General features: G+C 41.3%; 2 protein-coding genes and 1 long non-coding RNA gene across 6 annotated transcripts; 2 read left to right on the top strand and 1 right to left on the bottom strand.

Moving 5' to 3' along the window:
- Positions 1 to 6,350: 6,350 nt before the first annotated feature.
- Positions 6,351 to 15,274, bottom strand: LOC140704502 (uncharacterized). The gene is made up of 3 exons (XR_013541901.1): positions 15,141 to 15,274; positions 7,119 to 7,183; positions 6,351 to 6,486 (listed from the first exon to the last, which is right to left on the bottom strand). It is a non-coding gene; the product is annotated as an uncharacterized LOC140704502 (long non-coding RNA).
- Positions 7,646 to 14,494, top strand: GRXCR2 (glutaredoxin and cysteine rich domain containing 2). Its single transcript, XM_072990213.2, has 3 exons — positions 7,646 to 8,735; positions 10,640 to 10,867; positions 14,174 to 14,494. Exons 1-3 carry the CDS (start codon positions 8,394 to 8,396, stop codon positions 14,351 to 14,353), a joined length of 750 nt encoding a protein of 249 aa, XP_072846314.2. The 5' UTR covers positions 7,646 to 8,393; the 3' UTR covers positions 14,354 to 14,494.
- Positions 15,275 to 22,334: 7,060 nt separating the features above from the next.
- On the top strand, positions 22,335 to 77,931 carry PRELID2 (PRELI domain containing 2). 4 transcript variants are annotated; one of them, XR_013541900.1, is made up of 8 exons: positions 22,335 to 22,554; positions 36,007 to 36,064; positions 40,391 to 40,464; positions 40,918 to 40,940; positions 41,589 to 41,749; positions 63,737 to 63,842; positions 75,308 to 75,373; positions 76,554 to 77,931. XR_013541900.1 is itself a non-coding variant. In XM_072990211.2 (7 exons), exons 1-6 carry the CDS (start codon positions 22,480 to 22,482, stop codon positions 75,362 to 75,364), a joined length of 474 nt encoding a protein of 157 aa, XP_072846312.1. In that variant the 5' UTR covers positions 22,335 to 22,479; the 3' UTR covers positions 75,365 to 75,373; positions 76,554 to 77,931. The 4 variants fall into 4 exon arrangements, 3 of the variants coding, with proteins under 3 accessions (XP_072846312.1, XP_020662084.2, XP_078241898.1); XM_072990211.2 differs by lacking the exon at positions 40,918 to 40,940 and having other exon boundaries at positions 22,335 to 22,497; XM_020806425.3 differs by lacking the exon at positions 40,918 to 40,940.
- Positions 77,932 to 121,896: the final 43,965 nt, after the last annotated feature.

The following is a 121,896-nucleotide window of genomic DNA, read 5'->3' as shown; positions in this document are numbered from 1 at the left end:
ACTTCTGTGAAACATTTTTTGAAACATTAAAAATCTCTGAGTTAGACTCCTTCCCTTGAATCAATAGAATTTATGTGAGTTCTGACTCACAGATGAATCAATGGGTTGGGACTAGCAATTGGATTTAGGCCTTGAGGTTTTGGGGAAGGGGTTGCTTAAATTCTTAACTGCTGGCTATGTGTAATGTCTGATAGCAGCCAACAGGTGACCTGAAGATAAAGAGATTTCTTTTTCTGCAAAAAAGAAAACTTGATAATTAAAAGACTTTTATTAACATACTGGTATTGATTTTATTTACCATTTTCAATATAACACTTGTTTAATTTTTTTTAAAAAATTGTATATTTACTGCTTATAGCTTTTAAATATCATCTTTTTAATTATTTAAGCTGCCTTGGGTCCTTTTAAGGAGAAAGGTGGAATAACAATAAATAAAACTAATAAACAAACATATGGAACGTGGTTCTATCTTATAGTTTTCTATTTTTTCTTATAACTGTGTGTGTGTCTCTATAATACAAGAAATGTCCACATTTTAGTAGGAATCATCTCCCCCAAGAGTATATTACAACAACATGCCATCAAGTCAGTCCCAACTTGCCAAGGTTTTCTAGGCATAAGGTCCTCAGTAAATGTAGCATACTAGTCTCTTCTTTTGAGGGGTATTATGGGACTGTGCAGCTTGCCCAAGGCTATACAGGCTGATCTTCTCTTGGGAAGCACAGTGCAGAATTGAAGCCCCACCCCTTGACTCTGCAGCCAGAGGTCTAACTCACTGAGCTATCCACCAACTCTGCAGAATCTTTACCCCTGTACATTTATTTGTTTCCCTATAAAAACTGAGGTTTGAAGTCGGAGATGGTGCCGACTGGTCCTATGCTCAAAGTGCCATTGGCAGAAAAGCCCATGCTCTTACACTGCAGAAGGCATGAGTCAATTCTATAGACTCAGTTAGATGCTCCTGGGCAAACATAATGAGGGCATGGGAGATGTTTCTTTATTTATACATTCAGAAACATATATCCTGCTCTTCTAGTGTTTACACTGCACTCAGATACACCCTCCTTCCATGTATTGATTTATACATTGAAATAACTGAGTCCACAGGGTTTTTCACACATACTTTGCCCATACATACCTCAGGGCTTGGTTTGTCATTATACAGAATATGGCAATTGCCTCCAGCAATAGATGCCAGCGGCTGCAGTTCTTCTAGCTGTTCTTCCTAAGCTCTCTGGCCATTCTACTCTTTTGAAAGACAGTGCTGCCTATGCCACAAAATTAGTCTTCAGTCCTCCCTCACCTCTGCTGTGTTGGAAGACCACTGGCAGTGTTGGTTTACATGTTCCTGCCAGACTGTCCAACTCCTGTACATTGAATGGAGAGGGGCCGCTGTTGTGTCCTTTGTCACAGGCAGCCAGAAATGTACCAGTTTCAGTATTTACTGAGGAAGTATTTCTTATGACTGTTTACACATATAGGAAGGGGTTCAGAAACTTCAGCAGACCCAGGATGTTGTAGCTAGGTTCCTGACCAGACACCCTGGTCACAGGGAGACTAGGAATTCTTTGTTATAGCAGTTTCACTGGCTACTGCTGTGTTTCCAGGTATAGTTCAAAGTGTTGGTTTGTGGTACAATTCTGGAAATTACTTAGGTCCATGTGACCTGAAGAACTGTATCTCCCCACATGATCATCCCTGGGTTTTAAGATCTTCTGGAAGCTTTTCTCTCAGTCCCACTGAACTCTCAGGCATGCTTGGTGTGGACACAAGAGAGGACCTTTTCTATGGCTGCTCCAAAGTTGTGGGACCTCCCCAGGAGACACAAGGAAAGGCCTCTCTTTTTCAGCAGGTTTTTAATAAGTAAACTGCTGCTAAGAAGGGTTGAATAAAGGAATATAAAATAAACAGTATTTGTGGATAATGTATTCTCAAAGGCTTTCACAGCCGGGATCTGATGGTTGTTGTAGGTTTTTTGGGCTGTCTGGCTATGTTCTTCAGGTTTTTTTCTTCCTAACATTTCACCAGTCTCTGTGGCCAGCATCTTCAGAGGAGAGGAGTCAGAAGTTTGAAAGGCCTCAAGAAGAGGGAGTGCAGAACGCTTGTACCAAGAAGCTTATCCTCTTTCCCACAGCTAAACATAAACACAAACATACTATTTGTGTTGCCATTCAAGCTTGGCTGATAGGAAACAAAAGATGCTACTTACCTATATCTTCAAATTTCTAAGTTCAGGGAAGGAGGACTGAGTTGTACTGATCTAAAGGAGACATCATTGGAAACACTTGGCCTTTATAACTAGGGTGTATTTTTTCCTAGCTGAAAATATGAAGCCAGGGATAACACAGCACCTTGGATTACATCTACACTTGTGTCTTCCCCACCCTGTGATACGTCCACAAAAGTAACTTGAAAGACCATATGAGGAACATTGTGGCCTGAAAGGTTATCACTTGAAAAGCCTAGTGTTCTTCCTTGTCCATTTATACATCATGCATGAGGCAGTCAGCAAACTGCCACCTTGATCAGTATCTGGATGTGCTTGTGAAGAAATGCCTAAGAGAAGGTACACCCCAAATGCTGGGGGGACTTCAACTGAAGAGAAATAGCACTGGATATGGTGGAATAAACAATTGTATTTCATTTCCAAAAGACTGATGCAAGCTGTCAGATCGTCTCAGTTGCTGCTGGGCAATACAATATCAACTTCTGAATATTAATTCCTTTTCTTCAAAATTAGGGATAGGACAGAAGTTTCTTTCCATTTTTTATTTAAAAAAATTCATATTCGGAAGGGAAGATCTTGAGAGTTTAAATAACTGAATATAGGAAAAGCAAGAATTAATAGATTCAGGGCTTGGAGTGCTGAAGCTTTGAAAGTATGGGTTTTGAATCCCTGTGTATTCAACTGTGATGATGCTGAATTAGATTTGCCACTTTTTTCTGAGAGGTTTCTCATGTGTAACACATGCACAGCTAACAGATGCGACATCATCTTCTTCCTGCTGAGAGTGGATGTACCTATTGATTTTTGCCAATATAGATGGGTGAAAATTTCATCACAGATCATTTTTGAAGATTTTATCAAAATTCTCAATTCACACATTTGAGACTAAAAGTGATTGGGAGGTTAATAAATTCAGATGCAAGAGCAAGTAAAAGAGGCCCATTTTCCCAGCCCTATGCAAAGCAGAACATATGTTGTTTTGAACAATTAACAACATACTGTACAATGTCTGGGCACACTAAAGGAGTACAGTTTTTTTCTAGTCTGCTTTTAATCTCAGATATGAGTGATAGCATCGTTTAGCCTTATATATCACTTGACGGTTGAAATTCTGTTGTGCAGAATAACTGTTTGAGGCAAATTGTTGTAAGTTAAAAAAAAAATCTGTGCAGACCTTACCTGTTGCACAGTGTGAATCCTGTGACTCAATATGCACCATATAAGATCTACAAAGAGTTCTTAATGTATAACAATTTGTGAGGACAAGAGCCAGAGTGAGTCGACCCCTCACGAATATAGCATAGGACAGGAGAGCAAAACCGCTGAGAGAGAAAAGGAAGGAGAAATTAAAGGAACAAAAGAACCAGCAGCAGAGACCCACGAGGAGAAAGAGGGAAGAGACAGCCACGCGGGAGTACTAGAAAGGTACTAGAAAGGTCTCGAGGAGAGAGAGAAGTCACAAGGGAAAGGCTGTTAAGACAGTTAGAGACTGAGGCAAGGGAGAAGGGTAGGATAGGTCAGGACAGGGAGTGAGTGAACATTTTCTTGACAACCGAGATAGGAGAAACCTCTACCAAGACGGAGAAAGTGATTGTGTACCCAGAATAGGAGACAAAAGATTTAGGGAAAACAGGACATGTTTTCTCAGTACCACGAAAGAGAGTAGAGGATCCAGGAGAGGGGACGTCCTCTAAAACAAGTTACCACCTGATTATTTGGGGATTGACTTCTATTGAATGGACCGTCGTAGTTTATCCCAGGATTTCCGGTCTGGAGGGACCAACACACATGGTAGACCCGAAGATGGTGACAGAGGAACTGGTAGGGGTAGAGTGGGCTCGTCACCCGTACTGTGGGACACTGTGTGTGTGGCACAATCAGCGTTTGAAAGAAACAACCCAAACCGAATAAGAGGGGAAAAAAACTGTTGTTAAAAGATGTTGATGAGACTTCTTTGTTATGGTTATGGGAGGAATCCCCTCCACAGTTATCTATTTGTTGTTCAAGTGAAGTAAACGGAAAAGACTCCGTTGATGTCAATAATAAAAATTCTTTTATTCAAAACTCTGCTTCATCGTTTTTGACCCAAGGAGAGGAACAGCCAGATATGAACCCAGAACTTACTCAAACAATTCACTTCCAAACATTATGCCATATATGTAGTAGCCCAACAGAATTTCAGCCATTGTATCCATTATTAATCAACTTTGGCATATGAGCAGCAGGGGGGTGGCCACAGGTACTTAGAACATCTGGAGAGAACATTGCTATGCCAATTGAACCATTATAGCTGCTGTGACGTTCCACTGAGTGTTCCCAGTTTGTTTCCTCCCAAACCAAGGTTCACTCTCTGGATACATTTCGTCTTTCTTCTGCTGCCACCACGGTGAATATCTCTCACCCACACTGCACCATATATGCATCAGACACGTGCTGCCAATATTACTTGTTTATTTATCTTTTGGTATTTAAATCACAGATGTTATTTTATCATTATGTAGGATCGCTCATTAAAACTTCTTATATTTGATTACACGTTTGCTTATTCAGGTGTTGCATTTATTTATTCACATTAATAATCTCTGACTATCTCTTTATCTTGACAATTCAATTTACTGTATCTCTTTCACAACTCTCCTTCTCATTCTCTCTCCACTCTCCAACTTTTCTATTTTCCTCTCTAACTCTCCATCAACTCCTCTCTTTCTTCTCAAACTGTCTCCCTCTGTTTAACTGTCTAATTGACTCCGCCCCTCCTGTCTTCTCATAGGCTCCTGCACTTGAGCTTCAGCTATGACAGACAGGAGTTCCGCCACAGCTGTCAATATTGGAGCTTGCTGTGCATCTTCTCATAATTTTCCTACATCGTTCCTACAGATATAAACCAGACACATGAAAATAAGATGAGTAAATACACTGCCCGTCTGAGTTGTGCTACTTCTAATAATAAGTGGAACTGACCAGGAAGCCTAGAGGACAGATGTGCAGATGGATTGATTTTGTACATTGCTTTTGTATTTTGTTCTTCCCAAGTATGGTAACTACTTCTAGGGAGCCAATACAGCAAAATATTATTTAAAACCTCAGTGATGAGCATTGGGAAAGCAGCTATCATGTTCTCAAGACTCACAAAGAGAGTATGGCTGAATAAGAGGTTGATGGCATATACCAAGATCCAGGTCTATAGAGCCTGTGTCCTGAGCACACTCCTGTACTGCAGTGAGTCCTGGACCCTTTGTGCATGGCAGGAGAGGAAGCCGAACACGTCCCACATGCGTTGTCTCCTACGGATTTTTGGTATTACCTGGCAGGACAAAGTTACAAATAGAGTAGTCCTAGAATAAGCTGGAATTTTCAGCACGTATACATTACTGAAGCAGCAATGTCTACATTGGCTTGGGCATGTTGTGAGAATGGCTGATGGTCAGATTCCAAAAGATCTCCTGTATGGAGAATTAGTGCAGGGAAATCGCCCCAGAGGGAGACCACAGCTGCGATACAAGGATATCTGAAAGCTGGATCTGACAGCCTTAGGAATGGACCTCAACAGATGGGAAACCTTGACATCTGAGCATTCAGCCTGGAGGCAGGCGGTGCATTATGGCCTCTTTCATTTTGAAGAGAAACTGGTTCAGCAGGCTGAGGCAAAGAGGCAACCCTGAAACCAGCAAAATCAGGGAGCTGGACAGGGGACAGATTGTTTTTGTCTTCAGTGTGGAAGAGATTGCCACTCTCGAATTGGCCTTTTCAGCCACACTAGATACTGTTCCAAGTCCTCCATACAGAGCACGTTACCATAGTCTCTCGAGAATGAAGGATGCCTTAGATGAGCACATATATGCAGTCGAAAGAACAGAACAAAAGAATAGAACTGAGCCTGCATGGTCAGGTCTGGGTGGTGTATTTATATGGCCATTAAAGCTATTGTGCCAGTTGCACCCATTCCTGGAAACAACTGACTTGACCATGGTGGCACATGCTTTAGTTACATCCAGAACAGATTGTTAGAAGAGGCTCTAAACCAGTCCAATCTGAGAAGATATATACACACACACACACACAGACACACAGACACACAGACACACACACACACACACTTAAGAGATAGAGATCTCTTAAGTAATCACTTTAACATTAATTTTATTTATAAAGTATTAAAATACTCTGACGTGTGGTGGTTTTTGCCTTGCCCGGGGCCTGGGTAGTTATCATCACGTGCTTTCTTCCAAGTTATCTGAAACTTCCTCTGGCTGCTCAGACTAAGGAGTGAAGACAGATAGAATCAGGAACCTTTCTAGCTCCTGTATCATTCGATCCTTTCTGAACTGGTAGTTGCAATACCACCCTTTGGCCAGTGGCAGTGAGGGTGCTGCAGCCTACCAAAAGGTAAAGCAGCAGTTCCATTTCGTAATGAGCTACAATGGTAGTGGAGGGAGTAACCTTTCAGCGTTAGTCAGCACTTTGAGATTCCTAGCAGTTGCTGTAGCAGCAGGAGTTACTGCTGCTAAAGTAAATTACAGGAGTGGAAGATTCAAATTACACAATATGCATGGGAAGAACAGCACTACTCACTTTAATGTAGCTGAGAGACTGAATGCTTTAAGTTAGTGAATGAGAGACTAAAAATATACATTTTCATCAGAGCCGTCACCTCAGAAAGGCCAAGTACTACTGACTGCATTAATAGAAACACATGATTTTCCAAATGAATGACTTGTCAGCATTAGTCAAGAGATTCTGGGTGAGACCAATAAGAAGATTTCTGTTCATGCAGTGAGAATCCTTACCTTATACTCTCCCCGCCCTACCATATGCTCTGAAAGATATTAAAAACCATTGGAAGCATATTTTGAGGGTGTACATGGGATGGGAAGGGAATTATTTTCCTTACTGGTCCACTGACCAAAGCTTTTCCATCATCAGGAACATTCAATGAGATATCACCATCTTCTATTTCTATGAAATAATCCAAAAATATAATTCATTGAAATTCAATAATATTTGTTTCAATTAGTTAGTTCACTGCGAAATCAGCTCTCAAAAGTTTCAGACATTGTACTTTTAAGTTATAAGTGCATGAAGAAGTGGGACTCCCCTATTTCCTGAGGAAATTTATTAGGAACTTTATTCAGGAGAAATTAAATATTATGCAGAACAAGTTTAATAACAGAGAAAAGAAAACTGGTAAGCATTTCCCCATGATATTTGGGGCTGTTCAGCTTGGGAAAATTATGTGTGAAGGAGAAGTGAAAAAAAATGGATCACTTTATTCCTCTTAAATGATACCGGGATTATCCATGTAAACTGGATGGGGGGAAATTCAGGACAGGCAAAACGAAGTGCATACTGATAATCTGTGGAATTGGCTACCACATAATGATAGGTGGCACTTGGAATGACTTCAAAGGCCAAATTCATGGAGAACTCCACTGCGAGTGGTTCCACAGTTATTCCAGTATGAGCAATGATGTGTCTCTCTCTATTCATTGCTGTGGGACATGAGTGGGATGGGAAGTCAATTATACTCATGTCCTCTTTTCAGGCTTCCCATAAGCAAGTGGTTGGTTGCTATGTGAACAGCGTATGGGACCGGTGGCCCTTGACTCAGATCCAGCATCATTCTTTTTATGTGGTTAATTATGTACATCCAGGGTCAACATGTTGTATAATTTACAAATGGGAAGCAGCAGCCCTATATATTGTCACATCCTGTGGATGTTTATTGAAAAGGCTGATTCCACTCTGTTCCATACTCTACCACTTGATCTTTTAATTTGTTTAAGATGAAACGATATAACCTAGCTGCTCAGTAACAACTACATGTTTGGAATTGTTCCTGTCACTATGAAACATTTACTAATCTGTAGCCACATTTCCTTTTCCTCTAGCTACAAATTACTTTTAAATATTGCCCTTAAATCAAACACAATGTAAATCAACATAGAGCACATTTCTCCTGAACACTTCATCACAGCAGTTGTGTTTCTTCGTGTGAGGTTGCATCAATGTTTAATATCAAGGTGTCCTCTTAAACTGTAATGTGAGAAGGACCAACAGAGCATGTGAATTATGCATTGCCCAGCTTATTGTGAGTCCTTTATTGCATGACCAAAGCTGTCTTTGCTGAACTAGTTTCTGAGAAGCACTGCAAAAAAACTCTAAATCTATGGACGAACTTCAGAAGAAATTGAGCCAGATGCATGATGCAAGATCCCGAAAAGTTAGATTCAAAATATCCTCAGCATACAGTGGTCGGGTTTTAAAGCAGGTCTATGAAGATGGGCAGGAACTTGAAATCCCTCAAGTAGAATATCCTCACAGTTTTCGGCACTGGAACTTTGAATCCAGAGACAATTTCTTTGGGATTGATGAAGCTGCAGAATCCAGATTTTGCCCGCCAGCTAAACTGAATGCACAGAGGATAAGCGTGTTCAGAGAGGGGAACAAATACACTCTCACAAGTAGTCCTTCCCTCCTAAATGAGGAGCCACCGGTGGACAACTGCATGGTAAGTAATGCTTCTTCTTGGCTTTGATGACTCAATAAATTCAAATACCATTTTAAAAAAGTGAATGTCCCTTTTTTTGGGCAGCAGGGGAGGTCCCGTTGGCTATCTGTAATCTCTTGTTTAGATCAGATTTGCTAGGCAGCTTAATAGAAATATATCCTAATAGACTACAATACAAACAACCTCCAAGCAGCCTTGTAGGAACAATCCTGAGAACAAAATGAGAATATATTATTTTAGGGGAAAGGGCTGTAGTTCTGAAAGACAGTTAGTTCCAAAGGCAATAGAGCAGGTGACGGGAAACTAAAGGTACATACAGATTTGAGAGAGGGATTTCTCATGGGGTTTTCTGGGGCTTTGGAACTGCCTACCTATGAAGGGTGAGCTGGCTCCCTCCCTATTGCCTGGCAGGCTGCTAAGGATGGGGCTGGTTACAAGCTGCATATTGTACTTTTCTTAAAGGTAAAGTTTCCCCTTGACAATTTTTGTCCAGTCGTGTCCGACTCTAGGGGGCAGCGCTCATCCCGCTCTTCAAGCCATAGAGCCAGCGTTTGTTCGAAGACAATCTTTCCGTGGTCACATGGCCAGTGTGATTTAGACACGGAACGCTGTTTACCTTCCCACCGAGGTGGTCCCTATTTATCTACTCACATTTGCATGCTTTCGAGCCGCTAGGTTGGCGGGAGCTGGGACAGGCGACGGGTGCTCATTCTGTCGCGTGGATTCGAACTTACGACTGCTGGTCTTCTGACCCTGCAGCACAGGCTTCTGCGGTTTAGCCCACAGCGCCACCATATTGTACTTTTTTACATTGCATATTGTACTTTTCTTACAGATGTGTTTTTATATTTTATTGACTAGGCCCCAAATGTTCCCCTTTTTTCAGAGTTCATCATGTTTTGTGTGTTTAATATATTCATCTTTTATTTTATGTTCCTGTGAGCTGCCTTGTGCACCATTTTTGCTGTACCAATTAATTCAGGTTCAGTAACCCTGCATCTGCCATGTACTCTTCAGGTCACAAAGAACCTGGATGCCATTAATATGGTGGGCCACTAGTAGCTTCATAAACTCCCCATATGCAGGTGGCAACATTACCTGGACAGTCACAAGACAGATACAAGGAAACATCTACTGAGTCTAATGGTGGCATCTTCAACTTGCTGACTTTGTTTTTGTTTCACAAAGACCACATGATACTTCAAAACTAGGCTTGTGGGAGCTATGTCATTTTGGCTGTGTTCCTATGAACTGAAGCATTCGAGGAAAGGTTACCAACTCAGTAGAGAAATATAAGTGATTATAGTCTTTGGTTTCATTCCTCTTCACCATTCCCTCTCTTTCCAAGCTCAGTGGTTCCTTGCTATGGGAAGCAGCAGCAGCTATGGTTGCTAGCTGTCAGAATCACCAAAGGCTCTATGGCTGAAATAGTGTTTTTCACACTAAGTAACCCAGGTTTAGTTGGAATTTCTTTTCAGATATGTAGAGCAGGGTTCATGCAATGGAGAGACAAAGGTGCTTATCATTACAGAGAGAGAGAGAGTAACAAGTACAAGAATTTTCCCAGTCACTTCACATAGTAATTTCTTTTTTACTACTTGAATATAGTTTAATAGTTTTACTATGTTAGTTTATTGAGGTTATTTTTTAACTTGCCCTTGGCAATTAAAGGTGGAAGTAGACAAATGAGATGCTATACAATGGTTGAAATCCAGTGGTAAGTCACAACTAGACTAGAGTCAATGAAACTTTATGGAGGAGTTCATTCACCAGATCCCCATTGATTCAATGGGCCTACTCAAGTTGTGATTTACTACTATTGAGTACTGGCTGGTGGTTTTTATAAGACAGTTATTGGTTTTTCTATTATTTTAGATTTAACATGTACCTGCATTCTGTATCAGCAACCTCCTATTTTAGATTTTGGTAAGATTATAATCTACACGAGCAATTTGAAAATTATCAGAACACCGATGACTAAGAAAGAGCTAGTGAGGAAGATCATGCAGAATGAAGGCATTGATGATTACTCCTTCATGTACAATGAAGAAAGAAGAGAAACTAGTAGTGACCAAGGCAACAGGAATGTAAAGGATCCTGAAAATGAGCTTGTGCTCAACCAACAAATGCAGGTAAGAGAGAATCCTTCCTTCTCTGGAGGTTCAAAGCAAGATTCTTCTGAAAGTAGGCAGAACTTTAAATGCCATTCCAACACTGTCCCCGCCAATAAAGAAACAGGCTTGCATTGTTTGTTTGTTTGTTTGTTTGTTTGTTTATTTATTTATTTATTTACAAGATTTTTAAGCCATGACATTAACAGTGGTCTCTGAGTGGCGTACACCAATATTAAAATGTTACAAACATTAAAACCATTAAAAACAGGCAATATTATAATAATAGCTTATATTAAAAACACTCATTAAAACATTAATATTAATAAATCCTTCATTAATATATAGTTCATACATACTGGGAAGTGGAAAGGGATCAATAAAAAATACAGCAGCAATTTCTACAGAAATCCTAGGTAAGCAAAAGTAAACAAGTTTGCAAGCGAAAAGAGTTTTTTTTAAAAAATCTCTCAAATGGCCAGAGAAGGACTTGTGAGCTTCCAGGTCTTACAGAAGGCTGACAGCAGTCAAGTTAATAATAATAATAATAATAATAATAATAATAATAATAATAATAATAATAATAATAATAATAATAATAATAATAATAATAGAAGAAGAAGAAGAAGAAGAAGAAGAAGAAGAAGAAGAAGAAGAAGAAGAAGTCATCAAGTCAATTCTGACATATGGCAACTCCTTCTAGAGTTTTCTAGGTAGATACTACTCAGAACTAGTTTACCATTCTCTTCTTCTAGAGGTGCTTTGGGACTGCACAGCTTGCCCATGGCTATGAAGGCTGGCTTTTCTCCCAGAAAGCACAGTGGGGAACTGAACTTTCAGCTCTGGCTCCACAGTCAGATACTTAAATCACTGAGCTATCCAGCCAGCTATAAGCAGTTCTACTCACACCATTATCTGGAAGTAGAACTTCTACGTTCATACCATCAGAATTAATAACATTATAAATAGCACCTCAGGGTGGACCAACTTGTTATGTTCATTTGCAATAGCTGAGAAATGTTTTCATAAAATCTATAAATATATGGGAGGAACTTACTTTTATACAGGTTTTGCAGCTATGGAAAAACATATACTGCTGAAGAATCTGAGGTGAATGGATACTGAGGCCTTTGTCATATCCTTTCAAACCATGGTATCCCATGTGCAGCTCTGGCAAAATGGCTCATTTTGTACATGCAGATAAGACAACTGTTCCTTCATGGGCATTTCCCAAACATTCATTCTGTCACTTGCCAGACAGAACAAAGCCTTAAAAGGGGCAGGTCCAAAATGCAGATGCTGTTGTTCTCCTTGCCATGTTAAAAGATACACACACTGAGGCTCTTACTCTATTGAGGGTGGACAAGTGACCTCCTTACAGAGATAGGTCCTCTTTGTGAAGGGTACTCAGGTTCAAGTCTCATTAAAGATAAAGACCCACAAAGAGAGAGACCAGGAATCTCAAAATTGCTCATCTACTGTTGTATCAGCAGGCACACATCCCACTTAGTCTTTCCCACTGTGTTAAGTTGTATTGCAATTCTGTCTAAATTTTAAAAATTATTTTTAAGTCTTGCAGCTGTATGAATGAATTAGCACATGTGATTTGATTTAAATCAGTGCCTTCCCTTTGGATGACATGTGATTAGCCCTCGTAGTGCTGTGTACCCAGAATCATTCATGAATGGCTATGTGGAAAGTAGCAGCTTACTGAGATAAAGGAGATGGCTTGTGCTTGTGAGTGGGCTGGGCTTTGATTGTGGCTGTCAGTGGGCTGTGTTACCCATGCACAAATAGTGGATGTGTTTCTTACAGATAAAAAGTAATAACAACTTCAGGAGAGTAAGCCTGGAAAAATCTCTCAATTTTCTCCAGCATGCATTAAACTGACTTCCTACTTACCTCATGTATGTAGGGCGACAGACCAAGGGCTCTGCCATTTACAGCCACAAACCAATTTTAAAAAGAAATCTCTCTCTTGTCCTTATTATGCAACGTGATGTGCCAGTTCATTTGAGGGCTGCTGTGAACTTGTTCTGCCCAAATAACATTGGGCACAATTTCCTAGGCGTGCCTGCTGATAAAGCTGTCTCTTCCAAACAACTTCATATTTTCCAACCTGTTTTCCAACCACTGAAGCCAAAGAGGAACTTGCTCTGAAGATGAAAATAATGTTCAGAATCCTAGATTCTCATTTAGATCCTGTGTGAATTACCAACCTCACAGGGTGACTGCTCTTATTCCTCCCAGAATCCTTTGCCCCAAAGCTGTATCAGCCAGCCTAGATTCACATACCACTTGAAATGGGGTCCCGTCATCTTTTGCATCACCTCCTTGAGTCAATGAACTGTTATAATGTTGTGGGGTTCTTAGAATGACAGAAGAGAATATGAAGGCATTAAAACGGGTTCATTGTTCTACCTGTTAATGTAATGCTCAAGCAACAGAGGACATAAAGTGTTATCACAACTACTGTCTCATATTTTTTTTGCCAGTGAAGAGAGAGTTATGATATTATTACATTGGAAGTTCACAGGAACAGTGAGCTATCAAGAGCTACGCATTAAAATCTACAGCAGTTCCTCTTGGGAGGGCTAAAACTGGCTTTCCTGTCTTGGGATCAAACTGCACAAGATACTCAGTTTACATTTAGGATAGCAAGTTTGTATCCCCCAGCAACAGAATGCCCTCCAAAGCGTATGCCTCAGCAATCAGATTTGCTGCCTTTGGGATGAGGCAGTGCCCCATTACCTCTAAAGGACTGGCCTCCATCTTTCCAAAGGAAACTGCCTTTGTACAACTCTCCTCTGCTTCATATACCATGAAGGAATCAAAAACAATTGAGCAAATATTCTACCCCACCTCTGTCACAGGCTTAAGTCATGGTGGCATGGTAGGCCTTGCTACACATGTGGAGAAATCTCCTGTTTTGATGTTCCACAACCAGCAATGCCTGAACACATTGCCTGAGGCAAAGGCCAAGATAGTAACCACCACTATTTCATATACAGAAGCCAGGTTGCAGATAGTATCATGCACCATGTCTGAGGGCAGCAAGCTACTTCGGGTGTACAAGGCAGACCCAATGGCTCACACAACTCTGTTCTCTGAGAGAGGGAGATGATGAGGGGTTCCCCAGCATTGTCCACCTCACATAGTTGCACTTTTCTTGAACAGAACAATTATACAGAACCCTAAGTTCCTACTTAAGAAGGCTTACAGTGGTGCTCTATCACAGACTTTGTCCTACCAACTGGATTTAGTTTGGGCACAGGCCTTGTGTAAATTGGTTTTCAGGCAATTTCTGATCAGTCTTTTCTGTTTCAGGAAGGAGGTGATGAGAATGGCTGCCCTCAGTGCAAGGGATCAGGCTCTGCACCTTGCTCCGTATGTCATGGAAGCAAGTTTTCGATGCTGGCAAACCGTTTCAAAGAGTCCTACAGAGCTCTGAGATGTCCTGCCTGCAATGAAAATGGCCAGCAACCTTGCCAGACCTGTGTTCAATGACTGCACTCACTATTTGGTTTGTCATGACTTTGACTGCTGGTTTATTTAATGTAAAAAAAAAAATGCTTTGAGTGTTGTATGTCTATATACCTTTCTAGTAACACTGCATACTCAGGGTAGATTTAGAGGGACCATGATCCAGCCAATGAAAGCAAGCCTACTGATTGCAATGGGTGAGTTTGGGCAAAACCCCAGGCACTCCACAATATGTCAAATGGGCTTAATTTTGCTTGGATCATGAGTTTGTATTCATTCATTTTTGTTTTCCTCTTTTAAATTCAATCAGCTTCAATGAGGAAGTATTGAATGTTTATTATGCTACCACCAACAGCACCACAACTGTATGTGTGTATCTGTAATGCACAGTTGCAACATGGACGGAGCGACTTGGGCTTCTTTGACCCAAGAAAGTGTGAACTCATTTGCTCCTGGAGGAGTGTATACCTGCATATGCACCCCCTTCAGCTGACTTTCCCCATTAAAAAAAGGGATATCTCATTGCAATTTATGGTTCTGTTGAAATTTCTGTAACTCTTGGTTTTACTATAGGGCATAAATAAATAAATAAAGTATAGGACAAGAACAACTGTAGGACATAAATTAATTATCTTTGGGCAACTTCCTAGAAGAGCGATGCCCCACAGTCTTTAAATTGTTATGGCAATGGGAAAAAAACTGTACTTCAAGCCATGAAATGAATTGTAAGATGTTGCATGATTATAGTTTTAGTTGCCTAGCAAAACATCCTGTGGTGTTTAACATTCATAGGCATGTTCAATTTACATACCATCTTGCAATTAGTTGCATATTTCTCCCTCCAGTGGTGCATGCCTTTTTCTGCAGATCTGGCTCATTTCAAATTGAATGTTATTCAAGAATGTTGTTTCCTTCTGTTGCATGATTTAGGCAGCATTCCCCAGCTCTAAACATTTACTGGAGAGAAAAGCAAAAGCAAAAATAACAATAAAACAAAATAAAAACATCAGCGCAGTTCACAAAAATAAATTATTGGGAGGGGGTTGAGTTTTATGGCCATATTCAGTCATACTACCTCTGGTGTTAATGAGGAACTTCGGCCTCTCCCAGGATTTAGCTGTTAACAAATTGAGCTTGTGTTCTTTAAAATGAATCCCCAGTTGTAATTTCTAAACCATGAACTCTAATTAGTCTAGATGAAGACGCAGTGCTGAATACTTAGCATGCTACAACTCAGAGCAGCAGAACAGCTACAAATAAAGAGATAAATGGGGGCAGAAGACTTTCTCCCAAAGCTTGTAGATTTAGATTATTGTAACTGTGTGAATGTCAACGCTGGCTTTGTTTGCATATGAGATCCAAGTATCTTGATGAGCTAAGAGATTTCTCAAACATTTTATCTGCTGAAACTGCAAGTGTGGTCAGAGTAATTTATGACCAAATGGGTTCTTTGGGATGAATATCTTAGAGGATTTCTCTGAAACAGCTGTATTAGCAGCTCTAATGTCATCATATTTCTAAGACCTGTGTGGATTCTCTAATATTGAAATTCATCAGTGTAGCATTTTCCATTGATATAAATACTGCTTTGAAGATTGTTTTGTAAAGGTATGACTGCAGTAAGATGGAGTTTTTAGTTCTAAAAAATGTACAGCATAGAAATGGTTTGAAACATAAAGGAAGCATGCTTAGTACATGGCATGGGGACTGCCTTAGAGTTTACCTTTTCAACTACATACAGTAGATCCTAAGACCCCTGCTGTAGTGCATTTTTAAATTGATCTGTGCACATGAGGGTCACTGCTGAATCCGAGACCTACTTCACCTTTTATCCACATGGCTTGTGACTCTGAAAGATAAAAATGCACCTTTGCCAGAAGCAGAGGGGGGAAATGTAAATACATTGTGGATACAGAAACATCATCTTCCCACTAGCAAAAAAAGAGGTGTGTGTATTTTCTCAGGACCAACACCTCATGACCAACAGGGTTCATGAACATAGATACTAGCTGCAGAAACAAAATGAAAGAAACAAAAACCCTCACACTTGAAAAGCACTGCTTCTCTCATACAATTGCCCAATGTCTCCTTCTATAGCCTTGTGGAAGATTCATTTCTGCACAATTAAATCTCTCTGCCAGGGGTGAATCTACTATGAAACTAGTGAAGCTTAAGCTTCATGGCCCCTAATCCTAGATAGGCCCCAGAAGTTACTTTAATCCACATTTCAAAAAAATATATATCGTGGTGATCGGTCATGGACTTATCCCATTGAAGAAGGTGTGTCATTGCTCCCTGCATCCCAAATTCAAATCCTTCACTTGAGTCCTGGACATATCTTGCTTGTGTTGGCCCTGCAGTCATGCTAGCAAGTTGTTCTTTCTCAAGCAGACATGGGAACAACACTTTTAAAGTCTTCTGGAGTGGGTTCTACATTTTACAAGTCATACCAATGTCATTTTTGAAAAGCAACTCACAGGAATGACAATTCCATATCAGGTCCATGTTCTGAACAGATGTTTAGAAAAAAACATGGGAATTGGCTCAAATCTTTCAAGAACAAATCTCTTGCATGGTAACAAGACCCATGTCTTCAGTTGTGAGTTTACTACACTTATCTCTAAAATGGACAACAATGTATATACTATGTAAAGCACCTAACCATTGTTGGGGAGGGGTGCAGAACCCTCTCCTACCACCTACTCTCCCCTTTTCAGTTATTATCCCCAAGGCACTTTCTCCCTAGTTGGGATTACTTCTGGAACGAGATGTTCCAGTCACTGAAAACACACATCTATAGGCCAAGATCTCAGGAAGAGACAGCGAGGACAAGACTGCTACACTTTTCTTCTACTAGAGCTGAACTAATAAGACTCAGGGTGAGTAGGAACAGCAACTTGTTCAATGCACAGAACATGGTGATAAAGGCTATGGGGTTCATTCCAATTGATTACGAGCAAAACACTGTTGTGTGCAAATAGTAATGCATGTGATAACTTGGCATTAAGGTGCATTATCCTTGCACTAGAATGCCAATAGTTCAGGCTTGCAGATTGCCACTTCATGGGGCAACCAGGACAAAACTATGTGCTCTGGCAATGTACTGCTATGAACTTGAACACTTAGCTTGAGAGAGAAAGAAAGATCAGGTATTGCCATGACAGATCTGCTTTCTACTCTCCTGTTTAAGGGCGTCTGGCTTCAAAGGCTGAGTTCACAGCCCCATGTGTAGAACCTTGTTGTAAGCAGCTGAGAGAGAATATTGCTTTTGTCAGCCACAAAACAGGGCAGGGTTTATGGATGACTTCTTCATATACATGTTACGTGCTATCAAGTTGTTGGGATAATCACAACACAGGGTATCAGTGAGAGAAGGCTTTTATAGCCGAATGTGATTGTCATTTGCTACTTATATGATTGCTAAAGTTCTTTTTCTTCTCTTTGGCATTTAAGGCAAGCACCCACCCTTCTTCCTGTTTTTGTCCTGCTTCCATTGTTCTCTCTTCCTCTCTCCTGACCCAGCTCAATGTGACAAGAATGGAACAATGTCTCTCCTACATGGTAGAGACTCTGACACCTCATTTTTTCTTTTATTCTTCTGATTGTAACTATTGATTGTAACTGTTAGTAAAGAAACCTTTTTTTATCCCTTAAATGCTTCTGGCATTTAAAACAGCAAAGTGCTAGTTTATGGGGGGAAATGAAAGGGATGTGTGATGAAACTGGGCTGATCCCTCTTACTCTGCTAACTAAAAAAGGAATAACCAAAATTTTCCAATGCAAATTGGAAACATCTTATAATGACCCTAATAGGGAGCTGTTCAGGGAGTGATTTTATCAGTATCATCCTTTTAGAGAGTTTCCATGGCAGAGTAAAGAACTGAATCCAGTCTATCACTCTATGCACTACATCATATGAGGTATTCTTTACACTTCTCTAGGTTTTTTTAAACTTAGGTTATCATTATGAAAATGAATAAAATAATGATGTGCCATCAAGTCAATTCTGAATTATGGTAACCTTTTCCAGGTAAAGAATACTCAGAAGTGGTTTGCCATTCCCTTCTTCTAGTGGTGCCCTGGGACTGTGCAGCTTGCCAAAGGCCATACTGGCTTTTCTCTTAGGAGGTGCAATGGAGAATTGAACTGCCAACCTCTGGCTCTGCAGTGAGATACCTAAACCACTGATGTATCTATCCAGCCTTCTATCCAGCCAGCTAACATTATGACATGTTATAATTAATGTTCTGAGACAAATAGTTCTCTGTAGTCATTATCCCCTGTATTTGCTTGACCATGTTCAGAAGTCAACTTCTGAAGAGCTACTGATCTGCCAACCTGTGAAAACGATGAGACTAGTGGTCATGATCTTTTTATTTGTACTTCAAGCTATGAAATGAATTGTAAGTATAACTCTGTGCCAGGTAGTATTGTTGACTGTTGGGACCCAACTTTGTACACCTTTGGGCAGGACCCAAAGACACACTTTTAAAAATGTTTGCTTTCTCCTAAAGAATCTTACTGAGCTTACCCAATGTAGTTTTAGCTGTGATTTAATTATCGGATGTGTAGTATTTTACCTTTACTTTTAATCTTTCTGTGAGTATCTTAATTAGCACATGCAACTAAAAAAAAGTTTGTGGCATCATTGAGAGCAACAGTATATAATATCACTTTTAGCATTTTTAAGGATTTGAAAAGATTTCACTGGTGTTTGCTCACCTATGTCCAGAGCTGCCTTGGGAACTTTTTTTTTTATCCTAAAACACAGGTTGCAGATATTTCAAACATATACACAAATAATGAGGTGCAGGAGATCACAGCTGTTTTGGTCTTTCTGGGATACCCTTACCATATTCTTCAGAGAATCCTACAAGAGTTCTGTGATGCTAGAAAGCAGAAAGAATGGATTACGTACTAGAATGGAGAAGTTGCTGTTATGTGCTGTTTTTGAAGGAATAGCTATGTTAGCCTCTGCAAGCAAATCTGACAAAAAGCAAATCAAACCAAAACCAAAAGACAAAAACATGGTGGCACCTTAAAGACTGGTTGCTATATTTTAATGTGAGCTTTTATAGATCAAGCCCACTTCTTCAAACATAAGAGTGAGACTATTTGACTGTCATATTTATAGATGGCCTCATGATCAGGTGGGGATACAGATAATGGACAAAGGGACAAGAGAATGTTAGTAGGGGAATAGGCTATTAGGCTGTGAATAATGTTAATTACCAGTCTACAAGGTAATAACGGCAGAGTTGACACAAACAGCAAACTGTGTAATCAGTGTAGCATTTCATATTGGGAACAGATGAGTGAGTTAGGTATCTGGCTGTGGAGCCAGAGGTTGGGAGTTCAGTTCCTCGCTGTGCATCCCAGAACAGCCAGCCTGTATGGCCATGGACAAGCTGTGTAGTACCAGGGCACTCCCAGAAGGATGGAATGGTAAACCATTTCTGAGTATTCTGTAGCTAGGAAACTCTTTAAAGGATTGGCATAAGCCAGAATGTACTTGATGGCATACAAGTATTATTATAATGACTTAAGAACTTTTGATTGATATTCAGTCCTTTTAAGTAAATCACCAGTATCCATATATTGGTCCATTGTATCAAGCATCAGTACCATTACCATTGAGGTGTCTGGATACTTGGGCTCTATGCTCATATCAGATGCTAGTAATGCCCCTTGCTGTGTAAGAGACACTACAGACTTTCTAATGAAACTGAAGCCTACCCTCGATCTTCCTGACCATACCATCTTAGCCACAATAGGTGCAGAGGCTCTTCATGCTAACATCCCACATAAAGGGAATGCCAATCAAAATGAAGACACAGCCCACTTAGTCACTGTGCTCATGCAGAACTGTTTCATCTTTGACAATAAAATCTATTTGTAGATCAAGGGAACTGCCATGGGTACACATATGGCACCACAAAATGCAAATATATTAACAGCTGACCTGCTGTACCCAAAAATCACTCCTATATTTGAGGTACATTGGTGGCATTTTTATTTTCTGGACTCACAGAAAAGAAGCCCTGAAGAAATTCTGTTGGGACTTCAGTCACTTTCATCCTAACATCAGCCTCAGCCTGGAGCACTGTATACAACAGGTGCACTTCGTAGACACCAGTGTGAAGCTATAATGTAGACATCTTAGCAAGGTATATAAAAAACCTACTGACCAATATACATACTTGCATGCATCCATCGTGAGCACGCCAAATAATTAGTATCTACAATCGAACTCTTGGATGTAATCACTTCTGCTTGGACACACATGATTGTAGATGTGACTACATTGTGAGGGACATGTGAATTAACTTTCATTCTATCACTGTGAAGTCACATGAGGGGATTCAATTCTCTTTGACATAAGAGGCCACACAGGCAGAGGAGAAAAACACCTTCTAATTGAGGAACAATCTCTATGCAAAAGAACTAATGGGAATAGCAATATATATATATATTTAAATCTGTTTTGGAACATTTCAATCTACTTGGATACTCTTTGAATGACTTGAAAGTCAATATTCTGGGGGGAAAAGCACTACAAAACAAGAGCAACATCTGAGATAAGACATACACAGATACTGTACTGGGATGCTGGTGACCCACTTAAAAGGACTGTGTATCAATCAAGGGTTCTTAAGTATTAACCCAGTGTAAAATGCTTTATTGATTCACATAGCTTGCCGCTTATGTCAACTATGCTATGGTTACCTTGTAGACTGACAACTGACATTATTCACAGCCCGATAGCCTATTCTTTGACTAACGAACCATTATCATTTTGTCCATTATCTGTATCCCCACCTGGACATGGGGCTGTGTGTAAATATTGTGTGTCTCATTTTTATGTGTAAGGAAGTGGACTTGATCCACAAAAAGTCATATTAAAATATAGCGGTGAGTCTTTCAGGTGCCACATTTTTGTCTCTTGTTTTTATTTTGTTTTTTATCTGATACCTTATGTGCTGTGTAGCGAAAGGAAAAATAATAGTACATTCTCCAGAGTAAAACAATATATGCGTGCTGCATATATGGTCTTCCTCAGTAAAAACCTTCAAAAAAGAAGATTTCTCCCCTGGGAGTGTCACAGTTGTGACCCTGGAGCAGCTTACTCTCTCTCAGTCTAACCTGCAGAGGAGGAGAACCATAAATTTATTGGGAGAAAGAGAAGAGAGATAGATGTAAGGGATACAGTAACTTTTAAAAATAAACGCGGAAAGTTCCTCTAAGGATGATAACGCACAGGTAGGCCGAAGAGCCCTATTTTGGCTTGTTTATTCAGGCCCTTTGCTTTATTCGTGCTGCACGTTTTAGCTTAGAATAACAATTTAAGACTCCACGAACTTCTCTGAGAATAAGACCCATTGAATGAGGATGCTCAATACGTAGGGGAAAGTTTGTCCCGCAGGCGGGTCTTTTACCTCCGCCTGCTGCTTCCTAACATACGTGGGAAACAGCATGCTGAGGCTATTCTTAACCGCTACGCTGCCCTTTCCAGCATCTGCAGAAACAAGAGGCAGCACAGGACGACGGGCGTTGAGTTACCTTCTTCCACGCCAGCCCTTCCTTCCATGTCTCCTTGGCTGCCCCAGCTTCTGGCTTGGCGCCACAAGCCGGGGGAGCCAAAGAGACATGGAAGGAAGGGCGTCTGGGGGCACCGGGGAGGTTTGCCTCAAGGCACGTCGAGCTCTCTTTCTGCCAGGATGCCCGAGAAAGAGAGAAAAGCCCCTCATGGGACCCTTCTCGTCGGGTGTCACAACAATCATCTCCTTCACGAAGTCCCAAATTGCCTCGGTTGTCCCCGAGCTCCAGCGGCCAGGCTGGACGGCCAGAGTCCGAGTCCCTCTCCAGCTTCCCTCACATGAACTTTTCTTCCTGTAGGGAACAGCGCTCGCCGCCGCCGTCGCTGCCCTTCCCGCCTTAGCGGAAAACGCGTGTTTACATTGTGACCTAGGAAGGCGTTTCTTCGCCGGCCCCGCGTTAAGTTTGACGTTGCGGGACTTTTGTGCTGCGAAGGGGCGGCGGCGCTGGAGTCGGGCCTGGGAGCGGGACCGGGCCGGGGAGTGAAGCGAGTTGGCGGCCCGACTTAACTGGCCTAAGGGGCCGCTAAGGCGGCGGCGGCGGCGGCTCCCAGTATGGTGGTGACCGTGGAGGTGCGCGAGGTGTACAAATACCCCTTCGAGCAAGTGGTGGCCAGCTACCTCCGCAAGGTAACACGGGGAGCCCCTCCGTCCGCGGCCCTCTCTAGAGGGGAAGGGGCGCCAGGCCCCCAGTTCCCCTCCGGAGGCGCCGTCTTCTCCTGCTTAAACAGGCCTGTGGAGGAAGGGGCGAGGACGGAGCGGAGAGAGAGGCGGCCGGCTGGCTGGCTGGCTGGGCTGGCTCTGCTCCGGAGCCTCGCCGCGAGAAAGGCGGAGTGGCGCAGCGCGCCTCAGCGTTGAAACAACAACAACAGGACCCGAGAATTCTGACCCGCCCCTGCCTCCCGGCCTAGGATGTTATGCAGTACTGTATGCGGAGCTGGCGGGGGAAAGAGATGGCCGGGGGGGGGGGCTCTCCCTTGGCGCCTCGCTTTCTTTCCCCTTGCCTGCCCTCGTCCCGAAGCTTTTGGGCGCGATAGCTCCCCTCCGGCTTCAGTGGAGGGGCGGTGAAGCGCCGAAGGACGCCAGAGTCTCTCTCCCTCTGAGGACGAGGCAGCTTTTCTGTCGCTGAGCGTTATCAGCTCCTCCCAGCCCGCCCGCGCTTCCCACCCCCCCGTGGCCCTTCGCGTGTTCGGGGTACGTGGGGATGGGGAGAATGGTGCGCCCACTTGCCCATCGTCTGATGTTTTTCTGCTGTCGGTGTGAGGACTCGCCGGCTTCCCTGAAGCTGCGCTTCTTCCCACCAGCTCTCCCTTTTGCATGTGTTCTCTTCAACACGTTTTTCGTTAATTCTAGTTTTTATTAATTTATTTATTTACTGGGGTTTGTTTGCCTGGTTTTGTTCGGCAGTCACCTCATTCTGTTACCAGAGATGTCCTGCCCCCGATCCTTTCTCTATACTGTATTCTTCCACCTTCTCTGCTTTCCAGGGTACAGTACTTATCTTGACCGTGTTGAAACAGTCCTTCTCAAATGGCACGTGCCCTGTAAATAAACAGCGGGGAGGGGGGGGCAGAGGAGAGAAACCCTGTGGCTGTTCAGATATTATTTGCCCACAGCTTTCACCATCCCTGATCTTTTTTGGCATGGGCTTGGGGAAGTGAAGGCTGCCAAGAACATCTGGAAGCTTTTGGCAGCCATGCTGTAAAGTTATGGCCAGCAAAGTTCAGCCCTGGGGACACAGTGGAGCTTCCTGTCGGTTTTTCTACCCTCCTGGTTTCCCATCAGGCATTTTATTTATTTTATTTATTTATTTTGGTCCCTTGTTGCCCAAATGGTTTTCTCCAATTCACCTGTTTTGCAAGTCCCTTGCAGTGGGAAATCTCACCCTTGATTGATTTCAGAAAGGTGACCTCTCTTAGGGAAGCCATCTCAAAAAGCATATGGTGGTCTGTAATCAGGAAGATAAATCCTCTTGCTTGCGCCAGGAGCCATGCTGCCCCCAAATACCCATGGCTTACATTTTAGATATTTAATGAGGTACTTATTTGGGTATTTAGACTCTAGGTATTTCATTTCTTGAATTTGGCTTGGGACCTATCAAGTTCAAGTAAGGTGGCTCTTGCATTAAATTGATGGTTTTTACCTTAGGCGAAGGTATATTTTCTGCACTAGCTTATTCCTTGGGGAGACAGCATAGATCCTCGCATCCCAGTAGTCCAGGGCTGCAGTTACAGAACATGTTGAAGGTAATGAAATTTCTTTATGGCTTTGGCTGTAATCTGGCAGCAGGAGACAGCTCAGGAGATTGCCAGCTTGCAAAAGTTATTTGCAAAGCTGAACATGTGTTATCTCTGCAACTTGCATGGTGTCTGTAGGCTATTCTGCTTCAGCCAGCTACTAAACACTGGTTTAGATAATGGATGGGGAACATATGGTGCAGTGTCTCCAGGGAAGTATCCCCTTTCACTACTTTCATTCTCTTACTGAGTCATGCAAGCACAATATGATTGCAAGATATCTCATTGGCACCTTCACTTTAGAAAGCTAGCCACCTCTTCTTAGTGCCACACAGTTAGGCATTAGCCCAAGGGACACCCCTTGCCCCAAACCTGTCCAAACTGTCTGGGATTGCCCCATTACTGTGGCAACCAGCCAGTTCCTTCTTGCCCCACTTGTGATGAGCATTATTTAGATCAGGGGTCTCAAACTCAATTTACCTGGGGGCCGCTGGAGGCAGAATCTGGGTGAGGCTGGGCCGCATCAGATTTTCCGCCAAGCAGAACAAGAGCCCGAGGAAGCCGCCCAGGAGTTTCCTTAGCCAAGTGGGCTGGCTGGCAGGCTGCAGTTCCGGTTGGAGAGTGCAAGAGGTGCTGTCTTGGGAGAGAGCTGGCGAGCGAGCAAGGCTTCTTTTTAATCTTGACAGCAGAGGACGCGTGGGCGCTTTGGGGGGCAGGCAAGGCGGGGGCCACAAGTTATTGTCCAGCCAGCTGCAAATGGCCCCTGGGCCGCATGTTTGAGACCCCTGATTTAGATGTTAAGTCAAGAGGTTTCTTACATGTAAACTTTGTTGTCTTGTCAAAGTCTTGATATTGTGTTGCCTGACCTAACATGAGTGTTACACTCTGTGCATTTCTCTGCCTGCTAATATCTTTGAAGTGTTACTTATAAATAATGAGGAGAGTTTTTCTAAGAATCAAACAATAAGAATCTATTAGGTGAAATACATGTAGAAGGAAGAAGGGGAAAGTAATGTATCAGGTAGTTCAAACTGAAGTGGAAAAACAAAAATAATGTATATTCTTTAATAATATTCTCACTCACTCTCTTATCGTCTACTCTCTCCGCATAACACAATGGCTCAAATCCTGCTGCTTAGTGTAATAAGTTGCAGTAGAAGTACATCCATTGAATCAGTGGGGAGTTGGTGAGTGAACTGCTCTGTGAATTGGGCCTCTAATTGTGATTTCTATGCTAAGCAAGAGAATATCAGCCAACTTCCAACTTGATGATTCTATGATTCTGTGAAACTGCCTAACTGCCAACTCATATCACGTTCTAAATGCATCAGCTCCGTGTTCAACATTCTATCACTTTATCTGCCAATGGTGGCAGCATTCAAGGTGTATATATATCCACAGCCATTACCTAGTACGCACCTGCTATCATATATATACCTATGTTGATGGTGGTGGAATGACCACTTGAGGTCTCCTAGATGTTATTAGACTGCCGGTTCCCAACATCTCTCACTACAGATTATGCAAGCTAGTGATGATAGCATGTGCTATCCAGTGATGTGTGTATCATCACAGAAAGTTGATTGCGTAACTTTGAAGGATGGGATAGGGAGCTTGATAGTGATAGTGTATTTTTTGGCCAAACAACAGCTCAGAGCAAATTGTGGGCGTTAGACTGAACAAAGCAGAAGAGTGCATAAGGAGATTTAGGGTTCAATGTATTTGCGAAGATTTAGGGTTCATTTGAACATAATAGGAGGCATGTTTTTGGCATGTGAATAAACAAACCTGAGTCTTGGGTTCATTGTCTTCTTTCTCTTATTTATTTGCTTTTATTGATATGTTAAATTCATGTTTTGTCTTTCTGCTGTAACAGAGTGCAAGCTGGCTAAAAGTTAATTAATTAATTAGTACACAAATAAATACATAAATAAATAAATACATCGGTAAATTTATTAATAAATTAATAAATAAAAATGCCCAGAAAAAGTTTAAAAGAAGTAAGCAGTACCCTAGCTTGCTCCAAGTCTATGTAAATTGTCTTTTCCAGCAGAAAACAAGGATATCATTAGCTTGGAAGCCCTTGCTGGAGGTCAGCTACCAAGGAGACCCTGCTGACTTCACCTCTGATAGTGGTGGGAAAGAGAGAAAATCTTCTAAGGATCTTGAAGCACAGTCAGACACCTTTGGGAGACTGCAGTCTTTGAAAGAGCCTAGTCACAAGCTACATAGAGCTTTATGGGTCACAATCAACATTTTGAATTATGCCTAGAAACTGGTAGCAACAAGGAGTCACCAGCTTTGTATAACTTTCTTCTGTGTGTCCACGAGGAGAAAGGGGGCAGGGAACAGTTTGTCTTAGGCTAATTGCTATCCTTAGAGAGTGGGCTTTCATAGTGAATAGTTACAGCATTTGCCATGTAGTGCTTATGTTGGGTGCATGAGACAAAGGACTTCATGCCAATGTGGATGTAGTTGCTATAGCTCATCCAGAAGAGGTTTGAATCCTGCTCTTCTCTTAGCAGTTTTTTTTTAAAAAAATTTTGGTTCCTGTGTATAGTGCTCCTTTCGTTTCTGGTTTTTGAGGTGGGTGTGGCAAGTGACACTATTCCCTCCTCAGTGCATGGGCAGTGTTTGTGTGAACATTTCTTTTTTCTTTTTTTTTTCTTTTTCTTTTTTTGACACCAGTAGGGAGAAAGGATTTAGAGTGTCACTATCCTGGTAACCAACTGTGTTGTTCTGTATATCACTTTCAGCTCTTTTCTTTTTTACTGCAGCCTCTGGCAGGATTGAACCTGTTTCATTGGCTTGGGCTTCCTTCTGTCAAAATATCCACTTCTGGTGCTCCCTTTCTCACCAGTAACTGGGCTACCCTCAGTTGTACCATAACCCTCATCCAGAGGTCTTATTTCTATAATACCCCCAGTCACCTGGGGGCTCTGGTTCTTCTTCTCCTCGGGCTTCTACCTCTATTCAGTAACCTTTCTGGGGTTCCTTTAAGGCATTGGTTCTCAACCTTGGGTTCCCAAGTGTTCTTGGACTGCAACTCCCAGAAGCCTTCACTAGCTGCCCTGGCCAGGATTTCTGGGAGTTGTAGTCCAAGAATATGTGGAAACCCAAGGTTGGGAACGATTGCTCTAAGGCATTTCCCTTGTACCACCTCCTCCTCTTCAATCTCCTCCACTATCCGTAGAGTGTTCTCTTTTCTGTTCTCCTCCCTCTCGGTTTCCCTCATTCTCCTAGTCTTCCTTTCCAACCCCCAGAACCTGATAGAAGCAGGCTTTGTATTTTGGGCTGCTGCTGCTAGCCTCTGTTAAACTCTAGGTTGGCTGTAACTTTTCCCCAGCAATTAATTGATACTCAAAAACAGCCACAAGAAGCTGCTGTTTTCATATTAAGCATTCCCTTTTCCCAGTGACACAAAGCTATTTTTCTGTTCTTTTTCTTAAGCTGCATGCCTGTGTGCTGGATGTGTGGCGTCACTGCTAGATTCTAATTCTTAGGTGTATATACCTATTCTCCCTTTGTTTTTATTTGAAAACAAGTTTTTTTATTGTAGGTGTTCATAATATGCTGACTTTATTGCCATCTAGCTGTGACTTCTTAGAAATGGAACTAAAATTTGAAAATAATTAGTGCTTCTGTGCCTCTTTTTCACTCAGCGTGTGAAGGCCAGATGATTCTGTTCCGTACCAAAGTTGCACTTTTCGAGGTTTACAAAAAGAGTCCTTTCTAGATTACCAGGAATAAGCTCATTTTATATGTCACAGGCAATCCTATATATCTATGACTTCTAAAAGCTTGATATGTAAGTTCACTTCATTTCTAGCCAAGTTATTTCTTGTGATCTCATATGTTGTTGTCTTGTCATACATTTGATCTTTTTTTCAATAGGGTCAGTGTCATTGGTTCCCTGGAGTTTCAGATTGTGTTGCTATCTGTCCTGATATAGGGAAAACAGGCAGGATGGTCCCACTTAACCACACTGGCAATTTCCCTCCTTGCCTATTTTTTAACATTTTAATTGATTCTCATTATTGTGAGCTTGTAACATGTACACTCTTTGCCAATAAACATCTGGGGAGATATTCTTGTTCTTAAAAAATGGCAGTGATATGTTCTATGCTTAATTTATTTATTTTTTTAGCTACAGACCCAAGACTGTTTATTCATTGAGACGGTTTAGTCCTCTTACACTACTGTAGCAGAGGGTAGAATTAGTTTTGCACACATATATGAAAACTGTATTCCTTATCCTTAGAGAGAGGTCTTTCTCTTTTAGGTAATATATATTTGATGTCGTTTCAAGATATGCAACTCTTTTCAAGACAAGAAACATTCCTCATGAAGTGAGAAGGGTTGCTTAAATACGTAAAGCATATTATGTGCTAACCATATTTGCATAGTGCATAATCATAATTTTAGCATGTTAAGTCTCATGAATATATGATGAATGTAACAGTTGCTGCATCTGTTTTAAAGATTTATATATATGAAAGGTATATTTAAAGATATATAATGGTATATCTTTATAAAATTTTCTTCATTGTTCCAAAAGATTTTTAACATAGCCTAGGGTGTGAAGGTTGTGCACTTTTCTTCCCCAGCACTGAATGCTAGATTATGCCCATCAAAGTAATGGAAATTACATAGATTTTGACTAGAGATGGGCTCAAATCAGAAAAATGGTGATTCATTTTACTTCGTGATTAGTCAAATTACAAATAATTAATTTATGAATTTCTGATGAATCATTTCATTGATTCTTTTTGCTTATAAAACTGTATAGAATGATCTCCTAGGTGCTTAGAGACACCAAAATCAGACAGAAGCTTCAGCAGAGTCTCCTCTACAATCCATCCAAGTTTGGTGAAATTAGAGTTTTGGAAATCCGAGTTATACACTTACAAAGTGGGTTCCCCTGTGAATATACCCTTCAGCAACTGGCTTGAGTGAAACCAATCTTCACCAAACTTGGAGGGATTGTAGAGGAGAGTCAGGGGAAGCTTCTCTGATCTTTTGGTATCTCTAGATGTCTGGGGAAAACGTCCTTGTGGGGCGCTCTTTGGGGGTATATAACAGACATTCAAAACCCAGTCTTCACCAAACTGGGAGGACTTGTAAAGAAGAGGCAGAGGAAGCTTCCCTGAAATTTTGGGGTCTCTAGATGCATTGCGTGTGTGTGTTTTATAGCCAAATGAATCATCAAAAATCGCTAATTGATTCATATTTATCAAGGAGGAATGCGAATATGAATCAATGAATTAGAGTGACTTTTAACAAATTTTTAATTCATTTCTAAATTTGCACCCATCTCTAGTGTTGAAGCACCAAATCCTCATTGATTAGATGGGCCTACTCTAGTTCTGCCTTCTTACTGGATTTTAGCCCTTTACTCAATGGCAATCTGCCACTGATGACAGTGTCATTTGTCTTGTGCTGGCAGAAGCTGCCAGAAAGGTTTTGGCCCTGGTCTCAAAACATCTCTGGGTCCAAGTTTGGGAACCACTTAAAAGCACAAGTATTCCACCTATGATAGAATACATGTGAACTGTCTTTATTCTCTGGTTGAGCTAATGTGAGGACAGCATTAAGGAGAAGCTTGCTTCTGTTGCTCAGGAGAAAAAGAGAATTATACAAACTCTTATTTACATTATGACATACCTACTAGAGTGCTGAGAATGAGATATAAGAACTGTGAGAAAGGGTGCATTTCATTTTGAATAAGACAAAGTATTAAACTGCTCTGACAGATTTTGAAAATAGCAACTTTTTAGTAACTTCTGGTATTCTTTTAATCCCAAGGGAGCAATTACTTTATTTCGTGTATGTTCACTTCCTAGTTCTTCCATGCATTTACTATAATTTACTTTATGAAATATACATTCATTTCATATAATGTTCAGAAAATCTGAAGTTGTTGAACTGATTTCTTTCCTACTGGGATTTCAGACTGGAATCCTTCAAATGCATATTGCAATATTGTAATGTTCCTTTTCCCTCTCTTGCGCTAAATGATTTAAGTTATCATTATACGATCTATTAATCCATGATGAATTCTCTCGTTACTCAAGTGCAAGGTTAGAGGGCCACCTTACTACATGTGAATTTAGACCTTGTTTGTACTCATAAGTTAACACCGTATTTCAGTTTTCATGATATTCCTGAGGTTTACTTCATCTCTTAACCTTCTTAGTTGAAGCCCCATATGATAAGTGAACTCACATGGTTTCATGTGATATTTATTTTCATTTTTGCTGAGGGTAAGTGTGGGGGAAAATGGGTTTTCAGAAACAGTGGCACATAAAGAGCCAACAGCGATTAATCAATAACTTCGAAGTGTGCCACCGCTGTATTTCAAAGTAATCCATCCTTTTCAGTAGACAACAAAGCAACAAAATCACCATCATAGCTCACAATGTGTCAGGATTCAGACTGAAGATTACTAACTCTTCACACCAATATGTGCTTTCATCTGCTCCCCCATCTCAAGATAGCCTCTCATGAGGCATCATAAGTAGGGTTCTTTATAATCTCCGTGGAGAAGTGTCTCCAAAGTACTTGAGATCTGTTACATGGTCGACATTGTAGAAGTGGTGGCAGGAATTATAGTCCTTGTAAGTAATTCCCAACTGCTCTTAAAACCTGAATTGTTGACCCCATCTATAATATAGCATGGTATTTTGTGGAATTTGCAGAAAATATATATATATATTTGCAAAAACTGGCATACTTAGCAAAGTGAATCATATAGTACTACAAACTGTGATTTATTAAAAAGATTCCCATGATTTATGGTGAATTAAAATATGTATATAAATGTGTCTAATTTATGCCTGTACTATACATTCCATAAAGCATGTGTTTAACCTATATATTACTTTTGGATGAGACTGGCTACTCTGGCCAGAAATGAATTCCTCCCATCCCCCCAATGTAATGGATTAAAAAACCATTTGTATAAAAATCATTTGTATAATAATGTGGAGGCATAATGCCAGAAGAAGTCACAAGGAAGCATTTCTCACAGCACCCTGCTAAATACATACACTTGGCTTTTTCTCTGGGTCACTGGAATGCATTATTATCGGAGATAATGAACAGATGGAGATGTACTGTATACCTTGAATCAAAATTTCTGAGTTGGAGATTAGAATGAGCAATATGATAGATAGGTGAATCCACCATCAGTTGACTGTGACTGATGGATAATTTGTAGCAGATGTCAGGATTTTACTCCTTTAACCCAGAACACTGGTAAATACAGTAATAGGTTTTAAAAGCACTGGCAGAGTGGCTGAGGAAAGGCATTGTAAGATTGACTAGCAATGGTGAGAGTGATTATACCCATAGTTGCAGCACATGGTTTCCCTATTTCCTCTCTCTTTTGGCTGCATGCATGCCATCCTTTTCCCCACTTGGCTAATTGTTGTTTTTCAGCCCCATGTATTTCATATGCTTCTATAGTTGACCACAGGATGGCATTAAATCATTTGGAAGAGGGTATGGTGACACCAGTTTATATATATATATATGGCACAAGCTGAGTGGTGTTTGTTGTTTTGAGAGAGAGAGAGAGAGATACAAGTACTTGCTTTGCACAGATGAGAAATACAATTATTTTGTTTTACTGGTGATTCTTTCCCCCCCCCCCAAATATATATATTTTGGGGGGGGGAAGAATCACCAGTAAAACAAAATAATTGTATTTCTCATCTGTGCAAAGCAAGTACTTGTATCTCTCTCTCTCTCTCTCTCAAAACAACAAACACCACTCAGCTTGTGCCATTCTGTACTTCCTTAACAGGTGGATAGTTAAGATGGGTAAGAAGGGTAATTGCACATTTTCATAGCAAAAGTGTGATAGAGTGCATGCCTATCCTATACAGCATCTCTGCTGAAAGAGACAATTGGCTAATAGGCAGATGTGAAAAACTACTAACAGGGAAACTGGAAAGCCACTGCCAGTTAAAGTAAACAATACTCTAAGCAATAAACTTTCAGTAAAAGAAAAATATGCCACAAGTGCTCCTTCAGGTGTGGTCAAGTGATCTAGACACGGTTTTAGAGTAAGGGTAGGCAGTGTGAGTGCCATGAGTTGTATACAATCCCCTGAACCCAAACACATCCCTTTGTTGCCTTTGGGCATCTGTGACATACACACAAACACATTTTTTTCAACATATATATATATAGAGGCTGATATATATTAATATCCATATTAATATATATATGTGTGTGTGTGTGTGTACACACACACACACACAAACATACACAGACATATAGGCTAATATGCCTGATAATATATATCAGCCTATAATATCACCTATTATTAATTAATATATAATATAATATAATATAATATAATATAATATAATATAATATAATATAATATAATATAATATATGTATCCATCAAAAAAGAAGACTTTTAAAAATACTGGATTCTGGGGAGGGCCAAGGATAAAGTACTGATGTTAATGCAAATTCACATCAGTGTGAGACATGCACCCAAAAGTGATCAGAGAACAAACAAAAAAGGAAGGTGAAGAAATTAGATCTAAGGTACCCATAATAAATGGGTTGTAGAATAATGGTTAAAATCCAGATACAAAAGCAGTCACAAAAGCCATGGGGTAGGAGCTGGGGAATAGTAAAATTCCAGAACAAAGTAATAACTGTAATGTTCATGTCTATGTTTATTGCAGAAAATTTTATTAAGTGATATATAAGACTTCCTATATGGCTGTTAAGTCAGATGCTTCCATGCTTTCTGCTTTGAAATGGCAAGTAATAGTGTAATTATATCATCAATGAAACTTACAGTGTATAAGATCCATTCAACTGTTCTGCAAAGGACAAGAGCTGGCAAACACCTTTCCCTTCCATATTGGCAGGAATACCTTGCAGATGTTGAGCGCTAGTTACAGAATCTTGGGATCTATGCCACTGGGTTTGTGTTCCTTACTCTTCCTTTGTACCAGGAGTGGGAGAGTTGCAGATGGTGTATATGGGCTTTCTTTTTAGAGCCACTTGATCATAGCTTGTTACTTGCCTCCTTTATGGTTCTCCTTTAATTTGGATGTCTGATAGTCAAGTTTTGTGTGTCTTCTAAGAGCTGACAGATGGTTAACAAATGTTACTGGAGTTCCCATCAAAATTCCTATAGAGCTCTAGAAATTGTTACAGAGTTTTGCCTTATGTTCTGCAAATTTGAAGTGTCTCTGGTAATACTACCATCTTCTTTAGATTTAGCTTCATGTATGTCTTTTTCTGTACTAAAGAGGCAATCTGGGAGCAAAGGAACATACCCCATATATCCCACAGAGTGTTCCTTCTGTTGAGCTGTCAATATATGTCCTCCTTGTCAGTTTTCTGTATTCTACTGAGGATGTAACAGCCTTAAGGAAGCTGGATCTGGTTTTGTATGATGTGAAGCTACAGTGCTGTTAATAATTAAACCTACTTGCAAGATCTTAATTCATTCCCCATGTACTAAACTATGTGCGAAATTGAGTCTTTTGTGGTTAAATACTTGAGTAATAAGAGTCTGCAATTTCATGGAGAATTTATGCAAATGGTTTTATTGTTTCACATGAATGCATCTTATACACTGTAAGTTTCATTGATAATATAATTACACTATTACTTGCCATTTGAAAGCAGAAAGCATGGAAACATCTGACTTAACAGCCATATAGGAAGTCTTATACATCACTTAATAAAAATTTTCTGCAATAAACATAGACATGAACATTACAGTTATTACTTTGTTCTGGAATTTTACTATTCCCCAGCTCCTACCCCATGGCTTTTGTGATTGCTTCTGTATCTGGATTTTAACCATTATTCTACAACCCATTTATTATGGGTACCTTAGATCTAATTTCTTCACCTTCCTTTTTTGTTTGTTCTCTGATCACTTTTGGGTGCATGTCTCACACTGATGTGAATTTGCATTAACATCAGTACTTCCCACACACACACACTACTTTGTATAGTGCGATTGTTTATGTATTTAAATATTTTGCTGTGAACAGGAACTATTTAAAATATGTGTGGGGTTTTTAGATAAGAAAGAAATAAACATAATCAGAAATGCTGCAAGGGGGAAATCAAGTTGGAAGGAATAACCCCCCTAGAAGTTCCTCTTAAGTTCAAAATAGTGAAATAATGGAGATAGCCACTCCTGGTTAGTTCTTTTTATGTTGACTCTCAGAAGTGGGCATGAACTGCAGCTTATAGGCCAAACAGGTGTTTGGCACGTCAGAGCACCACCATTCAGAGACAGGGCCTGGAGGAAGCGTGGGGGGGGGAGGGCAGCCAGGCCACTGCCTGTGAGTGGGATACCCACCAGAGGAGGAGGGGCTTCGAAGTGCCAAACGCCTGTTCAGCTGATACACAAACTGGGATGAACTGCTAAAGCAGTGATTTGTGCCTATCTCTAATCTCAATATAGTACAATGGCAAAAATATACAACAAAATAGTGTTTAACATTTTCTTTTAAAGACTTCAAAACATTTTAAAATAAATCAGTGCAAAAGATTTTGTGTATTTACATTCCTAGGTTGGTAGAGTTGTAAGGTCCTCAATTCTTTGAGTAACAGAAGTTAGTTATTTTTCTTTCCAGTGTTGTTGGATAGGTCTTTTAGCTTCAATAAGAGTATGGAGAATTAATTAACTTCCAGGAAATGGGAAGATAATATAAAAGGACATCAACAAAAGTCAGAGAGCGCTCCATATGAAATTAATACAAGATAGATAGATAGATAGATAGATAGATAGATAGATAGATAGAGAGAGAGAGAGAGAGAGAGAGAGAGAGAGAGAGAGAGAGAGAGAGAGAGAGAGAGCCAGCAATGTTTTGGGAAAACATGCAGGAAAAATGCATATGAGGAGTTTTTTTGGAGGTGTGATATTCCCATGGGGAGGGAGAATTAGGGACTAGTGGGAGCCATCTATGGCTTGTGGGGACCCTGCATCCTTTTTCTGATTTAAACTATGGACAGAGAAAAGCCAGGATCAAACTGCATGTTCCAATTCCAGATTTTTCTCAAACTGCAGTTTAAATAAACCATCGCTGCCCAGCTTCAGACACCAGAGGAAACTGGCTAGTTTAAAACTGAACAGGGGTGCATGCAATTTCTTTTTGGCAGGCAAAAGAGAAATACAGGTCAGCCGGTGTTCACTGAGAAGTTCAAAACATCCTGTTTTTATGAAGCAAGTGTCGTTGATTATGCACCATGTAAAATAGAAATGTTTCCCAGTGAACGAAGAAAAAAAGAAATGCCGGAAGGATTTTTTTTTTTTTTTAAAAAAGCATTACTGTTCAAATTGTTCCTTGAAATGGAATGAGGTAGGTTCTCAGTTTTGATGTTCAAAGGCCAGGTTTCTTTTTGAAGAACTGATTGCTGACTATGAAAAACAGGTAACACACTAGGTGTCTAATAAGAAAAATGTTAGGTAGATAGTACAATGGTTTGCAATTCAAAGGTTTAGTCTAGCTAAGTCAGAAATTAAAGAAATTCATCAAAAATTCCCAGTTCGTTCAGCTGTTATTTTGAAGTAGCCATGAACATTGGATAAGAATATAAAAATCCATGCTTGGTATGTTTTGTGTGGTACTACTGAAGAGATTTAAATGATCGAAAGTGAAAGGTAAAAGTACTTTTGGGCAAATTTCGTGATGAGCTTAAACAGTCAGAACAAACTAATAACATACAGTAATACCCTCCCTTTCCCAGGCTCTTTTATATGTGCTTCAGAAGTGTCCCTTTGTTTTGTCAGTGCTGGGTAATTTGCTTCTGCTTGCATAACAATTCGTGTGGTGCACTTTTTTCTCTAGTATCCCAGCCCCATGGAGAAGCGTGTTACAGCTGTTAAAACAGTGGAAGAGAAAACTGGTAAGCCATACCCTCTTTTGCTCCTAATGTTTAACAGGAGTTTTCAGTTACTGTATTTGAAACTACAGTGGAAGGTTTTGAAATAATATTCAGACATATTTTGTTAAATGTCAAATTTATTTTATATCAATGAACAGTCATGTGAAAAAGAAAGTACATCCTCTTTAAATTCTATGGTTTTATGGATCAGGATGTAATAAAAATCATCTGGTTCTTGGCAGGTCTGAAAATTAGGTAAATATAACCTCAAAGGAACAACAACACATGACATATTACACCGTGTCATGATTTCTTTAACAAAATAAAAAGCCAAAGTGGTGTAGCCATGTGTGAAAAACTAAGTACACCTTATAATTCAATAGCTTGTAAAATTACCTATGACAGCAATAACTTTAAGTAGTCCTTTTCTGTATGACTATATCAGTCTCACAAGTTGGTATGGAGGAATTTTGGCACACTCTTCTTTACGGTGTTGCTTTAGTTCATTGAGGTTTGTGGGTATATTTTTATGCACAGCTCTCTTAAGATCCCACCACATCATTTTAAAAGTAAATCCAGTTAAATAGCAAAAGCTTGAAAAAAGTGGTTAGTTACTGATATAGTTATGAATATATTGTGCTGATAGCAGCATTCAGCATTTTTAACCCAACTAAAAAAATAGAGGTGTCCCAAACAAAAAATTATAACTATGAAACTACCTCAGTTCAGCACCAAATTTGGCATAGATGTAGCAGACAGTCTTGTCTTGCTCTGTGCCAAATTTGGAGATCATTCACACTTGTGAAAAACAGTCCTGACAATTGTTTGTGTTTGGGTGAGAAGTGGTTAACTGATTAAAAAAAGGAGTCAGCTTCTGGGATTTCCCCCTGTGTGGTATCACTTTATGAATGGCAGTGAGCACAAGAAGGTATCATATAAACCATCTTGACTGCTGCCATTGGTGTTGTCAGGGGTCAGCCTGCCCTTTGCTATATAAAGCTTGGCATCCTTTTTCTTTCTGGCATAGTGGGCATGATATTGTGCAGCAATACAGGGCCATTTCCTGGCTTTTAAAATCATGGGTACAGAAGAACAATATCCCACATTCATAAACCAAAGTGTTTTTTTTGAAGGATTGAATTGTTTTGTAAAAGCAGAGGTTTATGTTTTCTGTTTCTTGAAAGTGACTAAAGTAATTACTTATTAGGCTTTTCCCCCCTTTGTTTTTGTCCACTTGAACCCTATGATATTTTTTCTTTGGCCAAAATCCTGTTACATCTATGGAAGGATAATGTCACTGGCAGGGGGAGATTTCCCATAATTGAAGACTTCTTACTTCTCTTCTGGAATTCCACATTTAATCTTTTTCACTGTGTGCAAGCTGTGGGAGCCCCATATTGGAAGGAGGAAAGCTTCTTCCATTCTTGGACTCCCATGGCTTCTACGCTGTGAAACTGACTACGTGCAAGTCACATACATCATGAGACAGAACTAGGAAGTCTTCAATTATCTTTTTCTGCCATGAGCACCCTTCTGCAGGCATAACTTACACAGCAGGATTTTGACTATGTTTATTCAGGCTGCAGTCCTATTACTTCTGCTACTCATTGTTTTCAAATTTTAGAGTTCTTGTTCTGGGTTTTTCGGGCTCTTTGGCCATGTTCTGAAGGTTGTTCTTCCTGACGTTTCACCAGTCTCTGTGGCCGGCATCTTCAGAGGACACCAACCTCTGCTGTCCTCTGAAGATGCCGGCCACAGAGACTGGTGAAACGTCAGGAAGAACAACCTTCAGAACATGGCCAAAGAGCCCAAAAAACCCACAACAACCATTAGATCCCAGCCGTGAAAGCCTTCGCAAATATATTTAGAGTTCTTGCTAGTCACAAACTTCAAGTGGTGTATAGTGACATGGTCGCTGGTGTGCCCTCCATGCTATTCTTGAATGGACTAATTATTTAGATGAGTTCCATCCTGGCTTCTCTTCCAGTTTGGAAATTGCTGTAGCTTACCATCAGGGAAGACTTTTATTAGGATGTAGCCATGGAAGAATGCAACCTCATTTGTCAGGAATGAGCATTGCCTGTGGTTCACGGGCAGCCCTCAACCATATGTATTTTTTTTTACAAGAAGAACCACACTCTGAAAATATTTATACATATTGGAAGTTCTTTGTGTGACTTGTTCTTTTTCCTAAAGACTTACAGAAAGGGGTTGAGGGTAACGAGAATAACTTTTAGCAACTTTCTGTTTTGATTTTTGGCATCAGTTGGTTGTAGGCACTGCGGCTTGCTATAGGTACTGAGTGCCTGCCAAAGTTACCCGCTGTTGCTGTACATCTTTGTCAATCCCTCAGTGACATTTGATACTATCAATCGTATCTTCTTGACCATTTTTCCAGAGTGGAGATTAAAAGCTCTTTGCTCTGTTAGGTTATTTCTGGAGGCTAGTCCCCAAACATGGTACAAAAAGACAGTCATTTAACAATAACTTGTGGTTTATATTGAAATGCAGGGATACTCTCTAGATGTCCTGGTCTTTATTTATTTTTATAATTCCTAGCGAGCCTGGTCACATCTGACAGGCATCTGAGATAACTGGTCCACATGAAACCAAAGATCATTCAGAACTTTAAGACAAAATGTGCCAGTATACTGATGATGCTTACCCCTCATTCCCATTCATTCATTCATTCATTCATTCATTCATTCATTCATTCATTCATTCATTCATTCATTCATTCATTCATTCATTCATTTGACTTATATGCCACCCACACTCTGCAAGAGTCTTATTTATTGATCTTGATTTATTGATTTATTGATGTCAGGGTGGCAGTGGAGGTCTGAATCCATGTCTGGTGTTATCTGAACTAATGTAGGAGGTGTCATCTGAGTAATGTAGGGCACCAAACCTAATCCAGATTAAGTGGGTGTTCTGCTGGTTGGGTGATAAATATGCAAGCTGTTATGACTGGGATTGCATCCTTCAGAGATCCTCCCAAAGCAAGTGGGGAGATATATCTGTAAATCTTATCCTCCCTCTCATGCTTAGGTATGGAGGAGTTGTATTCTAAAAATCCTTGGAGGACCCCAGCTGCCCAAACTTACTCTGACAGAGAATCATGGCTATGACGAACTAACTGGTGATGAAATAGGCAGGGTTCCCATTTCAGTTCCAGTCCTCACTTCTTCCTCATGCCTTTAAACAATGGTTCCCAAATGTTATTGGTCTAAAAACCCCAGAAGCCTTCACCACTAGCTGTGTTGACAGGGTTTTGGAGAGTTGTCAACCAAGAATATCTGGGGACCCAAGGTTGGGAAGCACTGCTGCAAACCTTTCTAGATTGCTGGAAGTGAGGAGTTTCAAAAAGTAATTTGGTTTCTTCAAATTTCCCAATATTGGATTTTCCTTTACATATAATTATGGATGCTAGTTTAATCCATCCTATTCTTTCGGGAAATATCAGTTTGTGACCCCCTAGCAAATGAGAAAGCTAAATATACTGCCAGATTGGTTATTTAAAACCTTATGCAAAATGTTGCCTCCTGGGAAAACAATCCAGATAAACTTAGAATGAGAAGCTTGTCTCATCCTAAGAATTCTTTTTTCACCTGGGCTATTTGCCCAGCCAGATCATCAATTAAAATCATCTTGAGGCTTCTGGCCTTGATTGAAATCATGAAATATTAAAATGCTAAGTGAGTTTAGAAGCAAGTCACATTATCTTATAGCTCAATAGCCTTAATTTGTGAAGGGACTGGTGTTCTGTTTTTTTAAAGTAAACATTGTTCTTGGTCATTGGCCCAACTCAATACAACGATGAATGTTAATTGTTCAAGAGAATTGCTTTAGTACTCAAACATTGATGATAATGGATGGAAAAGTGGTATTTTGTGCACAAGAATGTATTTTAAAAAGCAGAGTGAGCAAGATGAGCCATTTTTAACTGATAGTCACACAGGAAGTTATCTGAAGCTTGTACCTTAGAAAGTGTCTCAGAAATTAACTTCTCCACTACTATAGTCCCAGCCAACTCTGTGAATTTGGCATTGTGTGTTATGTTTTGCTACTGTCAGCCTAGTTGCCAACAACATGTTTGATCCAAACCATCTGTTGCTTGGCTGGTTGAGGGCTTTGGTGTGTTGAGGTGGACAAACACATTATCCGTTTTGAATGAAGCATCCTTTAAGCTTTTATATTGTGGTCCATCTGGCAACTGGAAAGGAAGCTAAGCTCCTCCATCATATACAGGCTTCCGAACCTTCCTATTACACACAGTTACTTACAATGCTGTTCTTTGTTTTGTTTCTGCTACTTAGAGAACTTGGTTTGTTTTTCTGTGCTCAGATTTGTCTACAGGAGTCATATACCGAAGAAGGATTGCCACCTGCCAGAATGTTATTCCACAGATCTTAAGAAAGGTAATTATTACTTGTCAGTGCTGAAGCTTCTTGATTTTTATGGTTGTAGGCAAATGGGTACTTGCACAGGAGGATTGTTCACTCAACTCATGGAGCAGGAAGGTTTAATGGTCCTGCATGACCCAAGCGATAGGACAGTAAGACTGCATTTCAAAGTTTAGATCAGTTTCCTCAATTCCTAGAAAGGTGATTTTCAAAAACAAGCCCAAATCTCAGTATGAGTGCTTGAAGAAGAAAACCTTAGCAATACCCTTTGAAGTACCTTGTTTGGAATAACTAAAGGGTGATTAACTTCTCTGAAAGTTTCTCATGAACCAACCGTCTTTAAGATTTAATTCTCCTATGTTCCATTTTGTGAGCTATGTCCATTTTGTGAGTTGATGACTTCTATTCCTTATTCTGAATGAAATATTTGTGTAACATTTCTCTTTGCCTTTTCCATGCCTCATCCAGATGGGAAAACATAAAATTCACAGGTACCAAACAGAATGTCAAATTGAACAAATGTTTTGGCTGATCATCATTTGTGTGAGATAGTCAGTAGGTGACTTCTGTTAGAATCCATTACTGTAAACTGGACATAAAGGGAACTAAAATGGCACACACATTTAAGTTGATGCTTTATTTAAAATTTTGCTGTGGACCAAATTAACAAGCAATGAGTTTTTAAAATATTTTGCATGGTGGTCATCACTAACTGCTGAAGTTAATTTGCAAATTACTGGCAAAGTTCACATCTTATGGATGAGTTTTCTTTTTTGTATAGTTATTAATTATTGTATTGTATGAGGGAAGCAACTCCCGCCAACCTAGCGGTTCGAAAGCATGCAAAATGCGAGTAGATAAATAGGTACCATCTCAGTGGGAAGGTAAACAGAGTTCCGTGTCTAAATCACACTGGCCATGTGACCACGGAAAGATTGTCTTCGGACAAATGCTGGCTCTATGGCTTGAAGAGCGGGATGAGCGCCGCCCCCTAGAGTCGGACACGACTGGACAAAAATTGTCAAGGGGAACCTTTACCTTTACCTTTATGAGGGAAGCAACTGCTACATCTAAATTATTCCTTTTCTCTCTTCAAAGACCTTGATATTATTGAAACACCATATTATTATACCTGACAGATCAGTGTCCTAAAAGTGTCTGAAGTCTGCTTGGAAGAAGAATCTTGGCTTAATATGAAAGAAAGAATTATGTCTATGAAGACTCGTTGCCTTACATGGTCAGAGTATGCCACTGTGAAAGAAGAGTCAAGCTTCAGGGAAAGTTTGGAAAATCCAAATTGGTAAGTGAAGATTGTTTGCTCATAGTTATAATTGGAGTTCATTTTCATTTTTCTAGTTAATTTGAGTTTTCCTATATACAGTATATTCTGCTTATCATGTTATGCCACAAGTTCTGATAGTTTTTTCTTGGGGAACATGGGCGTATAATGCAGCTGGGAGCCTTCACCTAGAAACTTTGTGACTATCAAAATGTCCTGATTATGTGGTTTACTCAGGGCTTCAAAAACAGGTCCTGTACATTTGCCAAGTGCCTTGCAGGTCACACAGATAGATAGCTGCTGTGCTCTGTTAGAAGCTGATTGGCTAGAACTTGTGCAGAAAAGCTCCATGTAAGGAAACAGAAAAAGAAGTAGAAAAGAATAAACTTATTTGTTACCAGCTTCTCTGCAAAGTCACATTTTCATATTCTTTTTACTTGTGATATGATAGGAAAAAAGAGACAAGAAAAAGCAAAGACAGCTGTAAAAGTTGAAATGTTTACAATTCTCTACAAGGTAATCATGATTTGGACTGGGTACAATGTACACATATTTGTACACTGCTTTTTTTTTTTTTACATAGCATGTTTTGTTTTAACCCAAGTCACAGGGAAATGCAAGTAGATTCTGCATGGCATTGAAACTGTTCTCCATCACATCTCTGACTTCTAGGATTATTAGCAAAAATTGCTTTTACATCTTCAGAGTTTCCTTCTTAAGAGTAAATAGTGGAGGTTAAAATGAAATACGATTCTCAAGGTGCTGTACTGAGATACACATTCCTCAGGTTTCTTTTGCTCCCCCTGAGCCAAAGCACAACAGAATGTGTGGAAAACCCAGTTGAAGTGACACTGCTGAAAGGCCATGTTGAGTACTTGGTGCCTGTGGCAACCCCAGACCTACTGGAGTATCCCACCCTGTAGTTATGCTGCCACCAACCATTCCCTACAAGGAGTCACACAGACCAGGAATGGATTTTAATAAACAAAAGAACAAGGTTTATTGAAACAACAAACAGGGTAAATAAAAGAATCAGGTAAATAGGAAACTGGAACTTGGTATAGTCCCAATCAAACACATACAACAGGTTGGTTCCCACAGAACACTTTAAGGCAACACACAGACCCTGAACCTATCAGTTCTGGCTACCTAGATAGAAACCTGAACCTATCAGGTATGTACTATCTGACTAACAGTTGTACCCAGTCTGACACACAGACTCCAACTCTTCACTTCTCCACACCAGCTCCAAATATATATACAGTACAGCTCCTCCCCCCTGATGTCCCGCCTTCCACTCCCCATAGGATGGAACTTTCCCTCCAAACCCATGACAGACAGGTACCATCAGTGCTGTATGTGACACCTCCCCTCTTTATAAGTTGTTTTGCGGGGGAAAAGCTAAAGTGCTTTTCTCCAAAAAAACAACCAGGATCAAAACACATAAACAGTTATACATTATAACACAATCCCATACTTACTCACTCTAGGTCAAACATATCATTTATGCATTTAAACATTAATATTTGCAATACATTAAGTTACCTTTATTAATACAAACCAAGCCTGTTCAATAAACAGGTACATTTAACTTTTGGTCACCAAAATATACATAGTCCATGGTTTCTTCGCCGTCTTCACTCGTCGGGTCTTCTTGACAAGGCGTCAGCAACACAGTTCATTGACCCTCTGACCACCTTCACTTCAAAGTCAAAATCTTGCAGGTTTAAAGCCCACCTCATAAGTTTACTATTATGGGTTTTCATTGTCTTTAACCACTGCAGTGGTGAGTGGTCAGTGCACAGAACAAAATGTCTTCCCCAGATGTAAGGTTTGGCCTTCTGAATCGCGTATACTATGGCCAGACACTCCTTTTCCACGGTTGCCAAATGTCTCTCACCTTTCTGGAGTTTCCTACTCAGGTAGGACACTGGATGCTGGTCACCATTTTCATCCTCCTGGCAAAGAACTGCTCCTACCCCGCTGTTAGACGCATCGGTGTAGATGATGAACTCCCGGTCGAAGTCGGGAGCACGCAGCACTGGATAATGGATGAGCGCCTCCTTCAACCTCTGGAACGCCTCCTCACAGTCGCTGGTCCACGGGATGCGGTCATCAGTCTTCTTCCGCGTCAGATCGGTCAGCGGAGTCGCCATCTCACTAAACCTCGGGATGAACTTTCTGTAGTAGCCCACTAACCCAAGAAATGATTTGACTTTTTTCTTGGTGTTGGGTCTGGGCCAATCACGAACGGCTTCTATCTTGGCCTCTAGGGGTTTGATCACTCCTCCCCCTACTATGTGACCCAAGTATTTTATTTCTGGGCTACCCAGCTGACACTTGCTTGCCTTTACTGTTAGCCCTGCTGCACTTAACCTCTGCAGCACTATCTCCAGGTGTTTCAGGTGATCTTCCCAATTCTGTTTGATTAAATCAAGTGGACCTTTTACTTTTCTCCCAAACAAAAGTTCAAACGGACTGAACCCGGTACTGGCTTGGGGCACTGATCGATAAGCAAACAAAAGGGATTGCAGCTTCTGGTCCCAATTGTTTGGATTCTCTGCCAAGTAAGCCCTAATCATGCGCATCAGAGTCCCATTGAACTTTTCCGTTAACCCATTACTTTCGGGGTGATAGGCAGTGGTTTCCTTGTGTTTAATTCCACAGATTTGCCATAACCGTTTCATGAGCTTTGATGTAAACGATGTGCCCAAATCTGTGATTATTTCTGAGGCAAATCCCATCCTGGACATATACCCCACCAAGGCATCTGCCACTGTGTTAGTTTCGATGTTAGTCAAGGGAATGGCTTCAGGGTACCTCGTGGCATGTTCCACAATGGTGAGAATGAACCGGTTCCCCCTCTTTGTGGCCTTGGGCAAAGGTCCCACAATATCCACTCCTATACATTTGAACGGGGTGTCAATCACAGGCAAAGGGCACAACTTCGCTTTGGTCCTGTCACGGTTATTCCCCTGCCTCTGACACACATCACATTGTTTACAGAACTCCTTGATCTGCTTCCCTATTTCAGGCCAGTAAAAATTTTGTGTGATTCTCTGCTGTGTTTTGTTCACCCCTAAGTGCGTAGCAAACATGTCAGAGTGCCCCCTTTGTAAGGTCATTGGGCGATACTTTTCAGGTACCACTAGCTGACTTCTGATCCCATCTCCCCCTTTTGAGATATTCATCATGGTCTCTCTATATAAAATTCCCTTTTTCTCGCGAAATCTCGCTGGGGTTTCAGGTGTTAGCTGGGTGTCTGTCACCTTTTCAAAACACTTTCGGAGAGTGGTGTCTGCCTTTTGCTCTTGGCCAAATTTGCTGTCCGTGGTTAAGGTTTCTGCCACAGCTTCGGGACTACCCTCACCTGCTTCAGCCTCGGGCTCTTCAGTACCACCCTGAACTGTCCCCGTGGGAGCTTGTGAGCGTGTAATCACTAGCACCCGTTTCACATGTTCAGCCAGGTCATTTCCCACAAGCACGGCTGCTGGCAGAGTCGATGAAATCGCTAGCCGCCAAACTCCCCTCCAGCCTTGAAAGCTCACAGGTACCTCAGCTACTGGCAGTGAGATCACCTGCCCCTCAATCCCTGCCACCTTCAGGCTCTCATTTGGGATTATATACTTCCTAGGAATAATGTCTGGATGGCACAGGGTCACCTGGGAACAAGTATCCCTTAGCCCCCTATACTGATGGTCAAGTATTCCTACGTCCACCCCTGCGGTCTCAAACAATTGCGAATCTGTTCTCACTAGTAAGCAGCGCTTGACCTCCACAAGAGGACCATTTCCCCAGCCTGATCAGCAGATGTAACTGGTTCAGATTGAGTAGCCATGGCAACAGGCTCCCTCAATGGCAAGGAGCTTTGCTCTGTCTGAACACAGAACACAGCTTTTGGCTTGGTTCCACTCAAATCATGAGGCAAATTTCCCCTTAGCTGCTTTAATTTCTCACACTCTGAGATTAGATGGCCCTTTCCTTGACAGAAATAACATTTTCTGCTGTACTTGGAGTCTTTCTCATCTGGTTTTGGTTTTCCCTCCAAAATCTGAGGTCTTGGTTGTTTCATGTCTGAGGGCTTCCCTTCAATATGGGCCCCTCCCCCTTGCTGGTTTTTCCCTGGTCCCTGAGAGTACCTGCTGTAGGTTTCTTTGGGCTTACCCACAGTTTTCCCCTCAGCACCTAAGGGCTTCCTTATTTGGGAAATAAAATCTGCGATCTCTGCCGCTTCTGTCACCGATTTAGGTTTCCTCTCCCTCACATGGAACTTTAGTTCCCCATGCAGGACTGAATAAAACTGTTCCAGCGCTATCAGGTCTTTGAGCTGCTGGAAGGTCTCTGTCCCCTCCTGAGACAGCCATTTCTCTAGCAACCTCACCAGTTGGGCCCCCACTTGGGTAAAAGTCTGCTCTGGTTTTTTTGGGAGTGACCTGAATTTTTGCCTCAGCTGTTCAGCATTTATCCCATGCCGGGCAAACACCAGTTTTTTAAACTCAGCGAAGTCCTTCAGCAGTTCCACTGGCATCTCTGCATAGACTTCTGCCAGGCTGCCACTGATTAAAGATCGCATAATGGTCATCTTCTCAGTTTCCCTTACTGAGAAGTCCACAAACGCTCTTTCCACGAGGGAAAAGAACACCTCAGGGCAATCTCCCTTGTTGTACACAGGGAATTTCTTCAAGTCAGTTTTAGACAATTGGCCCACCTCAGAATCTCTATTGTTATTATTGTTCTGGTTCATCATTTCCAATTTTCTTAACTCAAACGCCATCCTCTCTCTCTCCAATTTTTCTTCTCTTTCCATTCTCTCTCTCTCTAATCTTTCTTCTTTTTCCATTTCAAATTGCCTTTGTTTCTCTTCCCTTTCAAACGCCATTCTTTCTAACTCAAATTGTCTCTGTTTCTCCCTTTCCCTCTCCTCCATCTCCCTCACCCTCAGTTCATGCTGTTGGGCTAGGAGCATTTTTCTGAGTTCTGAGGTCAGTTCTCCTGTGCTCTCATCCTGCACTGAGCCAAATTCCTCCTCAGAACCTTGGTCTCCCTGTGGTTCTCTCACTTTCCCCATTTCTGCCATTTGGCTTCGAGTCAAGGGCATAATCCCCCCAGAACAGGCTGCCTTCAAACGTCACGCCTCAAAATAAAACGACGACTTTTTTTCTTTTGCCTCAGAAACAGCCTTCTATAGACTGCTGCTGTCCCTCCAGCACCCACTTGCAACTGTTGCCAGACAGAATTCACCCCCTCTGCTAGGCCTCTCAGCAGACAGGCTAGATCACTGTTACTTCACGCAGCTTTGCCTCAGCCCTTTCCTGCCAAAACGGGTTGCCTCAGAGCTCCCTAATCTAGTCCCCCAATCTGAGTTTGCACGTTCTTCCACTAACCTACCTCTCCGTGAGGTAAGCCTAGAAGATTACCTACGCGCCCTCAGATTTTCCCTGACTAGACCCCCCTTGCTCTGGGCACACTTGCCAAGGCTTTGCTGGACCACTGGACAACTGGACCAGTCGTATCCCACATGCTGGACACCAATCAATGTGGCAACCCCAGACCTACTGGAGTATCCCACCCTGTAGTTATGCTGCCACCAACCATTCCCTACAAGGAGTCACACAGACCAGGAATGGATTTTAATAAACAAAAGAACAAGGTTTATTGAAACAACAAACAGGGTAAATAAAAGAATCAGGTAAATAGGAAACTGGAACTTGGTATAGTCCCAATCAAACACATACAACAGGTTGGTTCCCACAGAACACTTTAAGGCAACGCACAGACCCTGAACCTATCAGTTCTGGCTACCTAGATAGAAACCTGAACCTATCAGGTATGTACTATCTGACTAACAGTTGTACCCAGTCTGACACACAGACTCCAACTCTTCACTTCTCCACACCAGCTCCAAATATATATACAGTACAGCTCCTCCCCCCTGATGTCCCGCCTTCCACTCCCCATAGGATGGAACTTTCCCTCCAAACCCATGACAGACAGGTACCATCAGTGCTGTATGTGACAGTGCCTATCCTATGAACCCTCGGCTTTCAAAACCTCTTTTTATTATAACACTGTAGCTTATATTTTTATATTTAAAACACTCAAACATAAAATACAGAAAATGTGATAAAAGTGATAAAATAAAGTTGACCAGATCATGTGGGTAAGAAAATTGCCTTGCTGCCTCATTCCAAGTACTGTATCTTTTTAAACAGGCAGTAAAGATGGTTCAATATTACTTCAGGTTTTTTTTTCAAAATATTCACCTGCATTTTTCTATTTTTTTTTTCACTTTTAAATTGTGCTCTGCTTTCAAAGTAAAGATGTGTTTCAACTCTGTTGTAGGCTTTCTGGGCTGTCTGGCCATGTTCTTGAGATTCTTCTTCCTAACATTTTGCCATTCTCTGTGGCTGACATTTTCAGAGGACAGGAGTCAGAACTCTGTCTGTGCTCTGGTGCAGTTTGTGGGATAGTTGAGTATTTGTAGCTGTGGGATCAGCTTTTTGTCCTTTTCAGGAGATTGGGTTATGGTGGTCACCGTGTTTTTTGTTGTGGTTGTATTGTTGTGATAAGGAGAGATTATCTTTCACTGTGATTGATGGGTGTCATTAGCTGGTCTTTGGTGTGCAGTGATCACTAGTTCTTGTGGCTGGGTAGAGTTTGTTGACCTTTTGCAGGCTGTGTTTTCAGTGCTGGGAGCCAGGCTTTGCTCAATTTTAAACTTTCTTCTTTGAATGAGAAACATGAGAGGACAGTGCAGACTAAAACAACTGGAAAAATCAGCAATAGCTGAACATGCCCTGAAACAAGCTGGACATAAAATTTTATTTCAAAATACAGAAGTACTGGACAACACCAGCAATCATTATGTTAGATTGCACAGGGAAGCCATTGAAATCTGCAAACGCCAGCAGAGCTTCAACAAAAACGAAAAACCTACGACAACCATCGGATCCCAGCATGGAAGCCTTTGAGAATACATTGTTTCAATTCTGTTGTCTGGATGTTGTAGGTTCGTTCGTTTGTTCGTTTTGTTTAGTCGTTTAGTCGTGTCCGACTCTTCGTGACCCCATGGACCAGAGCACGCCAGGCCCTCCTATCTTCCACTGCCTCCCGGAGTTGTGTCAATTTCATGTTGGTTGCTTCGATGACACTGTCCAGCCATCTCATCCTCGGTCGTCCCCTTCTCCTCTTGCCATCACACTTTCCCAATATCAAGGTTTTTTCTAAGGAGTCTTCTCTTCTCATGAGATGGCCAAAGTACTGGAGCCTCAGCTTCAGGATCTGTCCTTCCAGTGAGCACTCAGGGTTGATTTCCTTTAGAATTGATAGGTTTGTTCTCCTTGCAGTCCAGGGGATTCTCAAGAGCTTCCTCCAGCACCACAATTCAAAGGCATCAATTCTTCGGCGCTCTGCTTTCTTTATGGTCCAGCTCTCACTTCCATACATCATGACAGGAAAAACCATAGCTTTGACTATTTGGACTTTTGTTGGCAAGGTGATGTCTCTGCTTTTTAAAATACTGTCAAGGTTTGTCATCGCTTTCCTCTCAAGAAGCAGGAGTCTTTTAATTTCGTGGCTGCTGTCTCCATCTACAGTAATCATGGAACCCAAGAAGGTAAAATCTGTCACTGCCTCCGTATCTTCCCCTTCTATTTCCCGAGAGGTGATGGGATCAGTGGCCATGATCTTAGTTTTTTTGATGTTGAATTTCAGACCGTTTTTTGCACTCTCCTCTTTCACCCTCATTACAAGGTTCTTTAATTCCTCCTCACTTTCTGCCATCAGAGTGGTATCATCTGCATATTGGAGGTTGTAGATATTTCTTCTGGCAATCTTAATTCCAGTTTGGGATTCCTCCAGTCTAGCCTTCCGCATGATGTATTCTGCATATAAGTTAAATAAGCTGGGGGACAATATACAGCCTTGTCGTACTCCTTTCCCAATGTTGAACCAAATCAGTTGTTCCATATCCAGTTCTAACTGTTGCTTCATGTCCCACATATAGGTTTCTAATCATGTTTATTTGTGAGTATTTATTACATTTGTTCTGGGGGAAAGCAACAGACAAATAAACTCTTGATTAGCATAGGAATGGCATTTAGACATCTTTTTTGTATTTGTTTTTTTATCAGTGGGATTGAGCCCTAAGTTTAAATAGCAAAAGACTAACAAACACCTTTTAAGGCTTGAAAGAAGTGCTGGGAAAATGCATGTACAGTGGTGCCTCACATAGCGAGGTTAATCCGTTCCGGATTAACCTTCGCTATGGCGAAACATCGCTGAACAGAACGGGGAAAGCCATTGGAATGCATTAAACTTAGTTTAATGCGTTCCAATAGGCTCCAAAACTCACCGTTCAGTGAAGTTGTCCCATAGCCGGCAGCCATTTTCGTGCCCTCGGTAAGCGAGGGGAGCGCGCGAAAACGCTGCGTGCGGCCATTTCAGGGCTTCCAACAGCCATTTTGGAACCGCCGAACAGCTGATCGTCGGGCATCACTTTGCGAAACGCTTACCGATCATCGTAAAGCGAGTTTTGCCCATAGGGGCCATTGGTATGCGATCGCATTTGCGATCGCTAAAACCTCTTCGCTATGCGATTTTGTCATTCTACGGTGCACTCGTTAAGCGAGGCACCACTGTATTAGAGATAATTGAAGTTCTTCTTCGTGGCCTCTGTGAATCACACCCTCAGTGATCTGTGCCTGCCCGGAGCCTTGTCGGAAGATCTAGAGCTTCTGCGGTAACAAAAAATACATTAGAATAGACCCTTCCTCCTCTGTATACCTTGGCACCAAGACTCCCTTCAGTTTCTTTCAACCGCTGCGTTGAAGAACCTCATACTTCTAGCTTCTGTGAGTTAAAAGTGAGAGTTTTTTAACTCTTGACTTCTAAATATTTTCCTTTCTTTTTGTTACTGATATGAAAAAATATAATATGAACTGTTCTCTTGCTTTTTTTCCACGTGCCTCGGCCTCTGGCCCTTGCACTCTCCCCTCCGTTTTGTGTTTCCTTTCTTTAATCGTTCATGGCCCCTTTGGGCCTGTTTAAGCACTGTGGTTTGCGATAACAAAATACCACTTTCGGACGGCCACTTAAAGTGCCTTTTTTGTCTAGGCAAGGCACATTAAACCTCCTTGTGTTCTCATTGTAAAAATTTCAAGTGGGGAGTCCTTCGTTCTTGTCTTTCCAGACTTAAACTCCATATTTGGGAACAGTCTTTACAACCTGTAGAAGTCATGGCTCAACCTCCGTGTAAGACTACTTCACAAGCTAAAGCCATGGAGGAAGCCATCAGAGAATCATCTAAACATCGCCCTTCGGCCACACCATCTCACTCTGATGCCCCTTCAACTTCGTCGAAAACCTCTAAGGGACACAAACCCAAGAGTTCAACATCAAAAACTTTGATATCAAAGTCCTCCAAAAAGTGAAAGCTGTCTCCCGAGGTCTTCTCAGTTCCAGATCCTCCTCAACCCAAGAGGTCTAAACAAACCAAAACTAAAGCTCCTGTTACCGTTCTGCAGCAGCTTTCCGAATTTCGTGATTTGTTTTGTGTAGGCTCGTCTTCTGTTGACGAAGGGATTCCAGCTCACCAGCTGACTTCTCAGTTGCCGGAATGGGACAAGCAAGTAGATCACCTTACTTCCTTGCCTGCCAGTCCCCAATAATCTATCTCTCCTAGTAACCCATCCATGGACGCTTCACTGGAGAGAGAAGAATCAGAGCCTCACCTGGACACTGTGCCCTATCCTGTACCATTGGGCCAGCCACCATGGCCACTGGCATGCTATCATGCACATCAAGCTTATGAGGTAATTCTGCCAGTGCACGCAGGCCAAAGTCACACTCAGTACTCTCATCAGGTAGCGATTTGCCCTATCAGTGCTCTAGTAACCAATCTGCCAGAGGTGCTCAACAGGTTGTTCTGTCCGGTCCCACAGTAGTATTACAACAGAAGCCTCCATCTTGACAGCCTTTGGTGTCAAAGTGAGCTTACCATCCAGATCCACATGGTCATCAGATAGCTATCTACCAGCCACCTCAAAAGCTTAAGCCAGTTGAGAGAAACGCTTGCAGTCGTGAAGCATTTGCTGCTCCTGTCAGCCAATATTTTCCAGCTCCTCAAAATGAGGGAGCCTGTTCCTCCCAGTTGGCATCCCCGGCCTCGACAGGTCTGCCAACACATCCATCGATTCGACCACAACCCCTTTCTTGACATCATAGAGAAACTATGACTCTTGACAGCGACACCTATCTAAACACGCAGTCCGTCAATACCAAGACATCAACTATGATACCGAGGTTCCAGGATTTTTACCTCTGCCCATGGAGACAGCATCAACATCGATGGCAGTCAGCAATCCTCGACATTGACAGATGTCCATGGACATGCCATCTCCTTCGGTAGCAGGCCACTGAGGGCACCACTATGGCCTACAACCTCTCGACACAGAAGTCGATCAACGCTCGGTCAACTCCAGACCCAACCCCGAAATCTTGGATCACGGATCTTGCCCACAAACTCCATCTGTGCTACTCACATCACCAGATTCTGACCTGGCAGATGTAGATCCTCCCATCCCTAGCAGAAGATTTTCAAACATATGCTCAACTCATGGTGCACATGTCTAAGTCTTTGGCTCTACAGATCCATCACCCCACAACTGAACCAGCGGATCACCTTTAGAGGTGGATCACCTTTAGATCCTATTTCAAAAGACACAACTACTTCAGTCCACATTTCCACGCTGCCATCCCTTCTCAGCACTGCTCAGTGGTCTTGGACTAAACCAGCCTCCTCTCATTTGGTCTAGAATTGAATCGACAACCTTTACCGAATACATGACCTCGGAGCGCTTTTTCTTCAAAATCAACCAGCCCCAAATTCGATATTCATTGAAGCCTCACAGTCTCGATTTCGACATCGACAGACTCTTATTCCACCCAACAAAGACAGTCGGAGAATCGACTCTATGGGCTTTACTCCTCAGTGGCTTTCACAATGAGAGTAGCAAATTACCAAGGAGCTATGGGAGCATATCAATGCTTCCTTTAGGACAATTTGGCCACTTTTGTTGATTCCTTGCCAGAGGATAAAAAGATAGTAGCGCAAACCTTCCAACAAGAGGGCCTCTGTGTTGCTAAACAACAGATGTTTTCAGCTAAGCACACCGTAGATGCAACATCTAAATCCGTGGCTACCTCTGTAGCATTGAGATGTTTTTCTTGGCTATTTACAGCTGGCCTTGCCGAAGATGCCCGGGCATGCATTGAAGAACTCCCCTTTGATGGGACTGGCCTTTTTAATGCTGAAACAGATGACATCTTAGAAAACATCCAAAAGAAATGTTCGGCTGCCAAACGATGGAGCGTCTTTCCTTCCTACCAACAACACCCTCAGTGTAACCAATGGAAGCGGTCCTACAATTCTTGTGAGAGTTTCCAACAAGAACCCCAACGTCAGGTGCCCTACACGCCTTATTTCATGCACCAACAATACAAACCTAAACCCCGCCAATAACCTATCCAGAGGTGCAACAATCGCAAACCCAAACATTATGTTTTACATCTTCCTGACCGAGATCACAACTCAACACCCCCCCTTCCTGTGGAAATACTTACCTGTCTGGTAGTCCATCACCACCGATGCCTGGGTTCCGTCCATTGTCCAAAACAGATACCACGTTCATTTCCATCAGCTCCCTCTGCCACATCACGTCATTACACCACTGTCTTAAACTTTACAAGAAGAAATAGTAAATTTACTTCTCAAGGACACCATAGAACCGATACAGCAAAACAACATTTTTTCTCACGTTATTTCACCATCTCAAAAAAGGGCGGTGGTCTTTGTCCTATCCTAGACCTCAGGTAACTCAACCAATATGTCATCACTACCAAATTCCATATGGTGACCCTCAAATTGGTTCTACCCCTCCTCAGAAAAAACAACTGGTTCACAGTCATAGATCTACGAGAGGCATACTTCCATATCTCCATCCACCCCTCCCACAGACAGTTTCTTCGATTCCAACTCTGATCCTGGGCTTATCAAAATTTTAAAAAAAACTTTCCTTTGGCTTGCAACAGTTCCCAGAGTCTTCACCAAGTGTATGGCCCCAGTGGCCACTTTCCTCAGACTTCCAAAGATCCTCATCTTCCCATACATAGACGATTGGCTCTTGGAGGCTCCTTCCCTTCGCAAGGCTCACCAAGACACCTGTCTCACCTTATCCCTCCTTCACGATCTCAGTCTCACAGTCAACATGCAGAAATCCAAAATGAGCTCTACAAAGGTCGTTCATTATATCAGGGCTCGCATAGACTCTATCCAAGCCCGTGCATTCCTCCCCACAGACAAGCAGCAGAGCCTTATCTCTTTGCTGCATGACTTCACTCCCCATGCTCTGGTTCCTGCCCTACTAGTGCAACGCATGTTGGACACCATGGCTTCTATGACCTCAGTCGTACAACACGTACATCTAAAGATGAGGTCCCTACAATCGTGGTTCCTCGCCCTTTTCGATCCACTGACAGACACCCCCCCTCACACACTTGTGAGAGTCACCCCCGAACTTGCCTCCCAACTCTAATGGTATTTCATCCCAAATCATTCAGTAGGATGTTCCTTCCGGCAACCACATCCTCAAACACAGGTCACAACTGACACTAGACTTATGTAGCTCTCTCACAATCCATGCCAATTGGTCCTGCAGAGAACTTTCCCTTCCACATAAACGAGTTGGAACTACTGGTGGTGATAAAGGCACGCAAAGCCTTCAGAAACATCTTGACTGGCAAAATGGCACAGATTGCCAGTCACAACACTACAGCCATGTACTACATCCTCAAACAAGATGGCATCCACTCCCCAAGCCGCCTCTATTTAGCGAGTGACCTATGGGAATGGTGTCTTTCACATCAAATCTATTGGACAGCTCTACATATTGCAGGGCAAGACAATGACCTGGCAGACCTCCTCAGCCATACAAACCCCCAACCTCATGCATGGGAATTGGACCAGGTGATTTTTTTCCGCCTTTGCAAAAAGTGGGGCAAGCCAACTTTGGACATTTTTGCCTCACAAGAGAATTAGAAGTGCAGGCGCTATTGCTCCCATGCCAGAATTGGCAGACACTCCGAGGGAGATACATTCATTGGCCGCTGGCCCTGGACTGTCATGTACCTCTTCCCACTGTTTCTGCTCCTCCCCAAAGTAGTTGTCTGGATACAACAAGATAAACCTAATGCTGTCATCATAGCCCCTTGGTGGCCGAGACAGCCTTGGTTCCCAGTCCTACACAACTTATCATCAGAAATTTATCACCTACCCCATCTGCCGCACCTTCTCACACAGATCAACTCCCAGATACTTCATCCAGATGTACCTGATCTGCACCTGGCAGCATGGAGGATTCTGCATCCTTGATGGATGTCCTCTGTCAAGTGAAGAAGCCCCCAACCAGAAACGCCTACCTATATAAATGGAAAAACATTCAATCCTTCACTACAGCCGCTTCCGTACTTCTTATCAACCCATCTCTCTCCACTGTCCTCTCAATTCCTGCTACATCTTAAAATCTACTGACCATTCTCTTTCCTCTCTTACAGTTTACCTCTCAGCAATCGTCTCTTACCAACCACCAACTTCTCCGGTGGCTCATTTTTTTCAGGCCTCCTAAGCTGAAGGTTTATCACATGCCTGCCCGGGTGTTCATCTACCTTCCCTGCAATGGTCTTTGACCTTTGTCTTGTGACAACTTACTCAAACTCCTTTTGAGCCATTAGTTTCAACAGACCTTCACCTTCTTTCCTTCAAAACAGTTTTTCTTGTAGCAATCACATCAGCTCGTCAAGCAAGTGATTTAGCGGCTTTGCGGCATGACTATCCTTAAATACAGTTTTTTCCTGATAAAGTCAAACTATTTGTGGACATCTCCTTTCTCCCCAAAATTGTATCTCAATTTCATATTTCTCAGACATTGGTCCTCTCCTTTTTTCCATCGCCATCTTCAGCACAAGAACAACTCCTCTACACTCTGGATGTCTAGAGGGCCCTTGCCTTTTATTTATCTCACACACAGCTCTTTCAGCGTTCATTGCACCTTTTTGTCAGTCATCAGCCTCCCACTAAGGGTTTGCAAGTAACTTCACAAACAATTTCTCGCTGGGTTGCCTCTACTATTCACCTTGCATACCAGCTTGCTCGACAGCTGGTATGCAAGGTGATTCACCCTCATTCCACGAGGGCTCAGCAACTTCTACAGCGTTCCTCCGTGGTGTGCCTCTCCCCAATGTCTGCATTTCGGCTATGTGGGCACCACCATCTACTTTTATCCAGCACTATAGACTGGATGTTCGACAGAAGTCTGACGCAGCATTTGGGCGTGCTGTTATGGCTTCCACCTTTGGCATGACACCCTGCCTCCAGGTAAAACAACTTGTTAGTCACCCAGGGTGTCATTCACAGAGGCCATGAAGAAGAATGACAGGTTACTCACCTGTAATTGAAGTTCTTCGAGTTGACCTCTTGTGATTCACAAATCCCGCCTGACCTCCCCACTGTTATGCCATACAGATTTCTTTCTTGTGGTGGTTGATGTAACTGAAGGGAGAGTCTTGGTGCCAAGGTAGTTATACAGAGAAGAAGGAGTCTATTCTAATGTATTTTTTGCTACCGCAGAAGCGCTAGAATCTTCTGATGAGGTTCTGTGCAGGAGCAGATCATCCAAGGGTATGACTCACAGAAGTCCACTTGAAGAAGTACAATTACAGGTGAGTTACCTGTCGTTCTCCTCTTCTGAAAAAAAAAGAGGGAATAAAGGCCTACCAAGAGGAGGAAGGATATGTAGTTGTTTCCTGCTGAATTTTGAAAGAAAATTGAGATAGATGGATGGATGGATGGATGGATGGATAGATGGATGGGTGGATGGATGGATGGATGGATGGATGGATGGATGGATGGATGGATGGATAGACAGACAGACAGACAGACAGACAGACAGACAGACAGACAGACAGACAGATAGATAGATAGATAGATAGATAGATAGATAGATAGATAGATAGATAGATAGATAGATAGATAGATAGATAGATAGATAGATAGATAGATAGATAGATAGATAGATAGATAGATAGATAGATAGATATGTGGAAATTTGTACTAACTCTTTTGTAAATTATAACAAATTGCCAAATGTAATCATTAGCTGTTTCCTGTTTCCTTGAATCATGTTGCTGCTTATAGTGGTCTTTCAAGTTCTCTCTTCACTTTTTCTCCCTCTCCCTCTCTTCTTCTCTCTGCTTTTGCATTGTTTCGTGTCTTTTGCTGAAAAGTTTGCAGAACTGGACTTCAAAAGCACTGAATACCAAATAAAGGTCACAAATTACTGCACATGTGAAATGCAACTATATACAGTGGTACCTCGCTAGACGACAACCCTGCTATACGATGAATCTACAGGACAGCGACTTTTTGTGATCGCTATAGCGATTCGCAAAACAGTCATTCCTATGGGGGAATTTCGCTTGGCAACAATTTGGTCCATGCTTCGCGGATCGTTTATTCACAAGACGACGATCTTCATTGGGTTCCTAAAATGGCTGCCCTGTGTTTTCTGGACACATGCTTTGCAGGGCAGCCATTTTAACAGATGATCGGTGCTCGGAAAATGGCCTCCCCTATGGACGATCTTTGCTGGACAACGAGGTAATTTCCCCATTGGAATGCATTAAATGGGTTCCATTTAATGCGTTAACAGCGATTTTCCCAGAACGGATTATTGTCGTCATGCGGGGCACCACTGTATTGCTGTCTCTTAGAACATAGCATGAATATTTTACTGTGTTAATCTCTGTCTGAAGACGTGAGCGAAGAAGGTCCACAATAGCTTACATAAAAATATAAGAGCCTTAACGGTACAACAACATTTTTGCCTGTTTTTATTTTTATTTTGTTTTTGTCTGATAGGCTTGCACAGACTAACATGGCTACCTCTTCTAAAATTAAAATCATAAGGTAATCATGCCCAGGTGCACTGGCCCTGCGATTCCCCCCCCCCCGCTCTGCCCTATGTTACATAAGCAATATAAATATTCAGTGCTAGCATCATTATACAAGGCAGTGGTCAGTGGCAATGCAAATATCCTCACTATTATTGCAGAGCACAAATAGCCAGGTGCATTCTTTCTTTTCATCTTTTTCTGAAACATCTGGTGTATACCATCATTTCGGAGATTGGGCATAAAGTTTATGCTCTGCCAATTTTTTCAAGGTGGTACTGCTGTGCAACATTGCAAGCACAGAGACTTTCACAGATTTTAGAAGTGACATCCAATTGGAACTGTGACATAATGTTCTGAATTGTCCTAAGAGAAACATTCTTGTACGGTTACAGAGTGTCAGCCAGCCATTTTCTCTAAGCAAGGGAGAAAATGGCTCTCCATGGCATTTCATTTTTCTTTCTTCATCTGCCTCAAAATGTGTGGCTTTTGGCTGTTTTGTAGGAGGATGGAGTGTTTCGCCTTACCTTTTTTAAAAAAATACATTTTACATAGGTTCCTGAAGGTTCTTAAGACTTCTGAGGCAAAAGGCTTCAACACACACACACCTCTCACTTTACCTAGCTCCCAGTGGATGGAAGAGCCATTGGCAATAATGGAGAAAAGGAAATCATTAGAGCACAGAACAGATAAAATAGCCATGCAAATGTTCACAAAACTTATTGGTCTATGAAGAAAATGAAAGTTGCTTGAATACTGATTTGCAGATGAATTATAATCTCAGATGCTTAGAGATTATGGTTTACCTGATGAGTTCTAGGAAGGGAAACACAGCATAGAGCAGTGCATTTTCACAAAGTGAAGCAGTATAAAAATGTATTAACTACATATAATATATTAATAAATAAATACTGGGGCATTTGGCAAAGAAATGTACAGTGCATGCGATCAGTGTATCAGATATTTAAGCATCTTCTTTTCATTTTATATCCATCTTCAGCAGTATTACCTTAATTTTAAACCAATTATATGAATATTATCTTGTATGAGTCAATACTGCACAATGCTTTACCCATTTTGGAAAAAAAACACAGCCTTTTTGAAATGTGATGCTTTCCCTTCTTTCTGCTTCTCACTGCTTTTTTTTTTTTTAAAAAAAAATACAGGCATTGCCTTTGACAGACTATCTGAAATGCACCCCTTGAAATTACAACAGCCGCACTTGTTCTCTTTGAAATTACACTGCTCACTGAAGCTTTGTTCTGTGCCATTAAATTTGACCGAACCTTGTCCTAATCTGCACTGCATAATGTATCATATCTTTTTTTTTGTAGTAAAAAAAAGTAGAAGGAAGTCAGAGTTGGTGTACTCTTTGCTATTAAAAGCTCACTCTGTATCTATTTATGTCAGTAGAAACACAGCTGATGTGAACACCAGACAAATTTGTTTGGGATCCTTGTTGAGAAGGACAATTTTTAGATATTCTGTTCCCATCCTCAGGTATATCCCTCTTTTTGGGCTTTGTTGAAAAGGCCAAACTGAACAATAAACTGTTGCTGTAACTCACAGTTTTAGATGTTTAGCCAGGAAGAGAAATAAATCACAAAGATAGCTTCACACTTAGAATCAGAGTTGTCCTCCACAGTAAAAGGTGTGTGATTAATCTCTGACATTGTTTTGCAGCTTTGTAAGTTGCAAATTTGTTTGCAGTTTTTTGGAAACTGGTCATTGGGAAGGAATAATCTCAATTTTCATGTTGACTATGTAGACATGGCAGCTATGAAAAATTCATGCCTAAAGGGATAATGTTTTATCACCTTCTTATTTTGAAGCTGCTTACCCCCAACCTGAATTTCTCTTTTGCTGCTATGTCAGTTGGTTGTTTTTACAGCTGATTTTTTTAAAGCACTCGTACAGAAGAATTTGGGGGAGTGGAATGTGTTGAGTGTGTTATAGAATATTTTCTGTATGGGAATTCTAATATATTGAAGGATTAGAGTTGCGAGCCAGGTCTGTGTTAGGGTTTCATGTATCCTTCTTGAATTTCCTGATCTGGGTGGGAATTTTATTGTCTGCCTGGAATGGTTTGCCAAGAAAATGACATGGGACAAACCTCAATAACTAGAAAATACATCAGGGCATTTTTCATCCTGTTATTTGTTTGTATAAAATGCAACAACAACAACAACAACAACAACAACAACAACAACAACAACAACAACAGCAGCAGCAGCAGCAACAGCAACAACAACAACAACAACAACAACAACAACAACAACAACAACAACTGTGCATGGCTAGTACAATTTAGAGAAAGTCTTTATGATGATTCTGGTCACAATGCTGCAAAATATCTACATTGTACATCTGCAACAAAGCACAACTTTTTTGGGAACTTAAGTTCCCAAAATTAAAGCACCTCCTAGTACATGAAGATTAAGTTGAGAATTAAACATGAGTAGGCTGCAACTCATCCATCCTCGAAGGCTATAGGGCTGGCTAATTTTTGCTGAGTGTTCCCCCCCCCCCCCCAAGGTTTTATGATATAGTTGGTGGAGGAAGGAAGTTGATGGAATTGATTTCATTTTAGTTTTCACATCTTTTTTTGGTAATTTTTTTGGAGTATTTAGATGAGTCTCCAGTTTTTATCTCCATATTTATGAAACCATGGCATCTGACCAGCTGCTTTATGTTAGATCACGATCAAGGCTATTCATACAGAGTCTCTCATGAGTTAACAAAAAGTGCTGTTTGTGTGGTATTTGGAGCAGAATCCCATTTCTAACAGATCTGCTTTATTTCCCTCCCACCCACCCACCACCAAAAGAAGAAGAAGAAGAAAAGTTACTAGTCTTTATGACTGTGAAGCTGTGCTTGAGAATTTGTGGGCAGTGGAAAGTAACATCCAAGAAGCTATATAGACATACATATATATGTATATGTATATGTATATTTATATGTATATGTATGTATGCATGATGTAACCTAGGAAGGGGATGCTGTTGTGAATTACAAATGATGTAAGAGATACCATATGGTCTTGCAAAATTTATGGAGGTCACAGGTACAGAATTCTTTTTCTTTTGCTTGGCTTCTTTTGCACAAAGTACACACAGCAATGAGCATGATTCTCATGTGTGTTTCAATTGATAGAGCTGTTGAACCATTTTTCAGGGACGTCCATGCTAAGATACAGTCTGTGAGCTAAAATGGCCCCAGAACTTTTATCGTAAAGATGCTTTCATTAAACTCCACCCACAAAAAACAATTAGAACAAATTTGCTATACTTTTAACTGGTCAATAATTCAGTGGTTGCTGCTCTCTAATAGACTTCTCCCTGTCTCTGTGTTGTTGTAATGATGCCACATCACCCAGCTGCGTGCTGTGAGAATCAATCTGAGATCAATATTTTCTGTGAGCTTTTTGGGACTTTCAGAGACTATGAAAAAAGAAAAATAGCAACATGGGTCTTCTTCTCATGATTACGATCTGTCTGGATAAATCCTCTGTCCCAGCTGAGCTGCTTTCAACTGCCATTCTCAAAGGAAGAACAAAGGCCATTGGTTGCTTGCCTAAATGGAGTACTTAATTTACAGATAATGTTTCTAGACTGTATAGTAAGTTGCAGCTCAGTGTAATTGCAGCTCCGTACAACAATGTGATGTTGGATCATTAATTTTTAGCCTTCCTTGGTCTGGAATTCAGAGAGGTTAGAGCTGGGGCATGGCTTTGAGAGCTGGCTGGGACTGGGGCTTTAATCTGGTTGAGATACAGTAACATCAGAATATGGAAATATAATCAGGTGCTGGATTGGCCAAAGAATACATAGCTTTGCAAATTTAAAATGTAGTATAGATTAAAATCTGGTTTTTCTAGTAGCGATGTATGGAAGTGAGAGGTGGGCGGACCATAAAGAAGGCTGACTGCCGAAGAATTGATGCTTTTGAATTGTGGTGCTGGAGGAGACTCTTGAGAGTTCCCTGGACTGCAAAGAGAACAAACCTATCAATTCTAAAGGAAATCAACCCTGAGTGCTCACTGGAAGGACAGATCCTGAAGCTGAGGCTCCAGTACTTTGGCCATCTCATGAGAAGAGAAGACTCCTTGGAAAAGACCTTGATGTTGGAGAAGGGGACAACAGAGGACAAGATGGTTGGACAGTGTCGTCGAAGCTACCAACATGAATTTGACCCAACTCCGGGAGGCAGTGAAAGACAGGAGGGCCTTGTGTGCTCTGGTCCATGGGGTCACAAAGAGTCAGACACAACTTAACGATTAAACAACAAAATATAATATGTGCCTAATGAGAAATTGGGATGGGGGGGCAGGGGATGGGTCATGTGTTGCTGGTGGAAATGGCTAGAAGTCCTGTTTGAAACCCTGGCCGCTGTCCTTCAGGGTTCTGTTTTGTCTCCTGTGTTATTTAACATCTACATCAAACTGCTTAGAGAGGTTGTCCAGAGTTTTGGAGTTTGGCATCACCAGTATGCAAAAAACACCCAGCTCTAACTGTCCTTGCCATCTAAGGAAGAGGAAGCTGTTTCAGCTCTACATCAATGTCTGATGTCAGTAATGGACTGGATGAGGGTCAATGTGCTTGGTGTGCTCTGGTCCATGGGGTCACGAAGAGTCAGACACAACTTAATGACTAAACAACAACAATAGATTAAAATGTTGTAACTCATAGCTCAGTGGCTTAGATAGAGGATGGGTGTTCGAATCCCTGTTGTGGCTCTTTTTGATGGGGTGGGCTCGATGATCCATAGATCTCTTCCAGTTCTGCAGTTCAACATGATAATGGTGATGAGTACTATTATTATGCAGATTTAGTCAGAGGAATCCCAGCTGTGTTCAATGTGGCTTACTCCAAGGTCAATTTTCATCACCCAATTTTCCATATTTTTTCCTCATGAGGTGAGATAAAGGAATTTAAACATTTAAATAAATGGTGGAACTCAGTTCTTCTTTTCTATATGGCAAATTTAGCAGTTGCAGACTACCCTTTCCAAATCTCCAACAAGTCTACTCTTATTTCTTCCCTGCTAGGCAGATGTTACATTGTCAGCTTTGAATGTGGTAATTACCAAAAGGGGTGTAAAAGATGTGAAGAGATGCTAACAATTAGTTTCCTTCTCTCTCATGCATGGATATGCACACACACGGCAGCACAATCCCCAGAGGTGACTATTAAATGCTTTTGGAGCTGACAGTGCTGTTTGTCTCACTTGTGTATTGCGGATGTATTTGCATTGTAGGTTCATCATTGTGTGCCACTTCAACATGAGCACATGACTTTACAGGTGTACCAAATATATATATTGATATGGATAAAGAGAGAGATACAGGTATATTAATTTAGAAAAACAAAACAAGACAAAAGCTGTACAGTAATGCACTTTTGCCACAAACCTCAGCATACATTTTTACATGTTTTTCCTGTTTCTTTGATGTAATTACTTAGCTAAATCCGTGTTTCGACAAATTAACATGTACTCTATTTTCCACCCTACACACATGCATGAGAATTATGTGTTTTTTTCCTCAGACACTTTTTGTTCAGTTTATTTGAGGGATATTTACAGACTTGTAGCATTATCATAAACTGCTTCGGCAAAGTAACAGGTAATATCAGCCCAGGAGATTGTTGTTGTACTTGTAATTCTCTTTACTTAAGCCTCTGATTTGGGTTATTGGATTACATGCAGTAATGAATAGGGTTGCAGTATTAAGTCGCTCTATGAAATTATGCAGTTAAAACATTTTAATAGAACAAAACTGTGTCCTATGTTGACTAGACAGCAGCTTTACTTGTCACTTCACTGCCCCATTTTTTAAAGCTATTATTGCTTATAAAAACTGGAGGTGTTTGTGACAGTCCCAGCATTGATATCTTTGATGTACTAGTATCATCTTTTTGCCATTTGTAGGATGTAATTTTGTTTCAAAACATGGTACTCAGTACCAGAGCAAAACAAGAGTTTCCCTGCATTCTTGTCTTTTAGGACAGAATTCATCCAGAAAGGAAAAATATCAATAAAAGGGGCAGGACTGCTGAATTACTTCCTGGAAGCTTTTGCACGAACCTTTTTAAATCAAGGCATCAAAAAAGTAAGTGCTTTACATTAATTTTTTTTAAAAAAAATCCTTTCAGGGTTCTTTATGTCTTCCATATTTCACACTTCATGGACGTGTTTTGTTTTAACCTTTCAATAATTTGAATTGGCCCTAGAGGGAAGAAACCTACTGTTGTGTATATGTACCAGTGTACATAGATCAATATCCTTTATTTACTGCTGTTTGAGTTTCACCTATCGGAGATTTCATCCCAATGTAGATGAGACACATGCTTGAAATACAGGTGCTCCGCTTGAGGATGCCTGCGCTTGCATGTCTGTGGGCAGAATCAACGGCAGGCACAGTCCACCTCAACTGTCCCCTTTTAATCTCAGTTCTCCACAGTGGGAGAACTGCTGCAAGACTCTGTGGCCAGTTTTTGAAATTGAAATTCATAGTGGGTCCTCTGAGCTGTGAACCAGCGTCACTTAATGGCTTTAGAGAAGCCACTCTTTTTCAACCCCAGTTCAAGACGTTCAATATTGTTCTCTCTAAGAATGAATTTAGGTGATGAATGCTCACATAAATGGGACTGAAACAGCAGGACTAAGAAAAAAGTGGGAAGTGTGAGCTACTTGGGGAATGGGAAAGTTGTTTGAAAGAAAGGGAAAATAAACCCTTCCCAAAGAATTTAGGGAGGACTGATGCAAGAAGTGAACATTGGTTGGCAAAGGTGGAAATGCATGGGGGTGGAGGGTATGGGCAGACATTACTCAGTGTAGGGATATGTTGCTACTAGAGATGGGCACAGACTGCTACTTTGGTGGTTCATGCTGATTCATTTACCAACCGAGCAGGTGTTCAGCAGTTCCCAGCCCTGCCTTCTCTGGCAGGTGCCCACTCAAAGGCAATGCCTGGAGGAGGAAGGGCAGAGAAGCTGGGGTGATGCCTCTGATGGCCACCCACTGGAGGAGGCGGGGCTGAGAACTGCCAAACAGCTGCTCAGCAGGTAAATGAACCAGTGTTAATGCCATCCTCCCTCCCTCCCTTAATTTGTGGAGATAATGGTAGTGATTTGCAAGATTGCTAAATGATGAAGGTGAAGAGCTTTGAACACTAAAAATAGTGCTATGCAAAAATAGTGCATCTGCTTTTTTAAAAAAATATCTATAATACAGTGTATTTTGTTTTTGGGAAACAGTTAATGATTCTTTACAGTCTGCCAAGGTGAACACATTTATCTAGTTTGTTTTATCTAGGTATCATTGTTTCATCTAGGTATCAAAGGCAAAAAGAAAAAAGGAAACAAACAAAATATCTAAGCCCTCTGTGTTATAAGCTGATATTCTATACCAGTGGTGTCGAACTGTGGCCCTCCAGATGTTCTTGGACTTCAACTCCCAGAAGCCTTCACCACCACCTCTGCTGGCCAGGATTTCTGGGAGTTGAAGGCCAAGAACATCTGGAGGGCCACACTTCGACACCACTGTTCTATACATTTTACATCTATATGATGCCATTGGGAGAGGTCGTCTGGAGATTTGGAGTCTTGTGTCATCAATATGCTGATGACACACAACCTCTATTTCTGTATTCGTGAAGGCTTTCACGGCCGGGCTCTAATGGTTGTTGTGGGTTTTTTGGGCTCTTTGGCCATGTTCTGAAGGTTGTACCAGAGTACAGAGTGCTGTCCTCTGAAGATGCCGGCCACAGAGACTGGTGAAATGTTAGGAAGAACAACCTTCAGAACATGGCCAAAGAGCCCAAAAAACCCACAACAACCAAACTCTATTTCTCCTTTTCGTCATCAGCAGTGGATGCTGTCCAGTGCCTTGAACATTGCCTTGTTTAGTGTTGGATGAGAGCAAACAACAATACTGTTGGAAAAGTGATTTTGAATCAGTGCTGTGCTATATGTGAAGGAAAGCTCTGTAAGCTCCAGCTGCTCACATTGTGCTGCTTCATCACAGCATGTCGACCTTTTAGGTGGGGGAAAAGATCTATGAGATTTAAACTGCGACATGAAACAGTGAAACCTATATATCTGATCGTAGTGGGAAATAATATGAGAAAGTATTAAGTATGGTAACATTTAAACCCACATGATGACCTATTGTTAAATACAATTAAACATATATGTAGAAATAACAATATATGTAGAAATATGTGTCTGCATGTATGTATAGGTAGGTAGATAGCTGATAAGGTGCCCAATGCAAGGTGATCCTTCCCAGTGTACCATTAGAATTTAGTGGTAAACTGATAATGGAGCTTTAGATACAGTGGGGTCTTGACTTGAGAACTTAATCCGTATTGGAAGGCGGTTCTCAAGTCAAAAAGTTCTCAGGTCAAATCTGCATTTCCCATAGGAATGCATTGAAAACCATTTGATCCGTATCTGCTCTTTTCCGTCCATAGAAGCTAATGGGAAGCTGCTATTCCACCTTCGACCACTAGAGGGGGATATTTTGTTTCTTTTTTTCTTAGGTCAAGAAAGGTTCAGGGAAGGCAGGGAAAATACAGTCCAGGCAGGACAGTACCAGGCAGTCTGAAGACTCTCCCAATCCACTCTCTAAACGCTGGGAGGAGTGAGGAAGCAGACAGGCACCCTTTTCACTGGCCAACAGTTAACTGAAAGTTCAAATTTTGCACTTTCCCTGCCTCCCACGTGGTTTTTTTCAGTTCTTAACTCAAATCTAAGTATGTAAGTCAAGTCAATATTTTCCTATGAGAGTGGTTCTTAAGTCAAAATGTTCTTAACTCGAGCCGTTCTTAAGTCAAGACCCCACTGTAAGCAGAACTTTCAGTGACAAACTGGGAAGCCCTTTCAAACAAGAATTTCAATTGACTGCTGGATTTTGGCAGTGCAAGAGAGCCTCAGGGTTGCATATAGCTTGTGATCCATCTGTTGCCATCCCTGTGCTGAGGGTTTAAGGAAATGTGTTGCAAATGAAACTGCTAGCGTTATAATCCTCTTATATGAATCTACAGGTTGGCCATATTTGGAAAACTTCTCATGTTTTACCTTCATCTCAGAATGATCTGGGACATTTGTGGCTTTTTTTTTTTTGATGACTATGAAATGGAGGGTATATAAGACATATTTGGTACAGAGAAAAGGAATAGGGATGTTGCATGATGACAGCCCTCATGCATGTGTTTTGTTCGTAAATAGATTTCAACCACTACAATACACTGGCCATCCCTTGAAATTGTTGGTCTGTTGATTGTACTGAAGATCTTCAGATAGAAAGTGGGACAGAAACAACCTAAATAAATAAGTATGGAGAACATTAAAAATGAAGCATTTATTCACAGTAGAAGGCTGTTACTTTTATTCCTGGCTTTCCTGTATTGTCAGCTTGTCAGCAACAGTGGAAGATATGATGCTGGAATAGATTAGACTTCTTGGACTAAGTTTCTTCTTCCAAGGCTTCTGATGGCTCCATCTAGATGACCCACAGCTACCACAAATTCAGCTGTTTTATTTCTTCTTACATACCAACTCCTTCCTCTTTACCTGATTTTCCTCTAATCAGGCAACTGTGTTTTTTTTTAACTTTACCATCAAATTGTGTGGCTTACAGACCAATTTCAAACCATGGTTTCAGGTTATGCTTTATGGGGTGGGAATTAGCCTATGGAAAGTCATGAGTCAAAGTCTTGAAAGCCTTAGAATGTGACATATCAACCATGTGGTGTTGGAGAAAATAAACTTTATCTTTTAAAATATTGAGCTATTCCATTACTTGTTAGTCAGGATCATAATGTGGCTGTCTGAGAGCTCCTGCAATTCAAAGCGGGATATTTTACAAGCTGTGGTCAGTATAGCTTGCATGTGATACTATAAATAAAAAGCAGTTCACAGTCAAAAGAAGTTTTTTTTAAAAAAATAATATTTTTCAAAATTTATTTATTTATTTATTTATTTATTTATTTGATTTGTATCCCGCCCATCTGGTAGGTCAGTACCACTCTGAGCGGCTAACATAAAATATACAATTATAACAGCATAAATCCAAAAATATCAAATGTCAATTAACAAAACATAATAAATCATAAATAATAAGTAGAAAAAAAAGAAAAAAGTAAATTAAATTAAATTAAACGCTGGCAGGAGGGAAGGCCTTGACATAAAGCCATGTTTTTAATTGAGTTTTAAATGTACCCAGCGAAGGGGCCGCGCGAATCTCAGGAGGGAGATTGTTCCAAAGGCGAGGGGCCACCGCCGAGAAGGCCCGGTTTCTTGTCTTCTCTCTCCGGGCCTCCCTCGGCGTCAGGCCCCTCAGCCTCACCTCCAGGCTCGCGCGGGTGGTTCGGGTAGAACTTGGTGGGTGAAGGCGTTCCGCCAAGTATCGAGGTCCCAAACCGTTTAGGGCCTTATAAGTGAGCATTAAAACTTTGAAGTCGATACGGAAACAAATGGGCAGCCAATGCAGTCTAGCCAGAATGGGAGAAATATGATGGTATTTTCTCCCTCCGGTAAGAAGTCTGGCTGCTGCGTTCTGCACCATCTGAAGTTTCCGTATCAGCCTCAAAGGTAGCCCCACGTAGAGCGCGTTGCAGTGATCTAATCTTGAGATTACGAGCGCGTGTACTAAGGTAGTGAGGGCCCCCGTGTCAAGATAGGGCCGCAGGCGGGCAATCCGCCAAAGATGGAAATAGGCGGAGCGGACAACCGACGTCACCTGTGTTTCCATGGTGAGCGTCGGGTCCAGGTGTATGCCCAAGCTGCGGACCCCGCTCGCCGGGGCCAAGGTTGCCCCCCCAAAGGAGAGAGGGCCAACCAGGCCACCAACCACGGGGGGCCCCACCCTCAGGACTTCCGTCTTGTCCGGGTTCAGCCGCAAACCATTTTCCTGCATCCATTCCAGTATAGTCTCCAGGCAGCGCTGAAGGGTCAGGACGGCATCACCTGCAGTTGGCAAAAAGGAGATATAGAGCTGAGTGTCATCAGCATACTGGTGACACTTCGCTCCACACCTCCTGATGACCCCCGCTAGCGGCCTCATATAGATGTTAAATAGCATTGGGGAGATAATCGAACCCTGTGGGACCCCACAATTGGAGCTCCACGGGGCCGAGAACCTCTCCCCAAGCTGAACTCTCTGGGGACGGTCCTCCAGGAAGGAACGGAGCCAGGCTAACGCCAGGCCACCGATTCCCAACTCGGAGAGCCTCCCCAGGAGGATACCGTGGTCGACGGTATCAAAGGCCGCCGAAATATCGAGGAGGACCAACAGAGACAATTTGCCCCTGTCGGCCTCCCTCAGGAGGTCATCATACAGGGCGACCAATGCCGTCTCTGTCCCATGGCGCGGCCTGAAGCCCGACTGGAATGGGTCCAGTGCATCTGTTTCATCCAAGAGCGCCTGAAGCTGGTCTGCCACCACCCTCTCCACCACTTTGCTCATGAAAGAAATATTGGCGACGGGCCTGTAATTGCCAATTTCGTCCGCCGCCAAACTAGATTTCTTTCGTATGGGCCTAATGAGTGTCTCCTTGAGGGCAGATGGAAATCTGCCTTCAAGGAAAGACCCATTTATTATAGCTGCGGCCCATTCAGTTGTTTTCGGCCTGGCTGCTTTGATTAGCCAGGCCGGGCAAGGGTCCAAGGAGGAGGTGGTGGCCCGACAGCGGTCAAGCGCTCTGGTCACAGAGTCAGGTGTAACTGGCTGAAAAGAATCAAAAATAACCGGGCAAGACGGAGCGCTGGACATCTCAGCTCGATTCACTGTATTTAAAAAGGGAGAGAGCTCCCGGCGGATGGCCTCCACTTTAGATTTAAAAAATGCCGCAAATTGGTCCGGAGAAAAACTAGGGGGAGGCCGATCTCCCGGGCCAACTCCGGATAGGTCGCGTACTATACGGAAAAGTTCCGCCTGCTGGTTGGATGCTTCGCTTATCCGGTTAGCGAAGAATGATCTACTGGCAGCCTTCACCTTACTCAGGTAAAGGTTAGTTGCGACCTTAACGGCTATCCAGTTATCGTCCGTCGGATTCTTCCTCCATCTACGCTCTAGCCTTCTCCTTATTCGCTTCATCGCCCGGAGCTCCTGGGAAAACCAGGGCGCCGGACGTGTTCTGCGTCGGAGAGGGCGTTTGGGCGCGATCGTGTCGACTGCCCGGGTGGCAGCGGTAGACCAGCTGTCCACCAGAACGTCGACAGGAGCGCTAGCCAGGTCAGCGGTAATCCCTCTCATGGCATCTTGGAAACCAATCGGATCCAGTAGTCTTCGAGGGCGGGCCATAGCAATAGGCCCCTGCTCCCTGCGTGGGGGGAGAGCCACTGTGAGGTTACATTTAATCAGGTGTTGAAATTTGTTGAAAATTTGAGACTAGAATGGATTGCAGGTGAACCCACTGAAGCCACTACTGACAACTTTAGTAACAGAAATCTAATATAGGGTAAGGAAAATCTAAGAATGGGAGGGAACACAGGATACAGTATATCAATACAAGGATTTAATTGACTAAGACAGGGTGAAGTGGTCTGTGGTGAACATATTACTCAGATAAAAGGCTTGTATCTGCTTTAATGTAAGTGCTTTTAGATCAGGGTTCGTTTGCTCTCCTTTTAAAGATCAAACTGAAAAGTCCGATAATATTTGAAAAACTAGTTATTGCTGATAGCTAACATATTTTGCCTGAATCCTTTTAGAATATGAATGTGAGTTTTAACAAGTGAAAGATTTTATGTCAGAATGTTGGAGAAAATACGTTCACCTAAGCAGAGAAAATGGTTGGATACAGGCAGTAGCCTTTTAAAAACATGAACATCAGAAGGCATGGCCTAAAACACAGTCCCATCTAAAGTAGATCCACAGAATCAACAAAGCTTTCGGAAGCCAACATTTCATTGATTCAGTAGGTCTGTTCTACTGGGGAGTAACAATGATATTAAGCCCAATAGTTGTAAGATGTTATCTAAGTGGTACATTGTAGCTGCAATCTTATGTATGTAGTTCTGTCCCCACTTACCACAGTTAATCATAGTCAGACAAGAACGTGGAATTATTCTACAACTCCCAGTCACATGTAAAAAATGAAGTTAAAGGTCAAGTTATTGGAAAGTCCAGGTGGAAAAAAGGTGCTTTTTTTAATTTGAGAGGAATATGATTGCCAACTTTAGAAGTGCCAGGAGGAGGATAAAAATTTTAGGAACTCAAGGAATCATAGTTACAAATACAACCTGTTGATCTGTTTACAATTTGATTGATTTAATTTAGTTTAGTTTAAATTTAGTTTAGTTTCTCTTTTAACTCATATGAGTTTCTCTTTTAACATATATCTGTGTGCACGTGTTTGTGCTATCTGGAGAAGTGTGCAGGGCAATCCTGTATAGAGATTTTGCTATATTTAATGGGGGGGGGATAGGTAAAAAGAAACATTTTTATGTTTTAGATTTACAACCAGCATCCAAAACTCAAAATACCACATTGGAGGCCTGTGTATCAAAGCAGTTAATTGGTTGGCTCACATAGGAAACAAACAAACAAACAAACAAACAAACAAACAAACAAACAAACAAACAAACAGGAAACCAGGAGAAATCTCATGCAGTTTGTGCCTAACCTTGTCCGGTAGTTCAGCAGAGAACTAGACTGAGCCACTGAACCAACTAGCAAACAAGATGATGAACACCCCTCCCCACCCCCACAAAAATATCCTAATAGATACAGTACTCCTTTAGTGTTCTTTCTTTAAAAACCTGGGAAGGTTTCTACGTAGCTGAACAAGGTTGTTACACTTTGGCATTCCAAAGCATATGCTCACAACTCATACATTCTTTTTCACTCATTTTCAGTGAAAATAAGATCTAGACCATTTAGTTGCTGTGTAGCCATTTAGAGACTGTATGGACAGACAGTGTAATAGACGCTTATCTTTACAGCATGGAATATTATCTTAGCCCTTGATTAAGTTTGTTCCAGTTTTCATGAGTGTGCTGATACCACATCTCCTATGCTGATCAGAGCCTGGGTGTTTGGGTGACTAGTACTATATAAATCTGGATGAGTGCTGTGGGATGGTGGTTAAAGAACTAAGGGTCTACACTCATAGAACTTCACTCTTCCCTTCTAGTGAAAAGGAAACCTCTGCGTGTTTAATAGAGCATGTCACTTCCTAAAACTCAGATGTCTTGGGAAGAGGTGTGGAATGCCACATATGTACCAGGTGCTAGGAAAATGTTGGATCACTGCCAGTTTCAATAATGCAGACCAGTTAACTGGGCTGTCACTGAGTAATCCAGTGACAGCCCAAATTTTAAAATAAAATTTAAAAATGTCTCCTTCCAACTTGTGTAGAAAATTGGCTCAATACATAATAATTTAAGCAAGCACTTTCTTTTCTCTCTCCTTCTTTTATTACCACAAGAACAGAAAACTGGTTAACGCATCCCATCAGTCTAAATTAAGTTTGCCAGCAGTTACTAACGAGAGTACTAATTGACATGTGAACACTCTGAGATTTTCCTTGGGCATTATGAGATATTTATTGACTCAGTTATGTTCACAACATATTTTTTCTCTTTCTCCTTCCTTTTTCAGTCTTAAGGGGAATCATTTGATAAAGAGCTGATCAAGAAAAAAAGGGAAAATTTTCTAAAAATGAATAAGGAATGAAGGGCAGCTGTAAGCATCACATTTTTGTTCACCTAGACATTGTTAAATCAAAGTATGATCAATAGATACATTTCAATTAAAGTTCTTATGCTTATTTATATATTTAAATGAGATAAAAGCTACATGTTCATCTTGCAGTTAGGATCTCAGATGAGTGCACATAAACATTCAAAACTTGTGTATGTGCACTCATCTGCAGCAGAATTAAACATAACATAATATTAAGTAATACATACCACTGGGAAGAATGATAAAGAAGCACGCTTTATTCAGCCATCTGAAAACATAAATATTTTAAAAGTTGTGGCAAATGGCAAATCCTTAACCTGTAACTGAAAAGAATACAAAGCCAAGTTTAATACTCTCAGTAGAGCATTCCGGCATTGGAATGCAGCCACAATATGACCCTTTTCTTGTTCCATGCCCAATGCACTTTTTAAGACAGAACATACAAGAAAACCTTTTTTCAGCATGAGAGGATTTATTTTATTTCATTTTTTACCATTTGTTGGCTGCCATTCTTCCGTGAGGGGACTCAAGGCAGCTCATGGCATTAAAAACAAGTAAAATTAATAACATAATCACTACACACTAAAAACATTTAAACTATAGCAATAATAAAAAATACATTAAGCAATGGAAAACATCAAAAACTTTATCTAAAAAACTTACTTAGCTAAAAAGCCAGCATCCAGGATTCAACGGTGGTTATTAAAACCTGCCTGAACAGGTGGGTCTTCAACTTTTTGTTGAAGGGTAAAAGGGAGGGAGCTGAGCTCAGCATTTGTGTGGAGGAAGCACTGCTTCTGAAGTTTGGTTCTCAGGCAGTTTAGGCCTTTGAACAATAAGGACCTGCATCTTAATCTAGGCTGAGGATAATGTGACATGGTGATATATTTCCTTCAGATATATGTTAACATGGCTCTATCGTTCAGACCAGCCAACAGCCTAGTTACTGAATTTTGTGCTCCATGAAAGTTATTGCCTTTCCTAAAAGGTCAAACCTGTGCTAAATTCAGATGATTTACAATGCAGTGATGCTCTTAAAATGCAGAACAAATTTTCCATAACCATTAAGATCCTTATATTTTTACATTATAGCAGAGGTTGGGCTAGGGTTGGGGAAAATATTCACTCCTCCAAATGGTTTGAACTTCAGCTCCCAGCCAACAGAGCTACTTGTAAGGGATGATGAAAGCTGCTCTTATTATGATGATGTCATTGCCCCTCTTCTCTCTCTCTCTCTCTCTCTCTCTCTCTGTGTGTGTGTGTGTGTATGAGAGAGAGAGAGAGAGAGAGAGAGAATGAGTCTTCTTTATTTACAGTCCTTAGACCTATCATACATAGAAGCAGACAACCCAGATCTACACAGTCTCTGCAATATGTAAAAACATCAAACATAGACATAAAGCAAACAAATATACAAGCAATTCAAAACCCTCCATACCAATACCAGAGTCAAGAATGAGGAAATTTCTAAAACTTGAGAATCGCCAAACAGAACCCAGCTACTTTGTATGATATCTTACTATCCCTGTCCGAGAGGTGATACTCTAGTCTAGTTTTCTCTGATTGGCCAGGGATGTTTTCAATCAATGGGGTCATAGTCCGATTTCATACTACTGCATAATGTGAGCAGCAGAAAAACATGTGCTCCATGGACTTGACCTCGCCAAGAGAGCAGGAACACAGCCTCTCAGCAAGTGGGACATCCTTGTCCTTCCCTTCAAGCATAGTAGAGGGAAGGGAAGCTGCTGTTTAAAACATTAGGAGAGCCAAATGTTCTCTGACAATCTCTGACATGCAGCCTTCTCTTCTTTTTAAAAATTATTTTTATGAAAAGTTCTTTTTTATGTTTGTAATTAAAATACAAATTGAAAACATATTAAAACAGTGCTTTAAATTACAATTGGTTGCCATTGCAACCAATTTACTCTCTCTCTCTCTCTCTCTGTGTGTGTGTGTGTGTGTGTGTGTGTGTGTGTGTGTGTGTGTGTGTTAGCAAATGTGTTGAAGTTGTTTTTTTTCCTCCCATCACTTTCATATGGACATGAGTTGCTACGGAAGCTTATTACTGTGTCTTACCTATCTGTTCCTAACGACTAGATTTGTCATTTGTCCAAAATGTCTGCCATACACTATTTGTCTCCAGTATCTTGAAACAAGTAACACAGGTGGGTCTAAGAGCATGATTCCAAGATTGTTTTCTTCTTGAGTTTGATGACACTTAGTGAAATTTCCTTGTTATTTCCTTCACTTTTCCTATATGTTTTCCCTCTCTTGTTTAGCTTTCCAAAGTGCCCATCTGCTAATCAGTTTAATGGCACCTTCTGACATCCCAGAGGTCCGTGTGACTAAAAAAGCAGCTGCTGAGGGGAGTAAAATGGCAGTTGGAAAGACATTGTGAGGAAAATATGATTTCCTAGTTACCTTATGTCGTTGGGCGGTGTTCCATTATGAATGCTAACATTAAAAACCATGCTGTCAGCACAACCCATTGAACTGCTTTATGCCAGATCAGACCATTTGTCTACTCCAGTCTTACCTGTTCCAACTGGGAGCAGCTTTTCAGGATCATAGTTCAAGGTTGTTTGCATCCCCTGCTACCTGAACCTTTTAAGCAATAATATTGGGAACTGAAGTTGGGGCTTCCTGCATACAGAGCATGTGCTGTGAGCTGCGGCCCTCCCTCAATGAGAAGATAAGCATTTTGTCAGGAAGCCTCTGTTTTTTAATGTTGGCAATCTGTTCTTCCTAATAGTCTAACCAGTGTGAAAGTGCCTGGATGACCTTTAAAAAGAGATATTTCATTTTTGAAGAATGGACTATTCATAATCATAGTGGTAATGTATTTAAATAGTAAAATTACATGTCTTTGTTCTTTGTATGCAGAGTGCTTTGATCATGGAGAAACTTCTGCAAGAGCAGTTTGGGAGTCCATTTGTATAACAAGGAAAAGTAAGTATGCAGATACTGTTTCCAGTGTCATAAGAATGTGACCACTGAAGATTCAGTTCTTCAGAAACTCTTCAGTTTATGAATGTGGAATACTGTGCGTCTGTATCCACAATTCAGAATGCCAGGAAAAGGTCCAATATTGTTGCACAATATTGTGCCCACATGCCAGCAGGAAAAAGGATGCCATGGATGCCATAATGCTGACTGCTGCACAAATGGCAGCAGCCAAGATGGTTTAGAGGACATCCTCTTGTGCTCACTACCCTTCACAAAGAGACACTTAAGCAGAGAAACATCCCAGAAGCTGACATTTGCTCTTCATTAATTAACCACTTCTCATCCAAAGTTCTCTAGCCTGGGTTCTTGCCAAATAATTAAAAAAAAGGGGGGATGGGGCAAACCATTCTCATTCAAGCGAAGCAAAATTGGTCTTTTCAGGTCGTATGAACTAGTTTAAATCTGGGGACATTTGGGCTCACCTATTTCTGAATGGAGGATTAAACAGTTTTACTTTTTAAAAATCATAATTCAAAACCGCTTTGCCCAGACCTCTCCAAATTTGGCACAGAAAAAAACCCAGACCTTTTGCTACAACTGTGCCAAATTTAGTGCTGATTCAAAGCCCAGTTTAAAAGTTACATATATTAATTTTGCTCCTGCAATTTTGAAATTGCTTTATAGGATGTACCTTCCTCTGCCAGCACAAGACCATTGTTGCACTCTTGTATAGCAATAATAATAATCATAGCTTGTAAGTAATGTTCATTTTTCTAGTGCCAAACTTTTACCGCTTCTTGCACAAGAATCAAATCCAAATCCTTGTGCAAGCATTTTCACAATTCATTTCAATTGCATTGTGCTAACTGCTGCCTGTGTTGATTGTTGCATAGGTGTTTTCACATCCTGTAGCAGAACATTCAACCATGAGCCGAAAAAAAGGTAGTTTTTCCACTAGCATTTCACTAGATACAACCAATCGGCTTTAAAAATGTACTTTGCCCCTAGTATTGTTTATGGTAGATTCTGTTTGAGTTCTTGTTTAAAAGCTCTTGTTTATCGTCTTTCTGCCCACTTAGGCTCCCAAAGGATCCTTCATAGTTGTGGAAAAGAGCAAATGGTTATTGATTGGTGTTGTAATAAATGTTTTTCTATGAAATGCTTTCTTTGTACCTTTCAACAGGAGAAACCACCATGTGTTGAAGACTGAACCACATCAATATGTCCTCATTACCAAATCCTGCTTCTTGGTGAAGTTAACTTTCCTTATTTTAAGAAGGAAAGTCTGAGTGAAAGAAGACAGTGGAATGCAAACTACCTCAAGTAACATAAATAGAACAGCATCATTATGTTCTCAGTGTGATCATGGACAACAAAAGTTGTACTCTGGAAAAAAAGTGTCAGTGTACATTATGTTTTAACCTCCAAAGAATTCAGTGATCAATCGGAAAAATAACCAACAAAAGTATTTGTTTCTGTGAAGGGACTGTTTGTCAGCCAGGAGGAGCAGACTTTTAATCCATTTTCTGTTCCACAAAATGTATTCCATGGATTCACAACTGAAACTGAGATAAATGATTACTAGATACTGTGAAATGGTATCAGGTGGTAACATGGGGACTCCTCAAAACTTCAGTTGGTGATTATTTTGAGAAATACAGTTTTCTGTGAAAGAATGAAATAATATTATTTCGCGATCCAGAAATCTGCTGTCATTTCCATTTCAATCTGATGAGGAAGAGATCTAGTTTCCTTCACATTTGGAGATATTGTCTGACCTGCAACTGACTTAGAGCTGGAAGGGGACCCGTGGGCCATTGAATCCAGCCCCTGTCAAGGAGGCACAGTGGGGAGTTCAACTCCCAGTCTGGCTCCCCAGACAGAGACCTAAACCACTGAGCTATATCCCTGTAAAATGTGAAACATTACAAAACCCTGGTAGTTTTTCTGAGCCTACAAAAGCTAAAAGTCTTTAAATGTTGCCTTAATATTCTCACAAAACTTTTTTTAAAAGATGGTAAGTTTGATATACACTTTGTTTAAATTACCATCTAATTAAATGGTAAATTGGCTTCAGGCCTCAGGATCTTGTTTCTGATTTGAATCTCCTAGGTTTTTTATACATGGTGTTTGTAAACTCTTCAATATATTTAAAGTGAGAAATTTTATTTGAATATTCTTATCAGCCCAGCTGAAGGGGCGAGGAGGTTCTGTGCTGCCAACTGTTTGCATCTGTGCATGTAATGTTCTTCCTTTTTGGGATATTTTCTCAACATTATACCATTACCTGAAATACTAGCCTCGGAGAACAGTTAATGTCTCCCCACCATCAATAATTCTTCTACATTGTATGCACACTGTAAATATGATATTGTCTGCTGTGTGATACTTATGTAAACACTCAGTGTTAGGAATATTTACATCTAGGATAAATAAAATTGTGTCCTAAAGTAAGGAGGATTCTGTTTAGACAAAAAAAATCGTGTCCCTTTCAACCTTGTCACCTGTGGTTTTATGACTGAGATTGTTGGAGCAGCTGGGATTAAATTTAGATTTACCAAGCACAGCAGTTATGTCAGGTCATTTTTAATTCATCTCCTTCAGCAATAAGCCAGCCTAACCAGTCACTTGAAGAGCTGTTTGACAGCCAGCTAATAGGGCTCAAGAGCATGCCAACTGCCCTGCTGGCTGGTTTTGGTTCCCGCTTCCTCTTGCTAACCATCTTGAGGGCATGAAGTGAGAAGAAGAGACACGTGTTTCCAAGTTGCTTTGATCCTGGGAAACAATTGATATCTGCCTTCCTTTATGTGTGGGGTTTTCTCCCCAATTTTTCTACATGCAAGGTGCTAAAACCGGGAAACCAGAGACAGAGAGAAAGGGTGATACTTATTTGAGAAAACTGGAAATAGGAGATAAGATATGTGGATGTTGTCAACAACATTATGCCAGAAGGCAAATGACAACTCCACTGGATGTTTCATCATCACTTTATTCTCATCCGGTACTATCAATGAATGTGAAAGTAATGTCATTTGCATCATTGATAGGAAGTTGCTAAGGAGTGCATTAGTGCCTTAAACAGAACATATTTCTGTGTGTGTGTGTGCGTGTGCATATGCGTATGCACCTGTCACTTCACAATTCATAGAGAACCATTCTTTTGGTATGTTTCTGTGGGCTGTATGATTTAATCTTTTTTTAACCAAATTCTATCAATGGAAATATTTTTATGACTTCTTTTGGAAGAGGGGAGGCATTGATGAGTGGCACTTCTAGTCTCAAACCCAAGGCAAAGTGATATTTGCAGTTATAGTAGGGATCTATTTCAGGGTTGACATGGCCCAAACATATGAAAAGTTTACTCTGAAGAAGGAAACTCAGTAAGACATCCAGAACAACTGAACTTGCTAACTGACTGAGTCTGCTGGGCCACACAATTCAAGCAAGAAGCCATGCTTTGAAAATTTACCACTTCTCCACCCTCCTCAAGGTCCTTTATTCCCTTGTGAGCTCTTGAAATGGCATGTGCAGAAGTGACGTGAAGGCACTAATATGTGAGAATTCTCAAGACTTGTGTCACTCTGAATTTCTTCACTTTTTTCTTGAAAGGTAGCCATATAAGGAGGCTGATCATACCAGAGTGCAGAGCATGTAAGAATGGGTTCAAGCTACAGGAAGCCAGATTTAGACTGACTGTCAGGAAAAAGTCTTAACTGTTAGAGCAGTACAACAATGGAAGCAGTTACCTGGAGCATCGTGAGCACTCCAGTGCTAGAGACATTCAAAGGAGAATGGGACAACCACCTGTAAGATCTTCTTTGATTAGGATTCCTGCATTGAGCAGGGAGTTGGACTCAATGACTTTATAAGCCCCCTCCAACTCAATTAATCTATGATTCTGTGATAGTTCATGGATAAGTGATGGCACCTGGCACCAAGCAGGTGGTTTTTGCTATTTAAATACTCAGAGAAGATCACAGATCACAATATTTGTTTTACCAAGAAACTCTTTGAGACCCTTCAGTCTCAGTACTCGTACGAATCTGCTCTCTGTTAATTGACACCTGTTGATCAGAACCTGGTTACACTTCCCAAACTAGTTGAACCCTATTTAAGTCTTGCTCAGTGTACCATAGTCTCTGAGGATATCTAGGAAAGGATAAATCCTTTTTGTTGTTGTTAATGTGAAAGTCTTCCATTGGTAAATATGGCACTTGAAAATGTGTGCCCTCCCCCCTGATGTCGGACTGCAATTGCCAACATCAGGTTATAGAGTCCTAGTACTTTACCTGACCCTCAGTTCCCCCACGTAGCCTGGTGACAGGTGAACTCTGGGGGATCAGAAGACATTCCTCTCTACAGGGAAGAGCTTTATTGTTTGTGTGGAATGTAGATAGACCTTAGCACTTCAGAATATAAGACGTCAACTGGGAATCTTAGCACAAATGCTTTATCCTTGTTCTGGGTAGAAGAATAGGTTATATATCACTCAGGGTGAAGTAGTTGTATCTTCAGACATTTTTGTCCTTTTATTCTCCTATTTCTGAGTAGAAGAGTGAATCAACAAAGCTGATGGTATTTTGTACTCTTTTATTTAATCTATATTTCATACACAAGAAAACTATCACTCCAAAAAGGTTGGAACTTGTAGCCATAAAAAGTACAGTTAGGAAAAGATATTTCAGCCATATTCTGAAATCCATTGAATATAATTCATAGCCTTGCCCCCCCACCCCCAAGAAGAACAAGAAGAAAGTCTCTTACCTATTATGCTTGCATAAAAATCATGAGTTGTAGGCATGGTGCTAATTTCTCCCCTCAATTCTGAGTAACAACCATTTTTATATGTTTTCTTCAGTGACATTACCTGTGGCTTGTTTATTTTACAATTTCATTCCCATTAAACAACCACATTACCTGGCACTAACATTCAACATCTTTCTATGTATCAGTTTGCTTGCAGAGTGTACAGTTAATAACATCTGGTCTAATTTTGCTCATAGAGTGAATGGCAACATCCTTATCATCCTACCTAGGGAATGTGTTTGCCATACAAAACTATAACTTGCTGAGTAAGAGGATTATGATTATAAGAACTGAAACATAGTTTGTAATCCAATCCAGATGAGCAGCTCACACCTTGCCAAAATGTTGAATTTATAAACATTGCTTAATTCACATGGAAGATTACATTAACTTTTATTCCCACCAGGTGACAGCAATGGAATACTTACTGTACTTGTCTCCAGTTGTTTTTGGTAATATAATCATGAATGCTTAAGTTTGATATAATAAAGAAACATACTTATTTTATTTGTATTGAGAACAATTTGCGTCTTTGGTGCCTCCCCCAAAGTCATTCCTGACTTCTCTTCAAGTAACGTTGGTACTAAAGATACACATACTTACACTTGACATTTTCAGAGCAGACAGACACAGATACATTTCTTGTTACCTTTGCTTCTATCCATTACTGACTTGGAATTTAGTATTCTCAGTATACATGAATTGCTTGCAGGCATTAAATGCAACAAGTACATTATTTTACCCAGTAAGCTCAATTTAGTACCAGATAATAATAATTAACTACATATTCATATTATTGCTTGTAACCTAATTTGTCTGTGTGCAGTATAAATTAACACGTTTACAATCCAAAAGACTTGCTGTACAAATAATAGTGTACATTTTGCAAAGTTGCCAATAAGTCCTTCACTAAACTTTGTACATCTTCCACAAGAGCTTCTAGTGCTGCTTTATCTCACTGTAAACAACTCTACTGAAAGATTCAAGGACAGAAGAGCAGCTCCCTTGTGTTTGTACTTTCACTAGTTAATTGAATGATTCTCATGAACAAAATTTCATGACAAATGGCCATGCTGGTAAAAGCTGATTGATGTTGCAGTTCAGCTACATTTTGAGGGCCACATGTTTTCCCACCTTAAATTTCCAAGCCTTTAAGCCCAAGAGGTGTAGATCAAAATAACCTTTTTGTACAATCTATTTTTAGAACAGTACAGTCTTCGCATATATATATTAAGGTCAGCTATATGGCACTAAAACAAACAAACAAAAAGGAAAGATGTACCTCATGGTGCACTACAGCACTGCAGTGAAGACTCCACTCACGCTCTGTATTCAGTCTTCTGGTTCAGCCTTCCTTCCTTCTGAAGACAATAAATTGAGCTAATTGTGGAGGGGCAATGTGTATCCTGCATAATTATGTTGTAAACTGCCCTTAGAGAGCTTTAAGAACTATGGGGCAGTATATAAACAGTAAGTATCCTTTGCTTCGAAATGGAACAAATTTAAGGAAACATGACTATTAAATATTAAATTGTTTAAGACAAATCTTACAAGTAAGAATATGAAGAAAGGTTCATCAGAGCCAACAATTATGAACATTCTTACAACTGACAGAATAATAAAAAACATACAAACACATGATGTTTCTGCCATGTAAACCCCCCTCCCCCCTCCTTTTGACAGCTCCAGGATGTTGGTGCGGGAGACTGGTAGGGGGAAGCTCTGGAGAGTCTTATCACAGTGGAGTTGATCATCATAGCAAGCCAGTGTATGAGCCTGCATGTGTTGACCTCTAGAACATGCTGCATGCACCAATAGCAATGGAACACAATTCCACAAATTGTTCCAATTAACCACTGGCAAAGTTGCTTGGGAAGCTTGTCAGCTTCATGTTTTGTTTGTGGATTATGAGGTTGGCTGCTCTGCACTTGGATAGATCTCAGCTTTGTAGAACACAAATGTCTGGATGCTTTGAAGCACTTAGGATGTGTAAAAATGCAACTATGCTCATGAATTTAGTCATGCTCAAGTGGTTATGGCATGTGTTCCTCGAAAATGTGATTCAGAAAGAATTGTAGACTCCTCTTTTTTTGCGTAGAAATTAAACATAAATAATATTTTGAGAATCTGATTCTTAACCCACAAATCATTTTTACATGCTGAATCTTTAACCGTTAAGTATAATAGTTATCATTCGTTATCCTAGAACATGCTTGACAGTATGTATGTGCTGAAAATCAATAATTAAGGAATGGCCAATGAAATAATAAATGATGCTTTTCATTTCAATATCTGTAATAAATGTGCAATTTGATTAAAAATGGGTTCTGCCCCTTCATGTTTGCCCTTCAGAAAGTCTATTGGTATTCTGCACACTCTGATTCTTTGCTAAAATGTGTAACAAAAACACACACACTAAATCAGGTTTCAGAATGAATTACTTAGAAATTATAGGAAACAGCATAAAGGATGACTCCTGAGTGAAAAGCAGAAAGGGTGAGGAATAATAAACTAGCCACAAGGTTATTCTAACTTGTGAAGATTCTGGATTGAATATGTTAATGAGGGAAGATTTCTACCTTTTTCAAAACTTTGGCCATATTTTTTATTTAATTAATAATATGTGCATGAAATTGTTGTGTTAAAATGTAGGAGTCGCAAAGACATACATGGGCTTGTTAGACTTTTTATATTTCTGAATGCTTGTGTGTTAAGCGACAACAGACATTGCCCTTCTTTATTTGTTTCCTAGTGAAATGTGTTCCAACTGGCTAGATAGGTCAGTGAGCTTGGTAATTGGCGGCAGAGCCAGATGTCAGAAGTCTGATTTCCCAATGTGTCTCCTGAGGAAAAAACAAACAAACAAATTGACAGGTCTCAAAGTCAACCTGAGGAATTGTTCATCGCAATTCAGTGTATAAGTTGTTACAGGATCAGATTTAGTAAAGCAACATGTAACAAAGGAGCACAGCTGAGTTAATTGAGGCAGCTGTGTGACAACAAATTTGATTGGAGGAACCAAGAATAAAACTAGCCAAGCTTACAGAGACAAACTGTTGGGTAGTTTGGGTTGTTGGGTAGTGGTTGTATTGTTGTGTTGCTGGTGATCTTGTTGCTGAGAGCTGTATATTCTGCATCACTGGATGAAGACTTGCCATATTGCAAGGAGAAGATCCTGGAAGAAGACTATCTCTGTGGTGAGAGGAGAAGACTTCGTGGATGCTGGACTCTTTATATTGGTAACAATATTTGGTTACTGAAAACTGTAATTTACCATTGCTAACTGAAGAACTACTGTGTATGACCAGGACTGTATAAAGAACCAAGAGAAGCTGTATTTACCCCTGTATATATGGACTTTATTGTAAATAATATTTTCAACACTACAACAGTGTCTGTTTGGTTTCATCTCTGGGCAGTTCACTTCACCATTACGCCCCCTGGCGTAGTCTGGTAACGCAGCACCTCTGTCAATTGGTTATGGGCCCAGACAGCGCACCAGACTGCATCCAGGTATAAATTTAAGAAGTTATTGAAGAAACTGCTGAACAGAGAGAGCCAAAGTAGTGTGGTCTACAGTCTGTGTTAAAGATGGCCAACGAAATGTCTATGGCTGGACTGTGCATAAAAAAGTTGAATGGGGAGAATTATGCAACTTGGCAGCAGAAGGTACAGTTGCTACTACAAAAGGAAGCATTGTGGGACATTGTAGAAAATCCCCCAGCAGTCCTAAATGAGAGGAAAAAGAAACTAAATGCAAAAGCTCTGGCTATTATTGGGTTAACTCTAGAAGACCGTCTTCTTATCCACCTGAGAGGCCAAAACTCAGCAAAGCAGGCATGGGAGGATTTAAGGAGACTCTTCGTAAGAGATAACATTGGAAGCCAGATTCAAATTGCCAGAAAACTTTTCCGAACAAGACTGAAAGCTGGAGGGTGTATGCTTCAACATTTAGAGGCAATGAAGTCAATGTTGATGGACTTACGAGAAAAGAACATCACATTTACAGAAATACAAGAAGCATTTATTATCCTGTCTTCATTAGATGAGTCATATGATCAGCTGGTGACCAATTTAGAAATTCTTCCTCAAGCAGAGCTAACAGTGATTAATATAACTAGCAAACTGTTGGAAGAAGAACAAAAGAGAAAAGATAACAAACAGCTCCGAGACTCCAAACTCACTAATCACCGTGATAAGCTGAAAGAAAGTGAGGAGGAGGGGGACACAGCTGCAAGCATTCATTCTAGAAAACGCTGTTTTTCCTGTGGCTCAAGAAAACATCTGATAAAAGACTGTAAATTTAAGAAAGGAAAAGAAAAACAAACCAGACGCAAGAGAGAAACACTAAGCCTGACTGAGGAGATTTATAACTCTGAACAGGGAGAAGAGTGGATTGTCGACTCTGGAGCAACTGCCAGCATGTGTAAGAGCAAACAGCTAATATTTAACTACCAACCTGTATCCAACCAACAAGTATGCTTAGCAAATGGTGTTAGTGCTAAGGTACTAGGAAAAGGTAAAGTGAAATTGCCTTATATTGCTAGACCAATAGATGTTTTACATGTTCCAAATTTGAAACATAATTTACTTTCTGTGAGTTCATTAGCAAAGAATGGGTTTGTTAGCACTTTCTATGAGGAGAAATGTATAATAACTAGCAAGAACAATGAAAAATTGAATTGCTATGCTAGAAATAATTTATATAGACTAAACTGTACTAAGGCTAACAATGTCTATGAGAACAAATGTATACACAAAGATTGTATTCATTTATGGCATCAAAGACTAGGACATGCAAACTACAAAACATTGAGAAAAACAATTGAAAACTCAGTAGGAGTTAATTTAAAGCAATGCAATGAATATGTGAATTGTCAAGCATGCCAATTAGCCAAGAGTAAGAAAGCTCCTATAATGAAACATAGTGATGTACAAGTGAAAAATATATTAGATTTGGTGTCAGTTGATGTAATTGGACCCAAAAGTGCATCATTAGGAGGAGCCAGATACATTCTCTCTATCCAAGACCAAAAGTCCAGGTTTGGATACTGCTATCTCATGAAAGATAAAAGTGCAGTACATGTAGAGTTTGAAAAATGGCTCAAATTTGTAGAGCGCAAAACAGGGAAAAAGGTTAAGGTGGTGCAAACTGACAATGGAACAGAGTTTACAAATGCCAAATTTCAAGCAATATTAAAGAAAAATGGTATTACTCACAGGAGAGCCGCTCCCTATACACCTACTCAGAATGCCTTTATTGAAAGAAGGGGCCAAACTCTGCAGAATATGGCTGAGGCAATGATTAGGGGGAGTAATCTATCAGAGAAATATTGGGGGGAAGCTACACTTTGTGCGAATTTTTATATTAATATCCTTTGGCACAGTGGAATAAACAATATACCCTACACAGTTTGGACTGGGAGAAAACCAAATTTAAAATTTTTACATGTATTTGGATCTCCTGCATGGGTTCACATCCCAAAAGAAATAAGGAGAAAAGGAGAGAAGAAAGCCAGGTTGATGTATTTCCTTGGATACCAACAAAATAGGAGAGCATTTAGGTTTGGGTTGCCAAATACCAACAAACTTGTAATAAGTAGCAGTGCTTCATTTAATGAGCACAGTAACTGGGACAAAATATGCAAACCCCCAGAAACAATAATTAAATTGCATGAAAGGAATGAGAGTAGTGAGGATAGTGGGGATGATAGTGACTCTCAACCAGAGCAAGAAATTAAAAGAGAGGTAGAACCTGAGGAAATGCAAACTGACAAAGAAATTCCATCCAACTCAGAAAGAAAGGAAACTCTCGAGGAGGACAGCGAATTACCTAGGAGGTCTAGCAGAGAGAGAAAAACTCCTGACAGGTACAAGCCTGAGACCTATTATTGTCTCAATGTGGCTGAACCAGAGACATATGATGACATATGTAGTATGCCTGAGAAAGAACAAATAAAATGGAAAGAGGCAATGGAGAAGGAGTTAAATTCATTAAAACAACTGAAAGTTTATGAGGAGGTGAAACTGCCTGAAAAATCAAAAGTAATTGGTTCCAGATGTGTATTTAAAAGGAAGGTGGATGCCGATGGTAATGTGAGGTATAGAGCAAGGTTAGTGGCAAAAGGGTATGCACAAACTTCAAACGACTATGATCAAGTTTTTGCACCGGCTCTAAGACCAGAGACATTGAGATTTGCTTTAACCTATGCAGCCAAGCATAATCTCATGACCAGGCATGTTGATATAGAAACAGCCTATTTATATGCTGACCTAAAGCACACAATTTATATGGAAATACCACCAGGTATTGAAAGTAAAGGTAAATGCTGGATATTGAAAAAAAGTCTATATGGTCTCAGACAAAGTGGCCATGAATGGAACCAACATTTAACTAAAACTTTAAAAGACAATGGTTTTGTGCAAGGAAAGGCTGACCCTTGTTTATTTATAAATGAGAAGACACAAGCTATAATGTTAGTATTTGTGGATGATTTAGCCATATTTACAAAAGATAAGAAAGAGGCTGGAAAAACAATCCAAATGTTAAAGAGACACTACAAATTGAGAGATTTGGGAGAAATAAGTAACTACTTGGGAGTAGAAATAGAGAGAAGTAAGAAAGGATTTAAAATAGCCCAAAAGAGTAAAATATTAAAACTCCTAAAACAATATAAGATGGAGGATTGTAAAGGTGCAGCAACTCCAATGAATATAGAGTTTGAGAAAGAAGATATGAATGGCCCGGAATGTGATATTGACGTATATAGATCACTGGTAGGCAGCTTACTATATTTAAGCAGATGGTCAAGGCCAGACATCTCTATAGCTGTAAACCTGCTATCAAGGAATGTGAGCAAGCCGAATGAAAGGCACTGGCAATCAGCAAAAAGAGTACTTAGGTATTTAAAGGAGGCACAAAATAAAAAGCTAAATTTAGAACCAGTGGGAGAACTGGCTATCACTGCTTATGCCGATGCAAATTATGGTAGTGATTTAATAACCAGACGATCAACATCAGGCATGACTGTACATTTGGGAGAAAGTCTGATAAGCTGGAAGACAGCTAGACAGAAATTTATATCGTTGTCTTCTGCCGAATCTGAGTATGCAGCATTATCTGAATTGTGTACAGATCTAGTATTCTATAAACAATTGGCACAAGATCTGGGAGTGAATATAAAATCACAAATAAAGGTTTTTGAAGATAATCAAACTGTCATACAAATGGCAAACTCACCAAATGTAAGAGGCAGATCTAAACACACAGATATCAGGTACCAAAATGTTAAGCAAAGCATAGAGAATGGTTTAATTGAACTGGTATACTGTGGAACAGAAAATAATAAAGCTGATTGTTTGACTAAAGTACTGGAGCCAACTAAACATAACAAAGCATGTGAAATGTTGGGAATAATATAATACATGTGAATGTGAAAAAGAACTCTGTATATGTTCAAGGCAATGTACTATGTAAGATACATATGTAACAGAATTGCTATAAACAATTGGAGGAGATTGACAGGTCTCAAAGTCAACCTGAGGAATTGTTCATCGCAATTCAGTGTATAAGTTGTTACAGGATCAGATTTAGTAAAGCAACATGTAACAAAGGAGCACAGCTGAGTTAATTGAGGCAGCTGTGTGACAACAAATTTGATTGGAGGAACCAAGAATAAAACTAGCCAAGCTTACAGAGACAAACTGTTGGGTAGTTTGGGTTGTTGGGTAGTGGTTGTATTGTTGTGTTGCTGGTGATCTTGTTGCTGAGAGCTGTATATTCTGCATCACTGGATGAAGACTTGCCATATTGCAAGGAGAAGATCCTGGAAGAAGACTATCTCTGTGGTGAGAGGAGAAGACTTCGTGGATGCTGGACTCTTTATATTGGTAACAATATTTGGTTACTGAAAACTGTAATTTACCATTGCTAACTGAAGAACTACTGTGTATGACCAGGACTGTATAAAGAACCAAGAGAAGCTGTATTTACCCCTGTATATATGGACTTTATTGTAAATAATATTTTCAACACTACAACAGTGTCTGTTTGGTTTCATCTCTGGGCAGTTCACTTCACCATTACGCCCCCTGGCGTAGTCTGGTAACGCAGCACCTCTGTCACAAATGGTGTGATGCCGGGTATGCGGCATAGTCTCAGAGTGCCCCTAGAGCAGTGGTCCCCAACCTTGGGCCTCCATATGTTCTTGGACTAAAACTCCCAGAAGCCTTCACCACCACTCCTGCTGGCCAGGATTTCTGGGAGTTGAAGTCCAAGAATATCTGGAGGCCCAAGGTTAGGGACCCTAGCCCTAGAGGAAGGGAATGACAAACCACTTCTAAGTACTTTGTATCCAGAAGACCCTGAATAGGTTTGCCATAAGCCAGAATTAACCTGACCGTACATACTATTATTAAAATGTATCACAAAATTTGAAAAAGAACTGAGAAAAAGGATAATTGGACATACAAATAAGGTTGGATTCCCACCAGTATTAGGAGATTTAAGGATGTGAATGATTAAGTGTTTGTACTCATGGCTACTTCTGACCTGCTGTCATAGGAAATGTTAATATTTTAGGCAGTTGTAAGAAGCAACAAAAAATGGCAACCATGAAAAAAATCTAACAGTAACATCCCATTTATACTCCCAGTTAACCAGCCCTATCCTTCTGTAGTATACTGCAAGCTACAGGGGACTCAAAACAAGCCAATCCTGCCTTTTCTCATTCTCAGGCAGACCAATGGAGGTGGAGGAAAGTGTTAGTGTAAATACTTATGTGGATCAGCAAAATGGCCTGGAGTACATTATTGCCTAAATGTGTGAGAATCATCAGAGACTGGATTTGTCAATTCACCTGGAAAACTATTCACACGTGGCAACTCATGGTTTGAGGGCAGTACAACAAGGACGTTTGTTTACACCAGTTCTTGTGAGATGTATCGTGGTGAATGATACTTTGAATGATTGAGTGTAATCATGACTGATTCTGACATGCTGCAATAGAAAATATTAAAGAAGTAATAATTTCTCTGTTGTGGCCCCCATCCCTCTGGCATGAGCTTCCTACAGAGGTGCATCAGGCACCACTCCTCTCAGTTTTCAGGAAGCTGATTCAATCCAAACTGTACAAAGCTGCCTTTTACTAGTACAGTATTTTAATTAATTGACCTGAGATGTTGAAATTTGTTTTAAGTGTGTTTAATTCATTTAAACCCAATTCAGCTGAAGATAGGGTTTTATTGTATTTATTGCATTTGTGTGTGTGTGTTTTGTTTTATTATAATTTTATTTCCATGCATTGTGAACCACCCGGAGAATGTTTGCACAGATGGAGCAGTATAGTAGCGAAATGAATGAATGAATGAATGAATGAATGAATGAATATTTTATATATAAGAGGTGAGTGAAAATGTCAACACAATGTTGAAAAACACAGGAAAACCTAACAGGAATATTCCACTCAGACTTGCATCTCTGTCCTGCTGTAGAATATTGCAAGCTACAATAGGCTAATCCTCTCTCATTCTCAGGCTTCCTTTGTGTTTTTTTCTTTTCTGGTATTGCATAGCTTGTGCAGGCCACTGAGTGTGCTCAGTTCACCTGCCTTTTTTTAAAAAAATGTAATTTAAATACCTTAGTATTCATGCTGCCATCTTTCTCCTGCCTCTCATTGGCACTGTTCTGGCTTCAATCCTGTGGGTACTACTCATTAGTAAAGTGGATGTTGGGCTGGCAACAAAATGTTTTCATTGTATACTTGCATCTTACAGGTCATCTCTGATTCAGAGCGTCCAGCCAGTAGTTCTCTCCAAGCAGAGTATTCAGCTTCCCATCCTAATGTTTCTGCTCCTCCATACATAATCCATGTTCCATGCTACCAGACATACTTAGCCAGCTGGGGGTGGGGAGAGATTTCTGCCCTTCTTTGTACATCTGTCAACATCCTGATGAATCTGCCTTGTTTCTCAATGGCCCAGTTTCTCTCCACTTCTGTCACCACTCACCATCCGAGTGTACTTTTAGTAAGAGAAAGAACAATGTTTCTGTGTTTGTGAAACTCTTGCACTGAGATTTAAGAGATCCTGGCTCAAGTAGCCACATGAAGCCCACCGGATCAACCTGGACCAGCTACACTTGCATTGTCCAGGAGCTCTGGGAGGATAAACTGAGGAGGAGAAGAGCCATATATGCTTCCTTTAGCAATTTGGAGGGAAAGTGAGACGTAAAGGTCTGAATTTGCATTTCTCCTGCACCTCACCATACTTGTACCATACGTTTAGCTCAGGGGCTTAGATATCTGGCTGCAGAGCCAGAGGGGAGTTCAATTCCACACCGTGCATTCCAGAACAACTAGCCTGTGTGGCCTTGGGTAAGCTGCACAGTCCCAGGGTGCTCCCAGAAGAAAGGAATGATAAATCACTTCCTAATACCCTTTGTCATGTTCCCCATGTGGCCCCTGCTTGATTAACCAAACTAAGAGCTCACACTGTGTCTTTTAGCTGCCACCAGTTGATTATATCAACATTATCTATTATTAATTATTGCAGTCCAGGCCATATGTCATTTTAAAAGAATCAAATAGAAATTGTTTATTGTTACAGATGTAGATATTTAAAGCAATGTTGTTAACTCTTAAACAAACACCCTCCTTTATCCACTCTCAAACACCACTCTCCGGCCCAAATTCCAAAAACTCTCTCAACTCTCTATCTAACTCCGTATCTAACTCCCCCTCCTCCTACTGAGTCTCTTATATCTCGTGACTCCACCCTCCACCACTCCCATTGGTCTATGCAAATAGCATATGAATATTCATGACCTGGGCGGATGCCACATTCTCTACTTAGAAAACTCTGGACAGGGTCACTGTAAGTTAGAATTGACTTGATGGCACATGATTATTGTTTACCATACATCTCACTGTTCACTAATTGGAAAGAAAACCCCTTCCAATATGTTGTGACTGATGAGGTGCTTGAGAGTTTGAAAATTCACAGGTTAGATTGCTTAAAAACCTTTCAACACAATCTTACCAGTGAAATAAGTCTAGGGAAATGTATGTAAGCATTCTCTATGCCTAGGAGTGCAGTCTCTTCCCCCCGCCCAGCAACTTTTTCGGAAAACAACAGCTTTCTCTTGTAAAGAGGAAGCAGAGGCCCTAACTGATCTTTTTGACAGTGAGTTTGATATGCTATCAGTTTTAACTGGAGAGGTTTGGCTGTAGCATGCAATTATACTCGGATGTAACATTATTGCACAGAGTGACAGCCTGTCAGGTAACAAGAGTCAAATGGTAGAATGAAGACATCCTGCCCATCCTGGAAAAACCGAAGTGCCTTTGTAGAGAAATGACAGGAAGAGAGGAACTAAAATAGCTCTGAGCCAACAGTTTTAGGATTTCTTGAAGAAAGAAAGACACCTTGTGTTTTTGCAAATGTCTGCCTCATGGAGAATGGGAAATACATTAATTGGGAATGGGGTTGGACATCTGGAGGACAAGAGGAGATTGGAGCTTTTTTGACAAATAAAAGCAAGGTATTTGATCTCAGGAAATAGATAGAAAGATGGGGTAATGGGGAGCCAGGGTGCTGTCAGGGACAGAGCATCAGACTAGGACTCTCCTTGAACCTCTCACATACCTTGAAAACCCTGTTAGGATTGCCATAAGCTGAAAGGTACTTGATGGCACACAACAAGAGGCTTTGTTGACTCGGTTTCATCACATTATGGTCTGTGTGTACAGTTCAGAGCCCTCAGATCAGAGAAGCATTCCATATTTATGAAGATGCAACCATGGCTAATTAAAACACACTTTTTAAGGAGTTATGAGTTAGTGTTCATGAGTTGTTTGTGTTGGTGAGGCTTCAGATGATGTATGACAGTCCAAGATGTAATGGATGCAATTGGGTGGGCAACCTCTTGCCTCCAGATGTTTGGGGATGCTGTTCCTTTAAGCCCAGCCAGCATGGCCAGGGATCAAGGATTATAGAAATTGTTGCCCTACCTGTCTGGATGGCACCAGGTTGTCTGACTTTCAGGTAGAATCGTGCAATCGTAAAATCATATAATCATGCAGTTGGAAAGGATGTATAAAGCCATCAAGTCCAACCCCCTGCTCAATGCAATCAAAGCAGATCTAATATGTTTTTCCTTATATTTAGCCTAAATTTGCCTTTCTGCAGCTTGAGCTCATTATTACTTATTCTGCACTCTTGGAAGATTGAGAACAGATCCTGCCCCTTCCCTGTTCAACTACCTTTCAAGTAGTTGAAAAGTGCTATCATATCTCCCCTCACTCTTCTTTTCTCAAAGCTAAACATGCCCAGTTCTTTCAGTCTTTCCTCATACAGCTTGGTTGACAGTCCCCTGATCATCCTTGTTGCCCTCTGCTGAACTTTTTCCAATTTGTTAGCATCTATCTTGAAGTGTCATATCCAGAACTGGACATGTTACTCAAGATGAGGCCCAGCCAGTGGAAAAGAGAGGGGGGACTAGTACCTCATACTAAATAGAGAGGGGACTAATACCTCATACCTGCTCGATTGGGGTAGGTGGGGCTCATTAGCCTTGGAAGGCAGCTCATTTCAGAGAAGGAAAACTCCAGTTTCAAACCTCCAATGCCTTGTGGCTATATCCACTGATGGAAAAGGCTTCAGGAGTTAACCTCGAGGCAAAATGCAGCACTGGAGTCCCGGAGGCAGTTTGTGATGTTCTGGCAACTCCAGCGACATCACTGGAACCAGTTGTATTGGCTCTTGCCTTTCCATTGGACTATTTCAGTGATGGGGAGAGGGGGGGATTTACTGTTTGGGTAACAGTATATCCTCCATATTATATTACCCAGGCTTTGTGCTCCGGAGAAGACACTCCAGCTTTGCATACACTGTCGAAATAACATGGAAAGTAGCAGTTACCAGTTATAAGTCTTTGCTCGATTGGCATACAGCGTGATGGCAGGGGCTACTTCTGACAGTGGGAGACATCATTGCACCTCACTAGGTAGCTACCACCTGTCTTAAGCTAGGCAGCCCCCAGTCAGTAAAGTGCTGCCTCACCATGGTCTGTTAACCTCGTGGGGTGCTTGGGGCTTAGGGTGAAAGCCAATAAGCAGATCGATAACCCTGCACCATGCAGTAATCATAAGAAAACTTCTGCCCTAAAGTTGGGCACCTGGAATGTTCTGACAATTATCCCTGGCTTTTCTGACGACCGGCAGGAAATAGATGACTCGTGTAAGACAGCTGTCATTGACATGGAACTGAGTAGGCTGAAGATGGACATTGTTGCCCTGCAAAAGACGAGATTGCCAGACATGGGATCTGTCAAAGAAAAAAAGATTCTCATTCTTCTGGCAGGGAAAACCATTGAATGAGACCAGGGAATATGGTGTTCGCTTTGCAGTTAGAAATACTCTGCTGAGATCCATTGTTCCACCTACTGCCGGGAGTGAAAGAATCCTGTCTCTGTAACTCCATTCATCAGCAGGACCAGTCACCCTCATTAGTGCATATGCACCAACACTGTTGTCTGCAACAGAAGTCAAAGACAAATTCTATGACCATCTGGCAGCCACTATTAAAAAAATCCCCAAAAGAGAGCCGCTGTTCATTCCTGGAGACTTTAATGCTAGAGTTGGTATTGATTCTTGGCTCACGTGTCTAGACTGTTTTGGCATTGGGAAGATGAACGAAAATGGCCAACGGTTGCTGGAGTTTTGCTGTTATTATGTTTTTTGTGTCAGCAAGACATTCTTTAATACAAAGCTTCAACACAGAGTTTCCTGGAGACATCCAAGATCAAAGCATTGGAATCAGCTCGATTTGATCCTCACTAGATGCTCTAGCCTTCCTAAGTATTACGATCAGACGAAGTTATCAGGGTGCTGATTGCGATACTGATCACTCCCTGGTGTGTAGTAGAGTAAAACTGCGAACAAAGAGATTGTATCACACAAAAAAGGAAGGAAGACCACGTATTGACATCAGCAAGACTCGCCATCAAAGTGGAGGAATTTGCCCAAGCACTTGAGGAAACCCTTCCAGGCCTGGCTGATGCAAATCAGCCTGAACGATGGGAACATTTCAAGAACGCTGTTTATAACACTGCCTTGTCCACATCTGACAAGACTAAAAGATGGCAGACTGGTTTGAAGCCTATTCAGAGGAGTTGATGCCAGCCATTGAGGAAAAGAAGAGAGCTCTAGCAACATACAAAGCCTGTCCTAGTGAGTACAACTTGCAGCTTCTTAGAGTTGCTTGTAGCAAAGTCCAACAGACTGCCAGGAGATGTTCTAACGATTATCAGCTCCAGCTCTGCTCTCAGATACAAATAGCAGTGGACACAGCTAACATCAAGGGAATGTATGACGTTATCAAGCAGGCTTTAGGTCCAATACAGAAGAAATCTGCTCCTTTGAAGACTGCTACAGACGTGATCATCCAGGACCAAATACAGCAGATAGAACGCTGGGTGGAACACTACTCTGAGCTATATTCTAGAGAGAATGTAGTAACCAAAGAGGCATTAAATAACATCGATTGCCTGCCTGTCTTGGAAGAGTTGGACAGCGAACCAACTTTAGCAGAAATAGAAACAGCCTTGGATTCCCTTGCCTCCAGCAAGGCACTTGGGAAGGATAACATCTCTGTTGAAGTGCTGTAAAGAGATCATCACCACCGAGCTGTATGAAATCTGCATCCTGTAGTCTTCATGTACCACAGGACATGAAGGATGCAAACATCGTCACATTGTATAAGAACAAAGGAGACAGGGGTGACTGCAATAACTACAGTTGCTTCTCTCTTCTCAGCATTGTAGGGAAGCTGCTTGCCCGTGTTGTACTGAAGAGACTCCAGGTGCTTGCAGACAGAGTCTATCCAGAACCATAGTGTAGATTTGTATAGTTGTTCATGATTTCGTGCACCTTGGCTCAACAATCTCTGACACAGTCTCTCTCTAGATGTTGAGTTGGATAAACACATTGGATATACTCCGGAAGGCAGTGGAAGACAGGAGGGCCTGGTGTTCTCTGGTCCATGGGATCACAAAGAGTCAGACACGACTTAACGACTAAATGACAACAGAACGAGCTGGAATTTTTGGCATGTATACATTACTGAAACAGCAATGTCTACATTGTCTTGGGCATGTCATGAGAATGGCTGACGGTTGGATTCCAAAAGATCTCATGTATGGAGAATTAGTGCAGGGAAATCGCCCCAGAGGGAGACCACAGCTGCAATATAAGGATATCTGCAAGTGGGATCTAAAGGCCAAGTGAAGAGACACTTGTTCAGCAGGCTGAGGCAAAGAGGCAGTCCTGAAACCAGCAAAATCAGGGAGCTGGACAGGGGACAGATTGTATTTGTCTTCAGTGTGGAAGGGATTGTCACTCTCAAAATGGCCTTCTCAGCCACACTAGATGCTGTTCCAAGACCTCTATTCAAAGCACATTACCATAGTCTCTCAAGACTGAAGGAGGTGTACTAGCAATACCTCATGGGATTTGGAGCCTATATTTCTGTTAATGAAACTTAAAATAGTGTTTGCCTTTTTCGCAGCCACATTGCACTGTTGGATAAAATTCAGCTTTTGATCTAAAACAATTTCAAGATCCTTCTTGCATTTAGTATTACTGAGCCAAGTATCTCCCATCTTGTAAATGCATGTTTGCTTCCCCACCCCCCCACCCCCAGGTGCAGGACATTGTACTTATCCCTGTTAAATTTTATTCTTGTTGTTTTCAGCCTAGTACTCAAGCCTATCAAGACCTTTTTTATTCCCCCCCCCCCCATCTTCCAAGCTATTAGCTATTCCACCCAATTTTGTGACATCTGCAGATTTGGTAAGCATTCCCTCCACTCCCACATCCAAGTCATTGACAAAAATATTGAACAGCACCAGACCCAGAACTGAGCTCTGTGGTATCTCACTTCTTAGTTTGTAGAAGGATCCATAGATAAGCACTCTCTGAGTACGATTCTGTAACCAACCGTGTATCCACCTGTCTGTTGTTTTATCCAGCCCCTACCTAGTTAGCTTGCTAATCAGAATATCATGGGGTACTTTGTCAAAGGCTTTGCTGAAGTCAAGATATATTACATTTTCAGCATTCCCACCATTCACCAGAGAGGTGATCTGATAAAAAATGAGGTAAGGTTAGTCCGGCAGGATTTTTTTCTCTACAAATCCATGTTGTCTTCTAGTTATTGCTGTGTTATTTTCAAGGTGCTTGCAGAGTGACTGCTTGATAATCAGCTCCAGAATTTTCCAGTCAGGCTGACTGATCTGTCCTACAGTTTTGCCTTGTTCCTGTAACCAGCCCCAGTTAACAATCAGGCTGCAGTATTTGGGACCCTCTGGAGTTTCTGAACACTTTCCAAAGGCAGCCCCACGTAGATTGTGTTACAGTAATTCAAGTGAGTTGTATCTAGGGCATGTGTCACCATGACCAGATCAGAACTCTGAAGAACTGGGAGCAGCTGGTGCACTAGTTGTAAATGTGGAAAGGCAGTTCTGGCTACTGCTGAAACTTAGGCATCCAGGCTCAGAGATGAATCCAGGAACATCCCCAAGTTGTGTGCTTGTGTCTTCAGAGGGAGGGTTACCTCATCCAGCACAGGCTAAATCGCTATTCCTTGATTTCCATGCGGCACTCCTCTGTCGTCATTGTTGCACCAATTCCAGTAGGAGCCCAGCTGGCACTTTGCCTCCTCCCTGCACAACTAACTGCACAACTAACTGCTGCAGTGCGGAGGAAGGGTGGGGAGTCTCCCCACTCAGCTGATCAGTGGTCAGCTGTGTGCGGAGGTGGGGAAACACTGGCCAGGCTCTTACCAGGATTGGTGTGACAACAGCGACAGAGGAGCATCACACCGTGTGGAGCCCAGTGAGTAGACCTGGCTGGTTCTGGTGGAGGGAATTGGGCTGCCACAGTACCACAGTGCCACAGTTCATATTTATATCCCCAGGATATGATTATGTAGTGTCCACGTCTATTCATGACTCAACAAAGGAAGCCAGAGCTCGTAATCCACAAAATCTAAGCAGAGCTGTTAACACAGAACTTCCTTGAAGTCATTAACTAAGGGGCGCATAATAAGTGGGAAGTGACCGCATACAGTAAGCACAAAAAGAGCAGCTGAGTTAGTATTCTCAAAATATAAATTTTGACCCATCTGATAGCAACCATAGCAACTATTCTTGGGGCTGATTAAATTTTAAAGAATGACCACAAAAGAACATTAGGATTTGTCATGACCTGTAGAGGAGATTGTCAAGAATTATCTAATCCACCCCCTGCCAATGGAAGAATCCCCAGTTAATGCAGGAAACACCTGGTCAATTGACGTATCATATTTTACATGTAGGTGCTAAACCTGAGGTCACAGTGGTTGCAACAATCTATATTCTCTCCAAGTGGGGATCCCATAAATTCCTTCAGATTTTATTTCTCTTTCTGTCTCTAGCTTCTGTCAGCCTGTACAGCCTCCATATTATTTATTTTATTATTTATTTTATTTAATTTGTTCGATTTATATCCCACCCATCTGGTATATTCTACCACATCTGCTTTAGAGTGTTGGAGGATCACCTGGAGTGGATTTGGGGGGCAAAAGGGAGAGAGGAGAGAAAAGTCCTCTGATGTCTGATTGCGTAATGTTGGAATTTGCCCCATGTTTGAATCTTTGACTTGCCTGACTGACTGGAAGTGCAATGGTGTAATGCTGAATTTCACCCCAGCTTTGATACCTTGATTGGATTGAAGGGCTCACTGGGAGGGACAACGAAATTCATTGCTTGAAGAAGGATTTGAGGGTTGTTGTTTGTGAATGGAATTGGCCAATGCCAAGAAGCATACAAAAAATAAACCTGGGACAATATAAGGCATGTTACAAAAGGATACAAGGGAGGGAGAGAGGGAGGGAGGGAGAAATCTATATTCAGGTAATGTCTGTGATTCATTGTAGTCTGTCTTACAAAGTTTGCATGGGTGAACTTTTAACAAGCAAAAAATTGGGCTAAATTAAGTTCCAGGATCCATATGACTGCGAGCGCCTTTCATTTATTGGTCCGAATCAATTGCCTGCAACTGCAGACTCCATGATTGCTTCGTCCTTCAGTGAGCATAAGCAACCTAAATTGCTTTCCTGTTTTAACTGTACCTTTTGCATTGAGCAAATGGCATGGAAATCAAAGAAATCATAGTCAACAAGGGCAGGAGAGGCCCCTGCGGATGCCACAAAGTGAGTTCAACAGAAAAGAAAAGATCTGACAGATGGATTCCTGAGGGTGAGCTACTTACAAAAAAGACAGGAGCTCGGTGGAAAGAGAGGTTACATTTCTCACCGAGTTGTTGATAGCGAAGGGTTTGAAGCCTCCCTCCTGTAATATTTTTGCAGTTAATAGTGCAGTTGCCAGTGGTGGGGTTTCTGGGAGCCAATTGCAATGTTATAAAATGAACGTTTTGGTGGTAACACATCAGCTGGCGGAAAAACACAGGACTGGGGGAAAAACAGAATTCCAATGACACATGAAGGACTCACTGCACTGTTATCAGTTGGTTGAATATTTATTTATTTGCAAATAAAAATTGCAAAAGGAGAGGTTGTACAACATTGCCACTGCAAAAAAAAAAAGTCATTTCTAGAAATAAAACAAAAGTTTTCAAATATCCATCATAATATCTCCCGGAAAACAAGAAATCGTATCTGCTTGTTTTAAACAAAGGAAAGGATTATGTCTTTGGATTTTTTTTATATTGCTGAAATAATTCAGCTTTTGGCCATTTAGTGGTTTTCTTTTGTGAATAAATTGGATGTTGATCATCTCCAAATCCTTCAGTGTCTCATGAATGCTCAATTGATATTTGCTATTTAATTTTGAACTTGTTGATATTCATTTTCCATATTTGATGTGACAGTTTCTGGTAGCTGACCTGTGATGGTGTCTGGAATCCTACTGGTGTTCACATGACATTTAGCGGTGGCTTATAGATAATTGAGATATCCGGTGTGGTGTAGAGTTATGTACTAGGACTCAAGGGACTTGGGATCAGTTTTCTGCTTGACCATGGAAACTCCCCAGAGGGGGCATTAATGAAACCACTTCTTAAATATCTCACCTTGAAAGGGTCCCTGTAAGTCAGTTCTGATTTGATGGCACACAACACAGAACAATTGATGGTTGCACAGTCAGGCATATGACAGAGCATGGGACTGAGGTATGCTCCAGAACCTTGTCAATTAGTCACACTTGGTTGAAGTAAGTTGCACAAAATTTATGAAAACACCAGCCAGTGCTTATCAGTGGCAACTTCCATCTTTTTACCTTTAAATCAGTAGGTCAGTATTTCCCAAACTGGTGCCCTCCAAATATTTTGGACTACCACTTGCAAGGACTCTTGCCAGCATGGTTACGGTGAGGCATAACAGAAGCTATAATCCAAAACTTCTGAAGGGCACGAAGCTGAGGAAGACTATGCTAGATTGTAATCCAAAACAAAATAACCATTGATGAGATTAGCTGCACGGCTTCAGTTCCTTACCTCATTTAGTGAGTCATCCATATGTACATTGTTAATTGAAGCAAATCAAATCAAACAAAGCAAAGCGTGCTGCTTATATACTGCCCCATAGTGCTTCAAACACTCTCTGGGCAGTTTATAAGTTAATTATGCAGGCTACACATTCCCCCCCCCCCCAGCAAGCTGGGTACTCATTTTACCAACCTTGGAAGGATAGAAGGCTGAGTCAACCTTGAACCGGCTACCTGGGATTGAACCCCAGGTCGTGAGCACAGTTTTGGCTGCAGTACAGTGGTTTAACCACTGTGCCATGATGATGTTTCAGTCACTACCTTAGACTTTAACAATATGTACTCTTCTCTTGAAAAGAAGTCTAATTGTTAAGTCCAGATTTAGTTATATTTAGGGCATATAGGACTCAAATCTTCGGACAAACGCTGCCTCTATGGCTTGGAAACGGGGATGAGCACTGCCCCCTAGAGTCAAACACGACTGGACAAAAATTGTCAAGGGGAACCTTTACCTTTAGGACTCAAATCAAGTACTGAACACTTGTGTCAACACTTACATCAGTTCTACTGAAACTATGGAAAGACCAATTGGATTTAGCCCATCACAATTGACGCGACTTAAGGTACTCTTTGTGACTACTAATAAGGCCCATTGATTTAAGTGGAGCTACTCTATGCATGACTCAACCTGGATCCAACATATTTAATGTAGTGAGATTTACCTTCGAGCAAATACATAAAGTTTGCACACTGTTGCTATATTTCAAATAAATAAATAAATAAAAAGTCAAAGTCACCCTAGACACTGAGCTTTAAAAGATCTCATTTGTTTCAGGGTTGTAAAGAATCTAACTTCCAACCTCAGTCAATCCTCGAGGCCATAGTAAATCTTTATTTTTTTGCCTTGTTATGAAGCTTTTGATGATGAACAAGCTGTCAGAGCTGATGAGAGTATGTCAGAATTTAAAGTACATGGTCAGTCATATATGAGGAAACAAAACCCCAGCCCACCGTCCGAACTAAAACAGTGCATAGACACTGTTTCTATGACTCCTCATTTAAAGAGTTCAATACATTTGCTTTACAGGGTTAATGAATGAAATGGATATCAATCAAAAGTAAATCTTAGTGTTCTATAAGTTCTAATTCTTTTCTGTGGTCCGATTGTTATTTCCAGCTACATTAAGACCCATTAAGTCAATGGAAAAGTGATAAGCAGCAGTTATGTAAGTCCCATAGATTATGTGGATCAGCTCTAGTTGGGAGTAAGAGTTCCACTTAGACCTGTGTGAGGAAAGATTTTAAAAGGGTTTGAACATAGAACAACATTCTATAAAATAGAACAGGTTTGCATCACTAACATCATTAAGAAAAAGAGTGCCCGTGGACTTGATACAATTGTGTACACAACATGGCTTCCTCAGAAGAGTCCTGGAGAAACTATGGGCAAAAAGTGCAGATAGCCATGTTGGTCATCGAGATACAATCCAAGAGCAATAGTAGTGCAATATCTTTATCGGATCATCTGCCATGCTGCAAAATAGGGAGAACAATCTCAAGTTTCTCAGGAGTTGTTTAAAGTCTGGTTTCTTAGCTATGATGTCACTGGGGAGGAGGAATGGCTGCTGAACCAAGAAGTCTTCACTAGAGATTAAAGGCATTAAAAGAACTAGAAGCATTATATATTTTGAAATACTCAAAAGTCTGTATGTTGTTTGCCAAAAAGGAATAGTCCGTTCCCCTTAATTGTGCACACTCTAATGGCTTACTGATATTTCTTCATTGCTGTGCAGCTCAAAGACACACCCATGAGAAAATTAAGGATAGTATAATCCTTAATTTGAAACAACAATATTCCTACACATGCTTATTTCTATTTTTAAAATCAATGGAGTCTGCTTCTAATCATAACGAGTATAATTAATTCCTATGAGATCAGTTCCAACTAGGGTGCTCTAAGTATAAAACATTCAGAAATGGTTTGCCATTCTTGTCTGCAAGGGACACCCTGAGACCATGTAGCTTGCCCAAGGCCAGAGAGGCTGGCTGTTCTCTTGCAAGGCAATGTGGGGAATCCAACTCTAGTGGTGTACTCCAATCCAGTGGTTCTTAACCTTGGGTTACTCAGGTGTTTTTGAACTGCAACTCCCAGAAGCCTTTGCCACCAGCTGTGCTGGCTGGGGTTTCTGGGAGTTGCAGTTCAAAAACACCTGAGTAACCCAGGGTTAAGAACCACTGCTCCAATCCATAAACACAAATCTAGACATCAATATCTTTCCTTCCTAGAAAACAACTTACTTCTGATATTGCATTGGATTATTTGACCTTTCCTTCCGGTTGTTAATTTTTTTTTTAAAAAAGAATGCTGCTTCCTCTATGGAGCCTTTGGACACAGAGGCTGACTCCCAGCAGCTCTCTGTGCCTAGGAAGGCATGGCTGCTCTTGGTCAGACATGTTATAACAGGGTTGGTTGATCTCCTGGGCATTGGGGACACTGGGAGTCATAATCCAGCTGCTCATTAGGCTCTAAAGAAGGTGTTTCAAAAAGAATAGGGGTTCAAAAACATGAAAGAGTACACCTCTATCAAACTCTCAACTTGCAGCTCATTGAGCTATCATGGACACAATCAGACTCTACAGTTATATTATGTGCCTAAATCCCAAGACTTCATATGAACCTTGGTAGTCATTCCTGGATGGACAGGATGTCCCTCTTCCATAACTAGGACACAGGGTGATTATTGTGTCTTGAGCACAGGTCTCAAACTAGTCTTGAACAGGGTTTTCAAAATGGTACTTTTCTGTGGGGCTAATTGCCTTCACTAGCCCCATCCTTTCTTCAGCCTGTTCCACACCCTGAGTTAACAGCACTGAAGCTTGAGTCTTTTTTACTGGCACATACCATGAGGTGCTGAAGCTAGAGGCCCAAGGTAATGAGAGCCACTATGCCCACACTGAAGACAGGAACCAATGTTCATGCATATCCCTCTCTGGCCACTGGGTTGGTGGTGGCTATTGCTGTGACTAGAATCTCTGCTGGTGTTCCCATTGGCTTTTCCTCTGACAGGATCTCAGCTGCATGGGTTTCGGTTTTGCTGAGTTTGGTACAACTTGGGGGCCTTTTCCCTGACTCTGTCTGCCAAGGCACTAAGGTGGTGTGGTGGCATACAGCAACAGTGTTTCTCTCCCTCACCAGTGTGTACCCTTAACTCAATAAGAGCCCTGCTCCAGGGATCTTCTTTTATCATACAGTCCTTTTTGCTCTCTTGCTCTGAGGTCTCCTCAGTATTACAAGCCTCCTTGAAGGTCTCAGAGGCATTGCCCCAGACCTCTTCCGCCTCCTGCTTGGAAGGCTCCTCTTGTTCCTCTCCATTCCTCCTGGCTGCCTCCTCATCTGCTTCTACTAGGGCACTTTTTATATATTTTATCTCCACTTCCTCCAAAGAGCTCACTACTTCTTGTACCCTGCTTGCTTCAGGGTTGCCCTGGTTTTCCTCACCTCCCTTGAGTGTCTCTGTCATGGCAACCCCTTCACACTTCAGCTATTTATATTCAGAGATATTTTGAAGATTACCTCCAGAATGAATTCCCCCACCCGTCACCTATTATAGGGATTAGAGAGCGAGATGTCTTCAAGGTCATCTAGTCTAACCCTTGGCTCAAGACAAGCAGATTTTGTTGTATTTTTTTTCTGAAGCCAGAGCTCACACCATCCCTACTTTTAAAAATCTCTAGCCATTTGGTTTTAAATTTAGCATAAATCCATAACATGTAGCACATTAAGTGCAGAAGGGAAGCTCCTACCTGAACATTTTGTAAGTATATTTTAAGTACTATGAGTACTGAGTGGTACTATGAATCTCACTGTTCCAAACGTATGACATACGTGCCTTGATTAGATAGTAAATACACTGATTTATTGTGACTGGATAACCTTCTGAATTTTACCTGTACATGGAATTGGCATATTTTGCCAGTGCCATGTACATTTCTCAATCTAGTAAACAACCACAACCCATTCACCACACACACACACACACACACACACACACACACACACACAGAGAGAGAGAGAGAGAGAGAGAGAGAGAGAGAGAGAGAGAGTAAGATCTTCCACCAATGATGAGTAAGAGTTATGTCCTGGATACATACACGAAACAACTTACTCAGTGTATTTTTGTCAGACAATGCAATTCCCACAGAACCAAGTGCCAGAGGAATCAAGCCTGCAAATAAAGTCCTTTTTAATGACCAAACACAAAACAAAGGCAATAAGAATAGCAACAAATGAAGTTAAGTGAAAGCATGTGCTTTGACAATCACACATTTTTCACCAAACAACAGTTAGAAAATGTCTTAATAGTGTCATCTAGCTGGAGTCTTAATTTTTAGATGTTCAGAATACCTAATTCTCCATTCCTGATAATTACTGGCTGAAATCCTGTGGCTCATTTACGCAAATGGCATCGGTTGGTTGGTTTTCATTATAAGCTGCCTGTGACATTTACCACATGGCCCCTGCTTGCTTCACCAAACATAGAGCTCACGTTACATATCCCAACCCGTCCTTTACCACACTGCCACCAGCTGATTTCTTTACCAGCTATGTTTCCTGTGAAAGACTGAGGTCCATTCAGTACTTAACTTTGAAATAAGAACAGGTTTATTGGTTACAAGTTGTTTCAGGAATCATTCTTAAGCACATTCTTAAAGTTACACAAAGCGTTCAGTATTTTCCTTTAACCTTTTCTATACTTAACTAATACAGATAACACACTGACTGTTCACTCCCTAAACTCTCTTTCTGCCTCAAACCCAAACCTAGTCTTCAAACCTCTCTCCTCTACCTATCTCTCCTCTCTCTATATATCTTCCCCCACACTCTGCTTCAGCCCCCCTTCTATATAGCTGGTGCCGCCTCCCAACAGCTCCCTATTGGTTCATGCAAATGAACTGCTGAATATGCATGCCAGAGTGACTGCTACACTGCCTTTCTTCCCATAACTTTTAGGAATGATTTGCCATCAAGTGAAAAAATCTCCATTGGCATTATCTGTTGCATATGGAATCCCTTGGCACTGAACACAGAATGTGCATGGAGATTTCTTATATTACAGTTCTTTGCATCTAGATGTTACACCTTTTGCATAAATATACAACAAGATTTCAGCCACAGTATTCCACAAAGGTTCCTCCTTGGTTGCAGCCACCACTTTCTTCCTTTACAGTCACTTTGTGTTTTGGTCCCTGCCATAATGTTTATTTATAACATCTTGGGCAGAACGTCTTCTCTGGTGGCAAAAATGTAAAAACTCCCTTTTGTGCTCCTCATCTTTTACATTCTTTTTCTACCCAAGGAAACACCTATGCTTGCCATATAGGTACAGGTCTATATCGGCATGCTGCAGGTTTGTAAGCTGTTCATTGGAATGTTTTAAAATATGCAGGATTCCCAGTGTGGTGTAGAGCACTGGTTCCCAACCTTGGGCCTCCAGATGTTCTTGGACTCCAACTCCCAGAAGCCTTCACCATCACCTCTGCTGGCCAGGATTTTTGGGAGTTGAAGTCCAAGAACATCTGGAGGCCCAAGGTTGGGGACCACTGGTGTAGAGCACTGGTTCTTAACCTTTGTTACTCAGATGTTTTTGGACTGCAACTCCCAGAAGCCTTCACCATCAGCTCTGCTGGCTGAGGTTTCTGGGAGTTGCAGTTCAAAAACATCTGAGTAACAAAGGTTAAGAACCACTGGTGTAGAGCAGTGGTCCCCAACCTTGGGCCTCCAGATGTTCTTGGACTTCAACTCCCAGAAATCCTGGCCAGCAGAGGTGGGGAAGTCTTCTGGGAGTTGTAGTCTAAAAACATCTGGAGGCTTAAGGTTGGAGACCACTGGTGTAGAGGATAGAGTGACAGACTAGGACTCTGGAGTACAGGTTTTGAATCCCCACTTGGCCATGGAAACTCACTAGGGGAGTGGAACTGGTAAACCCAATCATTAAATACCTCATTTATCTTGAAAGCTCTATTAATGTTACTTTAAGTCAGTTGCAACATGACAGCACAACACACACATGCACATTTCAGGCAAGGCAACAAAGAAAGCAGACATATTACATCCCACCACCACCTCCCTGTGTTTTTTATTTTCTTAGCTTCACATTCTAACCTCCACCTCAAGTGATTAAAGAGATGTTGTGTTGTTCTGCGGAATGCCATGTCCTCAAGAGACTGTGATTACCAATTCTGATTTTAGAGCAACACAATTACTGCAGTGTGAAATGGTAAAAACATAGATCAAATTGTCTGCAGAGGTTTACCACCCTCAAAAATAATCAGAAGGCATGGATCTATGATACATAAAGTTGGATAGGAAGAAAGGAGGCTAGAAAGGGAAGGGAAGAGAAAACTCTGTGAAAGAGAAACTCACATCATTTAAAAATGTTTTTATAATATCTGACCAAATTCTGGGTGTCATTTGATTTTTTTAATTAATCATCCAGTGTTTTGAGTATTTGATTTCTTAGCCATTTGTGCAGTTTACAGTGAAATATATCTGGCAGCTTCCTATACAAAGCTTGTACATTCATTATGACACTGAAAAATACAAATGAGGGCTCAGCCAGATGGACATTTGTCTCCCTCTTTGGTGTGCCATGAGAGTGGATTGTTTTATTGTTTTTCCCATTGATCTTGTGACATAATTGGGGATGTGGGGGCACTGTGGGTTAAACCGCAGAAGCCTCTGGGCTGCAAGATCAGAAGACCAGCAGTCGTAAGATTGAATCCATGCGACAGAGTGAGCTCCCGTCACTTGTCCCAGCTCCTGCCAACCTAGCAGTTCGAAAGCATGTAAATGTGAGTAGATAAATAGGTACCAACTTGGTGGGAAGGTAATGGCATTCTGTGTCTAGTCATGCTGTCCACGTGACTATAGAAGCTGTCTACAAATGCCGGCTCTATGGCTTGGAGATGGGGATGAGGACCACGCCCTAGAGTCGGACATGACTGGACTAAATGTCAAGGGAAACCTTTACCATGACATAATTGCTAGAGTTGACCTATTTGTCCACAGAGCACCCATATCTACACCTTTTTAATCTGTTATCAGGGGCTTCTCCTTTGTTTGGTGTGGGTTAATAATATCTATTTTAGTTTGTTCCCAGTGGGTGCAATTCACTGGGACCAAATGGACCAAAATTGAGCCTTGCAGCTGCCACAGCTTCTAAGGCTCCTTCCGGTTTGAATTTCCAGTATCATGAAATGCCTTAATAAATGAGCCACTTCAGGATATTGGCAAACTGAACACTTCTCTTGCCCTTTTTCAGACAGGCAGGGGGAGTGAAATTATTAAGATTTGCCTCTGGTAAATCATCTCTGATGTGCTGACTAAAGTAAGACTAAATTTTATAAATTTCTTTGCCTTTGTGTGAATTGCTGATCAAAACCATAGCTGCAAGGAGATCCTGAACTAGCACTGTGTATAAATTCAAGAAAAATGTGCATGCAGTTTATACCCCACCACAAAAAGATATAGCAAATGGATGAGATAACGCTATTGAAGTATCCCACTTCTGGTCAAAAATAGTCTAATTATCCCAACATTTTAATTTGTTTTTAATTTTATCTGTATTTCACATTTGTCCCTGATTTTAAATTGCACAATGATCTGAGAAAGAAAGAAAGAAAGAAAGAAAGAAAGAAAGAAAGAAAGACTGATTTTTAAAATTTTATCTAAGTGATTCAATGCAGCAGTAACAGTCTAATAGAAGGAAAACAAATCAATCCCCCAGTTGCTGGAGAAGTGTTCAACTTGCTGATATCCTGGCCTCATGGCATATTGCTCCTTCCCCTGACCTCAAGCACTTCTATTTAGATGGAACCAGCCCACACCAAAAGGGCCAGTGAAGTTGCACCCTGTACTAAACTTAGTAAAAGTGGCTAAATGACAGCCAAGATTTAAAGTGTGTGTTATTCCCATTTTTCTGCAATACACTGTCTCTTCGTAAACAGTGCTTTTGTGTTTTGCTGTACTAATGATACAGAGATCCTACCAAGGAATCCAGATAGAGTTTTTTAAAACATTAATTATCTCTAACAAACCAGGCATTTAAGCTGTACCTGGGGTTATTGGATTTCCAGCTACCCTTCTGGCTTAGAAGAATTTTCTCTCTTCAGGGAATACAGATAAGGAATATGCCTTTTGTCCTGTTTTCAAGCGCTGTGAGCTAATCAGATTGAGTATCAACCTGCATAGCCTAGTTTCTTCTCCAAACCACCCACAGGGATATGTTAGTGAAAGAGGGATGGTGATGAAGGGTACAAGGCAGCAGCCACTGCATTTATAGGCGGGAGTGGCAAATACAGTGTAGGGAGACAAGTCTGTCATTATGACAAGGGGGAACAGGATGTTAGTTACTCCTAAATTGTCTCCCAACTCAGAAAGCCTGGACAGCTTCGGTGACAGTTTTCCAGGTCTGAAAGTGCTGCTGCTGAATGCCAGGGTGGTGAAAGGAAAAATACCAGCCATCCAGGACCTGATCTTGAATGACTTGTTTTATGGAGAGTAGTTGGATAATAATGGGTGAATTAATCTCTATTAGGTCTGCCCACTGGGGTTCTGTGTACTGCATCAAATCAGACTGGGGAGCAGGGAAGCTCTGATTCCAATCTCCTCACCAAGTGCCTTGTCACACAGTCTTTGACAACAGCAACAAATAAAACAAAGAGGAATGGCGGAGGGGTTGAGGAAGTGGTTATTAAAAGCATGGTTGTATTAAGATGTTCTAAACTCCAAGAATGATGTCATTCTATCAAGAATGATAGAATGATGTCAATACGTATCCAAGGCAGACCTTTCAACATCACAATAATCCAAGTTTATGCACCAACCTCCATTGCTGAGGAGACTGAAATTGAACAATTTTATGAAGATTTACAACACCTTCTAGAACTGACACCGAAGAAGGATGTTCTTCTCATTCTGGGGGACTAGAATGCTAAGGTAGGGAGTCAAGAGATAAAAGGAACAACAGGGAAGTTTGGCCTTGGAGTTCAAAACGAAGCAGGGCAAAGGCTAATAGAGTTTTGTCAAGAGAACAAGCTGGTCATCACAAACACCCTTTTCCAACAACACAAGAGGCGACTCTACACATGGAAATCACCAGATGGGCAACATCGAAATCAGATTGACTATATTCTCTGCAGCCAAAGATGGAGAAGCTCTATACAGTCAGCAAAAACAAGACCTGGAGCTGATTGTGGCTCTGATCATCAGCTTCTCATAGCAAAATTCAAGCTTAAACTGAAGAGAGTAGGAAAAACCACTGGGCCACTAAGGTATAATCTAAACCAAATCGCTTACGAATACACAGTAGAAGTGAAGAACAGATTTAAGGAACTAGATTTGGTGGACAGAGTGCCTGAAGAACTTTGGATAGAGGCTCATAACATTGTCCAGGAGGCAGCAACAAAAACCATCCCAAAGAAAAGGAAATGCAAGAAAGCAAAGTGGCTGTCCAACGAGGCCTTACAAATAGCAGAAAAGAGAAGGGAAACAAAATGCAGGGGAGATAGAGAAAGTTACAGAAAATTGAATGCAGACTTCCAAAGAATAGCAAGGAGAGACAAGAGGGCCTTCTTAAATGAACAATGCAAAGAAATAGAGGAAAATAACAGAAAAGGAAAAACCAGAGATCTGTTCAGGAAAATTGGAGATATTAGAGGAAAATTTTGTGCAAAGATGGACATGATAAAAGACAAAAATGGAAGGGACCTCACAGAAGCAGAAGACATCAAGAAGAGGTGGCAAGAATACACAGAGGAATTATCTCAGAAAGTTTTGGATATCCCGGACAACCCAGACAATATAGTTGCTGACCTAGAGCCAGACATCCTGGAGAGTGAGGTCAAGTGGGCCTTAGAAAGCCTGGCTAACAACAAGGCCAGTGGAGGTGATGGCATTCCAGTTGAACTATTTAAAATCTTAAAGGATGATGCTGTTAAGGTGATACATTCAATATGCCAACAAGTTTGGAAAACTCAACAGTGGCCAGAGGACTGGAAAAGATCAGTCTACATCCCAATACCAAAGAAGGGCAGTGCCAAAGAATGCTCCAACTACCGGACAATTGCACTCATCTCACACGCCAGCAAGGTTACGCTCAAAATCATACAAGGTAGGCTTCAGCAGTATGTGGACCGAGAACTCCCAGAAGTACAAGTGGGATTCTGAAGGGGCAGAGGAACTCGAGACCAAATTGCCAACATGCGCTGGATTATGGAGAAAGCCAGAGAGTTCCAGAAAAACATCTACTTCTGCTTCATTGACTATGCAAAAGCCTTTGACTGTGTGGACCACAGCAAACTATGGCAAGTCCTAAAAGAAATGGGCGTGCCTGACCACCTTATCCATCTCCTGAGAAACCTATATGTGGGACAGGAAGCAACAGTTAGAACTGGATATGGAACAACGGATTGGTTCAAAATTGGGAAAGGAGTACGACAAGGCTGTATATTGTCACCCTGCTTATTTAACTTATATGCAGAATACATCATGCGGAAGGCTGGACTGGAGGAATCCCAAGCTGGAATTAAGATTGCAGGAAGAAATATCAACAACCTCCAATATGCAGATGATACCACTCTGATGGCGGAAAGTGAGGAGGAACTAAAGAACCTTGTAATGAGGGTGAAAGACGAGAGTGCAAAAAACGGTCTGAAACTCAACATCAAAAAAACTAAGATCATGGCCACTGGTCCCATCACCTCCTGGGAAATAGAAGGGGAAGATATGGAGGCAGTGACAGATTTTACTTTCTTGGGCTCCATGATCACTGCAGATGGAGACAGCAGCCCCAAAATTAAAAGACGCCTGCTTCTTGGGAGGAAAGCAATGACAAACCTTGACAGCATCTTAAAAAGCAGAGACATCGCCTTGCCAACAAAAGTCCGCATAGTCAACGCTATGGTTTTTCCTGTAGTGTTGTATGGAAGCGAGAGCTGGACCATAAAGAAAGCTGACCGCCGAAGAATTGATGCCTTTGAATTGTGGTCCTGGAGGAGACTCTTGAGAGTTCCCTGGACTGCAAAGAGAACAAACCTATCAATTCTAAAGGAAATCAACCCCGAGTGCTCATTGGATGGACAGATCCTGAAGCTGAGGCTCCAGTACTTTGGCCATCTCATGAGAAGAGAAGACTCCTTGGAAAAGACTTTGATGTTGGGAAAGTCTGAAGGCAAGAGGAGAAGGGGACGACCGAGGATGAGATGGTTGGACAGTGTCATCGAAGCAACCAACATGAATTTGACACAACTCCGGGAGGCGGTGGAAGATAGGAGGGCCTGGCGTGCTGTGGCCCATGGGGTCACGAAGAGTCGGACACGACTAAACGACTGAACAAACAAACAAAACTCCAAGAAGGCCTGTCTGAACATCCATGTTTTTGGTAGTCTCTTGGAAGTTCCCAGTGAAGGGGCCTAGTGAATTTGGAGCAGGAGACTATTTCAGAGTTGTGGAGCTTTCTAGTCATTGCTTTTTGGGCCTCTCTCTGGGTCAAAACTCTCAACCGTCCAGCCTGGGAGGATCATACAAGACAGGCATATCTAGTCAGAAGGAGGTGTTCTGCCAGGTATTAAAACAGCCCCATACCATTTAGGGCCTTATAGTTTAGCACCATCACCTTGAAGCTGGCACGGAAATGGAGAGATAACCATTTCAGGGTGGCCAGAGTAGGGGAAATGCATTGATGTTTAATTTTACCCCACTCCATAACCTGGCCGCTGAGTTCTGAACCTACTGGGGTCTTTGTAACAGCCCCATGGGTAGTCCCACATAAAGAGAGTACAGTGGTGCCTCGCATAGCGATTGCTCCATATAGCGATGAAATTGCTTTGCAGTGGACTTTTTGCCATCGCAAGAGCGATCGCTTTGCGATGGCCCCTATGGGGAAATTTCGCTTTGCGATGATCGCAGGGAAGCGATCATCACAAAGCCCCCATTTTCGGCCAGCTGATCGGCAGTTCCAAAATGGCCGCCGGGTAAACAAAATGGCCACCTGCTGTTTTGCCTCACTTTAGAGGCATCGAAAATGGCCACCACAATGGAGGATTTTCACATAAGGTTAGTTTTTAAGCCCATAGGAACGCATTAAACACGTTTTAATGCATTTCTATGGGCTTTTTAAAATCACTTAGCGATGAAATCGCTTAGCAGCGATTTTTGCTGCACCAATTAACATTGCTAAGTGAGGCACCACTGTATTCTCTTTCTGTTCTAAACCAGTGTCAGGCTTCCATAATGGACTGGAGGAGGGCAAATAGATTGAAACTTAATCAAGACAAGACAGAGGTGCTCCTGGTCAATTGAAGAGAAGGTCAGGGAATAGGGTTTCAATGTGTGTTGAATGGAGTTACATCCCCTCCAAGAAATCAGGTTCACAGCTTGGGTGTACTTCTGGACAAAAAGGTAGGGACAAAAAAGGATTTTCTCCCCGATTTGCTTTCCCTTATGAACATTTTTATTTCGCACCCTCCAAGACTGGCAACAGAACAAAGCATCTCTTGCCTTGAACATTCCTCCATTTCCAAGTCTTGCAATGTTTTGCACTGAATTTTTAAAAATGGGCATCTAGAATGATTGCAACAGATTTTCATAACTCTTAAAAAAAGTGTCCCCCTGCCCAGGGATTGTCATCATTGAAGTTATTGCACTTTGGAATGTGGTCTAACGAGCCTAATTAATCAGAATTGGTAATATATTCATTGCTGTAGGTCTCTATCCCCACATGGAGTTCATCTTGAATTATTTATCTTACAGTTGAGCCTACATTTGGCTATATTGTGTCCTAGCCCCGTTCTGTCACTGAGGATTGCATCTAGCATTTCTTATCATGCAGTTTTGTCTTTGTCCAGTGGGAGAAAGTCCAGCAGGCATTTTTCTTCAGGATGTGAAGGCCTGCCTCAAAAGCATCCAGGCTGCTCAGGTTGTTACATTATGTGTAACAACCATGTGTTACATTATGTGATGCCAAGTTGGAACTGCTGTGTATTAACACTTATAGGGCTTTCAAGGTAAATGAGACACTTAAGGAATGGTTTTACCAGTTCAACATCCCCAGTGAGCTCCCATGGCTGAGTGGGCATTCAAATATAGACCTCCTGAGCTCTAGTCTGTTACTGTTTCCAATACATTACATTAGGCACCCCCCACAAACAACAAACACAGAACTATATCTCTTGGGATCCCTTGGGAAAAGACATTGATGACACTGATTGTTGCTTAGGAGAGGTTTCATAGTGCCTCCTTTGTGTAGAAGAGCACAGCAGATACCTCATGTCTCCTATTTTCACTGCATGTTTGTTTGTTTGTTTGTTTGTTTGTTGATTGATTGATTGATTGATTGATTGATTGATTGATTGATTGATTGATTGATTGATTGATTGATTGATTGATTGATTGATTGATTGATTGATTGATTGATACACCGCCCTTCTGGCAGCTAGGACCACTCTGGGCAGTTATTTCTTTGGTTTGAAAAAAGTGATAGAATATCAAGGAGGAAAAACTTAGCATATTTCAGTATATGTTAATCTCTCAGCTACCCCAAGACTTTTCAAGTGATTGACTTGTCCAGCTAAAAAACAATGATACAGAATTTTGGAACAGTCACTGGAACTGAGAAATTTAGCCAATACAGGATTTATCTTGCCATTTCTAATCACCTTTTTCAGAGAAAGAGAGAGATTAGTTTTGGATACACAAAACTAAAAAGGATGGGTAACAAATATAGAAAAGGAAAAAATGTAGGAAGTGGGTGGATGGGTATACACAAGAAAAGAACAGGGTTAACCACATTAATAATTATGTGCTGTCAAGTCAGTTTTGACTTACAGCAACTCTTCCCAGGGTTTTCCAGGTAAAAAGTACTCAGAAGTGGTTTCATCATTCCCTTCTCCTGGGAGTGCCCTGGGACTGTGCAGTTTGCCCAAGGCCACACAGGCTGGCTCTTCTTCCAGTAGGAACTTTGGCTCTGCAGCCAGAAACCTAAACCACTAAGCTATCCAGTGAGCTGGGATTAACCAGAGGCAATAATATGAATGCACTGCATGTCCGAAAAGCTTTACAAGTGAAGGCAGTGCCTGCACGACAAATGTCCATGTGTGAGTAAATCAGTAATGTTTTTATGACCATTTAGTGGTGAATGGTGAATGATTGTCTTTCTAGCCTCGAAGAGTTAACTCTTTTGCTCCAGCCCAAGTGCACAGGATCCAGCTACAATGATAATCAGTTCAGTTACAAATCAAAGGAATTTTATGTGTGCCAGTGTAAGGATCTACAAACATCAACACTTCTTTCTGCTAAGAATGACACAGTTTCTGTGACAAGGATGCCAGTTTTCTGACCGCTACTGTGATGATGATGATGATGATTTATTTATTTATTTATTTATTTATTTATTTATTTATTTATTTATTTATTTATTTATTTATTTATTTATTTATTTATACATACCCCGCCTATCTGGACCGATGGACCACTCTAGGCGGCTACAGGAATTTCCCCCAGTCTTTGCAATTGTATGAATCCACAGTGGTCTGGAGCACTGGTTCTTAACCTTGGGTTACTCAGGAGTTTTGGACTGCAACTCCCAGAAGCCTTCACCACCAACTGTGCTGGCTGGGGTTTCTGGGAGTTGCAGTTCAAAAACATCCAAGTAACAAAGGTCAAGAACCACTGGTCTGGAGGACCAAGAACTTGGCCACCCAACAGACCGAATAGCCAGGCCACCCCAGGCACTGCCATTCAAAGCATGCACTCATGGCTCGGTAGGTCCACAGGAGTTCCAATACATTTCTGCATTTTCTTCCTCTTCTGGGCAACCTGTTTGAAAAAGTAGGTGAGCAGCCACAACTTACAAGAGTTCCTTCCAAAGGAAAGCAAGTTCTTTTGTATTTCAGAAACCTGTGAAGAATAATTGTGGGTGAAGCTGGGAGAAAACAAAATTATGCTTAGTTTAAAAGGAGCCAATTATTATGGGTTGATCAAAAGGAGACGTTGCTCTCAAGATATACTTTGAAGCACTCTGTGATTTTGTTGCTGGTTTTTTGGTTGTTGTTTTTTAAAAATTATACACTCCTTTGCTACCTTGTAAACAACAAATGCTTAAAAATTTACTGCTACTGAAGGGAGGCATCAATGAAATCTCAGGTCACTAATACTTTCTTTGAAGTGAAGAGGCTGTAAATTTCCAACTATTTTTATTATTTTTTTCATGCAGCCTGCCATGTATCTGAAATAGAATCTCTTTCAAAAGCTTTCACTTTTCAAGGAGCAAACAACTCCTCCCCCAGCCAGAACATAGAAAAAAGTATCCTAACAAGTTTTCTCTTGTGTGTCTGTATGACAAGGATAATAATACAGGGTAGTATGCCAAACAAAATACGGTTTTGGCCAGGGGCAAAAAAAGGACAGGACTACCACATCTTTTAAAAGTTGTGAAAAAGCAGGGATGACAATAAATATAGCTGGTTGTGAATGTCAGAATCTCCTCTTCTAAATGATTCTTAACAGGGCATGCAGGCCCAAGACATTTTGCTGCCTGAGGCAAAGAACAAGATGGCACCCTCTCCCCTTCCATTCCATTGGCAAGCTTTGTGTACTGGCCACCTTGACATGCAACTAAAGGGACACTGTTTGCTGCTCTGCCTCAAGCAGTATCATGTCTTGCACTGCTCCTGGTCTGCAAATCACAGTTTATTCCAGGATAACTACAACAACTGGGGTCCGTTGCTCATAAATATGATAGTTCTCTAAAGTTTCCTTCTCTTCCAATAGAGCACACTTAGCACCATCAGACATCGGAGATGCTGTTTCACCATTCCAGCCATCCTGCCAACATGGAGTCCTTCCTTTTTACTTTGCTGCCAAGCTATTTTGAAAGCCCAGGTAGTGCTGTTCCAGTGGTACCGGGGGGGGGGGGCAGGGCAGGAGAGTGCTTCTCTGTCAACAAGGCATATTTTTAATCTTTGCTGGCTGTAGTGATCTGTTTGCAGTTGAAATTTAGATAGGTCATCTTTGTAGCGACCTCTTACACACCTTACTGTGGTCAAAGAGAGGCCTGTGTTAGGGGGAGCAGAGTCCCTCCTTATAAGCTGTGTTCTCATATTTGCTGCCCTTCTTCTGATGGTTCGGAAAAACCACAGGCCCTGTTTCTTTCGGAATTGGACTCCCTCATGGGATACAAATGATCCTTCCTCAAGGAGATTGTCTGTCAACAAATATGGGTGAATATACCATGATTGAAAGCTATAGACATTTTAAGAGGTAAGCATTGAAAGCCCACTGATTAACTGACTGGCTGGCTGGCTGACAGTTTTGCTTTCTCCCACACTCGGTTTGTTTAATCTCAGGTTCTTTCGCTTAGGTTTATGAAGGAATCTGCATATTTTGATTACCGGTATTTTTTTCTCCTAAGGCGGGGCATAACGTGATTCTCACCCATCCTCTTCAAGCAGGGAGCTCTAAGGCTGTCAACGCACACCTTGAACTCCATATGATTTTCTTCTACTTTGTATCTCACATTTAGTCATGTTTTTTTTCTGATTGGTCTTTTGCAGCTCGAACTGCTGAGGTACATATTATTGAAGAAATCCCAGTAAGCATGCCCCTAAATGTTTAATTTGACTCATTGTCCCAGTATTCCTTAGCTGTTCTGAGTGTTGATGAGATTGGCAGCAGGGAGACAAGTGACTCAGAGGCTGCATGGGAGTTGGCTATGAGCTGCATGATTTCTATAGGTTGCCTTTGTGTGATATGTGTAAATAACTTTTTAAAAAGACTTTGAAATCATCCTTCAGAATAGATAGCACTGGATTGGATGGACTGATGGCATAACACAACTTCACAGGTTCACTATTATTGGTGGGTGGTTCCCTTGGGTGTGGCGATCATCCTTGCTACATTTTCTTGACGGGACTGCTGCACTTTTTTTTACTTTGTTGTGAAAGGAACAAAGGAGCCCCATCATATTATGTGACCGCAAACCCTGGGACAGAGGTAGCCAGAGCTATAATAAGGAATGTTATGACCTGGGGCAGCTGGCATCCTCTTCCACCTCCTCCATCATGAGTGATGGGTGTCCTCTCCCTTGAGAAAAAGGAGGAAGAGAATATGGTGACCCCTCCCAGAAAAGAAATAGAAAGCTTCTTCTTTCAAAAAAGAGAAGTAAATAAAGGGTTTCATTATTTATTTTCCTAACATTCACTAGGCAGCCTTGCATCTAGGTTTCAATACTTCTACGTTTTGTTGCCTAGGGGCAAAGCCCCAACTGCTCTGCCCTATTTGGGACCCTTGGAGGCAACTACCTTGTCTGAAACAGAAGATGGCAGAGTTCTCTTAGCTCTTCAGAACTGTTTCATTTATTTATTTGATTATACATTATTGTTAGTCTCATATGGGAGATTCTTTGGAAGGAGGGGGAAATCAGCTTATCTAGATGACAGAAAAATCCCAGAAAAACTTGAATTACTTTCAAACGATCAGCCCAATGACTTTGACCACTGACATGTTCTTTAACTTTCATTTCATCAACTCACTCTGCTATTTATTACCTGGAAGGGGGAGACTTTCAGCTTTTTATTGAAGTACAGTAATTGGACTGGATCCTTAAATCTTTGCCCTCCCATGTATGCAGCGACACAAAAGAAGCTGTTAAGCCCCCCCCTCGCCCCGTTTTTGTTTTCTCTCTAGCCTCATCGTAGAGAATGTCAGCGCAGGCAATCACAGTGTTGCATTGTTTCACTCTCATTAGCACTCTTGAATTATGTATGTAACAATATAAAGGGCATGCTTTTTTTAAAAAAAATGTTTTATGATGCCACTTTGTCTTCATAAAATTACATCCATCAGAAAGTTGGAAATGGGTCCGCTTTTAACCTTAGGAGGCATTGGGTAACCTTTGTCTATCTCCATTAAGCACAGTGGCATTCTAATGGAACAAGCGCTACACGCTGCAAATAGTCTTTGTCACTATTGTTGTTGTTGGCACCTTCTTTGTTTCTCTTTAGGGTCCAGAAGATCTAATGGTAACCCATGGATAGTCAAGGAACAAAACATTGCTTTAGTTTTCTGATTCTTTTAAAGTTAAAAAGAATCATTTGGACAGAATCCCTGCCACTACACCCTTCAGGAGGGAGAGGCCACTGTGGCAGGCAAGAAAGGGTGGGAATCCAAAACCTGCACGAATCCTACAGTAAGGACTCCAGGACTCCCAGCATCCCCGGGAACTATCAGTGCCATTTGACTTCATTGTACAGCTCGATGATCTTAAAAACAGACAGAGGAAACTCTTATCAGGGTTGCCAGCTTGCAACCTGAAGGCAAACAAATTCTAAGTTAATTCCTGAAGCTGGGGCACCTCTCATCTCTCTTTCTGCACTTTCTTTCGCGGTGCCTGCAGTCCTCCCCGTGACCTCTACACAGACATGGTGAGGGAGGTTAGGGAAAGTCAGAGTGGAGAAAGAAGCTCAAGGACTGGAGGAAAATTAAGCAGGAAGTCCTTATTTTGGGCTGTATCTTACTTTAGCAGAAGCAAAACAAAATTAGCCTCCAACGGTACAGTGTAGTAAGCCAGCTTCGTTTTTAATTTACATAATCTATGTAGAGTTACAGTTAGAAGTGACAGATAATGTAACAGCTATCAGTGGCCTGGGGAAAGAGACCCAGAACTCCCCTCTCCTCCAACAAGTTTAAGACAGATTATAGAGGTATCATATTACTGGAACAGCTGTAACAACAGGGTTACGCTATTAGAATAAATTAATGCAATATTTGAATGGATCAGTGATGCGATAAATAAAACAAACCTTTAGTTCTCTGGGAAACAGTCATTTTCACAATTTAAAATTATTGTCTTTTCTTGCACCATCACTGGCAGAAGGAAAAATGCAAAGTATCTGAAGTAAAATTTTTGCAATAGTTGTTGTGGGAACCATGCTGTTCAAAAACCTATGATACATTTACGGTTCTCTCCAATCATGATGCATTAATGATTTACCTTGAAGTTATATCTAATGCTATCACCCTTCCTGAAGATGCTGCTGGAGTTCAGTCGGTTTAGTAACATTTCCCATCCTCCTTTTTCATTCTATATCACAGTATGTCATGGGACTTTCAGAAAAATATTGATATTACATGTATTTTGCAAAACCGTTCTTAAAATCTGATTGCTTTTAATGGACTCCCATTTCTACCATAGAGTTGCAAGGTGTTACAGAAAACACAACACAAATTATTTATTTTATTTTATTTAGCTTCTATACCACCCAGGCCACTCTGGGAGGTTTACAGGTTAAACAAATAGAACATACACCATACCAGCAATGAACATAATAATATATAATAAAAATAAAAATAAAACAACCAACAATTTAAATGAAATAGTTACAATAATAGGTATCATTGCTGGACTAATGATGATGATTTACTTATTGTGTTTCCTGTAAAACCTGCAAGTGAAATGACTTACTGTGATGCAGCAGTAACAGACAAACTCTGCATGGTTTAATTCAGAATAGGCTCAGTTAATAACATAATTTCCACAACTTGAGAAAATATGTAATTTTCCCCCAGGTCATGATATCAGGACTCTTGGATCCTAACAACATGTTTTCAATACAGACAGCTGTTCTAACTCCAGAAATTTCCAAAGCCTGTGAATCCCTAAATCCAATCTTTCTCACTAAGGTTTCAGTTCCTTGCTGGTATCTTGAATATTGGATCAGTAATGAATGAGTAAATGGTGTCCCAGGTGCCTCAACTACATGGAACATTCCCAAACCACAGAACCCTGGATTTCCCACAGGTCTGCCTAAATCCAGTTGCTAGTCCCACTGAATTAGCAGCTGAATCATGTAGTGGTAGTGTATCTTGATTTCAGCAAGACTTTCTACAAGGTCCCCCATGATATTCTTGTAGACAAGCTAAAAAGCTTGGGAGTAATGAAGCTACTGTTAGGAAGATTAGTGGCAAGTTCACAGGCCATACCCACAGATTATTCAACAATGGTTCCTCCTTCATGAATGACATGAAGCTGGGATAGCTAACCAATGACACCTCAAAGTAAAGAGTCAGCATCTACGTAAGTTTATCGTGGCAGATTAGACGGGAGTACTAAATCAAAGCAAAGGTTAGGCTGCATTAAGTATAGTGGCTTTGTTCTGCTTCAGTTAGCTCTCACTTGTAATACTGTGTTCACTTCTGGGCCCCAGAGTTGAGGGAAGAAATAAACAAGGTGAAATGTGTCCAGAGGGGAATTAAGAAAGCAAATGGTCTGAATATCAGCACTAGAGATAGGGATGACTCACCATTTTGGTGAGTCGTCCCGCTTCGTCTGTTGTCAAAAGTTGACTCACGAAGCACGAAGTTGCCCCCATGAAGTGACGAATAATGAAGTTATTTCTTGATTTGTGTGTGTGGGTTATATAAAAAAACACCACTGACCCCTTCCTATTACAAAAAAGAAAAGAAAAAACCCATTCTCCCTACCAGCCCCCAATCAGCTGATCTGCAGCAGATAGGCAGCCACCCCCCACAGCCAGCCACCCCAACAGCCTACCCCACACCCCTTTCCTCTTCCTATCATAGCCCACAACCCACCCCTACTACCCCTACCCCCTTACCTTAATGGCTGCTGCTGAGGTCTTCTTCTGGCCTCCCAGCCACACATGCGAAAAGGGAGACTGGCTGCTCTTTGCAAAGATGGTGGTTGCAGCTTCATTCAGGGTAGGGAAGCTGCAGGTACCATCTTTTCAAAGGGCAGCCTGGATCACCTTAAGGCAAGCTAAGGGAATCCAGGCTTCCCTTTACAAAGATGGCAGCTGCAGCTTCCCTACCTGACTGGAGCCGCAGCCGCCATCTTTGCAAAGGGCATTCAGTCTCCCTTTTTACATGCGTGGCTGGGAAGCCAGAAGGAGACATTAGCAGCAGCCATTAAGGTAAGTGTCAGATGGATTGGGGGCTAAGGTAGGGAGAGGAAGGGGGTAGGCTGTTGGGGTGGCTGGCTGTGGGAGGGTGGCTGCCTTTCTGGCGCTGATCAGTTGAATCGCGGCCGGTAGGCAGGAATTTTTTTAATAATACGAAGGATGAATAAAAATGGGTAAATATTCATCCCTTCATATTCATGAGGGTCTCTGGAACCCACAAATATGAAGGGACAAATATTTAACAGATTGGCTATTTTCGACGAAAAAGCTGATCCATTTTTATATTCATCTCCATCTCTAATCCACACCTATGAGGAATAATTGAGGAGTTGTCTGTTTCTAGATTGGGGAAGAAACACTTGAGGGGTGATATGATAGCTATCTTCAGCTATCTAAAGTGTTGTCACAAGGAAGATGGAGCAAGTTTGTTTTCTGCCATTCCCGAGTGCAGGAGCTGAATTCAAATTACAAGGAGATTTTGACTGAACATTAAGAGGAATTTGCTGGTATCATGGTTCAATAGCAGGATAGTCTGTGCTGGATGACAGTTGGATCTCCATCATCATCATCAGTGGATGGCCATGTGTCAAGGATACTTTAGTTGGGATTTCCTATTTTAGCAGCGGTTTGGACTAGACACCTGACACTTCCACCTCTACAATTTTATGATTTCAACAGAAGAACACACCGTTCCATTAAACAGTGTGTTCTGACATCCAGCAGTTCAAATGTGGGCCCATTCAAAAATCTTCAGCTTTCGACATGAGTTATTTCAGGGAGCAAATTGCCACTTCACTCAGGAAATTAGAGTGTGGATACTCTGAGCTACCGAAACATTCAAACCGCTTAAACTCTTAAAGGCCAAATGACATGTTACCACTCACAACAACAGTCATGGTAAGTAAACACAACTTTGGGCTTGGCAGTTAGAGTTCCTACAGTTTACTCCACACTTCTGAGTACGTTGAGAATTAGTCAGTCATGAGAATAAAAGGGAAAGAGGTAAGTGATACAGATAAAAGGGGGAAGAGCACTATTCAGAAACATCTGTACTGTACTTAAGTTCTGTCATGGTAGCTCTGGAATCTTGTGGTTATGTTGGGCAAACACAGAGCAGTTTCCAATGCAAGCATTATCTCAGCACCAGTAGATACACTGGCCAGTATATTAATGCTCTTGCTCTCACTTTGCTTCTGCATACATC

The sequence above is a fragment of the Pogona vitticeps genome, chromosome 2 (genome assembly GCF_051106095.1).
Source record: "Pogona vitticeps strain Pit_001003342236 chromosome 2, PviZW2.1, whole genome shotgun sequence".
Taxonomy (NCBI): Eukaryota; Metazoa; Chordata; class Lepidosauria; order Squamata; family Agamidae; genus Pogona; species Pogona vitticeps.
The sequence above is the reverse complement of the archived record's forward strand: the minus strand, read 5'-3'. Positions and strand labels throughout refer to the sequence as shown.

Bases quoted from the DNA above. Each gene is read 5' to 3' on its own strand.
- GRXCR2 (XM_072990213.2), top strand. From the start codon at position 8,394: ATGGACGAACTTCAGAAGAAATTGAGCCAGATGCATGATGCAAGATCC. The intron at 8,736-10,639 runs GTAAGTAATGCT...ATTCTGTATCAG, and splicing joins CACCGGTGGACAACTGCATG to CAACCTCCTATTTTAGATTT. The intron at 10,868-14,173 runs GTAAGAGAGAAT...TTTCTGTTTCAG, and splicing joins TGCTCAACCAACAAATGCAG to GAAGGAGGTGATGAGAATGG.
- PRELID2 (XM_020806425.3), top strand. From the start codon at position 22,480: ATGGTGGTGACCGTGGAGGTGCGCGAGGTGTACAAATACCCCTTCGAG. The intron at 36,065-40,390 runs GTAAGCCATACC...TTCTGTGCTCAG, and splicing joins AACAGTGGAAGAGAAAACTG to ATTTGTCTACAGGAGTCATA. The intron at 40,465-41,588 runs GTAATTATTACT...TATACCTGACAG, and splicing joins TTCCACAGATCTTAAGAAAG to ATCAGTGTCCTAAAAGTGTC.